The 144,179-nt window shown below is 37.8% G+C and overlaps 1 long non-coding RNA gene across 1 annotated transcript; it reads right to left on the bottom strand.

Annotated features, from left to right (window-relative positions):
* Positions 1-72,975: 72,975 nt before the first annotated feature.
* LOC122228428 lies at positions 72,976-117,416 on the bottom strand. Its single transcript, XR_006206582.1, has 4 exons — positions 117,305-117,416; positions 105,140-105,240; positions 74,646-74,686; positions 72,976-73,060 (listed from the first exon to the last, which is right to left on the bottom strand). It is a non-coding gene; the product is annotated as an uncharacterized LOC122228428 (long non-coding RNA).
* Between the last annotated feature and the right edge of the window lie 26,763 nt (positions 117,417-144,179).

Here is a 144,179-nt window from a genome sequence, read left to right as displayed (position 1 = left end):
TTTATATTATTATTTCCAGAATATTAATGTGCTTTCTATAAAAGCTTTATGATAATTAAATTGAAGGGAAAAATGAATAAAGTTTGTCATAAAATAATGATCCAATGAATTTATTGTATCGTGTAGACCAATTACAGCATTGCCTAAGATCAAAGTCACCTGAAATTGCTGTTTCTACCTACTGATAATGATTTTTGCTAATGCAAATTTGGTGCTAAAAATTATATGCCAGTATATTGACATAATGATTCAGTTAGGGGAACTTCTGATTGTGAAAAATAATTTAATGCAATAGTCACAATAACACATGTAGATAAAATATTATTTCTCTAATTTTGTAAGATGGAAGAGTGCTCAAAAACTCATGCAGGTATCCAAAATGGTGGTACAAAGAACTTAGGGAAAATTCTCCCCCAGAAAGTCATCTACTAAGCTTGTTAAAATTAGGAAAGACGATCATTCAAAGATTATGGAGGTTGATCAAAGAGCTTACAGCAAATTTTTTCAACAGAACCCATGGAAACTCAGTCATAACAGTGGGAGGCTATGGCATTCATGCTAGAGACTATACTCACCTCCTTCCTCAGCTCTTTCATGGCAATGAGTTATGGCAACTGACTTGGCATTCAAGTAGCAGTTCCTGCCCCCACCCCCTAGCCTTCTAGAAGGCCAGTGAGCTCCATGCTGCAAAAGGCTTATATTGAGTGTGTGATAGTATTCAGGTGTCAATAACCATTTTTTCATCCTGAACTCCAAGTAGGGAGGATCTGGGCACAAGTTATTGTGAAGAGTTCAGCCTCCTTTTCCATACAACTGTATATTGTGGGAAAACTTCTTTAGTGGAGTTAACAGAAAAATGGCAAATATCCTTGTCCCCAGCTTCCTGGGACACAAAAGCTATCCTGGATATATTAGAAAACTAAAAAAAAATTACCAAATCCTACCCTCTGTTGTTTTGAATTGCAGAAGATCCATAATGGGTGGTGCTCAGTGCTGAAACCTGTTTCCATCTTTCCCTGACACATGTACACCATAACTCCTGTAGGGCAGCCAGTAGAGAGCAACCCCCTCCACCAGCACTTGCCCTTTACAGGTTCTACCCAGAAAACTGTCAAAACAATACTCAAGACTGCTAACAGCCCACCTCTATCAGGGGCCCTGACTTAATTGGTTCCCATTATAGAGCATACTGTATCCCAAGGTATTGCCAAAGTCAACTAGCAGTTAGTGGAGCCTAACGGCTACATGGTTATCAATAGAAGCAAACCAGTCAGAAGCTTACTGAGAAGATCAGAAAAAGACTCAAAGAGAACTGCCAAATTACTCATCCCTGCTGGTCAGGAAGACTATGCATATTCAAGGATCTTTCCTCTAAAAGGTGAGGTGACTGAAAGGGAACTTTTGAGAAAAAACTCTCTATGTGAATGTGCAGAAAATTCATAAACTCTTTCAACAATAAAATAAGGCTTGAAGCCACGTACAGATCTAATATTAAAAGGAAAAACATAAACCTTGCTAATTCAAAGGGGTTAAGCACAGCCTCTGACAAATCAGTGGCTGACAACTAAACAGTGTTAACTAAGTGGCAAACCCTAGGACCCTATGCTTATTTTTTTTTAAAGGAGCAAAACTTTGAGCAGAACCTCAGAGTCAGCATGGTTAAGAAAAAACAGACTTCACTGAACTACTACAGCCAAATCATTACCATATAAGAAAGCACAATATATTAACAAGCTGGCAAGAAGAGATCAGTATCTAGACTTGCTGTACTATATTTCTTAAAAGTCCCAGTTTTCAACAAAAGTGTACAAAATACACAAAAGAAAAAGAAAATATGGCCCCTACACAGGGAAAAAAAAGACAGGCTGAAGGCATTTGCCTTTGCTCCTGTAGGAATGGACAAAGAGTTAAAAGAAATTACCATAGGGGAGCTTGGGTGGCTCAGTCAGTTAAGCATTGACTTCAACTTCCGCTCAGGTCATGATCTCACAGTTCATGAGTTCAAGCCCCATGTCAAGCTCTGTGCTGACAGCTCAGAGACTGGAGCCTGCTTCATATTCTGTGTCTCCCTCTCTCTCTGCCCTTCCCCTGCTCATGTTCTGTTTCTGAAAAATAAATAAACATTGAAAAAAACTTAAAAAGTAGTTATCATAATTATATTGAGACAATTAAAGAAAATTATGTATAATAAATTCAATGAAATTATGATGACAATGTCTTGTCAAGTAAAGGATATCAATAAAGAGATATAAAATGTAAAAGAAAAAATAGAAATTCTGCAGTTGAAATATATAATAAGAAATAAGAATTTCACTGGAGAGGATCAACATTAGATTTGATATGGCTGAAGGAAGAATTAAAACATTTGAAAACTGAGCTATTATGATTATGGAACAAAGAAAAAAGAATGAAGGAAAATGAACAGATATTCAGAGAAATATTGGACATTATTAAGCATAATAACATGCAAATAATGGACTACCAGAGGACAAAAGAAAAGAGAATTAAAAATGTCCAAAGAAATAATTTCTGAGAACATGACAAATTCAATTAATGCATTCAAGAAGCTCAACACAAAGAAATCTACATAAGACATGTGATAGTCAAAGACACATCCTGAAAGTAGCAAGAGAAAATTACTAACCATGAAAAAGGAAATCCCAGTAAGATTAACACCTAACTTAAAATCAAATACAATGAAGGTCAGAAATAATTATGATGACATATTCAAAGTGAAAAAAGCAAAACAAAACAAAGCACAGAAAATAGAACTCTCAACCAAATCTCTTATATCCATCAAACTACATTTTAAAGTGATGTCAAAATAACCTTCAAAATTCATATGTTGAAGCCCCAACCACAATGTGACTGCATTTGGAAATAGAGCATTTATGAAGATAATTCAGGTTAAATGAGGTCATAAGTGTTGGTTCTTCATTCTATTGGATTATTGTCCTTATGAGAAGAGATACCAAAGAGCTCTTTCTCTCTCCTTCTGCCGTATGATGGCACGGCAAGCCAGAATGTGACCATCTGCAAGCCAGAAAGTTCTCACCAGAAACCAACACTGCTGGACTTTTTAAATTTTTTTTCATGTTTATTTATTTATTTATTTATTGAGAAAGAGAGAGAGACAGAGACAGAGTGCAAGTGGGGGAGGAGCAGAGACAGAGAGAAACACAGAATCTGAAGCAGGCTCCAGGCTCTGAGCTGTCAGCACAGAGCCCAACATGGAGGGTTCAAACTCACAAACCATGAGATCATGACCTGAGCCGAAGTTGGATGTTCAACCAACTGAGCCACCCAAGCACCCCTAAAATTTTGATCTGGGGCTTCTCAATTCTAGAAAGGTGAGAAAATAAATTTCTATTCTTTTAGCCACCCAGTCTGTGGTATTTCATTATGGTATCCCAAAATGACTAGTACCTCAAATAAACACAATAAGCAAGGGAATTTGTTGCTAGCATTCCTGCCTTACAAGAAACACAAAGAAAATTCTTTAGGTTGAAAGCATATTTCTATGCTATTCAAACAGGGAGTGTTTGAATCCATTAAAGAAAACAAACAAAATAGAGAGTGCCATTTAAGGTTATTATGAAGAAAATTATAAAAGTCAGTATAACTTAACATTTCTCCTTTGTTTCTTAACATCTTAAGAAACAACTTTATAAATCAGTATATATATATTATTGCGTTGTGTGCGTATGTCATATAGAAATACAATATAGTAGACAAAAACAATACAAAAGGGGGTGGATGGAATGAAACATGTATTGGAGGAAGGAAAAGACAGGAGAAGGTAGCACAGATTCTGTTTAAGAAATGAACAGAATATTATAAATTCTCTATTCTCTACCTATTATGTATGTATCTATGTATCTATCTATCCACCTTATTTCCTTACCTTCCTTTAAGAGAAATAAAATTAAATTCATTTATAATTATAACTATATATTAAATAATTTATAACATATATTAGACAAGGTAATTGAGCAAGAATGGCAAAAAAAGAAAAAGTAAATACAGCTATACAGGAATAAAGGGAGTTTTTTTAAATAAAAAATTAAATTAATGGAAATTGGAGATAGATTCTGATAGCAAGATATATTTTTTAAGTCTTAGTACAACCACTAAAAAATTACTAAAAATTGTTAAGTGAATATATTAAAAAGTTCAAGTGTTACAAAAGAAAATATTCATTTAATGAAAAAGAAGGCAATAAAGAAGGAACGGAGGAATTTTTAAAAAAAGACATGAGTCATATAGAAAACAAACAACAAAAATGCATATAAAAATTCAATCATATGGGTTTCACTCTTATGTGGATCCTGAGAAACATAACAGAAACCCATGGGGGAGGGGAAGGAAAAAAAAAAAAAAAAGAGGTTAGAGTGGGAGAGAGCCAAAGCATTAGAGACTGTTAAAAACTGAGAACAAACTGAGGGTTGATGGGGGGTGGGAGGGAGGGCAGGGTGGGAGGGAGGGCAGGGTGGGTGATGGGTATTGAGGAGGGCACCTTTTGGGATGAGCACTGGGTGTTGTATGGAAACCAATTTGACAGTAAATTTCATATATTAAAAAATAAAAAAATAAAAAAAAAATAAAAATTCAATCATATGGGTGATAACATTGAACTTAAATGTATTTAAAAATCCAATGAAAAGCCAGAGAGTTTCAATCTGAGTTAACAACAAGATAGAAGCATATGCTATCCACGGGAGACTTACTTTAGATTAATATATACAAATAGGATAAAAGTAAAAGGTTGGAAAAACAAATGACTTCCAAAGAAGACCATGAGCGAGATGGAGTAGCTGTACAAATACAGAGGAAAATAGTCTTTAAAACAACAAAAAAATGTTACTACACATAAAGAAGGATAACTAATGATAACAAATGTATCAGGAAGATAAAAATTAAAAAGATATATGCATTGATAATATTAAAATGTCAATACTTCCAAAAACCATTTATAGATTCATTGCCATCAAGATTCTAATGGCATTTTTGCAGAGGTAGAAAAATACTTGTAAAATTCATATAAAAACTGAAAAGACTCTGAATACCCAAAGAAATCCTGAGAAAGAAGAAAAAAGCAGGAGACATCACATTCTTTGGTTTCAAGCTATACTATAAAGCTATAGTCATCAAAACAGTGTTGTACTAACATAAAAACAAATAGGACAATGGAACAGAACTGAGAGCCCAAAATAAACTCTCACACATACTTTCAACTAATATTTGACAAGAAAGCCAAGCATACTCAATGGAGAAAAGGCAGTCTCCTCAATAAATTGTGTGGAGATAATTGGATAGTCACATGTAAAAGAATGAAAACCCCTTATGCCTCACAAAAATTAACTTGAAATTGATAAGACTTAAATGTAACACCTGAAACCATGAAACTACTAAAAGAAAGAAGAGGCCTGGACCTTGGTAATTACTTTTTTGATATGGCACCTAAAGCACAAGCAACAAAAATTGCAGATAAACAAGTGGGACTACAACAAAATCTTCTGTACAGCAGAAGAAATCATCAACAAAGTGAAAAGGCAACATATGGAATGAAAAAAAGAAAAAAACATTTGCAAGTCATTATACTGAAAGGGTTTAATATCCAAATATATAAATAACACATACAACTTAATAGCAAAACCCCCATATAACCAATTTAAAAGAAAAAAAAACGGGAAAATTATCTGGATAGACATTTCTCCAAAGGAGGTATATGAAATACCAACAGGTACATAAAAAAAAAAGCTGAACATCACTAATCATTAGGGAAATGCAAAGTAAAACCACAATGAAATATCACTTTAGACCTGTTAAAATGGTTATTATCAAGAAGACAAGAGATAACAAGTGCTGCTATGAATGTGGAGAAAGAGGAACCCTGTACATTGTTGATGGGATTGTAACTAAGTACAAACTCTATGGAAAATCATATGGAGGATCTTCAAAAAATTAAAAATAACACTCCCCTATGATACAGCAATACCGCTTCTGGGAATACATTTAAAGGAAATGAAAACACTAACTCAAAAATGTCTGTGCCCCCACATTTGTAGCAGCATTATTTACAATAGCCAAGACATAGAAACAACTTAAGTGTTTATCACTGAATGAATGGATAAAGTTGTGACTATATATGTGTATATATATATATATATATATATATATATATATACTACATCTTCATCTATCTATCAATAGTCTATCATCTATCTATCATCTATCCATCTATATATAAGAGATAGATGATAGATATATAATGGAGTATTATTCAGCATAATAAAAGAGAAAATCCTACCACTTATGACAATATCAGTGGACCTTGAAAGTATTATGCAAAGTTAAACAAGCCAGACAGACAAAGACAAATACAATATGATCTCACTTATATATGGAATGAAAAAAGAGAGAGAGAGAGAACCTCAGAGAAAAAGAGATCTGACATGTGGTTTTGATAGGTAGACAGTGGGGAGAAGACGAATTGGAGGAAGTCGGTCAAAAGTTACAAATTTCCAGTTGTAAGATAAATGAGTACTAGAGATGTAATGTAGAACATAATGACCAGAGCTAACATTGCTGTATGATACATAGGAAAGTTACTAAGAGAGTAAATCCCAAGATTCTCATCACAAGGAGAATTTTGTTCATTTTATTATTTTTTTTCTTTTTATAGTACCTATATGAGATGGTGGATGATATTGCAAAAATAATTTTACAATATAGATAAATCAAACCATCATGCTGTAAGCCCTAAACTTATACAGTTATGTATGTCAGTTTTTTCTCAATAAGACAGAAAAATATACACGCATTCAACAACAGAGCCCACAAAACTGACCAGATTAAAGGGAAGAATAGACAATATTAATACTTGGAGACTTCATCATTAAACTTTCATTAGTGAATAGAACAATTAGGCAGAAGATCAGCAAGGGTTCAAAAGAGTTGTACAATACTATAAACCAACAAGACTTAATAGACATCTATGGAACACTCCATCCAATAACAGTGGAATGCAATATCCTTCTAAGCACACATGGAGCATCTTCCAGTATAAACCATATCATTTGCCATAAAACAACCCTTAATTAATGTAAAAGTTGAAATCATACAAAATGTGTTTTCTAACTATGAAGGAGTTAAATTAGAAATAAATAACAAGAGAATTTGAAAAATTCACAAATTAGTGGAAATTAAATAACACATTTTAAAATAACCAATGGATTGGGTGCCTGGGTGGCTGAGTCAGTCAAGAATCTGACCTTGGTTCAAGTCATGATCTCAAGGTTTATTGAGTTTGAGCCTTGCAATGGACTCTCTGCTATCAGCACAGAGCCCATTTTGGAACCTCTGTCCCTCTTTTTCTGTCCCTCCCCTGCTTGTGATCTCTCTCTCTCTCTCTCTCTCTCTCAAAAAATAAATCCACATTAAAAAATAATAATAAAATAAAATAACCAATGGATAAATTAAGAAATTACAGGGAAATTGGAAAATTCTTTCAGATGAAAATAATTAAAATTCAACTTGCCAAAACATATGAGATATAGATAAATCAGTGCCTTAAGGGAAACTTTTAACTATAAATGCCTACATTAAAAAGGAAGAAAAATTTTAAATCATTTAGCTAACTTTTCGTTTTAAGAAACTAGAAAAGAAGAGCAAACTAAACCTGAACAAAACACATGAAAGGTAACAATAAAGTGAAATGGAAATAATTGGAATAGAAAATTGAAAAACAAGAGTGAATATCAATAAAATGAAAAGTTAATTCATTATAAAAATCAACAACATTGACAAACCTTTAGTTATATTGACCAGAAAAAAGAGAAAGGACTCAAATTGCTGACCAAGAGTTTACTTCAGAACTGAAGGAAAGATAAAGATGTTCCCAGACATACAAGAGTTAAGGTAGTTTATAACCATTAGGCTTGCCTTACAATACTTAAAGGAATTCTTCAAGTTCAAATGAAAGGGTAATGAGTAATAACATGAAAACATTGAATAGAAAACTCACTGATAAAAGTACAAAATAATAATAATAATAATAATAATAATAATAATAATAAACACAAAGGAAGACAGAAAAAGAAGAAGAAGGAAAAAAATTTAAGTCAGAAAACAATTAACAAAATGATAATAGTAAGTCCTTGTCCATCAATAATGTCCATCAATTTAGCCATGTAAATAGGCTAAATTAATTAAAAGACACAAAGTGGCTAAATGGATAAAAATCCAGGAATATGCTCTCCATAAGAGATCCACTTTCACTTTAAATACATACATAGATTGAAAGTGAAGACATAGAAAGAGATATTCCATGAAGTAGTAACCAAAGCAGAGGAGTGACTATACTTGTAACAGAATAACACTATATACCAAATGGACCTAACAGGATATATGCAGAACAGTGCATCTAACAGGACTAGAATACACATTCTCTTCAGGTGCACAGGGAACTTTTCCAGAATAGGTCATATGTTGGACCACAGGCAAGGTTTAAGATATTTAGAAAGACTGAAATAATATATCTTTTTTTCTGACCACAACAATATGAAAATAGAAATCAATAATAGGAAGAAAATTTAAAAATTCACAAATATATGGAAATGAAACAACATATTCTTGAACATTGGGTCAAAGAAGAAATAAAAAGGAAATGAGAAACTTTCTTGAGAAAAAAAAATGAGACCACAACATAGCAAAACTTACAGGATACAGCAGAAACGTTCTAAAAAGAAGAAAAGGAAAAGAAAAGAAAAGAAAAGAAAAGAAAAGAAAAGAAAAGAAAAGAAAAGAAAAGAAAAACATCTCAGTTAAGGATCTAACGTTACACTTCAAGGAATTAGAAGGAGAATAACAAGCTAAGTCCAACGTTAGCAGAAGAAAGAAAACAATAAATGGACTAAAGACTAGAACGACAATAGGAAAAAAATCAATAAAATGAAATTGGTGGTTTGAAAAGATAAACAAAACTGACAAAACTTTAGCTAGATGTACCAAAAGAAAAGACTGAAGATTCAAGTAAATGAAATTATAAATGAAAGAGGATACATTATAACTGTAATGTACCTGTAATTTACCAAAAAAATACAAATAATTATAAAAGACTATGAACAATTTTACACCAACAAATTAGACAACCTAGAAGAATTGGACAAATTTTTAGAACAATGCAATACAACCTACCAAGACTAAATCATGAAAAACCAAAAAAGTCTGAACAGACCATAACAACTAAAGAGATTAAGTAGTAATCAAAAGCCTCATGACAAAGAAAAGTCCAGGATCAGATTGTTTCACTGGTGAATTCTACCAAACATCTAAAGAATTAATGTCAATACTGCTTAAACTCTCCAAATAATTGAAGAGGAAGAAATACTCTTATCTTGATATCAAAGCCAGATAAGAACACTATAAAGGGATATAGGACTACAGGCCAATATCCCTGAAAAATATAAAATGCTAAAATTCTCAAAAAAACATTAGTAAACCAAATTAGGCAACACATTAAAAGGAGCATACACTGTGATCAAGTGGGATTTATCCCTAGGATGCAAGAATGGTTCAACATGTACAAAACATTAAATGTGATACACAGCACTAACAGAATGGAAGAAAAAAATTACATAATGCTCTCAATAGATGAAGAAAAAGCATTTGATAAAATCCATCCCCTTTCATGATAAAAACTCTCAACAAATCGGGTATAAAAATAATATACCTCAACGAAATAGAGACCACATATGATAAATCTATAGCTGACTTTATATTCAACAATAAAAAGCTCAAAGTTTTTTCTCTAAAATTGTGAATAAGACAAGGGTGCCTACTCTCACATTCCTATTTAACATAGTACTGGAAGGACGAGACAGAGTAATCAGGCAATAAAAAGAACTAAAAGGCATCCAAATCAGAAAGGAGGAAGTAAAAATGTCTGTTTGATGATGACATGATCTTGATTATAGAAAATCTACAGACCCCACCAAAAAAAATGAACTAGTGAATGAGTTCAGTAAAGTTACCAGATACAAAATAAACAAACAAAAATATTTACATTTCTAAACATTCACATCAAAATATCTAAAGAAGAAATAAATAAAACAACCTCATTTACAATAGTATCAAAAACAATAAAATACTAAGAAAAAACTTAAGCAAAAAAGAAAAAGATCTGTACAGTGAAAACTATAAGACACTGATGAAAGAAATGTAAGAAGACACAAATAAATAAAAAGATACCCCATATGTGTGGATTAGAAGAATTAATATTGTTAAAATGTATATACTACTCAAAGCCATCTATAGATTCAATGCAATCTCTATCAAAATCCCAATGACATTTTTCTCAAAAATAGAAAAAAATTTTCTAAAATTTGTATGAAAGCACAAAATTCCCAAAATAAGCAAAGCAATCCTGAGAAAGATCAACGTCAGAGGCATCATATTTCCTGATCTCAAACTATAATTCAAAGTTATAGTAATATGGAATTAAAAACAGACACACAGACCAATGGAAATAGAATTGAGAGATCCAAATTAAACCCATAAGTATATGGCCAACTAATACTTTAGAAGAGAGCCAAGAATATGCTATGGGGAAAATACAGTGTTTCTAAACAGTAGTGTTGGGAAAACTGGGTGTTCAAAAGCAAAGGAGTGATACTGACCTCCTATTTTACACCATTCACAAAAGGTAACTAGAACTGGGTTAAAGACTTGAATGTGAGACCTGAAACTATAAAAATTCTAGAAGAAAAAATTGAGAAAAATCTCCTTGACATTGGTCTCAGAAACAATCTTTTGGCTATGACACCAAAAATAAAAATTAACAAGTAGATTAAATCAAACTAAAAAGCTACTTAACATCAAAAGATACAATAAAAAAAAAAAAAAACAGGCAACTCATGAAATGACAGATGTGAGCAAACCATCTATCTGAACAAAATACTGGCAAAATGAATCCAGAAATATATTTTAAAAAATCATTCACGGGACTGGCAGAAGAAGGCGGCGTAGGAGCACTCTGGGCTCACCGCGCGTCGTGCTGATCACTTAGATTCCACCTACACCTGGCTAAATAACCGAGAAAACCACCAGAAGACTAGCAGAATGGTGTCTCCGGAGCCAAGCGCAGACAAGAGGCCCACGGAAGAGGGTAGGAAGGGCGGAGAGGAAGTGCGCCCTGCGCGGATTGGAGGGAGGGAGCCAGGGCGGAGGGGCGGCCTGCTGGCCAAGCAGAGCCCCCGACTCTGGCTTGCAAAAGCGGAGGGGCCAGACAGAGTGTGTTCCGACAGCAAGCATGACTTAGCATCTGGGAGGTCATAAGTTAACAGCTCTGCTAAGAAAGCAGGAAGGCTGGAGGACAAAGGGAGGGAGAGTTTCTGAGCCCAGGACGACAGACCTCAGTTTGGTGGGGAACAAAGGCGCTAGCCAGCGCCAGCTCCCTTACCCATCCCCCAGCCAAAATCCCAAAGGGAACCAGTTCCTGCCAGGGAAATTGCTTGCTCCGTGCAAACACCCAACACTGTGCTTCTGTGGAGCCAACCCTCCAGCAGCGGGTCTGAGTCCCTCCCGCTGCCACAGGGCCCCTCCTGAAGTGGATCACCTAAGGAGAAGCAAGCTAAGCCTGCCCCTCCTGCCCCGTGCATCTTGCCTACCCATCCCAGCTAATACGCCAGATCCCCAGCACCACAAGCCTGGCAGTGTGCAAGTAGCCAGACGGGCCACGCCACCCCACAGTGAATCCCGCCCCTAGGAGAGGGGAAGAGAAGGCACACACCAGTCTGACTGTAGCCCCAGCGGTGGGCAGTCAGGTCTGACTGCGGCTCCGCCCACCAACTCCAGTTATACACCACAGCACAGGGGAAGTGTCCTGCAGGTCTGCAACCCTCCAGGGACTATCCAAAATGACCAAACGGAAGAATTCCCCTCAGAAGAATCTCCAGGAAATAACAACAGCTAATGAACTGATCAAAAAGGATTTAAATAATATAACAGAAAGTGAATTTAGAATAATAGTCATAAAAATTAATTGCTGGAAACAGTATACAGGGCAGCAGAGAATCTATTGCTACAAAGATCAAGGGACTAAGGAACAGTCAGGAGGAGCTGAAAAACGCTTTAAACGAAATGCAAAATAAAATGGAAATAACCATGGCTCGGATTGAAGAGGCAGAGGAGAGAATAGGTGAACTAGAAGATAAAGTTATGGAAAAAGAGGAAGCTGAGAAAAAGAGAGATAAAAAAGTCCAGGAGTATGAGGGGAAAATTAGAGAACTAAGTGATACACTAAAAAGAAATAATATATGCATAATTGGTATCCCAGAGGAGGAAGAAAGAGGGAAAGGTGCTGAAGGGGTACTTGAAGAAATAATAGCTGAGAACTTCCCTGAACTGGGGAAGGAAAAAGGCATTGAAATCCAAGAGGCACAGAGAACTGCCTTCAGAAGTAACTGGAATCAATCTTCTGCACGACATATCATAGTGAAACTGGCAAAATACAAGGATAAAGAGAAATTTCTGAAAGCAGCAAGGGATAAACGTGCCCTAACATATAAAGGGAGACCTATAAGACTCGTGACTGATCTCTCTTTTGAAACTTGGCAGGCCAGAAAGGATTGGCAGGAGATCTTCAATGTGTTGAACATAAAAATATGCAGCCGAGAATCCTTTATCCATCAAGTCTGTCATTTAGAATAGAAGGAGAGATAAAGGTCTTCCCAAACAAACAAAACCTGAAGGAATTCGTCCCCACTAAACCAGCCCTACAAGAGATGCTAAGGGGGATCCTGTGAGACAAAGTACCAGAGACATCGCTACAAGCATAAAACATACAGACATCATAATGACTCTAAACCCGTATCTTTCTATAATAACACTGAATGTAAATGGATTCAATGCACCAACCAAAAGACATAGGGTATCAGAATGGATAAAAATACAAGACCCATCTATTTGCTGTCTACAAGAAACACATGTTAGACCTGAGGACACCTTTAGATTGAGAGTGAGGGGATGGAGAACTATTTATCATGCTACTGGAAGCCAAAAGAAAGCTAGAGTAGCCATACTTATATCAGACAAACTAGACTTTAAATTAAAGTCTGTAACAAGAGATGAAGAAGGGCACTATAGAATAATTACAGGGTCTATCCATCAGGAAGAGCTAACAATTATAAATGTCTATGCGCCGAATACGGGTGCCCCTAAATATATAAAACAATTACTCCTAAACATAAGCAACCTTATTGATAAGAATGTGGTCATTGCAGGGGACTTTAACACTCCACTCACAGAAATGGATAGATCATCTAGTCAATAAAGAAACAAGGGCCCTGAATGATACATTGGATCAGATGGACTTGACAGATATATTTAGAACTCTGCATCCCAAAGCAACAGAATATACTTTCTTCTCGAGTGCACATGGAAACTTCTCCAAGATAGATCACATGCTGGGTGACAAAACAGCCCTCCATAAGTATACAAGAATTGAAATTAAACCATGCATACTTTCAGACCACAATGCTATGAAGCTTGATATCAACCACAGGAAAAAGTCTGGAAAACCTCCAAAAGCATGGAGGTTAAAGAACACCCTACTATAGAATGAGTGGGTCAATCAGGCAATTAGAGAAGAAATTAAAAAATATATGGAAACAAACGAAAATGAAAATACAACAATCCAAACGCTTTGGGACGCAGCGAAGGCAGTCCTGAGAGGAAAATACATTGCAATCCAGGCCTATCTCAAGAAACAAGAAAAATCCCAAATACAAAATCTAACAGCACACCTAAAGGAAATAGAAGCAGAACAGGAAAGACACCCTAAACCCAGCAGAAGAAGAGAAATAATAAAGATCAGAGCAGAAATAAAAAATATAGAATCTAAAAAAATGGTAGAGCAGATCAACAAAACCAAGAGTTGGTTTTTTGAAAAAATAAACAAAATTGACAAACCTCTAGCCAGGCTTCTCAAAAAGAAAAGGGAGATGACCCAAATAGATAAAATCATGAATGAAAATGGAATTATCACAACCAATCCCTCAGAGATACAAGCAATTATCAGGGAATACTATGAAAAATTATATGCCAACAAATTGGACAACCTGGAAGAAATGGACAAATTCCTAAACACCCACACTCTTCCAAAACTCAATTAGGAGGAAATAGAAAGCTTGAACAGACCCATAACCAGCGAAGAAATTGAATCGGTTATCAAAAATCTCCCAACAAATAAGATTCCAGGACTAGATGGCTTCTCAGGGGAGTTCTACCAGACGTTTAAAGCAGAGATAATACCTATCCTTCTCAAGCTATTCCAAGAAATAGAAAGGGAAGGATAACTTCCAGACTCATTCTGTGAAGCCAGTATTACTTTGATTCCTAAACCAGAAAGAGACCCAGTAAAAAAAGAGAACTACAAGCCAATATCCCTGATGAATATGGATGCAAAAATTCTCAATAAGATACTAGCAAATCGAATTCAATGGCATATAAAAAGAATTATTCACCATGATCAAGTGGGATCCATTCCTGGGATGCAGGGCTGGTTCAACATTCTCAAATCAATCAACGTGATACGTCACATTAATAAAAGAAAAGAGAAGAACCATATGATCCTGTCAATCGATGCAGAAAATGCCTTTGACAAAATCCAGCACACGTTCTTAATAAAAACCCTTGAGAAAGTCGGGATAGAAGGAACATACTTAAAGATCATAAAAGCCATTTATGAAAAGCCCACAGCTAACATCATCCTCAATGGGGAAAAACAGAGCTTTTTCCCTGAGATCAGGAACACGACAGGGATGCCCACTCTCACCGCTGTTGTTTAACATAGTGTTAGAAGTTCTAGCATGAGCAATCAGACAACAAAAGGAAATCAAAGGGATCAAAATTGGCAAAGATGAAGTCAAGCTTTCACTTTTTGCAGATGACATGATTCTATACATGGAAAATCCGATAGACTCCACCAAAAGTCTGCTAGAACTGATACATGAGTTCAGCAAAGTTGCAGGATACAAAATCAATGTACAGAAATCAGTTGCATTCTTATACACTAACAATGAAGCAACAGAAAGACAAATAAAGAAACTGATCCCATTCAGAATTGCACTAAGAAGCATAAAATACCCAGGAATAAATCTAACCAAAGATGTACAAGATCTGTATGCTGAAAACTATAGAAAGCTTATGAAGGAAATTGAAGAAGATATAAAGAAATGGAAAGATATTCCCTGATCATGGATTGGAAGAATAATATTGTCAAAATGTCACTACTACCCAAAGCTATCTACACATTCAATGCAATCCCAATCAAAATTGCACCAGCATTCTTCTCAAAACTAGAGCAAGCAATCCTAAAATTCATATGGAACCACAAAAGGCCCCCAATAGCCAAAGTAATTTTGCAGAAGAAGACCAAAGCAGGAGGCATCATAATCCCAGACTTTAGCCTCTACTACAAAGCTGTCATCATCAAGACAGCATGGTATTGGCACAAAAACAGACACATAGACCAATGGAATAGAATAGAAACCCCAAAACTAGACCCACAAACATATGGCCAACTAATCTTTGACAAAGCAGGAAAGAACATCCAATGGAAAAAAGACAGTCTCTTTAACAACTGGTGATGAGAGAACTGGACAGCTACATGCAGAAGGTTGAAACTAGATCACGTTCTCACACCATTCACAAAAACAAACTCAAAATGGATAAAGGACCTGAATGTGAGACAGGAAACCATCAAAACCTTAGAGGAGAAAGCAGGAAAAGACCTCTCTGACCTCAGCCGTAGCAATCTCTTACTCGACACATCCCCAAAGGCAAGGGAATTTAAAGCAAAAATGAACTACTGGGACCTTATGAAGATAAAAAGCTTCTGAACTGCAAAGGAAACAACCAACAAAACTAAAAGGCAGCCAACGGAATGGGAAAAGATATTTGCAAATGACATATCAGACAAAGGGTTAGTATCCAAAATCTATAAAGAGCTCACCACACTCCACACCCGACAAACAAATAACCCAGTGAAGAAATGGGCAGAAAACATGAATAGACACTTCTCTAAAGAAGACATCTGGATGGCCAACAGGCACATGAAAAGATGCTCAACGTCCCTCCTTATCAGGGAAATACAAATCAAAACCACCCTCAGATATCACCTCACGCCAGTCAGAGTGGCCAAAATGAACAAATCAGGAGACTATAGATGCTGGAGAGGATGTGGAGAAACGGGAACCCTCTTGCACTGTTGGTGGGAATGCAAATTGGTGCAGCCGCTCTGGAAAGCAGTGTGGAGGTTCCTCAGAAAATTAAAAATAGACCTACCCTATGACCCAGCAGTAGCACTGCTAGGAATTGACCCAAGGGATACAGGAGTACTGATGCATAGGGGCACTTGTACCCCAATGTTTATAGCAGCACTCTCAACAATAGCCAAATTATGGAAAGAGCCTAAATGTCCATCAAGTGATGAATGGATAAAGAAATTGTGGTTTATATACACAATGGAGTACTACATGGCAATGAGAAAGAACGAAATATGGCCCTTTGTAGCAACATGGATGGAACTGGAGAGTGTGATGCTAAGTGAAATAAGCCATACAGAGAAAGACAGATACCATATGTGTTCACTCTTATGTGGATCCTGAGAAACTTAACAGAAACCCATGGGGGAGGGGAAGGAAAAAAAAAAAAGGTTAGAGTGCGAGAGAGCCAAAGCATAAGGGACTGTTAAAAACTGAGAACAAACTGAGGGCTGATGGGGGGTGGGAGGGAGGGGAGGGTGGGTGATGGGTATTGAGGAGGGCACCTTTTAGGATGAGCACTGGGTGTTGTATGGAAACCAATTTGACAATAATTTTCATATACTGGAAAAAAAATCATTCACCAGGGTCAGTGGGATTTATCACTGGCATACAAGAATGGTTCAATATTTGCATATCAATCAACATGATACATAACATGGATAAGAGAAAAGATAAAAACCATATGATCATTTCAATAGATGTAGAAAAAGCATTTGACAAAGTACAAGATCCATTCATATTAAAAACCCTCAACAAAGTAGGTTTAGAGGGAACATACCTCAATATAATAAATTACATATATGTAAAATCCACAGTAAACATCATACTCAATAGGGAAAACTGAGAGCTTTCCCCCAAAGGTCAGGAATGAGACAAAGATGTTCCACTCCCACCACTTTTATTCAACATAGTACTTGAAGTGCTAGCCACAGCAAGCAGACAACAAAACGAAATAAAATACAAATCAGTAAGGAAAAAGTAAAACATTTACTATTTGCAGATGACATGATACTTTATATTGAAAAGCCAAAACACTCCATCAAAAATTGCTAGAACTATAAATGAATTCAGTAAAGTTGCAGGATACAAAATCAATGTACAGAAATCTGTTGCATTTCTATACATCCAATAATGAAGCAAAGAGAAGTTAAGAAAGCAATCCCATTTACATTTTAACCCAAAATAATAAGATACCTAGGCATAAACCTAACCAAAGAGTTGAAAGACCTATATACTCTGAAAACTAAAAACATTGATGAAAGAAATTGAAGATGACACAAACCAATGGAAAGATATTCCATACTCACGGATTGGAAGAATAAATATTGTTAAAATATCTATGCTGTCGCTTCTTATCAGGGAAATACAAATCAAAACCACACTCAGATATCACCTCACGCCAGTCAGAGTGGCCAAAATGAACAAATCAGGAGACTATAGATGCTGGAGAGGATGTGGAGAAATGGGAACCCTCTTGCACTGTTGGTGGGAATGCAAACTGGTGCAGCCACTCTGGAAAACAGTGTGGAGGTTCCTCAAGAAATTAAAAATAGACCTACCCTATGACCCAGCAATAGCACTGCTAGGAATTTACCCAAGGGATACAGGAGTACTGATGCATAGGGGCACTTGTACCCCAATGTTTATAGCAGCACTCTCAACAATAGCCAAATTATGGAAAGAAATTAAATGTCCATCAAGTGATGAATGGATAAAGAAATTGTGGTTTATATACACAATGGAGTACTATGTGGCAATGAGAAAGAATGAAATATGGCCTTTTGTAGCAACATGGATGGAACTGGAGAGTGTGATGCTAAGTGAAATAAGCCATACAGAGAAAGACAGATACCATATGTGTTCACTCTTATGTGGATCCTGAGAAACTTAACAGAAACTCATGGGGGAGAGGAAGGAAAAAAAAAAAGAGGTTAGATTGGAAGAGAGCCAAAGCATAAGAGACTCTTAAAAACTGAGAACAAATTGAGGATTGATGGGGGGTGGGAGGGAGGTGAGGGTGGGTGATGGGTATTGAGGAGGGCACTTTTTGGGATGAGCACTGGGTGTTGTATGGAAACCAATTTGACAATAAACTTCATATATTGAAAAAAAAGAAATAAACATTAAAAAATAATAAAAATAAATAAATAAATAAATAAATAAATAAATAAAATATCTATGCTACCCAAAGTAATCTACACATTTATAATGCAGTCCCTATAAATATCCAACAGCATTTTTCACAGAGCTAGAACAATCATAAAATTTGTATGAAACCACAAGAGTACCCGATAGTCAAAGCAATTTTGAAAAAGAAAAGCGAAGTTGGAGGCATCACAATTCCAGATGTCAAGTTATATTACAAAATGGTAGTAATCAAAACAGTATGGTACTGGCACAAAAATTGCCACATAGATTAATGGAACAGAGCAGGAAACCCAGAAATAAACCCACAACTGTATGGTCAATTAATATTTGGCAGGCAGGAAAGAATATCCAATGGGAAACAGACAGTCTCTTCAACAAATGGTGTTGGGACAACTGGTCCGTTACATGCAAAAGAATGAAACTGGACCACTTTCTTACACCATACATAAAAATAAATTCAAAATGGATTAAAGACCTAAATGTGAGATCCGAAGCCATAAAAATCCTAGAAGAGAGCACAGAGAGTAAGATCTCTGGCATCATCAGGTAATGACATTTCTCTAGATATGTCTCCTGAGGCAAGGGCTACAAAAGCAAAAATAAACTATTGATATTTCATCAAAATAAAAGGCTTCTGCACAGTGAATGAAACAATCAACAAAACTAAAAGACAACCTATGGAATGTGAAAAGATATTTGTAAATGACATATCCAATAAAGGGTTAACATCTAAAATAAATAACTTACAAAACTCAACTTCCCCCCCCCCAAAAAAAAAAACATTCCAGGAAACAATATATTTTGGCAAGGATGCAGAGAAACATGAACCCTCTTAAACCATTGGTTGGAACCCAAACTGGTGCAGCCACTCCGGAAAAACACTATGGATGTTCCTCAAAAAGTAAAAATAGAACAATCCTATGATCCAGTAATTACACTATTGTTGGGATATCTACCCAAAAATACAAAAACACTAATTTAAGGGATTATATGCACTCCTCGATTTATAGCAGCATTATTTACAATAGCCAAATTATGGAATCAGCCAAAGTGTTGAAAGATGGATAAATGGATAAGGAATATTATTTAGCCATAAAAAATGAAATATTGCCATTTGCAATGACATGGATGGAGCTAGAGAGCATACTACGAAGCAAAACAAGTCAGTCAGGGAAAGACATATACCATATAATTTCATTCACATACGGAATTTAAGAAACAAAACAAATGAGTGGGGAAAGAAAAAAGAGAGAGAGAAACCAAGAAACAGATCATTAACTGGTTTTCAGAGGGGAGGTGGGTGGAGGGGGATGGGTTAAATAGGTAATAGGGATTAAGGGAAGCACTTGTGATAAGAACTGGGTGTTGTTTGGAAGTTCAAATCACTATATTGTATACCTGAAACTAATATAATATTGTAACTAAATGGATTTAAATAAAAACTAAAAACAAAACAAAGTAAAATAAAATAAAACAAAACAAAGTAAAAGTTAATTTAATTTAATTTAATTTAAAAAATGACAGCATCAAATACTGGAGAGAACAGAGAAACTGGATCACTCGTGTATTATTGGTGGGATCATGCAACCACTAAAAAATGTAGTTTGATGGCTTCTTAAAAAAAACTGCAAAACTACCATATAACCAAGCAATTATATTGTTGGGCACGTATCCCAGAGAAATGAAATGTTATATTTCCATAAAAAAGTGATGCATAAATGTTCATAGTGGCTCTATTTTTAGTATCCAAACACTGGAAGTAGCATAGATGTGTTTAAACATGTCAATATTCACACAAATTGTGGTACACACATTAAATGGAATACTACTCATCAATTAAAAGATACTGTAAACAGCATGGAAAAACATGGATTAATATCCAATGAACTGTGCTGAGTGAATAAAATATCCCAAAGGATACACAATGTGTGATTTAGATTATATACTTTTGAAATGACAAGCTCTTAGAAAACAGGATAAATTAGTGATTGCCATGGCTTACGGATGGGGACAAAGGTAGGTGTGTGTATATAAAAATGCAAGAGGAGGGACCATTGCAGCATAGAAAACCTTCTATCTTGACTGTGATAATGGATACACAAACATACATAGGTGGTAAAATTAAAGGACTTAATACACACATACACAAAAATACGTACACACATACACATGTACAGCAAAACTGGGAAATCTGAATATATCAGTGAATTATATCAAGGTAAATATGTTGGTTGTGATATCATACTATACTTCTGCAAAATTTTGCCTTTGGGGCAATCTAGGCATAATTTATAAGGAATCTCTCTGCATTGTTTCTTAAAACTGCAAGTGAATATGCAATTATCCTATTTTAAAAAGGCATAGTAATAGTTTTCCTTCGCGTTAATCAGTTGTTTTTTTGTCATAGTGGTTCTGGTAGTGTTTGACGTATTCTGCCTTCTAGTTTTGTATGGCAATTCAGCTCAAATCAAATTTCAAAATTTTAACAAAAGAGCCCCGATAGAGCAGTATTCTTTGTAGACACTGACACAATATTCCTTTAAAAAATTTAGAAAACCAGCAGCATATAAACACTTTTTTAAAAACTTCTTTTAATGTTTATTTATTTTGAGAGACATAGAGCATGAGCAGGGGAGGGGCAGAGAGCAAGGGAGACACAGAATCTGAAGGAGGCTCCAAGCTCCAAGCTGTCAGCATACAGCCCGACATGGGGCTCAAAGTCACAGAGGTGAGATCATGGCCTGAGCTGAAGTTGGATACTTAACCAACTGAGCCACCCACATGCCCAGCAGCATGTAAACACTTTTATGTGACATGACCAAGTGGAATTTTTCCTAGGAATACATGGCTGATTTATCATCCAAAAGCAAATTAATGTTATACACAATGTAAATAAAAACAAATTTTTAAAAAGAACCATCTCAGTAGATACAGAAAAATTATGACAACATCCAAATATTTTCATGTTCATGATAAAAATCTAGAAAATAAGAAAACTTTCTCAAATTGATAAGGGGCATCTGCAAAAACCTGACACTCAGCACTATATTTAATAGTAAAATTCTGAATAAGTTGTATCTAGGATAAGGGAGAATATAAAGAGTTTTGCTTTTGACTCCTTTATTTAACATTGTACTGTGGACTTTAGCCAAGAGAAAAAACAAAAACAAAAACGTTCAGATTGAAAAGGAGAAAGTAACAATATGGCTTGATATTATAGATACAACATCTATAGTAATTCAATGAAAAACATGTTAGAACTAATAAATGATTTCAGGAGGATCACAGTACAAAATCAATACATAAAAACAATGAAAACTAAAAATTAAGATATTTTGCTTTGAGATAGCATAAAAAAGAATAAAAACATGTAAGAATAAACTTCACAAAAGAGTGCCAGATTTTTTCACAGGGTTAAACTACAAAACACTGTTGAAAGATATTAAAGATCTAAATAAATGGAAAGATGTTCCATTCCCATGGATCTGAGGTTTAATATTGTTACCATAGTAGTAATCTCAAAATTGATCTACAGATTTAACGCACAGATGAAATCTCATCTGCCTTTTGTTTTGTTTTGTTTTGCACATGTTAACAAACGGATCCTAAAATCCATAAGTAAATGCAAAGGACCCAGAATAGCCAAAATAATCTTGAGTGGGAAGAAAAAATTTACAGGACTAAAATTCATATTTCAAAGCTTACTGCAAAGCTACAGAACTCAAGACAATGCAGTACTAGCAGAGGGATAGACATACATCAGTGAAATAGGTTTGAAAGTGTGGAAGTAAACTTTCATATTTATGCTCAAATGATTTGTTAAATTTATTTATTTAAATTCAAGTTAGTGGGGCGCCTGGGTGGCTCAGTCGGTTAAGCATCCGACTTCAGCTCAGGTCACGATCTCACGGTCTGTGAGTTCGAGCCCCGCGTCGGGCTCTGGGCTGATAGCTCAGAGCCTGTAGCCTGCTTCCGATTCTGTCTCCTTCTCTCTCTGTCCCTCCCCTATTCATGCTCTGTCTCTCTCTGTCTCAAAAATAAATTAAAAAAAAAAAAGTTTAAAAAAAATAAATAAATAAATTCAAGTTGGTTAACATACAGTGTAATATTGCTTGCAGGAGTAGAATTCATCTACTTACAGTGATTCATCACTTACATGTAACACACAGTATTCATCCCAACAAGTTTCCTCCTAAATGCCCATCACCCATTTAGCACATCCCTGCTAAGACTGTACACCCCTCCACTAACTTCAGTTTGTTTTCTGTATCTGAGAGCCTCATATGGTTCAGGGTGCCTGGGTGGCTCAGTCAGTTAAGTGTCCGACTCTTGGTTTCAGTTCAGGTCATGATCTCATGGTACATGAGTTCAAGCTCCACTTCGGGCTCTGTGCTGACAGTGTGGAACCTGCCTGGGATTCTCTCTCTCTCTCTCTCTCTCTCTCTCTCTCTCTCTCTCTCTCTCTTTTTCTCTCTCTCTGCCTCACCCCTGCTCTCTCCCTCTCTCTCAAAATAAATAAATAGACTTTAAAATTTAAAAAAAGAGTCTCTTATGGTTGCATCCCTCTCTGTTTTTATCTTATTTTCCCTTGACATGAAAATTCACTGGGAGAAAAAAAAAACAGTCTTTTCAACAAATGATTCTGGGACAACTGGGCATTTATATGCATTCAAAGTAAAACCCTATCTCACATCATACACAAAATTTAACTCAAAACCAGACATGATGGAGAGATGGAATACTATAAAAATCTTAAGAGAAAATATACAGTAAATGTTCCTTCCCTGGATTAGACAATAGTTTGACATCACTGGTGATGACACCAAAATATATAAATGACAAGAAATTTTAAGTAAATTGTACTTCATCAAAATTTAGACTTTATGTTTCACCATCAAGAAAATGAAACAATCCAGTTAATACAAAAAAAAATCTGTTGGTAAATTACATATTTGATAAGGATCTTAGATCCAGAGTATATATTTAAGTAATTCTTTCATGTCAATAATAAAAAGACAACCTGACTAAAATATGAGCAAAGTATCTAAACACTCATTTTTCTAAAAAATATATGCAAATTGTCCTTAAACATATGAAAATATGCTCAACATTATTAGTTCTTAATGAAATTCACATCAAAATCGCAATGAAATATTATTTCACATCTACTAGATGCCTTATTAAAATAGAAGGTTGATCACAATTGTTGTCAAGGATGTAGAGAAATCAGAAGTCTGATACATTCTGGGGAAAATTGTATAATGGTGCAGCCCCTTGGAAAGCAGTTCGGCAGTCTTCCAAAAGTTAAATATAGATTAACTACATTACCCAGAAATTTCTCTCCTGGGTATATACTAAAGAAATTAAAACATATGTTCACGCTAAAGCTTGTATGTGAATATTCATCACAGCAGTATTCACAATAGACAAAAATTGGAAATAACTCAAATGTACATCAAATGAAGAAATGGTAAACAGTGTGGTATATCCACACAGTTAAATATTATTTGACAATGAAAAAAATAAAATGTTCAGACAGGCTATAACATGGATGAATTTTGAAAACATTATACTGAGTGAAAGAATCAAGGCACAAAATATAGCATAGTACAGGACTCCATTCATCTGAAATGCCCAGTAGGCAAATCTATGGAGTTGGAAAGTAGATTAGATTTTGCCTAGGCTGGACATTGGATGAAGAGCAGTGACTGGTGAGGCACAGGGTTTCTTTTGGAGGGGATAAAAATGTTCCAAAATTTTATTTTGGTGATTTCACAACTCTGTGAATATAGTGTAAAAAAATCATTAACGTGAATTTTATGGTATATGGATTATATTTTATCAAAGCTGTTAAAAAAAAAACACACAAAACACCTGGTCACCGTTATTATTTTCCATGAAAACAGCAGTGCTATCCAAGTCATTTACACTGCCAAATAAAAGAAATAGCTGTAATTTCCTAACATTTATGTACTATTGTTCATTTTGTTCTTGACTCAGAAAAGTCCTTCAGGCTATATCATAAAATTTACAAAGTACCCTTTGGCTATTATTTCTGTGGATAAAACTTCAGGGAACAGCTATATTGAAAAGTTTAAATTCTTCTTAAAGTCCCTGATGTCTCTTGACTCACTGTTCTGTGACCTCTGCGCACTCCCACTTTTGACAGCTCGGAGACATGAGCTGTTAAACCATCCTCCTCTGCTTGTCTCCTGGCCACTCTTGCTTCTCCTCCATGTGGGGATCTTGCCTGATGCTTAACAAAGAGTCCTATGCTGAGGACTGCTTGGAACCATTGCCTTTTTTGGCAAGAACACTCCATGATATATTTCTGATCTAGAACCAAGAGGTATACATTTCTTTTCATGTCATATTTCTTCTTACCTATTATTGTGCCTTCTTGTAATCCTTTTATTTGCTTATCAGATTTTCTTTTTTGTTTGTTTTAGTATTAGCTCAAACTTCAATTCCTTCCTGAATACTTCCGACTGCAATGCATTCTTAATTCTCTGTATTCTAATTACATCCATTTTTTATTCCTTTTATTTAGCATGGGCCACAAATTGCCTGGCACTTTGTTAGCTCTGCTGAGTATATTATGTGCCAAGCACCATCCAGCATATTTAAACATTTGAATTAATTTTTGTTTTCATTGTCACTATGCAAACCATTCTATGAAATTTCATTATTTCTATTTTTCTGTATATATTAAAATGTCCCCCAAAATCCATTACACAAAAGTTAGAGCTTGATAAATTCTAGCAAAGTACTTAAGTTATCAGTTATTTTCTCTTTTTACCTTTTGATTGAAGTATTAAAACCTATTAAATGTGGTTAAAAAATGTTATTTACTCACTGCCACATCTCAGTGAATACCAATAATTTTTCTTTGTATGTGTTTAATTAAAAGACTTTTTCAGAGCAGTTTTAGGTTGACCAAAAAATAAGTAGAAATTACAGAGTTTCCATATATCCTGTCATCACAAAACACAATTTCCATTATTATCAACATGTTTCATTAGTGTGGTACATTTGTACAATCAACAAGCCACTATAGATACATCATCATTAAGTAAAGTCCATAGTTTACATTAGGGTTCACTCTTTGTCTTGCTCATTCTATAGGATTTAACAAATGAATGATTATATGTATCCACCATTACAGTATCACACAGAATAGTTTCACTGCACTGTCACCTAATCTCCACCTATTCATCCCTCCCTCCCTCTCCCAAACCCTAGTTTTGCCTTTTCAAAAATCTCATATATTTGGAACCATGAATCAGTAAGCTATCTTTTAAATTAGCTTCTTTCACTCCTTGCATTTAAGGTTCTCCATGCCTTTCTGGCTTGATAGCTTAGTTCTTTGTATCATTGAGTAATATCCCTACAGCTTGTTTATCACTTTACCTATTGAAGGGTATCTTGATTGATTCCAAGCTTTGGCAATGAATAGAGACCCTATAAACATTTGTGTTTTCTGTAGACCTTAGGTTTTTTGTTTTTGTTTTTCCATGTAAGTGGGCAAATTCCAAGAAGTTCAATGTCTGGATCATATGGTAAGAGTATCTTTAGGTTTCTAGGAACCTAACAAAGAGTCTTCCAAAGTGTCTATGCCATTTTGCATTCCCATCAGTAATGAATGAAAGTTACTGTTGCCCCACTGCCTTGTTGGGATTTGGACTTATGGTATTTTGGATTTTAGCCATTCTAATAAGTGTGTAGTAATATGAAATTATCATTTTAATATGTAATTTTCTGACGACATATGATGTTGAGCATCTCTCTATTTGCCATGCAGTCATCTTCTTTGGTGAAGTGTCTGTCCAGATAATTCACCCATTTTGTAACTGGGCTGTCTGTTTTATTATTGAGTTTTAGGAGTTGTTTGCAAATTTGGGGTACCAATCCTTTACCAGATATATATTTCGTAAATATTTTCTCCCAGTTACTGATTTGTCTTTTCATCCTCTTAACAATCTCTTTCACAGATCAGGAGATTTTTAGTTTTATTTATTTATTTATTTATTTATTTATTTATTTATTTTTAATTTTCAAGAGTTTATTTGAGGAAACATTGATTCAAATATGGCAACACCAAACTGAAAATGGTAGAATACATCTCTAGGAGAAAGAACTTCATAGAGAATCAACAAAACAAGGAAATTATTTGTTCACACTAGCTTAAGTGGTTGACTTACTCGGAAAATAGCTCTAATGTCTTGGTAGCCTACATAAGCAAATTGAAACCTAAGCCAGGATCAATTCCTGTATGCACTTATATCTCAGGAAAAAAAAATGCAAACAGCCAACTAGTTTTTAATTTTAACTGAGTGTAATTTATCATTTTTTTTTCTTTCATGGATTTGGTTTTATATCTAAAAAGTCATCACCAACCTGAAGGTCACCTAGATTTTATCTCCTATGTTAGGAGTTTTATATTTGTGTGTTTAGGTATTTAGATATTTAGATCTATGATCCATGATCCATTCTGCATTTCTTTTTGTGAAAATTAAAAACTCTATGTCTATATTCTTTTTTCTTTCTTTTTCTTTTTTTTTTCCTTCATGGGAATGCACCTTTCCTTGAAAACATTTTTTCTCCATTAAGTTGCCTTTATTCCTTTGTCAAAGATCAGTTGACTATTTTTGTGTGGGTCTATTTCTGGACTCTCTTTTCTGTTCTATTTATCTATGGTCTACTCTTTGGTCAATACCACACAGTCTTGATTGTTATTGAGTATTGTCAGTCCTCTGGCTATTATCCTTCAGTATTAGGTTGGCTATTTGGGGTGTTTTGCCTCTCCATAAATTTGCCCATACCCACAAAGAACTTGCTGAAATTTTGATTGAGATATCATTGAATCTATAGATCAAGATGGGAAGAATATACATCTTGACAATATGGAATCTTCCTAACCATGGACATGGACGATCTCTGCATTTACTCATGTTTTTATTTCTTTCATCAGAGCTTTGTAGTTTTCTTCATATAAAACTTCTACACATGTTGTATAGTTATACCTAAGTATTTCTCTCTTTTTTGGTGCTAACATATGGAATTGTATTTTTTAATTTTTAATTTCAAACTCCAATTATTTACTGCTGACATGTAAGAAAGCAGTTGACTTTTGCATATTAATGTGGTATTCTATAATCCTGTATAAACATTTATTAGTTCCAGACAATTTTTGTTGAGTTTTTTGATTTTCTACATAGACAATAATGTCATCTGGGAACAAGTAGTTTTATTTTTCTCTTTTCAATCTGTATTGAGAAGAGAAAAATATTTGTTCTCTTTTATTTCCTTTTGTTATTGTATTAGCTATGACTTCCAGTACAATGCTGAACAGGAGTGGTAAGAAGGAACATCTTTGCTTTGTTCCTAATTTTAAGTGAAAAGCATCCAGTTTCTCATCATTAAGTATAATGCTAGCTATAAATATAATTTGTAATTTTTATTATATATTATATATATATATGATTATATATAATATATAAAATCAAGTGAAACAAGTTTTCCTATACTCCTAGTTTTCTTTTTTTTAAGTTTATTTATTTTGGAGAGATAGAGACAGAGTGTGACGGGGGGAAGGACGGACAGAGAGGGAGACACAGAATCTGAAGCAGGTTCCAGGCTCTCAACTGTCCGCACAGAGCCTGATGTGGGGCTTGAAACCATGAACTGCAAAATCATGACCTAAGCTGAAGTCAGACGCTTAACCGACTGAGCCATCCAGGCACCCTTATATTCCTAGTTTTCCAGTAAATTAATTTGGTTTTCTTTGTCAGCAAGGAAGCTACTTTCTTTTTTAATTTTTTTAATGTTTACTTTATTTTTGAGAGACAGAGCACAAGCAGGGGAGGGGCAGAGAGAAAGGGAGACACAGAATCCAAAGGAGGCTCTAGGCTCTGAGCTGTCAGTACAGAGCTGGACGAGGGGCTTGAACTCACAAACCATGAGATCATGACCTGAGCAGAAGTCAGCACTTAACTGAGCCACCCAGGCGCCCCAGCAAGAAAGCTATTCTAAGAACTCTACTCTTTGTGATTCTTTGTGTATATATCAAAATGCCTCCCAAATTCCATTATTACGCAGAATTTATGGCTTATTAATATTCTAGTGAATTATTTAAGTTATAAGTTTATTTTCTAGTTTTCATTTTCTTTTATTGTCCTGGATTAAAGTACTGAAAAAAAGCTGTTTTATTAAATATGGTAGATGTGTTCCTTTTTTTTTACTCACTGCCACATCTAAATGAATTCCAGTTATTTTTTTGTTGTTGTTGTTTGTATTTTTCTTCATCTGAAGTCTCTAAGTTAGAAAGTGTGTTCTAAAGAACACTAATACTTTGAGATGTGTAACCAAAGAGTACTGAATAAGTACCCCTATTCTTCTTGGAAATACCTACTGTACATTAATACTAAAGGTTCTGAGAAACCTTACAAGAAAGAATCCTGAATAATTCTACCAAATATACTTGATTGTGAAACTTCGCTTTTCACTTACTCATATTCCACATATTTAGTGAACCACAAAATATACCTTGAGGAATGCTTCTAGTGGCTCTGTTCAGGTCATGAAATAAATAAGGCACACATTTTTTTTCTTTCTCTACTAGATATGATGCTTCAGGCACATATGAGGGTTGATGGGGGGTGGGAGGGAGGGGAGGGTGGGTGATGGGTATTGAGGAGGGCACCTTTTGGGATGAGCACTGGGTGTTGTATGGAAACCAATTTGAAAATAAATTTCATATATTAAAAAAAAAAAGAAAGAAAGATCAATACATCCTGCACAGCCAACATTTTTTTCTGAATTTATTGGCTTATTTATTTCTGAGACAAAGTGAAGGTCTTTTCAGCTGTCATGTAGGTGAATAGTGAATATTGAATTTGGTAGAATCACTTTATGATCACGTTTAAAACACACTGGGTCCAGTCTATGGTCCTCATGAGAAGCAGCCATGCAGAGACACTGAACATCCGTGTCACTGAAACTGATCCCTGCTCATCTCTGGTTCGCAGTGTCTTCTTCTGTAATAGGACCAGACAACTTCCAACATCATCAAGCTCTAGAACTGGATGGACATGTCTGCATCTTCATTTAGATTTGTTACACCAGTCCTGTCCCCACTTTGTGCTTCTTCAGTAGGTGTGTGCTCTAAGGCTGGAACTCCTGGCTTCCCATCATCCAGGGTAGAGTGGCAGGAAATGTCATGGGGAAACAAAAAGATCTGATTTGAAGTGTCACATCAGCTTATTCAAAAAGATTTAAAAGGAGAACCACACATTTTTCAGGTTAACATCTTTTTTCCTTTTGACTCTATAAAAACACAAGGTCCATTATAACCTACTATTCTCAGTGGAATTTGTATTTAGATTAAAGAATGGCTTAAGAGTTCTTTAATGCACTGAGGTTATCATTGAAGTATTTATGGCAAATTATAATATAAAGTAACAGCCTCACTCTGTGACTGGTTAGCTTAGTTATAGGGTCATAAAATGATAAAGTATAAAATTGGAGGGGAACTTGGAGGTCATTGGTCTGACTCGCAAAACAGGAATCCTCCAAGCTTTCCTGAGGAAGATTATTCACTCTCTATTAACTAAACCAGTGAGGGCAGAGTCTCAGTCTCTGGGAAACTAGTTCCAATCTGGGGCAGCCCACTCTATTGTTTGCACAGCAGTGCTGCTTCCCCAAAGCCCTGACACTAACTTACAATGATGGAGCTCACTTGAAATTTCTTACTACTGGCCTTTTTGCCACAAAGGTTAGTTGGCGATTAGATATCTCCAATAGCAACTGAATATGTACTTCAAATTCTGGACAAAGAGTCACCTGCTGACCTCAGGCACAGGCTTACTCCTAATCTGGGGCTTGTTATTTCAGCAACAATTGCTGATTTTCAACATTCTTTCATGTGCTCTACCACATTAGGCCTTCCAAAGACTCCTAAGGAAGAAGTTAGAGCATTACTGATGTTCATCAAGAGAAAAGAAGTCTCAGGGGAGTTAGGTGATGGATCCTAAACCACACACTCCTGGGTATGGCCAACCGGACTCCAACTCTCAGGTCTTCATAATCTCACTGAAGGGTCTCAGTGTTGTTGCATCTACCATTGGTGTTCAAACACTAGTGTGTATTTGGGTTGTCTGGAATACTTATTGTAGGTGTAGATTCCCAAAGATGCTACCTCAGTGGCTCTGGAACATGTGTTTTCCAGTCTCTCATCCAAGTCTGTGGCTGTGTGTCTAGGTCAGGAGATTAGACTATGATCACAGACCTTTCACTTCTCATCAGCCTTTCTGGCAACAGTAGTGAGTATGAAGTACAGACTTCTATGCCTGCTATGAGGAATATATCCCACAGAACCCCTAATAGAGGTTGTTCAACAATGCTGCCTATTTGAGCTTCCCAAGTAATCTCTGAAATATCAAAATATTCCCAACCTGATTCCCATTTTACCCTACTCAGGATTGCAAGGAATATTAGTCTTTGTGATCCAATCAATCATTTATTCATTTAGTTATGTTTTATTACTACAAACCATGGAACTAGCTATTTTATGTTTCTATTTGTAGTACTCTGGACACTGTTAAACTCCTTTGAATAAGCCATAGCTGTAAACCATGAGCTATTTATCCTATAAATATTTATTGAGGGGCTCCCTACCATGTAATCAACACAATGCAGGTTTAGAATACAAAATACAACAAAATAGGCATGTTTTTGCACTCTTGCAGAAACTTAATTTCAGGCTCCATTGTTTTTTTTTTTATTTTTTTACATTTATTTATTTTTGAGAGATAGAGTGAGACAGAGCACGATCAGGGGAGGGGCAGAGAGAGAAGGAGACACAGAATCTGAAGCAGCCTCCAGGCACTGAGCAAGCAGTCAGCACAGAGCATGATGCAGTACTTGAACCCATGAACCATGAGATCATGACCTAAGCTGAAGTCAGACGCTTAACTGACTGAGCCACCCAGGCACCCCTAGCCTCCATTGTTTTAATTGAGATGTTATTCTTATTACAGAGAAAGCAACTGATCACAAAGTATGTTATCTATTATTTGATATAGAATATCTGCTAATGATTGTTTGGAGTCATCTGGCATTATAAAGTCAGACTTTGTAATAAAATGATGAAAAACAAACATGCATATGCAAAGAGACAGATGAGGTGAAGCCATGTGACTGTGGGAGGTGCTGGAGGCTGACCAGACATTTGACAATAAGTGTGACACTACACTAGTGTGGCCTGAGAGCAGAGACCAGGTGTCATGGTCAGGAACAACTTCAAGAGCACAGCACATAACCCATGGTCTCTATGTCTAGTCTCTTAGGGGGCTAGAGCAGGGAGGATAATGAGTCATGTTAAGGATGTTTTAAGAATGGATAGATGAATGCATGGACAGACGATGGGTTAGAGTCTAATATCCATTAAAGCAGAGAGATTGTGAAGGATTTTTTTTTTTTATTTAGAACATCAAATTTGTCTCTTAAATGGTAAAGAAAGGGAAAAAACAAATTATTCTGTTTAATTCTTATCATAAAAGAAACAAAGGACCCAGTAGCTAATGTAAAAGTGAGACCTTATGAGAAGGAGACAGTGTTACCTTAGAACTGGAACATCCATCCCAGTTTCGTCTTGGTCTGCTATGCCCACCCACTCTCAAAGTGCCAGGAACTACCTTCTATGAGCCCCATTTCTGGTGACAGACTAAGACCACTTACCCTGTCTCACTTCTATCTATCTGCAAAATCATATATTTATTCCATTCTCTATCTTTCCTGGATTCAGAGATCATCACTGTAAACAATACATAAATAAAATAAATACATAAACATCATAAACATTTTTTACTGAAACTTCACTCTCTTATCTTTCTCTGCATCAATCACACTCATTCCACAAAACTCCAACCCTAGATCACTTCAGTGTCTGCTGTTGTCACTTTTACAAATATGTTACTAAGCATCATTTGAGAAAAACAAAAAACTCCATACATGGTGCCCAACCTAAAATCGTGAGAACAGACTCCTATATTTCCATAAAAAAGCCCTCTTCCCCAATTTTCTACAGAGACTTCAAATTTCTATAGCCCCCTCTTCATCTCATCTCCTCTCCCAGCAGATATTCTTCACTATAGAGACAGACTCCACTCACAGGGAGTTTTCCAAACTTCCAACACCCAACACAGATGTGTGCAGATGAGAGTCTCAACCTGCCCCATCTTAGGAGAAGAGGCCTCCACTGCACCCCATTCTTTCTGTCTACCTTTAGGGACAGATTTTTTATCCTTCCTTTCCTCTCCTTCTGACTTTTTCCCATCAGCATGTTAACCTAACTCACCTTATGTTAAAAGAAAAAATCTACCTCAGTCACACATCCTTTTGGTAATTTCCCAAACTCTTGGGATTGTCCACACTCACTGTGTGCCCTTAACTTCCTTCCAATCACCTCTGAACACAGACCATCCAGCTCAGGCTGCTTATCATCAGGGTCACACTGACTTCTTCCCTCCCAGGTCAGATGGACTTCTCTGGGCTCTATGCTAGGAGGTTTTCAGCATCAACCAGCACCACTCCATGCCCTTCTTGATACTACACCAGCTCATTTCTCTACACACACATTCTACCTGCTTCACAGCCTCTGCATAGAACCTTGTTGCTTAATGTGAGTATTCCTGTGGGGCCTTAGGATTTTGTTTTTCTTATTATCACCTTTTCTCTGGGAGAGCTCATTTGAAGACTAATGATGGCTTCAATTTATATAGTGATAACTCAAAAATCTACAATTTCAGTACAGATTTTTCTTGTACAGTTCAGTCATGTATATCCAACTGTTCACTGGATTCTCAACCTGGATATCCACAGGTACTTTAAATATGGATTGTAAACATGGGATAGTACTGGAATATTGTGTAGTCAATGTTAAATAAAACATTGGTTAGTTTGTGGACTCATTTTATTTCTCTGTTTAACATTTGTAAAAACAACCTTTCTGGAGTAGATTGACATATTCTGTTAAAAACTTACAGTGACCCATTTTGCTTGCACTGTTGCATCACAAAGGATGTGGCCAGGGACCATGACCTGCTGATGTGTATGTATATTTACATACAGACAAACCACTCATTAGATACAAGGTAGAAATATCAAACCAAAAACTTTGCCTTTTTTAGGTCGAATACCCAATTCCCAAAGTTAGTTACAGTGGGTTTGTTTTTATTACAGGATATATTCAGATTTCTGTATTCTTCATTTGATGTAACAGAATGCTATTAATCTAAATATTTGTAAAAGTACTTATATCCAGATTTTAAAAAATAATCAGTAGACTCAACATAGCATTGATCATCTCTTCTCACTGCCCACGGAACAAAACACATCAGAATACGATGCACTCCTCCTCCAGATCTCTCTCTCTCTCTCTCTCTCTCTCTCTCTCTCTCTCCAAAAGACCCTACTATCTAGCAGTTTCCCATCATCTCTGCTCCTGCCTATCCCCACATCCAAATAAATGCAACTATTATTATTATACTTCTTAATGTACTATAGGCTTTTGAACAGTTTTCTTCATACTCATGTTCTTTTGAGAAGAGGCAAAGGGAGCAGCCTGAATATGGGCTTCTTCAAATGTGCTGATGAATATTTTGACCTGGAAAACCAATAGGAGTCATACTGTTTAGAGTTACAAGGTGCCTTAGTCTATATATGCTATGCTATGCTACGTTAATAAATAAAAGCCAAAATTCAATTGATTTAACAGATCCAATGATGGATGATTTGTGTCTCACTCAAGCAAAATCCAATGGAGTTGGGTGGTAGTCTTATATTTTGTACCTCTGCCACCTGAAACAGGGAACCCAGGGTTCCTGGGTTCCTGGGAATCACAGAAAAAGAAGAGAGGCCTAGCATATCATATGGGATATGGTTAAGGTCCAGACTTGGAAGTGGTTTACATCATGTAAATCTACAACCCACTGCCCACAACAGTCCTGTGGTCACAATCAATTACAACAGAGGCTGGGAAATTAACATTTGGTTGCACAACAGTCTCGATCACAGTAAGGAATATGTTTTGTTTAAAATGCCATGTTAATTAGAAAGAAGCCTAAGTTGAACAAATCTTAAGCAAAAAAAGTTTTCAACACTAATTAAATTTGATCATCTTTAGTAAGATAAAAATGCAGTCCTGTTTCTTTGACAAAGGTTTAGAAAGAAATGAGACAGAGACTGATGAGCCTTACTTCTGCTGCAGCAATCTCTGGAATATAGTATCCGAGGTGCTAGTCTTCTGATCATCAGGAGCTGGAAGGAGAAGCATACAGAAGCCTGATTGGCTGGGAGTTTTGACAGCTAACATGGTATCAGAAGATAATTTAACCTCTTCTGGGTTCTCCTGTGGCACTCACCACTAAAAGCTGGTGCTTAGTACAATCATGTCTAAGATCGTCCACTAATGATTGCAACCACGCTGAAGAGCAAATCTCAGGCCTCACAAAAGTCTTACAATGGGAGCAGGACTAACAGGAAAGTTCAGTGGGCAGGTGGTGCCACTATTACCTGCTTTGTCCAGAAGTCTGATAAACCAGCCACTCTTCTTTCTGCAAGAGCTTGGGATTAAGCAATCTGTTAAACCAAGAAAGGTTATCCATTTACATCAGAAAGAAGTTTTGATATGTTGCTTTCAGCTGGCATCTGCCAAACTTTCTCCATAACCCACCCATAATTTAGGACTGCCTCCTCCACTGATGTTCAAATCACCATCCTCTGGATTACTAAAGTGGACTCTTAATTGGATTTTCAGCTCCCCTGGTCCACTAGACCTGTTCTAGGCAGTAGAGTCACTTCCAGCCTCACCTTCAATTCGTTCTCCACACTGGAGTCAAAAGCATGGTTTGCCTAAATAAAACATCTAAATGTCATGGTCATCTTTAAAATGCTTCCAGCTGCTCATGCAGTATAACCTGAGTTCCATGGCTTCATGACCAGGTCCTTCTCACCTCTCCACTTTCACCCTTCCCTCCTCTCCCCATGTTGTATATAGATTGGCATTCCTTTTTTTTTTTTAATTTTTTTAACGTGTATTCAGTTTTTGATAGAAACACAGCGTGAGTGGGGGAGGGGCAGAGAGAGAGAGGGAGACACAGAATCCGAAGCAGGCTCCAGGCTCTGAGCTGTCAGCACAGAGCCTGATGCAGGACTCAAACTCACGGACTGTGAGATCATGACCTGAACTGAAGTCAGACGCTTAACTGACTGAGGCAGTTACAGGTGCCGCTACAGATTGACATTCTTTACCTTCCTTGGAAGTGGCAACATTTTTCTAATTCCTGATCCTTAATATACCCTTTCCCCTCTGTCTGAAATGTTCTTCCATCCACTACCACCTAACTCTTGCCAAGCATTCAAGTCCCAGCTTAAGGCTTTCCACAGCCACCCTGCACCAAGTTGGAGAGATTAAGGTCACCTCTTGGCAGCTTCCACCACCCTGCAATTGCTACTCCATGTTTATTGCCTCCTTAGACAAAACTATTTAATTCATCATTCTATAATCAGAGCATAGGACAGCAGAAGAGGTACCAAATAAGCAATTACCAAATTAAGAACTTCCACTCTACCCCTTTCCATCTGGCTAATTCCTACTTGTCATTCTGACTTCAGGTGTCACCCCACTTCTTGAAGTCTACTGTGACTCTAGTTTGGACATGGCACACAGTGATTCCCTCCACCATGGCCTCCATCTCACTGTGGCATAATTGTCTGTCCCCACCATTTGAAGAAAGGACAGAGATGGTGTTTACTTGACACAGTATCTCCAGTTACCATTACAACCCCCAGTACAGAGTTAGCACCAGTGAGATCTACCAGATGCAAGAATGAATCCAGCATAGCTTGCTATCTAAGCTGGAATTTTGACATAGTCTGACAGGCAGACAAATCATGGTTGAGATAACCTTCATAAATTATCTTAATTAACAAGAGGTACCCAATTTTGTTGACCTCTCTGGGAAGTATCTGCCCTCCATGTGTGCATGGAGGTGCATTGGAAAGATCTTCCAGGGAGAGACTAGGTCATTCTCTAAAACCTCTCTGGATCTGCTTCAATGTTCAGACAGTCTCTCAGGCAAAGTCCAGAGTCCTACCACTCCAACCTAACCATTATCAAGGGGCCCTTCACAGTGATTGTAAGGTCATTTTGTTTCCTGATACCCAGAGACCAAGTCAGACCCATGAGTCTTATTATAGTAATATCAGTGCAAAATGAACAAGATCAATCCTAGTAAAACAAATAAGGTCCTTCAAAGAATATGGGTTTTGCCAGTATGTGGTCACGATGCATTCATATTTTTTTATTAACATTCACTGAATATGTGATGAGTGCCAAGGGAGAGATTAAATGCTGCACGTGCATGAACACTGCATTCCTTATAATTGTTTGAGTGGCAGAAGTTATCTCTGTTTCCAAAGATGAAGAAACTGAAGCTGGGAAGAGTTAAATAAATGGCATGGGGTGCCAGGCCCCCCATTCATGTAACCCAAAGCTTATGTTCTATTCTCCAAAATCCTCTCATGGACAGGATCAGTTATTTGTCAACCATCACAAAGAAGACTGCCCACAAGAACTATTTCCCTGCCTTGGCCAGTCTCAATCTTCTTCACTTTTCCCTTCACTCATGCTTCGTGAAGCCCCAGGAGTCTCCTGGAGGAGTCTTCATGTGTGCTCGTGTGTCATTCACCCCCGAAGCACCACAGCCTCCTGCCCAGAGCTGCTCTCAGTGTGCTGGGGTAAAGGTTTCTCCCTCCATCAGCAGGATCTGAGTCTCACTGCCTGGGGACTAATGTCTTCTGAATTTTAGTCCAGACACCCTGCATTACATAAGACCCAAATACAGTTCCACAGGGAACATGGGCAGGTGATATCTACGTTACTGTATTTCAGTCCCATGACCTGTCTCTCCCTGTGGCACTAGAGCAGCCTCCCTGTGCCTTGACCTTTTCTTCCTTCTCCTAGCAATCCCTCAGTCGTGAAAATAGATTCTTATTGGCTTATCTATGTCATCCTTTTAGGATTTATCTTGGGATATGGCTACATAAATATCTTCTTACTACACTTGAGAGTCCCAAGTATGAACATACAGAAACAGAAATAGCTGTTTGAACTAGACACTATAAAGGACAATAAACTAAACAGTTCTCCCTGGTCTGTGTGTGCTTTAACTCAGCTCCTATACCCTTCACTCTCTTCCCTGAGGGGAGGGGAGATTAAACTGTGGAAAACTCAAGCTCCAGAATCCTGTTATGGCAGTGTAGTGGTGGTGACGTTCTTCCTTCTCATCCAGGAGCTCATGGGCATTCCTGTGTGATTCCCTCTGTGCCTACAGAGTGCTCTGCTATAGAACTGCTCTTGGAGACACTTATGGGGTGTCCATCTCCCATAGTCAATGAGAATGAACTTCTATCATTTATGGGTGTTTCATATGTCCCCTGTGCAGTGGACTCACCTAGGAGTATTGCTGTGACATTTCTGGTTTTATGAGAAGTCAGGAAGATAGCTCTCAGCCCTTCTTCTGAAGCCCACTTGAAGGACTGTAGCTTCTGTGCCAGCTGCTTTGGAGGGAGAATGCATGAGAACTACCTGTGGGAATGTGTGGGGCAAAATGGAGAGAATGTCCTAGGAGGAAGAGAAGAGAGAGTAACCTTGAGACCCACGTGAAGATAAGTCTGTGGGCAAAGATATCCCAGCTGCAAGATTGAGAAAAAAAAAAATGCCAGGAAAGGACAGCATGTCCTGGGCTCAGGGGAAGTTTTATCTGGGCTGGAGGCACCTTTGAGGGGAGAGAGATATACATCACAGAAGCTTTTCTGCTTCTGTACCTTGGTCTGGTCCTATTTTGTTATGGCTTTATCTCCACCAGCATGTAGACTGATGTGGGACAGTGTGCCTTGATAAGCTTGCTTCTGAAACTCGGCCCCTCTGCTTGCTGGGTGGTGCTGTCATGGGGATTGCTACTGGTGAGTCAGTGATGCAAATGTCTGTGTAAGGCTTGTGGCATTTGGAGACACACACACACACACACACACACACACACACACACACACACTGCATTATTTCACAGCATTGATGAGTCCCTGAAATAAATCATCTAAGTTACGTAGCTTGATTTGTGTTGGAGATCTTTAATGATTTTACAATTGCCATCCAAGAAACCCATAAAGTGGCCCTGAAGCATTTATAGTGTTTGTTTGAATATTTAATAGGAGCTTCTGGAAAACTGTTTTATCATGCACTACTTAGATTGGTAGGTGGATTGCTGTTTTATTTGGAGAATGATATACTTGCTAATCTTGCTATACAAAAAATGCTTTTATAGAGAGGTGAAGTTATGTTTCCTAGGATGTTCCAGGGTAGGGATCATTATTTAAATATTGTAGGTTGGAAAATCAAACTGATAGAAACACAATCTAGTATTAAGACCCTTCCACTCTTCCTAGTCATCAGGGTGTCTACAAAGGTTGACCCTTCAACTTGGCCCTGGAAGTGCAGGATCCTTCACATCACAGGCACTAATGAGTCAAGGGAGGTCCTCTCTTGTGAAGTGCTCTCCCTAGAGTGTGGCAAGGAGCAAGGTCAACCTGGAAAGAAATCAAAATGAGACAAGATATAGGGAGTTGGGACTGGGAAAGAAGAGTCTGTGGTTTCTCTGTTACTTTGTTTCTCCATTTCTTTACAACAGAAAAGACAAAATTCATAGGGTCAATATCAAGATGGAGGCATAGAAGGAGAAGGCAGGAAACAGGCTCATGGGCCTGGCTTTTTTTGGGGGAAAATTCTGAAGTCTGACCCACTATTTTAAGAGGCCATCCAAGTGTGTATTGTCTAAAATGTGCTTGTATCTAGGTTGTTATGTGTAGATTTGTGTCCTCTCATCCTCAGGAATCTGGCAGGGATGCTATAGCACTGCTCTTGGAGACACTTATGGGGTGTCCATCTCCCATAGTCAATGAGAATGAACTTCTATCATTTATGGGTGTTTCATATGTCCCCTGTGCAGTGGACTCACCTAGGAGTATTGCTGTGACATTTCTGGTTTTATGAGAAGGCAGGCAGATAGCTCTCAGCCCTTCTTCTGAAGCCCACTTGAGGGACTGTAGCTTCTGTGCCAGCTTCTGGCAGCCATGGGAAAAAGAGTTGTGGAGATCTGGAGAATTCTAGCCATTTGTCTTTACTAGATCATGACTAACATTTAGTGTTCTTGGCAAGTAAAATGGTTTATACTAAGAAAAGAACTCTGAAATATCAGGGTTTGTAAAAAGACAAGAATATATCAGGTTTTGCCCATCATGTATCTGTGACACTCATGTTGTTTTTTATGTGACAGACTTTGTAGACAAATAAATGCCTGAGGAGCATGGCTGGAGTGAAGCTGCAGTGTGGTCCTGGGGCTTGTAGGGGACAGCGGTGATGCCCCTTGGCCTGACACACAAGTCAGGAAGGGCAGTGATTGTGTGGGACAGAAGTAGCCCTGAGGGAAGAATGGCTGGGAGCTGGGAGAGTCCACTGGGGGCTCTGCTGGGTCCTGGAGGACCCAATGTGGGTGCCCAGGATGAGTAGACAGCTTCAGGCTGAGAGCAAAGAGCTCTGACTGCCAGCAATGAAGCAGATGGCTCTTTGGAGGAATTATTATCCTGATACCTACTGGGTGGGAAATCCAGTCCTCAGATTCTTGCATAGGGATTCTTGCAGCCAGGAAGCTTCTCCTGCCCAAACAACTTTTCCTAGATGTTTTCCTAGGACACCTGCTGTTCATTATTCTGTCTTCACTCAACAGTGCCACCTGCCTATGCCATGCCAGGCATGTTCTAAACCTGGAGACACGGCAGTGACCAAGTGAGACCCAGATCCTGTCTTCACCAACTCCCCAGGCTAGGACAAGTCACATTAGCAAGACATGAGAAATTGAGTGTACAAACATGAAATGTTAGGGGGCGTCCAGCTGGCTCAGTCGGTGGAGCATGTGACTCTTGATCTTGGGGTTTGAGTTCGAGCACCACGTTGGATGGAAAGATTACTTAAAAAATAAAGTATTTTTAAAAACAAGTAAACAAACATGAAATGTTAGGTCAGGTTCACTCTGAAACAATGTGACAAGGTTCTGGTATCACAGTAGACTTTTCAGCCTTGGAGATTAAACAGTTGCTAACAAAAGCAATTTACTTAACATTCTTCTAAGAGAATAGAGACGGTGTGGGGCTGGATTTGACTGGCTTCATTTCAGAACTCCTTTCAGTATTAAGAAGGGAAAGGTGATTATTCCTATCCTGTGTGTCCTAGTGATATTGGGAGGAGATGGAAAGCTGTTCTATAAACTAATAAATGAATACATTTTACAGTAAAATGAGTATATACACATTACATAAATAGAATTATGTATATGTATTTTTAATCCTAATATATGGTATGATCCTTTAGAATCCAACCATGTCTAATTGGTCTTTAAAACCACAATATAGGGGTGCCTGGGTGGCTCAGTCGGTTGAGCATCTGACTCTTGGTTTCAGCTCGGGTCATGATCTCACAGTTTTGTGGGTTTGAGCCCTGCATTGGGCTCTGCGCTGACAGTGAAGAACCTGCTTGGGATTCTCTGTCTCCCTCTTTCTCTGCCCCTCCCCCACTCATACTGTCTCTGTCTCTCTCTTATTATTAAAATAAATAAATAAACTTAAAAAAACACAATATACATGCTGTCAAAGGTCCTTTATATAGTTTTTTTTTTTTTTTTTGGTAACAGATGAATATATGAATAATGTAACTCACATATGAGTAAGGCATGCATCTTCAGCTCTGGAATGTAATTAAAGCACTCCCTGTAGCATCTTAAAATCTGTGAACCCTCAGTAGCTTTCTGTCTTATCCTCCTTCTGCTTCCAACCTCTCCCTCCCAGTAAGTCCCTGGGCTCTTACATGCTTCCAAATGTTCCAAGGGCCAGGGCTGTCGTACCACTCCATTCAGGGAGACTTACTGCCCAGCAGTGACCTGTGCTCTGCACACATGGGGGAGAATCCCTCAGCACTCACCATGCTACGAGGCACAGACAGTACCAGGAAACCTCTGCTGGTCAATGGAGACCACTGCCACTGGGAGAGTGGGGCACTCCATTGACCCTGGTGTCCCATAATCACCACAATGCTGGAGCCTGTGCAGGCTGGAGTAGGAGGTCCAGCTCAGGTAGTGTGAAGAGGCCTTCAACACAGCTGGACCTGACTTTCACCTTTTGTGGCCACACCATCACGTAGCCTCTCCTGACCCCAAGGGCCCCAGGAAGGACAATATCCAATCACACCTAGTTTTGATGTTCAAGTACTATTGCTCATAGTGTCATGACTCTTTAAATCACTTGGAGCCACTGCTTCTAGGAGCAGCCTATCCCTGGGACACAGATGATCATGAGCCCCTAGACCCCAGAGTCAGACTGACTGTTGGTTCTTTTTGATTCTGGGCCAGCTTGGCAATCAGCTTGCTTTTTCATCTCGTTCAAACCTTGAGAATTTTATTTCAGGGGACTTGTTCATCTCCATCCACCTGGAATTTGTGATCCCAGGCCATAAGGCTCTCCCCAACAGGTGTCAGCTGCTTTGAATCTCAGGCAAAAGCATGAGATGTCCTATCCATTCCTTTCCCTAAAGCCTTGGGCTCTGAGCATTCGTCCACCCTACCAAGCAAGCTGACAGTTTGGCACAGGAATAGGAATAGTTTCTTAACAGAGAATAATTCAATAAAGCCCTTACTCAGTAGATTTCCCCACTATTTTAAAATTAGAATTGTTTATTTATTAATGTATTTGTATACCAGTTTCCTCAACAATCTTTATCATGTTCTTTTTTTTAATATATGAAATTTATTGTCAAATTGGTTTCCATACAACACCCAGTGCTCATCCCAAAAGGTGCCCTCCTCAATACCCATCACCCACCCTCCCCTCCCTCCCACCCCCCATCAACCCTCAGTTTGTTCTCAGTTTTTAACAGTCTCTTATACTTTGGTTCTCTCCCACTCTAACCTCTTTTTTTGTTTGTTTGTTTCTTCCCCTCCCCCATGGGTTTCTGTTAAGTTTCTCAAGATCCACATAAGAGTGAAACCATATGGTATCTGTCTTTCTCTGTGTATCATGTTCTTTAAAAAGGCATTGGGAATAAAAATAGTTATCTTTTCTGATTCCAGAGGCTAGGGAGGTATTGGGACTAGAACAGACATGAGGTAGTCTGACCCCCACACTCACTAGTGTATCTCACTGCACTTCTGGTAGCATAATGGATACCACCACCTGCAGCCAGTGGAGGGCAGTTCAGAGAATGGCCACCCAGCCATTCCTGTTAATTTATCTGGATGTATCAGGTGATTTTAATGCCAGTGAATGTGACCAGATTTACAGCCTGGAGCCTGGAGGTGAGGACAGCAGCCTTGGGCATTTTATTGAATACCCCCTTGGCATCCATTCAGAAATCCCCAACAACTCCCAGTGGATGAGCATGACAAGAGTGTATGTGGAAGTGCTTCATAAACTGTAGAGTACTAAACAAATGTGAACGGCAGTTAACAGTAATTATTACTGATAATACCCAGGAGAGGTCAGAGCTCTCTCATCAACAGTCTGGCTTTCTGGAAAGCAGTGGATTTAAGACACACACAGCTGCACACTTAGCCCTTCGGAGACTCTCAGGCCTGGTTCCCCAGTACCATTGTCAGTGTTTCTCATGTATGTTATGTACACTTTCCCTTGTCAGTTTCCCAAGGATGTTCATGCTCACCCCCATCACCTTACCTGTTAACATTTGCCAGGTGCTCTCTCCAGCTGAACTTGCTTTCAGAGCTCTTTGTAGATGAACTTTCACACCTCACCAGAGCCTCTGAGGTGGAGCCATTATTATCTAATCTCTGTTCTTCAGATGAAGAAACTGGAGAGGTGAAGCACTTTGTTCAACGTTAAAAGGGAGAATGCAAGTACAAGGCAAATACAAGTCCTGGCACACAGGAAGAGCAGAAGGAGCTGGACTCATGGTCAGAAGAGGAACTGTCACCTACCTATGAGCTCTAAGGACTGTTAACCTGTCCTGACCAGGAGAAACCACTGCTTCAGTCTCCTGCCTTTTGATTTGTGCCATTTTCTACACACACACACACACACACACACACACACACACACAGTGATATTGTGTTTTTTAATAAGATATATATATTTAATTTTCATCCTCTTTCTGGTTTTCTTAAAACCCTTGAAATTTCCTAAGGTTTGAGAGCAACTAAGGTGTCCTTTGTTATGTTAATAGTGATTCTTGGAACCCAAACAGGGCTGATTGCCAGGGAGCCAACCCTGTGATTAAAAGGTTGAAACTGTCAGTCCCACTCCTGACCTCAGGAGAGGAGAGTGGGGCTGAGGTTCAGTTCAGTGACCCAGAGCCAATAATTTAATCAATGGTACCTGTGTAATGAAGACTCTGTAAAACCCCAAATGGGCTGGGTTCAGAGAGCTTCTGCATTGGTGAACATGTGTTGGTGCTCAGGGGAGCAGCACCTGAACACCATGGAAGCTTGGTGCCCTTCCCCCAAACCTCACTCTATGCATCTACCATATAGCTATTCCTGAGTTATGTCCTTGTATGATCATCTGGTGATCTAGTAAAACATTCTGAGTTCTGTGAGCCTTTCTAGCAATACTTAAACCAAGGAGAGGTATGATGGGAACTTTTGCTCTGTAGTCTGTCAGAAACACAGGTAACAATGGGGGTTTATGTCTATCATCTGAATTGGGGGGAGGGCAGTCTCGTGGGACTAAGCTCTCAATCTGTGGAATCTGATGCTATCTCTGGGTAAATAGTGTCAAAACTGAGTTGAATTTTAGGAAACAAAGCTAGTATCCTGACAATTCCTGGAATGTGTGGGGAAATTCCCCCTCCAACACATTGGAATTGAGTCTAGGAACCCAAAATACACACACACACACACACACACAGTACCTCAGCATTCCCTGCCCAGGCCTAAATGCCCCTCCTCTGTGCTTCCCAGACCTTCTGCTTCTCCTGCAGAGCATATAAGGATGCAATCAAGATTGTAAGACCCTGGAGCGTCTGGGTGGCTCAGTCAGTTAAGCGTCCAACTTCAGCTCAGGTCATGATCTTGCGGTCCTTGAGTTCAAGCCCCGTGTCGGGCTCTGTGCTGACAGCTCAGAGCCTGGAGCCTGTTTCAGATTCTGTGTCTCCCTCTTTCTCTGAGCCTCCCCTGTTCATGCTCTCTCTCTCTCTCTCTCTCTCTCTCTCTCTCTCTCTCTCTCTCTCTGTCTCAAAAATAAATAAACATTAAGAATTTAAAAAAAAATTTAAAAAAAAAAGATTGTAATGCCCTGAGAACATGCGCATTCTTTCCTGTGCATTTCTGTAAATACATACCCCACACAAAGATCTTCTTATAGGAGATGGCTGTATGATTTTTAACTTGAATTATCTGATGCTTGGGAAAAGAATAAGGGGTATACAATTTGAATTTCGCATATTTATTCATTGATTAACCTCATGAACATCGAGTCATTGATCACTGAATGTGTTCTATGCACACTTTCTTCTTGCAAAGTGGTGGTATTCTTTGATATGACCAGCTACAACCAGAAAAAAAAAATGACAGGAAATATTTCCGAATTATTTGGTAAATATAACACTAGGAGAATTGTTCTTGGCAATATGAGTATGAAGTACATTGCTATGGAAACCAAAGGAAAGATGAAATTAATTTAGGCCAATCGTAGAAGGTTAGAGTCCTTCAGAGGAAAAATAAAAGGCTATATCTCATTACAATAAAATGGATTTCCCATTCTAAAGAAAATATATGTCTTCTTTTCCTTGTTCCCTCACTGTGTCCCCACTGTGCTAGAGTCAGACACTTTCACAAGAATAAACACAGATAGTGAGAAGAGCATTGATGAATGGTTCCCATTCACTCACAGCTGGGCCATGCCTGGTTGGGACTGGCGGGGGGAGACACACAGACACAAATAAGACAGGAGGCCACAGTCTTCTTTTGACACATACTACAACTACTAATTTATTCTCCATCTTTATACTTTTGATATTTCAAAAAATAGTGTATCAACTAAAATAAGACAGTTCATAACTTTGAGATTAGCATTTTTCACTTAACATTATTCCTTGAAGTTCATTCAAGTAGTTGCATATCAATAGTTTCTTGCTTTTATGGTTGAGAAGTAGCCTATGGTGTGGATTACTGCAGTCTGTTTAACCATGTGCCCAGTGAGTCATTTCCAGGTTTGGCCTCTATGAACAGAGCCCCGATGTGTTTGTTTTTTGTTTTTTGTTTTTTTTTAATCTCCTTTGAGATTTTCTATTTGACCCAAGGATTACTTAGAAAGAAGTATGCTGCTTAAATTCCGTGTGTTTGAAGATGTCCTTGTTGTTTTTCTTTGATACACTTCTACTTTGTTTCTATTCTAAAACACACTCTACATGATTTCCATTCTTTTAAGTTAGTTAAGGTTTATTTTTTGACTCAGGATATGTTACATTATTAATAAAACTTTGAACACTTGTGTAAAGTTTTTATGTGAAAATAAGTTTTTCTTTCTCTGGGAACAATCCCATGATGTGTAAGCACTTGAATAGAATGTAGATTCTGCTGTTGTCACTTAGAATATTCTATAAATATTAATTAGACATTTTTGTGCAATGTTGTTCTGATCTTCTCTCTGTCTGATTTTTTTCTAGTAGTTCTATACATTGCAGGGAGAGGAGTGTTTAATTCCCCAACTACAAATGTGCATTAGGTGATTTCTTCTTTCAGCTGTCAGTTTTTGCATCATGTATTTTAGAGCCATATTGTTTTGTGTATACACATTTATTGTTATTCTAAGCCCCTTCTCTTTCTCTGCTTATATCTTGCTCTTTTGGCTAGAGAGAACAGAATTTTTAAAGTTGTTTGTCTACATCTGTTAGAAATCCTAGCCTTCATAATTAGCCCCGGATAGACTAGAACCAACAAATACTTTTATTTAAATATGTTTATTTCATTTTCATTAATGTTAGAAGCTAAGTAATAAAAATAACATCACATCCATAAGTAAAATGACATTACTTTGACATTTTCCTCCGCTCTCCCAGAGAAGAGGATAAAGTTTCCCTTTACCCAGCTGAATCAGGAGTTTAGGAATGCCTGGGAGGCAGAGAAATGGGTGTTCTAACTCCTTGGCTAGAGACTTGTTGAAAAGCAAGGAACCGTTGTTTGCATTTGTCTTTTCTCGTGAGGATGTTTTGTGGATATTGCAGGTCAAGAATGATGCTGTAGGCAGGGTTGAGAAACAGTAGCTAACTGTTACCAAGCAAAATTAGGATGTTATCTCTAGGATTTATGCTTTGACCAGGTAGTGCCTATGTTTGAGTTGGTGCCACTTCACTCTGTCATCCCCACATGGTGACCTATGAATTTCCTCTGTGTCCTCAGACTGCATGCTCACTGCAGAGAGAGAGCCAACTGCATACATACGTACACCCAGGCACCATGCAGGGCCCACTACATATGTTGCAGCCTGCTGAATGGAAGTTTCTACTGAAACAGTGTAAAATAAGAGATGCAATCATTCCAAAGGAGCTGCCAGGACATGTGCAGGATTTGTAAAGAAAGCTGGTTACATGTGTCTTGAAACCACTCACCCAAAGTTGGAATATAAAATGTTAGCTGGTTGGGAATTAGAAGGAAATTTGGTGGGGGATATATTTGGAGGGAGCTCCTGGAGCCTGTGAGTCTTGTTCTCCAAACAAATGAAGAAGCTCAAAAGAGAGAATCAGGTCTTGTTTGACCCTGTCCAATAGAATCAAATGGTAGCAAATAGGCTAAAAAAAAAAAAAAAACAAACAAAAAACAAAAAACAAAAGCAACCCACAACACTTGAGACCCACCTTTGTATTAGTAGGAGATGAGGATGAAGAAACAAACATACAAATGAAAAACAGTTGATGAACATGGATTGTGCAGCTCATATGGGTCAAAGAAATCACAGGTGAGAGACCTGTTACGCTGAGGGTTCAAGAGAGGGAATTAGTTTAAATATCTTCTGAGCCCAGAACAGAAGGCCAATCTACATCATGAAAATTATGAAAGAACTTTCTTGCCTCCTTTAGCTCTCTGTCTCCCAGTTCCTCTTTCTTAGAAAGATGGTAGAGGAGAGAGTGGACAGACATAGATCAGGCCACACCTCACCTTAGGAAGGCAGGATGACCATGTACTTCTGGTCCCTATGAGAGAATTGAGAAAAAGTCTTATTTTTAAATGTACTCAGAAGCTTGGATTAATACCTGAGATTATAAAATTTTAATTACTGAATTACAGTGTTGGATAATTTAGAGTGACCATAAGAAATCTCATTAATAGGGACACCTGGGTGGCTCACTCAATTAAGTATCTGGCTCTTGATCTTGGCTCAGGTCATGATCTCATATTTTCATGAGTTTGAGTCCCATGTTTGAATCCCTGCCTGGGATGCTCTCCACCCCCCTAACTCTCTCTCTCTCTCAAAATAGATAAACATTAAAAAAAATGAAAAATCTCAGAGCGCCTCTGTGGCTCAGTTGGTCAAGCATCCAACTTCGGCTCAGGTCATGATCTCATGGTTTGTGAGTTCAAGCACTGCGTGGGGCTCTGCACTGACCACTCAAAGCCTGGAGCATGCTTCGGATTCTGTGTCTCATTCTTTCTCTGCCCCTCCCCCACTCTTTCTCACTCTGTCTCTCAAAAATAAATAAATGTAAAAAAATTAAGAAAGCTCATTAACTAATAATGACAGGAAAATCTTTGTCTCCACAGAAGTGGAGGAGATAGCAGTGGACAAGATAGCTACATTGCATAAATACATACAGGAAGTAGAAGACAAAAATCATAATACTTTCTGATTACAACTAAAAGTTTTGTTAAGCCCTGCATGTTCTGTCATTTACTGAGAGCCTTCCATGTGCTAGGTATCATATTGGGAGCTTTAGGAATGAAATGCCAATCTTCCTCAGAACTCTTGTCAATGTCATTGTCCCCTCTTCATACAGGAGTCAACAAGATCCAAGATATGTAACTTGTCTAAGATAATGCAGGTAGGAAGTGACAAAGTGATAGACTCGAGTTTGTTTGGCTCCAAAGAACTGCCAGTCAGTTCTTTAACAAGTAACTATTGGACATTTCCATTTACCATTGTAGGTACTGAGGAAATCATGATAAGCAGAATCACACATCATCCATCTTCTTATGGAGCCCGTAGATTAGTGGGTAAGTGAGACATGAATAAAATAGAAATACTAAAGACAGGGTTCCTGGGTGGCTAAGTCAATTAAGCATCCAACTTGATTTAGGCTCAAGTCATGATCTTACCATCGTGAGATTAAGTGCCTTGTGGGGCTCCATGCTGGGCATGGAGACTGCTTAAGATTCTCTCTCTCTCCTTCTCTCTCTCTGCCCCTCCCCTGCTCATGTGCACCTGCTTGTTCTCTCCAAAAATTAAATAAATAAATAAATACCTAACTTAAAAAAAAAAAACTACTCAAGTAAGATAAGTGCTTCAAAGGAAATGAAGGTGGTTCTAGGTAAAGAAGAGGTCTGACTTTACAGACCTTATTGGGAGGATGAGAAGATAACTGGGTGGGAGAAGGAAGGGAAGGGAGAGCATTCCAGTCAGTGGGAACAACACACACACAATTCCTAGGAAGGGAGGAAACTCGGGACTTTGAATACCAGGGACTGGAGTCAAAAGAAGGTCCAGGAGGCTGGGGATTAGCAAAGGCGGGGAAGAGAGGCCTTGTGAAAGGAAGCTGGAGAGTCCATGCAGGGCCCATGCATGAGGCTTGTCCATGGCAAGGAGTTTAGTCTTTGTCTTAAAAGCCTGCCAGTGCTTTCTTCCCATTTTGCAACTGAGACCTTAGGTCTACCAGCTCACTGGATTCCTTTCCAGGTAGGTGTGAGGTCCACATTGGGGAGTCAATACATCATACAAAGAGCAGAGGCTCTGAAAGGTGCCAGACAGACCTGGTTCTGCTATTTGTTAGCCATGAGACTTTGGGCATGTTGAGTTACCTCTTGACCTTCAGCTCCCTCACTTTAATATGGGAACAATAATAGTGACTACTTCATAAGGTCATAATGAGGAATGAATTAGATTATGTAAAGCGAGTTACACCCAATCATCCCAGCCTGTAAATGTCCAATAGACGTTAACTATGGTCCCTGCATTGTGCTCAAGGAGACCTGTAGGGACTCTCTTCTCTTTTGGCTTCTAGGAAACTAGTGAATGATTCTTTTAAACCACTGGTGGCACAAAAATTAAATTTTGGGAAAGGAAGCACCCTTTTTGACTTAATAATCAAAGAATAAATTTCTGACCACACATCTACCTCTATTCTCATTAGATAAAGTACAAACTTCCCTCTAGGGCATTCTGTCCTGCCACCCCATAGTGGCACTGGGAAATAAGAAAATAAAATCAAGTTTATTAAGAATATACAGGGCTGCCAAATCAGAGAAAGGATGAGAACACATCAAATATTCCCTCACTCAGCATAAAAACCCAGGCACGTCTGTGTCAAGAAGTGGTTGGGAGTAGATAAAGGAAGGAAATGACATATTAACAAAAGGTAGAGAGCAGTAGTATTTTGTCACTCTGATATCAGTAAACACGAGGAAATGTGTGAAGTTGTTTCAAAGAAATTCTGAATTTTAGAATTAAGACCAAGAGAGTAAACTGAATTTGGGAGAACCAAGTTAGGGAGAACATAAGAAGGAGATTTATGGGTATAATTACATTCTTTTCCATCCATCTAGATTAACTAATATTGCTAAAACTTGCATTGATTAAATAGCTGCTGTGTTCTAGGACCTGTGTTTATGCTTTACACTTCAGGATATGACAGAAAAACAGATTTTGTAGATCATGGAAATATCTCATTTTTCATCTAAATTTTCACCAACACTTAGGAAAATGACACTGAAGTGATCTTTAAATTTTCTGTACATTAATTTCTCATGTACATCAGTAATAATACTTACTAATAGGGTTATTGTTGAGAGAAATTAAATGGCCATCAAGTCAGATTCCAATATTATTGGATTGCAAACCCAATACGTGTAGTTTGGCCTGGGCTGGGTGCTATGAGCATTACTTAAAACAGAGCTAAGCACAGATTGTGAGGATGATACCCAGGGCTTGGCAGAGCACCTGTCTTCAGCATGGCTATACCCCCATCACTATGTTATCCATACCAACCTGGAGTGTCTGGATGACCCCTCTCTTTTTCACATTGAGTACTGCGATGATTCCTCTATGAGAAACACATTGCATTAGAGCACGGGCTCAAGACATTTTTATCAAATGAAATGCAATCAACCATATGAAATTTCAGAGCCATGACTCAATTTCTAGTCATGGCAACTGGAGATGACCTTAGACATTGATGCAACAGAGAAGTACACAGTGTTAGCAGAAAGGGCAACCCATGTGTGGTGTAGGTGGTCAGTGGAAAGCCAATGGTTGCAGTTATATTAGCAGAGGTGTGCATGCAGTTTAAGAAACTGCTCATAGACCTCCACTTCTAGCCAGATGAACAGAGACCGAATTTATCCCCTGCCTAAAGAAAGCTAAAAATAACAGTAAAAGTAGACAAATTATAAAACAGTAGTCTTCAAGATACTACATATCTGGCAATAAAACCTGAAACATATAGTAGATGCATATTTAACTTTCTAAGAAACCGCTAAACTGTTTTCCAAAATCGCTGTACCACTTTCTTTCTTTCTTTTCTAATTTATTTTTTCTTACATTTCCAGCAGTATATTTGAATTCTAGTTCCTCTCTATGCTCACTAGCATTTGCTATAGTCAGGCTTATAACTTAAACATGCTAATGGGTCTCTGGTGACATCTAATTATGGTTTTAATTTGAATTTCCTTGATATATTTTGCTTTTGGTCTCAATACTAAAAAAAGAAAATATTTACCCAAAACAGGGCACAATTTTTTTTCTCCTTTGTTATCTTCTGAAAGTTTCACAGTGTAGGTCTTATGTTAGATCTATGATCCACTTTGAGTTAAATTTTGTGCATCATGTGAGGTATGGATTTTGTTACTATATTGTTGGGCCCTATTTGATAAAACTTTGGAGTTTTAACTATATGAAAGAGATCAGTTTGTAGCATTCTTGTTTTCAAGGCAGAAATTTTTGTTAGAAAAGTCTATTTTCTTCATTCAATTTCCTTTTTTTAATTTTATTTATGATTTTCTTAAATTATAGCTGATGTACAATACTATATTCATTTCAGATATACAACAGAAGTATTCAACATTTATATACATAAGAAAGTGATCACCAAGATAAATCTAGCTACTGTGTGTCACAATACAAAGTTGTTGCAACAGTATTAACTGTACCCCCCATATTGTACATTGCATCCCCATGTCTTATTTATTTTATTACTGGAAGTTTGTACCTTTCAGTACTCTTCCCTTATTTCACCTATACCCTCACCACCTTCCCCTCTTGTAGCTACCAGATTATTCTCTGTATATATGAGTCTGTTTCTGTTTTGTTTGTTTTCTTTTTTCGATTACACATATAAATGAAATTACATGGTATTTGTCTTTCTCTTACTTATTTCATTTGACATATTACCTTCTAGGTCCATCCATATCATCATAAATGGCAAGATCATTTTTAATGGTTGAGTAATATCCCATTGTTTACATACCACATCTTCTTCATTCACCTATGAATGGGCAGTTGGGTTGCTTTCATATCACGGCTGTTGTAAATACTAGTTCAATGAACATAAGTGTGTATGTATCACTTTGAATTAGTGTTTTCATTTTCTTTGGATAAATACCCAAAAGCAGAATTGCTGGATCATACGATGGTTCCATTTTTAAATTTTCTGATGAGTACTGATGTTGAGCATCTTCTCATGTGTCTATTGACCCTGTTTGGAGAAATATCTATTCAGGTCCTCTGCTCATTTTTAATTGGATTTTTTTTAATATTGACTTGTGTGAGTTCCTTATAGATTTTGAATGTTAACCACTTATTGGATATATATTTTGCAAATCTCCTCTCCCATTCAGTAGATTGCCTTTTCATTTTGTTGATGGTTTGCTTTGTTGTGCAAAAGCTTTTTAGTTTGATGTAGCCTCATTTGTTTGTTTGTTTGTTTGTTTTGTTTGTTTGTTTTGCTTTACTTTGCTTTGCTTTTCTTGCCCTCACCTGAGAGGACAGATCCAAAATAATATTGCTAACACTGATGTCTAAGAGCTTACTACCTCTGTTTTTTTTTTCCCCCAGGAGTTTTATGGTTTCTAGTGTTACATGGAAGTCCATACTCCATTTTGAGTGTATTTTTGTACATGGAGTAATGAAGTGGTACAGTTTCATTCTTTAGCATATAGTTGTCCAATGCATCCAGTTTCTTGAGAATAATAGCTTAATTCTAAGATAAAACCATTTGTCAATACAGGCAAAATGTAGTTTCTCACGTTATTGAAATTTCTATTTTAATTTTTTTTTCCAGGGTGAGGGAAGGAAAGCCAACTGTGGTTTACCATGGTTGACTATAGATAGATAGAATGTTTAAATTTGTCAATAAAAATTTGTAATGTTTAAATTTGTAAAAAAATGTTTAAATTTGTAAATAAAAATTAATGCAAATGCAAGCTCTGAAATATGTTAGCACAATGGAGCAGGGTGTGTTGGGTTAAGGCAGTCAGTCTTTTTGGTGGAAACCACAGCAGGAAATCTAGATTACCTATCTCCAGCACTTCCATTTACAAAACAAGTGCCTAGCAATAAGTGATTGGTATTGATATAATTATGATCTGCTTAGAGTGTCATGGATATTGCATTCTAGGTGGAGAAGCAGGATAAACAGAAAATGGAGAATGAAATGAGCAACTTGACTGCAAATGAGACTTCCATCTACAGTATTAAAAAGGCAGGAGCTGGGAGACACCAGAAGAGTGAATCCAACAAAGGAGCAATAAACAGATAAATCAAAATTAAAACTAGGAAATGGTGAATGCCATCTTTTGATGTGAAAGAGAAACTTTTGAGTTGTATTTTCTTGCTATGAATGCTATCTATGGAGATGAAATGTTGACAGTCTCTACTCTGCAGAAGGTAACCATCTTGGAGAATAACATTCTCAGATCACATTCCAGAGGATACTTGATGTAGTGGAAAGAGGAGTATGTGGAGTCAGTATCTTACTTGCCAGTGACATTGGCAAACCACTTCACCACTATGAACTTGTCTTCTCATCTGAACACAGAAAACAATTCTCTTTTTCCTCTAGAGAGAAGCATACAGCAAGACTTCAGAATGGGTGCCATTACCTTTGCCTATAGAGCTGAGTGACTACCATGTGCACCCACCCCACCTTATCAGTCTGCATACCCCTCCATGACCCTGTGCAGGAGCAGCTCCAGGTGCTCTCACTCATCTTGTCAGTCCTACCATGGTGGAAGCTCTGGACGAGGGGAGACTTTGGCTACCCACCCACACGCCATCCCTTCCTGGTCCACACTCAAGAGCTGGCACCTCTGAAGACACTGGAGAAAGAGCCCCATTAGCTCTCAACTGAATGCTGCCAATTATTTTATGAACACCTTAGAAACCAAAATCTGGCAGAAAGACAATATATATATTTTTATAGATCTTTACCCTGGAAATAAACAAATTAACCTTCCTTCCTTGGCAATAGCATGAGAAATGTCTTTGCTTTAGTGGAAACCTTGTCATAGCAGTCTTGGCTTTTCACCATCAGCAGATGTTTTATAAGCTAAGGCCTCAGACAGAGATGAATTGATGATTTTTTTCTTACTTCAAAGCCTCACAAAAGATAGTGTGCCTGAGAATTCATTAGAAGAACAGGATTTGTCAATGTTTCTATGGTTTTATTATTTAATGACAAACAGTTTAAAGCCACAGGTAATTGTTTTTTATGTTTCATTGACTGCCTTTGATTACCATGCTAATTATATTGTAAACAGACTCCAAGATTCTCAGAAAGTTATGACTTTAATGTTATTTCAAGGTAAAAGACCTGTTCAGAGATCATCAGAGCAGGACTCACTCCATTCTTCTGAGGATTAAAAAGCAGAATGAGACTTTCAGGGAAGCCCCTGAAAACTAATTTCAGTTTCACATATATTATGGTGCATGCTTGAGACACTAGGAGCCAGGGAAATTCCAACTATAGAGGTCCAAAACAGACAGGAGTGTGTTCACATGTGTGAAGTGGCGTGATAGGGGCAGGTGCCAGGTCTTTGGAGACTCCTCTGAAGGCTGTGAGTCAATCTAATCCCACCTTGAAAGACTTAAAGTAGAGCCCATGCTGCTGCCACCTCACAAGGGCTCCCCTGGGCTCCCATAGCACTTCCAAGGTCCCACAAATGAGGCATAACTGGCTTCTAATTGGAAAAAAAAAAAAAAACATGCTTCATTATTGTGATATCACAAGGACCAACAAGCCAGAAAATAAAAGAAAAACCCTGACCTCTTATTCTTTCTCTCAGGTTTGGGGGCAGGGTTTATGTTCCATTGCCACTGACTCCCTGCTTTATGATTTCATGTAATGGTTTCTTCCAATATTTACCTCTTGTTTCTTCTTTTCTGACTCATTTCAGCAAGGACAAGGAACAGAAATAGGCTGTGTCAAAGGTATACAGTGGCCCCCACATTTTTGTACACAAGTCCCGTAAAAACCAAGATCATGTGCATGCAGAAGAGCATCTTTGTCCATGGCCGGATGCTTATAATGTAATAAGGTTCAGCTTTTCCCTTTCTACATGATGTCACCCATACTTGTACCACAGGTCAACCTAGGGACTGTATAGAGCTCACCCCCTTTGTCTTTCTTTTGATCCTTGGTAGAATAGAGAGAGTCTGGGCTTGCTTTTCCTTTGATCCTTGGTGGAGTATAGAGGATCTGAGCCTTGGGAATCTGGGGCAGGGACAGGAAAGATCCCAAAGATTAGTGCTCTCCTCCCATGGTGAGTAACTGTGGCTAGGCTAGGGTTGCCTCACCAAGCACCAACCTCCCTAATTGTCTGCATTGAGGTATGATCACATCACTGGTTCTTACTGATGCAATGCCAGTGGAAATCCTGTGAATCATTCTCAGGCTGTGGTCGTTAAATACTGGGTGAAAGATTCTCCATCTCATCTGCTTTCTTCATCCAGCAGCTGGATGGTGCCAAAAGAACTGAAGCTACAAAATGGCAAGTCTTCAGAGGAAGCAGCCTGTGTTGCTGAGCTGAGTGACTGCCTGGGGCAGGGGCTGTCTGTCTAGGTGCATGTTGAACTTTGCATTAGTGAGAAAGCAACTTTATAATATTAATCACAGAAGTGTGTAAGCTGTTAGTTATGATAGCTGTGAAAGTAAAGCCAGTGAATAGAATACATGGTCAGACTGTTCTGGATTGAAATATGGTCTCTTCCATGTTACCTTTGATCCTGGGAAACTACTTACACCTATGAGCCTATACAACAATACATATTGTATTGTATACAGTATATACATATTGTATATAACAATACATATTTTTGAACATAATATATAAGTAGACAAAGAAGACACATTAGTTAAACTTAGCTAAGAAGGGTAGTTGGCTCACAAAATCTAAAGATAGATCAACAAGGAAGCCATGAAAAGAACAGGGAGGGCTTTCCACTGGGAAATGAGAGCCCCAAGGTCTCAATGCAGGGCTAACATCACTACATTCCAGTTCTGCCTCTCGTCTTTGCTGTCTGTGGATACCATCCTAATTTTCATTCACTAGCGATCACTTTTCTCCAAATGGCCAAAATTGTAAAAAAACATATACTAACAACACCTAGGTTATATCTCACAATCTTCACTCCAGGAAAAGATGTATCTAGCTTTCAGGTTTTCAAGTCCAAAGTGCCAACACAGGGATCTGTGGTCAGGTGTTTGTGTTTGTAGAAACTGGCTATAGCAGGTGGTATTGGGAGGCAGGTGGGGCAACATGGGACAGGCTGTATAATAAAAGGTCAGCTTTTGTGGAAGCCAGGTGCATAGGAAAAGAGCTAAGCCATGAGTGGTGTCCACCATGTAATACCAATCCTACAGGGTTAGTAGCAGGACAAGCAAATGGACGCAGGTGTGACCATGGGATCTCCCTCAGCTCTGAAATAATAACCCCAGCCACAGCTTTTCAAATGCCTAATGAACCTCACTACAATCTGAAGTTGATTTTTGGTAGATCCAACCAGATGGCCTTCCTGGTGTCTCTGTACTTGGGAGAGGCCCCACCATCAAATACCAAAGCTGAAAACTAGATGCAAGTGTACCTCTACTATCTCTGGTTACAGTCCCCAGTTTTCTTATTCTTTACACAGTAAATATTCATAAAACCCCCTGGGGTTTCCCCCACATGCCCAGCAGTGAGCCACCTTTGGGCTCAGTTTAGTTATTTTCCTCCTTGGAATGTCCATCTGCACTTCTCCTCATCTCTCTCTCATTCCCTCCTCTACAATCAGCTCAGTACAAAGTCTCCAGGAAGCCCCTCAACACCCCCAGGCTGTGTGGAGGCCCACCCAGTTCACAACCCCTTATGTTTTAATTGCACACATCTATCTGCTTCTCCCACTGGACCATGCCTCCTGAAAGGCTGTGTGGACTGTCTTCTCATGTCTGTATTTTACGACTGACATCTAGCACAGTACCTGGCATGTGGCTGATGGCTTAACATCTGTTAAGCTGAATTAATTACTACAGAAAGAAAATATAATTCATCTAAAGCATCTGCTTTGGTACCTCCTTTAAATGCCTCCTTTCAGCAATCCTGGTCAAGATATTCTTTGTAGCTCAGTCAGAGTGACCCTCCCCACACAGCCTCTTATGTCTCCTGCACCCAGAGGGAGCTCACCCTCTGGAGCCTGAGGCACTTTGTAACTGTAGTTTTCACTGGTTTCTCTGGAACACATCTGGCCTGAGCACATCCACACAGTACAGCATAGGGACTGGGAACAGATGCCAACCAGACCTGATTTTCACTGGGGGAACTGAAAGTAACTTCTTTATACAAAAATAAATCTTAAACTATGCTGTATTAAAACATAGTGTAATAGTAAAAAGCACGGATTTAGGGAAATTTTATCAGAAACCTTTCCCTTTTCTACTGAGTGACTTTGAGGGAGTCACTGGCCCACAGTGGCAGCTGTCATGTCTGTCAGATGAGGTTAAGAAGAAGATCTAGGGAGCTGTTCAGATTAAGTGTGATCATGACTAGGGAAGCAGCACCAGGGCCACAGCACAGCACAGAGCTGCCACTTGTCATCATTATTGCCCCAAAATGATTTCTCCTAGTTAATAAGTAGTATTTTTAATGTTCCATAGTAGATGAATAAATACTGTGTTAATTATTTTATAATATTTTATAACATGGAATTATAAAGAGTAATAGTAATAGCTAACACTTAGCCAGGTCTGTTCTAAACACTCCTCATAAATTAAATAGCTTAATCCTTGTAACAATCCTAGAAGTAGGCTACTAGTTAGTCATATCAAGGATAAGAAACTGATGCCTACAGAAGTTAAGTGATGTGCCCAAGGTCACCCAGCTTTGAGAGGTAGAGGTGGAATTAAAACCAAACCATGTAACTCCTGTCTCTGTGTTCCTGGGTGTGGTATGGACTAAATATTTGTATGTCCCCCAAAATTCATTTGATTAATCCATAACTCCCAGTATTTAGGCATAGAACTCTAAGGAATAATTAGGATTAAATGAGGCCATAAGAGTGAGGTCTTAATCTGATAGTGTCTTTATAAGAAGAGACATCATAGAACCTGTCCTGTCTCTGTCCACCACTTAAGGATACAGTGAAAAGGAAGCCATCTGCAAGCCAAGAACAGAGGCTTCACCAGAAGCTAACTGTCAGCACCTTGATCTTGGACTGCCTAGCCTCTAGAACTGACAAATTTCTTTTATTTAAGTCACTCAGTCTATGGTATTTTGTTATAGCAGACCACGCTAATACAAAGTGAAATACCAAGAGTTATGTCTCTCATAAGCAAAAATAGCAATTATATCACTGATAATTAGCAACAACTTATATCATTAAAAAATAATTATATCTAAAGAAATGGGGCAGAGATTCATGTCCAGGAAGAGAAGCAGCATCATAAAGAGGGTGATGGATCTATGGCAATAACGTCAGGTGGCTAGAGGGAGCTTGGAATCTGAGCAGAAGGGAACCCTAACCACCAGTTCATCCCAATATTACACCCACCATGTGCCTGTCACTCTGGTGAGAGCTGGGTCTGACATGAAGCAGGAGGCACAAACTCCCACCATGGAGTTAGAAGAAAACTGAAAGGATGTATGTGTTCTGAAGCATTATGCTCCTTGGCAATGTGGACATTGGGTGGCTTTGATGATCCAGATTTGGTGACAGTACTCTGGACTTCTGTCTGCTCTTCTCTTCTCATATAGGATGCAAAGATCTGGGCATCTGGACATTGGGCATCACTGCACTTGTGAGGATTTGTCCTTTACACTCCATATGATTCTGTTCATTTGTACCTGCTTTTAAAAGGCATACTGCATCTTTTATCCTTTGATCTACAAATAGAGCAAAATTTACATTCCTGTTATATAGACTAAAGAGATATACTTCTTTGTCTCCACTTAACAGAAAGTCTGTGCATCCAATGTTAAGAATGTAATGAAAACATGACATCACCTCACACGTCCCTGGAACACATGTCCAGCCTTGCCTTACAGAAGCAGGCAGAGTTCCAGAATGGGGTCACTGGAGTGTTATGGGAAGGAATGGAACTTCAGAGTGGGCATGCTCTGCCCAACCTTGCTCCAGCTTTTATTGGCTGTGTGACATTAGGCAAATCATTTAGTTTTCCAAATCTCAGTCTTTTCAATTCTACAAGAGAGCTAAAATCACCTACCCTGTGTGTTGCTATAATAATTAAATAATTGAAAATGTGTCACAGGGTTAGCCCATGTGGAGAACTCCACACCCCACAAATGCTTCTAAGAACTACTGGTTTAAGCATCAGCCTTGCACATTTCCTCAGTGTCTGTACCTGGAGGGAGTGGAGGGTTCATGAGGCCATTGACATATGTGCACTTTCAGATGACCACCTGAGGCTGTGAGGGGGCCACCCATCAGGGAGGAACTGCTTCTTCAGCATGAATGGAGACTCTGGTATATGGTAACAAGGTGGGTTCAGTCACTTGAGTGCAGAAGGAAGCACTGTCCTGGCTGCCCCACAGCTGTGAATGATGGAAACATTCTCATTCCACCACACAAGTGGCAGAGTCTATTCTTAACCAGTTCTACAGTTAACTCTGATATGCTTTCCCTTGAGGCAATCATTCTTGATTTTTTTCCCTCTTAGCCACCCATTGCAGGTGACTCATACACCTGGAGGCAGAGTATGAGGTGGATGGGGTGGGATGTGTGAGGACAGAGGACTGGCAGCCCAAGGTCATACCTGCTGCTCTCAGAATGCCTTCTCTGGGCTTTGGGTCCAGGGACAAACTGTATTTTAAAAATATTTCCCTTAGGCCACAATAAGTTATCATACTTCTGAGTGCACAGACATGAACCAGCTTACATCATGTCCCAAACCACTTTAGCCACCCACATGAATATGGTTGGCATGAACAGGCTAAGCTGTCCAGAGACCCCAGAACTTGCAGTGAAGACTGCAATGTCATACTGTGGTTTTGCCCTGTTTTCTAATTTTTAGTTAGAAAAAAAGTGATAAGTGGCAGAAGGTATAGAAAGGAGGTTTGATATCTATCTCAGAGAAATGAACTTTTTTAAAATTTGAGTATAGTTGACACATAGTGTTTGTTGCATTAGCTTCAGGTGTCTAACTTAGTAATTTCACACATTTATACATTATGTTATATTCACCACAAGTATAGCCACCATATGTCCCATTACATCACTACTACAATATCATTGACTGTATTCCTTATGCAATGCCTTTTAATCCCATGACTTATTCATTCCATAAATGGTGGCCTATAACTCCTACTCCCCTTCACACATTTTATCCAACCCCCTTCCCTCTGGCCACCATCAGTTTGTTCCCTGTATTTATAGGTCTGATTCTGCTTTTCATTTGTTTGTGAATTTGTGGGATTTTTGTTGTTGTGGTGGTGGTGGTGGTGGTGGTGGTTTTAGATTCCACTTATTAGTAGAATCATATGGTATTTGTCTTTCTCTTACTGACTTATTCCACTTAGCCTAATACTCCTTAAGTCTGTCCATGTTGTCTCAAATGGCATGATTTTTTCAATACTAAAATTTTGTAAACCTCCCAGTACGGGGTCCATTTACAGAGAAGCAAAGAAAAGGATAAGTGTTCCCCACTAATGCTCACAGCCTCCTAGCTTGCACGACTAGACTTCTAGAGACAGGTTTGAGCCTGTCCTGTCTGGCTCAGAGTTCCCCTAGGGCATGCTGTACAGAGCCCAACAGGGTGCTGGTTGCCAAGATGTGCTGGGCACCGCCTGGCACAGAGAGTTGGCTGTCTGCAGAGGTGCAGCCTAAGCACAGAAAGGGACAGCTCTAAGTGTTGATTTTGGGACAGAGAGAAAGGGGTGTGGAGCCCAGAGCTCTGACCAACTGAGAGACCTCAGAAAGGTCCGAGCTGGACATGTCCCTCTCATCTTCCCTGACAAAGAATCTGAAAGTATTTTATAAACTGTGAAGCTTTCATTAAAGGAAAGGTATCTTTGACATGACCCAAAAGGGACCTATTCTAAGATATAATTGTGGGGAATATATTTTCATTATTAGTTAATTCATTAATTTCTTTATATGTATTTATCAGGCCATGTTATATGCTTTGTCATGTCTTATATTAGAAACAAGGATAAAATGAGAGGTCAGATTTAGCTCCCATGTAGAGTCTAGTAAGGGAGATAAAAGCAAAAACAAAGAATTGTGATATGATTGAATTTTACAGACACTTTTCTTTTTTTTTTAATTTTTTAAATGTTTTATTTATTTTTGAGACAAAGAGAGAGCACGAGTAGGGAAGGGACAGAGAGAGAGGGAGACACAGAATCCAAAGCAGGTTCCAGGCTCTGAGCTGTCAGCTCAGAGCCCAACGCAAGGCTCAAACCCACAAATTGTGAGATCATGACCTGAGCCGAAGTTGGACTCTTAACCAACTGAGCCACCCAGGTGCCCCCAGACACTTTTCATCACCACTGACAAGTTTTGCACCAGGCTCTTGACTACAAACATGAGGAGGGCCTGGTGGCTACTTCCTTAGCACAGCCTGGCCATATCCTGGATATTATAATGAGAGTGAGTCCTGAGGACTCTCAGAACTTGGGAAGGATACTGAGAAGGGGGCCATGGGCTGAGCCTTCCAAGGGAGCTGACATCTTTGTCATATCTTAAGAGAGGAAAGGAAATTTATAAAGTGGCTATATGGCACAGAAGGGCATTTCTGACAGAAAGACCAGCTGTTCAAAGGTGCAGAAGCAGGAATAAGGCATGCTGAGAAACTTGCCTGGTTCCCAGTACATCTGTGATGAGCTGGGTGGATTAACCCTACCATATCCTTATCATATCCTGGAGTCATTGATTCATGGACTTACCTGACCTATCTCTGTGGGTGGGGCCTCAGGGTGGTAGAATTTCTTCTAAAACAGGTGGTAGAGAAGGTTCAGGAGGGAAGATAGAGCCAGGCTTCCCACCACCTATCCTGCTGTCTCTCCTGTTCTGTGGCGCATCCAGGTGAGCACATCTGCACCTGTACTAGTCAATGAGCCTCAGTATGGAGGGACATATCCTATTCATCTTAGAATCCTGGCTTTGTTGGGGTGCCTGTGTGGCTTGGTCGGTTAAGCGTCCGACTTCAGCTCAGGTCATGATCTCACAGTCCGTGAGTTCAGCCCCGCATCGGGCTTTGTGCTCACAGCTCAGAGCCTGGAGCCTGTTTCAGATTCTGTGTCTCCCTCTCTCTCTGCCTTTCCCCTGTTCATGCTGTCTCTCTCTGTCTCAAAAATAAATAAACGTTAAAAAAAAAAAAAAAAGAATCCTGGCTTTGTCAAAACGTCTGCCTCAGATTCTGAGCTTTCTAAAAGTTTGTTGACTGTGAATCGAAAACTGGACAACTTTCCATTCTTACTGAGGAACAAACCCTTAAACAGGTATTAAGTCACTTTAAGGGAACAAAACAAACTTCTAGAATAAAAGCCCTTCATGCAAATAAAGCTGGTATGGGGAAAGGCTGTCTGGAAATTAGACTCTGAACATTCAGAAGAGAATTGCTTCTATCAGATCTGGCTCATATTATCAAGGGTCCTTGCTCTATCGACACTTGTTTGTTGAAAAGTTAAACACTACAGAAAATTTAGCAAGATATTCCAAGTTTTCAGGCAGTTGAAGTCATTATTCAGAGTCATCAAGTGGCTGACATTTCATAGGTGTGGAATTAAACAGATGTGATTTGCAGACCCACTACAAGTTTCAGTAATGAAATGTAACTTTAAATATTATAGTCCCCAGAAAGATCTCACCATTTCCACATAGGCTAAATTTGATAAAAACATCCTAGATGTCTCAATTTTTATCTACCTGAGAGACAAGATTTCCTTTGACATATCTAAAGGAATTCAGTTAGCACCATTTGCTTCTTGGCTGCCCTCTTGTGAATTCCAACAGTGGGCTTCGTTATGAGTTGTGTTTCAGATTGGCCAGATTGTCTTTTAGATGTGGATGTGTTTTAGACACATGAGACTATTGTAATGTGTCTCGAGGAAATAAAACAAGAAATTAAATTTAACTACATTTATACAGTCTTACTTCAGTATAGGACTCAAGGGGAAGTGGAGGCAGGGGTCCTTCTTGGCTTCCTAGCCTGTCACATTTCTAGTCCTTCAAACTATGACAGTTATAAAGTGGACAGATGGCAGAGAAGGGCATTTCTGACAGAAATGGGTTCAGTCCCAAGAAGCCTGGGTTCTGGTTGAATTTCAATGGCCATCAATCACTTTGGCTTGCAGTACATAGTCTTCTATTCCAGACTATATTTGGAGCATTATGTCTGGAGAAGCACTGTGGTCTGGTGGTACTAATTTAGATTTGAGGTCTAGCAGGTTTAAGTTTCTGCTCTTAGTAATTGAGGCTGAATAAATGGCCTCCTAGTATCTGCATGTTTGGTCATATAACTTTATACTTTCCACACTCTCTGATTATGGAATTGGCATGTGACTTTTAACAAAAGAATTAATAACAAGGCTGACACAAAGATAGTCTTTACAAAACACTTATGTATTTCACTTCTTTCTCATTTCTCTGTCATTGTTTTTAAGCAAGTGAGCAAACAAACAAAAACAACAACAAAATCCCACCCAGGCTGGCCTTCTGAAGGGAGATGTGAGACATATTCATGTGAGAAGCCAAAGGAGACACCATTTGTACCAGTTGAGGCTACTCTAGACCAGCCTGCAGCCAACTGACCCACAGAAATGGGAGAAAGCCCAGCCAAGAGCACCAGAGCTGCAAAAGAATGCCCAACCTGCAACTGAATGCACACACAAGAGACCAGAAAAACCACTTGGCTAACTTGGGAAACTTGTGAGAGGCTTATTATTTTAAGCCTCTGAGTTTTGAGGCTTAGTTTTGAGGTTAGTTTTTTTATATATATAAACTAAAAGACAATGATACAATAGCTCTGATAATTTGAACAAATCATATGATATCTCTGAGTTCCTAGACACAGATACTCACACTTTTTGCATTGTTATAAGTGCTAAGAAAATATACCTGGTATTGAGTAGGTCTTCGACAAATAAAAGTCACCCCACCTGGCACCCTGCAATTGCCTACTCATATCACTGTTTCTTATCCTTTCCTTTGCAAAATAATTGTCTATTTGCTATTTGATAAAATTCAACTGTACTAAAGTGTTGTTCAGAAGATTCTGCCCCACATCTATTTCTGTTTTATTTCCTCTATTTCTACAGTTGTGAACTTTGTTCAGACAGTATTGATTACTGAAGGAGAGATGATGAGACTGACTGCATATGCATCTGAGCATGCATGGCACAGTTCTGGATGCTTTCCACTCATGATCTCACTTAACCCATTCTTCTCAATAGGTATAATCATGTCCTTTTGTAAGTAAATATACTGAAGCTTGCTAAGATTAAGAAGTCTGTCATCAATATTACACAATTTGTGCTTAAACTGGGCTTTGAGCTTTTAATTATCTGACATTCAAACTGATGCTTTCCTGCTTTTTCCAATAACTGCTTAAGATTAGGTGGACTGGACCAGGTTAAAACACTGAGGAAGATAGTAGATAAAATTTTAGTCAGGAGTCAGGACAATAAACTGAAATATTAAGCAATTAAGTGAACAATTCTCAAAATGTCAGAACTTACTGCTTGGATATAATATGCCAAGGGGTTAGGTTGGGGCATGTATACAATTGATAAGTCAAGTGCTTGAATGTTACCTTATATTCTGGGGGAAATCATTCACTGAGAAGACATGGGAAATAAATGGAAAAGGACCTGTGTCTTCTGGCTTGGTTAATGGAGATCCAAAAGGGAGAGTTTGGGGGCCCCTGGGAGGCTCAGCTGGTTAAGCATCTGATTCTTGATTTGGCTCAGATCATGATCTCATGGCTTCTGAGATCGAGCCCTGTGTCAGTCTCTGTGTTGACAGCACAGAGCCTGCTTGGGATTTCTCTCTCCCTCTCTCTCTGTCTCTCTGTCTCTCCCTCTCTTTTGTTCTCTCTCAAAAAAAAATAAATGAATGAATAAATGAATAAATAAATAAATAAACTTTAAAAAATAGACAAAAAAGGAGAGTTTTAGTAGACAAGTTTAAAATGTGATGGTAGATCAGGGTTTGAACTCATGTTCTTATCCATTCTAATAAAGAACAAAATGCATAGAGCTTTCTCTTGAAATAAAATCACAAATTCCTCTAATATGAAACTATTTGAATTAGAGTGGATATAAAAGCAGCTAAATTTCTTAAGAACTATTGACAGCTATTAACTTTTTCCCCATTTTTAAAACCTTTATTTTTAATTTTGAAGTAGTATAGTTTTATAGGAAAGTAAATTATTACAGACAGAGCTTATTCATATTTTACCAGTTATATGCCCGTGTGTGTGTGTCTCAATGTAATTTTAGCACACGTGTAGTTTTGCGTAATTGTCACAAACATAAACATCCTGAAATGTCAAACCACGACAATACTCTCTCATTCACCCCCTATAGCCACATCCCTACCAGCTCTATCCCTAACCCCTGACATCACTACTGTGTTGTTCAGATCTACAACTATGCTATTCCATGAATATACACTATAAGAAATCCTGAAATACATCTTACCTTGCTTTTTCCCACATAACATAACTTCAATGAGGTTTATTCCTGTGGTTGTGTGTATTGATGATTTATTCCTTTTTATTGATGCATAGTATTTCATTGTACAGATGAAACAGTTTGTTTAATTGTTCATCCATTGAGGGACATTTAGGGAGTTTCCAGTTTGGGGGATATTTACAAACAAAGCCACTACAAATTTTGGTTTACAAGTTTCTGCCTGGAAATAAATTTTCATTTTTTTTAGAATTTATTTCCAAGAAGGAAATCGCTGGGTTGTATGAAAAGTTCATTTTTACTTTCTAAAGGAACTGTCAAGATATTTTCCAGAATGGGTGTACTATTTTCCCTCCCCACCAGCAATGAATGGGACGCTCCAGTGTCTCTGCCACCTCACCAGTATTTACATGTATAGTATCTCTCGTAGCTTTAATTTGCACTTACTAAGGGCTAACAATATTGAACATCATTCCATGTGTTTATACAACATTTATGTAGTATAATTTCTTCAGTGAATTATCTGTGCATTTCTTGGTCCATTTTCTTTTAAATAATATTTATTTTTATTTTTGAGGTGGGTAGGGGCATAGAGAGAGAGAGAAATCCCAAGCAGCCTCGGCACACAGCCCTACACGGGGCTCCATCTCACAAACCATGAAATCATGACCTGAGCTGAAATCAAGAGTTGGACACTTAACCAACTAAGCCACCCAGGTATCCCACCATTTTCTTCTCAATTACTTGTATTTTACTGGTGAGTTCTGAGAGTTTTTTGCATATTATAGCTATGAGTCCTTTGTTAAATACATAACTGGACAATATTTTCTGAGTCTATAATTTGTATTTTCAAACTCTTAACAGTCTTTCACAGAGCAAAAGTTTTTAGTTTTGATGAAGTTTAATTTATGAATTTTTCATTTTATGTATAATGCAATTGGTTTTGAGTTTAATAATATTTTATCTCATGTTTTGTTCTAAAAGATTTATACTTTCATATTTTATATTTAAGAATGGCAATCCATTTTGAGTTATTTTCATATTAAGCATGAGGTTTAGGTCGAGAATCAGGTGTTTTTTGTTTTTTGAGTTTTTTTGCTTATGAATATCCAATTGTTTCAGCATCATTTATTGAAAAAGCTGTTCCTCCTCAATCGGGTTGCTTTTGCTCCTTTGTTGAAAATTAATGGAGCATATTTGTACAGACCTATTTCTATTGATTCGTGTCTGTCCTTCTGCCAATGTCTTGATTACTGTAGCTATAGAGCAAGTTTCAACATTGGGAAGAATGATTTCTTTCACTAAATACTTTTCAGCCTTGTTCTGGCTATTCTAGAATGGGTCCTTTTCCCGTAAATTTTACCACACTTTTGTCTACATCTACAAAAACCTTGTTGAAATTTTAATAGGAATGTTGTTAAACCTACATATCAATTTAGGGAGAATTGACTTCTTTACTATGTTTAGTCTTCCAATACTGGTACACTACTTTTCATAAAGCATTTAGGTATGCTCTGATTTTTTCCATTAGCATTTCATAATTTGCATTGTATATATCCTGTACATGTTTTGTCATATTTATATCTATGTATTTAATTGTTTCAGTAATATTGCATGTTTATATGTGCTTCCACTTGTTCATTGTTAGCACATAGACATATAATTAATTTTTGTGGGTTTATCTTATATCTTATGATCTCACTTAACTCACTTGTTAGTTCTATGAGCTTTTGTTATTATTGTAAATGTCTTAGTATCTTCTAGGTAGTCATGCAGTTTGCAAATAGAGATAGTTTTATTTCTTCTTTTCAGTTTTGCATGCTCTTAATTTTTCATGCCTAACCACAGTGATGAAAACTCTTAGAAAATTGTTTAATGTGTGTGGTGACAAAGGATTCTTCCTGATACCAGAGGTAAAGCATTCAGTCTTTTACTATTATGATGTTATCTGTAGACTTCTACAAATACTGTGAGTTTGAGGAATGTCACTTCATTCCTAATATAATTAGAGTTTTTATTGTGACTGAGTTTGAATTTTGCAAAATATTTTTTTTTTCTGTATCAGTTGATAAAATCATGATTTTTCATCTGGAGTTTATTCATATGATGAATTTCACTGATTGATTTTTTTTAATATTGAACCAGCCTTGTATATATGGAATATATCCCACTTGTTAGAAGACTATATAAGCATTGCTAGATTGTAAAAATTGTATTGAGGATTTTGCATCCATGTTTATGAGAGATATTGGGAGCATGCATGTGCGTGTGCATGCAGGGTGTGCAGGCACATACTGTTCGGTTTTGATAACAGGGTAATCTCGACCTCACAAAACCAGTTGGGAAAGATTCCCTTTTCTTCTTTTTCCTGGAACAGATTATGTAAAATGTTAATTCTTTTTCAAATATTTTGTAAAATTCTACCGTGAAATCATTTGGACCTGAAGAAATGGGAAAATGGATTTTAATTACAGATTAAATTTATTTGATGGTTATAGGTCTAGTCAGATTATCTTTTCATCTTGACTGAATTTAGGTAACGTGCAGTTTTTTTACTGAATTGGTCTGTTTCTTCTAACTTGTCAAATTCGATTTTAAATTTGTTCATAGTATTCCTTACTACCCTTTTAAAGATTTTTTAAGCTTATTTATTTATTACGTGAAAGAGAGAGACAGTGCACGTGGGGGAGGGGCAGAGAGAGAAGGAGAGAGAGAGAATCCCAAGCAAGCTCTGCGCTGAGAGCGCAGAGTCTGACACGGGGCTCAAACTCACGAAACTGTGAGATCATGACCTGAGCTGAAACCAAGAGTCAGAGGCTTAACAGACTGAGCCACCCAGGTGCCCCTTACCCTTTTAATGTTGGCAGGATCTGTTATGGTATACCAGGTTTTATTTTGATATTGGCGATTTTTGTCTCCATTTTTATCCTTGTAAGTATTGTTATCGTTTTATATATTTTTTAATTTTAGACAAAATTTTGCCTCATTGATTTTTCCTGTTGTTTTCCTGTTTTCAATTGCATTCATTTCTTTTTGTCTTATTTCCTTCTTCTTCTTTTGGGTGTATTTAGTTCTAATCTTGAGACAGAAGCTTACATTGTTGCTTTGTGGCTCTATTAATGTTGATTCAAACTTGATTGTTCAATGTTATTCAGTCCTTCCATATCCTTGCTGTTGTTCTCCCTAGAAGTTCTATAATTACTGACAGTGGAGTATTGAAGTCCCCAACTGTGGATGGAGATTTTCTTATGTCTCCTTTAAAAACTATAATGTTTGTATCATAAATATTGAATCTCTGTTGTTGGTACATATGCATTTAGCATTATATGTCATTGGTGAATTAATCTGTTTTATTATGATGCAACATCATGTTTCATCCTTTTATCTGAACTCTTTTATCTGAAATCTTCTTTAATTGATATAAGTACAGCCACACTTACTTTTTATAGTTAATATTTGCATTATATATTTTTTTCCACCCTTTTGTTTTCAAACTATCTATAACATGGGTGTCTGAGTCTTGAATTTCTCATATGCATGTTTTTTAAACATATTCAGGTTTTTTAATCCAATCTCTTTAAAGGCCATTACATTTGAGATAATTATTGATATGTTAGACATACATCTGCAATTTTATTACTTTTGCTTAATCTTTCTGTTGCTCATACCTCTGTTTTCTTTCTTGCTTCTGTTACTTGAACATTTTATGAAATTTATTTTTATTTATTTTCAATGATTTTGAGCACGGTGTTTTATAGAGTTTTTAATGTTTACCTTAGATATTGCCATATACAAAGTTAAAATACCAAAACCTACCAGTGTCCATGTTTTATCACTACATGTGAAGTATCGAAACTTTACTTACATTAGGTTCCCTTATATCACCACTTATTAAGTATAATTGCCTTAAGTCTTTTCTCTACATTGAGCACTGCATCAGATGATGTTACAATTTTTGTTTCAAAGGTAAAATATAATTAAGGAAATCATAAACAGAAAATCTATTATGTTTACTTCTATTTTTACACATTTAATTATTCTATTTTTCTTCATGAATTTTCCAAGATGTTTCTTTTGTTTTGTTTTGTTTTTTGGGGGAAATATTTCTTCAGTTATTCTTTAAGGATCAGTCAGTTATCAACAAGTTCTCTTGGCTTTTCTTCATCTGAGAATTTCCTCATTTCTCTTAAATCTTGAAGGAAAATTTTGTTGATATAGGACTTGGAATTTATAGTTCTTTCTTATAAGCACTTTAAAAATGTTATGTCACTTCTTCTGGCCACCATGGTTTAAGAGGAGAAATTTTCCATCATTTAAATTGTTTTCACCTATAAGAAAAGCAGTTGCTTTTAGAATATTTTTTCTTTGTCTCCAGTTTACAGAAATTTAAACATGATGTATCATGACATGATTTTTTTAGTTTATCATGAAATCCTCTCAGCATATTAGATCTGTGGGTTTATGTTTAATGCCGTGTTTGGGGATTTTTAAGTGATTATTTGATTAAATGCTTTTTTCAGCCATGAATTTGTACTCCTTCAACTCTGATGATACAAATTTTAGATATTATTATTATTATTAAATTATTTCACATGTTATCAAGGCTCTGTTCAATTATTCTTCATTGATTTTCTCTCTATTGTTAAGTAAATATTATTGATCTATCTTCAAGTTTACTGCTTCTATTATCTGTTACCTTGACTGTAGTATCTTGTCCAACCAGCATATTTTTTTTAATTTTAGTTATTTAATTTTCAGTTTTATGATTTCCATTTGGTTCTTTTATATATTTGCTGAGTTTTTCCATCTGTTTCAAGAGATTTTCTACTTGATTATTGAAGTTTATTTATGATGGCATCTTTAAAATCCTTGCCAGACAAAGGGCTAGTATCCAAAATCTATAAAGAGCTCACCAAACTCCACACCTGAAAAACAAATAACCCAGTGAAGAAATGGGCAGGAAACATGAATAGACACTTCTCTAAAGAAGACATCCGGATGGCCAACAGGCACGTGAAAAGATGCTCAACATTGCTCCTCATCAGGGAAATACAAATCAAAACCACACTCAGATATCACCTCACGCCAGTCAGAGTGGCCAAAATGAACAAATCAGGAGACTATAGATGCTGGAGAGGATGTGGAGAAACGGGAACCCTCTTGCACTGTTGGTGGGAATGCAAATTGGTGCAGCCACTCTGGAAACAGTGTGGAGGTTCCTCAAAAAATTAAAACTAGACCTACCCTATGACCCAGAAATAGCACTGTTAGGAATTTATGCAAGAGATACAGGAGTACTGATGCATAGGGGCACTTGTACCCCAATGTTTATAGCAGCACTCTCAACAATAGCCAAATTATGGAAAGAGCCTAAATGTCCATCAACTGATGAATGGATAAAGAAATTGTGGTTTATATACACAATGGAGTACTACGGGGCAATGAGAAAGAATGAAATATGGCCCTTTGTAGAAACGTGGATGGAACTGGAGAGTGTTATGCTAAGTGAAATAAGCCATACAGAGAAAGACAGATACCATATGTGTTCACTCTTATGTGGATCCTGAGAAACTTAACAGAAACCCATGGGGGAGGGAAAGGGAAAAAAAAAGAGGTTAGAGTGGGAGAGAGCCAAATCATAAGAGACTGTTAAAAACTGAGAACAAACTGAGGGTTGATGGGAGGTGGGAGGGAGGGGAGGGTGGGTGATGGGTATTGAGGGCACCTTTTGGGATGAGCACTGGGTGTTGTATGGAAACCAATTTGACAGTAAATTTCATATATAAAAAAAAAGTTTTCAAGTAAAAAAAAAATGAAATAAATAAAATCCTTGTCAGATAATTTCAACGTCTGGTTCTTTTTGGGACTAGCACCATTTGATTATCTTTTCTCATTCCACTTGTGGTTTACCAGTTCTTTCTATGACATGTTATTTTTTTATTGTACTCTCTACATTTTGTTTATTATATTAGGAGACTTTGGGTCCTATTTAAATCTTCCAGTTTAGTAGATAATTGTCCAATTTTTTTCTCTCTGCTTTATTCTTCAACTGTGACTGGTTCTCCCCCTCATTCCCTGCTAACGCCATCAGCAGTGGTGGAAGGCACATCTCTGGGCATTCAACAGTCCCTACAACATTCTGGGAAAAGGAAGGGCAGAAGCCACTGGGCATGAGTTGTCTTATGCCCCTGAGTGTAGGGCTTCTTTGATGCTGTCACTGTGGATAGATTGGTCCTTCTGCCAGTAAACTGGTTGTGTGGTATTGACTGCGATGACCAGGGCTTGGCTGATGCTGGTGTGTATTTGACACTTGAGTCTAAGTTGTGGAATGAAGGGAGATGGTGAGACTAGTTCAGACCACCCACTGAAACTCCCTTTGTGAAACAGGAGTGGTATTCCTCACTTGGTCCTGCTTGGGCTTCTCTTTTCCCAATCCTGTGGACATGGAGAGAAGGCTTTTCATTTGTCCTTTCTTGGGGGTAGTGGAGGATGTTGGCTTTCAAGCCTGCATGATGCCCAATTCAAGAGCACATGGGACATAAAAAGGAAGTACTGGTAACTCACAAAGGATTGGTACTCAAGCCCTAAAATCCCTAACCTTTTACTTTCTTCTCTCTAGTCTTCAGAACCATCTCATTGTTTGTTATATAACTTGCAAGGAATTTAGTTGTATTTGTAGGGAAGTATAAACAAGACCACCCATCAGAAAAAGTAAATCTGTACCATCTTGTTCTGGAACTGGGCAGGAATATCTTTTGCCTTTTATAAAGTTGAATAAAATATGACCTAGTGTGGGGAAATGAGTGACAATCCCATTTAATCGCTGGACTCAAATGCAAAGCATAGTATTCTCCATTTCTTGAGAAAAGGCAAGAGGAAGGCTACCTATCTATAATAATGACCAAAATATTTCTCCAACATTTCCTTGCAACGTCTGGAATTATAAAATAATTTTTCCCTTGAACTGATGTCTGGGTCTCTTAAGTTATATTTCTTAATGGTGAAAGATATTTGCAAACTTTAGTCATTAACATTTTGGTGAAAGTAGTTTATTTGGCCATGACAGTCACTTCTAGTTAGAGTCTATGAGGTTGAATGAAAAGAGAAAGGCTAATACTTCATGGGGCCCCACACTGTGGATCCCTGGAAGACAAGAAGGCAAAAGACAGCTGTAAGAACCAGAAAGGGTGGCTTGGGGGAGGGAAGGGTGTTGGAAGAAGACAACTGAGTCTGATGCTACAAAGTCTCAGATTCAATTTCTTAAAGTAGTACAAAGGACTGTCCCCATTCACCCAGAGAATACCTCACTTACCACTCTCTCTACCTACCCCAGCTTTACCTTCTTGGTGATTCTGTTATTTGGTAATTGAGTTGGTTTAGGTGTCTGTGCTCTGTTTCCCCATTGGCATATAATCCCTATGTGTATAGTGTCCTTTTCTGTCTACTGTACCCTTGGCACCAAGAAATTTGCCTCAAACACAGAAGCTGAGCTCAATGTCAACTCCAGGAAAATCAACACTCAACTATCATGGGACAGCATCCAGGTTCAATTAAAAATGTGAAAATGTGGGGGAAATATGAATAATGACTCAATCAAGTGGGGCTGAGCACAAGGGCCTAACTGCTGCAAGAGGGGGAACAAGCCTGGGGACAGTGAACAGCTCACCCTCCATCCCAGCATTTCCATCAGCACTAGCCCTGAGGCTGAGAGGAGTACTTGAAGATGGAGTAAGGGTCTGGGGGTTGTCTGGATCTATTTATTAAGGAATTAGGTCATCTTTGATAATCTAGACAACATCAGTTAGGTAAGATATGAGAATAAACATCAGCATGTCTAAAATAAGAGTGCTAGACACTGAAGTAGACTTCCATTACTGATGAATTCTCAGTTATTAATATTAGCATTTCGCAAGTGAGACATCTATATTTTGGAGGAAACTTCCCCAAGATCACACCATCTCTATGATGTGTTGGCATGAAGATTTTGAACCAGCTCACCCTGACTACAAAGTGGAGTCTCTGAACTACATGTTCTCACTCTCCTACTGTTCACACCTCAGAGCATATGGTAAAGGAAGATGTAGAGCAATAAAATTAAATATAAGTATATTTAAAAGTATTGGAAGGGATGACTGAAGAGCAGGAAAAAGCAGTGTTTATTAAACAGGAATATTTGAATAAAAGCTAAATAAAACTTTTTAAAATTCAAGTGCACATATATTTTCATTGAATTAAAAAGATAACAGTGGGATTAAGTATAGTAGTACTAGAAAGATCTGAAGACACTGGCCAAAATTCAGTGAAGAGTAGTAAGACAGAAAACATTAAAAATAATTCATGTTCAGTGTGCCTGGGTGGCTCAGTCAATTAAGCATCTGACTCTTGATTTTGGCTCAGGTCTTGATCTCACCATTGTGAGATTGAGCCCCATATCAGGCTCCACACTGTGTGAAGCCTGCTTAAGATTTTCTCTCTCTCTCTCTCTCTCTCTCTCCCCTTCTCCCTCTGCCCCTCCCCACTTGTGCTCTTTCTCAAAATAAAAAAAAAATGATGTTAATCCAGAGATGAACTTGTAATGAGCTTGGAAATCATCACTACCATCCTTACCAGAAAAAAAGCTAGGTAAACTTGAACCCATAAGAAAACTGAGGTCACAAGGCAAACAACCACCCTGAAATCTGGAGAGACAGACACATCCAGAGAGATCCAGCACCCAAGAGTTGCTTACCTGGAGTTGTTTACATGGTTTAAGCCTCTGAAGTCACAAACCTGTAGAAATAAATGGTCATTTTGAGAATTTACTGGAGGTTGAATGTGGACTAATTGAATGGGAAACTCCAGGGAGGCTTCTGTATTAGGGGCTCTCACACCTCCATGACTCTTTCTTTTATAAGGTTCTTATGATAAGGATCTGTGAAAAATACACTGGAAGCAGAATGGAAATATTAATAATTGTCAAACATACCCACAACCTTCTTCTTCCCCTTAGTCTCCAGGGGGAATGACTTTACCAGGGCACAATTCTGAAGCCCTATCCAAGCTGGGAATGGTATTCTTCCTGAGTCCAATTCCCTTTGGCCTCCCTATCTCGCATAAGAAGAAATAAAACAAAGTCAGCTGGGCACAGGCATGATGCAGTCAAGGAAAGGAATCAGAGGGAAGGGGAAGTGGGAGAAAGTTGTGTCAAGACTACTGCCTTAGAAAAAGCCACTGAATTACTGAGCCTTCATCAAAAGATTCTAAAATGCTCCCATACCCAAACCCTTTCCCCACACCAATTCTCCAAAATTACAGTGGATTACATTGGAATGAGCTACAAGACAACTTTTCTTTGAGGGGTAGTTTATAGGGAAGCCTCAAACCAAGATGAGAGATGAAAATTTGAAGACACTAGCGCTGACAACTACAGCAAGAATTAAATACATCTCACTTCCTAGAAATAACAGCAGAGGGAGCCTGGGTTGCTCAATCAGTTAAGTGTCTGACTCTTAGTTTTGTCTCAAGTCATGATCTTCTGGGATCAATCCCTGCATTTGGCTCTGTGCTGATAGCACGAAGACTGTTTGGGGTTCTCTGACTCTCCCTGTCTCTGAACCTCCCCTGCTGTCTCTCCCTCTCTCAAAATAAATAAACTTAAAAAAATAGCACAAATTCTCACACTAAAGACCTGCTATCTCAGCACCAGTTACCCACTAGAACATGTCTGCTTGCAACAACAAAAAAAAAATCACAAAGCATGCAAAAACATAAGAACAAACAGTTTTTGACAAAGAGACAAAGAAAGTATAAAAGCCATATTCATATGGGACACAGATGTTTAAATTAGCAGGCAGGGAATGTAAAAGAATTAACATGTTAAGGACTCTAATGCATAAAGTACAAAATTTGCAAAATCAGATATGAATTGTCACCAGAGAAATGGAAACTATAAAAAATAATCAAAAGAAAATCATTGGCATCAAAATCACAGAAAAAAATAATGAAGAATACCTTTTACAGGCTCATCAGTAGGCTCAGCACAAAGAACCAGTAAATTTTAAGAAAAGTTAACAGCAACTTTCCAACCTAAATTCAATGACAAAAAAAATTTAAAAATATAATAGCTCTAAGAGATCCAAAAAGTCAGGGAAGTTATTAAAAAGTGTAACGTTCATGTAATTGAAATACCAGATAGAGAATAGAGAGGATGCCATAAGAAGTACTTGAAATAACAGTGACTAAGAATTTTCCAAAATTAATGACAGGCCAAAAAACATGGAGCTCAGAGAACACTAACAACACAGAGAGAATCTTGAGCGAAATCTGAAAAAAAAAAAAACTTACATAGAAATGAGGATAGAAATTATATTAGACTTCTCATAAGGAACCACATAAGCAAGAAAAGAGTGAAGTTGTAAAATATTAAGGAGTGCACTTGCTGTGATGAGCATTGGGTGTTGTATGGAGGTGTTGAATCACTATATTGTACACCTGAAACTAATATTATACTGTGTGTTAACTAACTGTAATTTAAATAAAAACTTTCAAAAAAAATAAAAAAATAAAATGCAAGGGGAAAATGTCATCCTAGAATTCTATATCCAGTGAAATTATATTTCAAAAGTGAAGGAGAAATATTTTCTTAGCAAATTATAACTGAAAAAAAAATCGTAGACAGCAAATGTTCTCCGGGGAAAAAAAAATGTTAATCTTTTCAAGCAAAAGAAAAAAAATAACACAAACCAGAAATTTGGATCTACATAAAGCAAAGATGAGCATCTGTGAAGGAATAAAGGTAAAATAAAATAATTTATTGTTTGTATTCTTAATTGATCTAAAAGATAATTCAATGCTTAAAATGATAGTAATAATAATAATAATAATAATAATAATAATGGATGATAATAGAATATAAATAATTGAATTCAATGACAGCAACATTCCAAGAGATGGGAGGGGGAAATTATAAATATAAGGTGACTAGAGCAAATGTTAAGTAGTATAGTACTATTTGAGGGTATTTTATACTAGTTAAAAATGTATAAAGTAAGAGAAAACCGCCAGAGGATTAGCAGAACGGAGTCTCCGGAGCCAAGTGCAGACGAGAGACCCATGGAAGAGGGTAGGAGGGCGGTGAGGCGGTGCACAATCCACGGAATGGCGGGAGGGAGCCGGGGCGGAGGGGCAGCCTACATGCCAAGCAGAGCCCCCAGTCTGGCTTGCAAAAGCGGAGGGGCCGGACGGAATGTGTTCCCACAGCAAGCGGGACTTATCATCTGGGAGGTCATAAGTTAACAGCTCTGCTCAGAAAGCGGGAATGCTGGAGGACAAAGGGAGGGAGAGTTGCTGAGCCCCAGGAGGACAGAGCTCAGTTTGGTGGGGAACAAAGGCGTTTGCCAGCGCCATCTCCCTCGCCCATCCCCCAGAAAAAAATCCCAAAGGGAACCAGTTCCTGCCAGGGAACTTGCTTCCTCTGCACAAACACCCAACTCTCTGCTTCTGCAGAGCCACCCCTCCAGCAGTGGATCTGACTCCCTCCCACTGCCACAGGGCCCCTCCTGAAGTGGATCACCTAAAGAGAAGCAAGCTAAGCCTGCCCCTCCTGCCCCCTTGCACCTTGCCTACCCACCCCAGCTAATACGCCAGATCCCCACCACCACAAGCCTGGCAGGGTGCAAGTAGCCCAGACAGGCCACTCCACCCCACAGTGAATCCTGCCCCTAGGAGAGGGGAAGAGAAGGCACACACCAGTCTGACTGTGGCCCCACCCACCAACTCCAGTTACACACCACAGCACAGGGGAAGTGCCCTGCGGGTCCGCACCACTCCAGTGACTATCCAAAATGACCAAACAGAAGAATTCCCCTCAAAAGAATCTCCAGGAAATAACAACAGCTAATGAACTGATCAAAAAGGATTTAAATAATATAACAGAAAGTGAATTTAGAATAATAGTCATAAAATTAATCGCTGGGCTTGAAAACAGTATACAGGACAGCAGAGAATCTATTGCTACAGAGATCAAGGGACTAAGGAACAGTCAGGAGGAGCTGAAAAGCGCTTTAAACAAAATGCAAAATAAAATGGAAATGACCATGGCTCGGATTGAAGAGACAGAGGAGAGAATAGGTGAACTAGAAGATAAAATTATGGAAAAAGAGGAAGCTGAGAGAAAGAGAGATAAAAAAGTCCAGGAGTATGAGGGGAAAATTAGAGAACTAAGTGATACACTAAAAAGAAATAATATACGCATAATTGGTATCCCAGAGGAGGAAGAGAGAGGGAAAGGTGCTAAAGGTGTACTTGAAGAAATTATAGCTGAGAACTTCCCTGAACTGGGGAAGGAAAAAGGCATTGAAATCCAAGAGGCACAGAGAACTCCCTTCAGACGTAACTTGAATCGATCTTCTGCATGACATATCATAGTGAAACTGGCAAAATACAAGGATAAAGAGAAAATTCTGAAAGCAGCAAGGGATAAACATACCCTAACATATAAAGTGAGACCTATAAGACTCGTGACTGATCTCTTTTGAAACTTGGCAGGCCAGAAAGGATTGGCACGAGATCTACAATGTGCTGAACAGAAAAAATATGCAGCCGAGAATCCTTTATCCAGCAAGTCTGTCATTTAGAATAGAAGGAGAGATAAAGGTCTTCCCAAACAAACAAAAACTGAAGGAATTCGTCCCCACTAAACCAGCCCTACAAGAGATGCTAAGGGGGATCCTGTGAGACAAAGTACCAGAGACATCGCTACAAGCATAAAACATACAGACATCACAATGACTCTAAACCCCTATCTTTCTATAATAACACTGAATGTAAATGGATTCAATGCGCCAACCAAAAGACATAGGGTATCAGAATGGATAAAAATACAAGACCCATCTATTTGCTGTCTACAAGAAACACATGTTAGACCTGAGGACACCTTTAGATTGAGAGTGAGGGGATGACAACTATTTATCATGCTACTGGAAGCCAAAAGATAGCTGGAGTAGCCATACTTATATCAGACAAACTAGACTTTAAATTAAAGGCTGTAACAAGAGATGAAGAAGGGCACTATATAAAAATTACAGGGTCTATCCATCAGGAAGAGCTAACAATTATAAATGTCTATGCGCCGAATATGGGAGCCCCCAATTATATAAAACAATTACTCCTAAACATAAGCAACCTTATTGATAAGAATGTGGTAATTGCAGAGGACTTTAACACTCCACTCACAGAAATGGATAGATCATCTAGACACACGGTCAATAAAGAAACAAGGGCCCTGAATGATACATTGGATCAGATGGACTTGACAGATATATTTAGAACTCTGCATCCCAAAGCAATAGAATATACTTTCTTCTCGAGTGCACATGGAAACTTCTCCAAGATAGATCACATGCTGAGTGACAAAACAGCCTTCCATAAGTATACAAGAATTGAAATTAAACCATGCATACTTTCAGACCACAATGCTATGAAGCTTGAAATCAACCACAGGAAAAAGTCTGGAAAACCTCCAAAAGCATGGAGGTTAAAGAACACCCTACTAAAGAATGAGTGGGTCAACCAGGCAAGTAGAGAAGAAATTAAAAAATACATGGAAACAAACAAAAATGAAAATACAACAATCCAAACGCTTTAGGATGCAGTGAAGGCAGTCCTGAGAGGAAAATACATTGCAATCCAGGCCTATCTCAAGAAACAAGAAAAATCCCAAATACAAAATCTAACAAACACCTAAAGGAAATAGAAGCAGAACAGCAAAGGCAGCCTACACCCAGCAGAAGAAGAGAAATAATAAAGATCAGAGCAGAAATAAACAATATAGAATCTAAAAAAACGGTAGAGCAGATCAACGAAACCAAGAGTTGGTTTTTTGAAAAAATAAACAAAATTGACAAACCTCTAGCCAGGCTTCTCAAAAAGAAAAGGGAGATGACCCAAATAGATAAAATCATGAATGAAAATGGAATTATTACAACCAATCCCTCAGAGATACAAGATACTATGAAAAATTATATGCCAACAAACTGGACAACCTGGAAGAAATGGACAAATTCCTAAACACCACACTCTTCCAAAACTCAATCAGGAGGAAGTAGAAAGCTTGAACAGACCCATAGCCGGCAAAGAAATTGAATCAGTCATCAAAAATCTCCCAACAAATAAGAGTCCAGGACCAGATGGATTCCCAGGGGAGTTCTACCAGACGTTTAAAGCAGAGATAATACCTATCCTTCTCAAGCTATTCCAGAAAATAGAAAGGGAAGGAAAACTTCCAGACTCATTCTATAAAGCCAGTATTACTTTGATTCCTAAACCAGACAGAGACCCATTAAAAAAAGAGAACTACAGGCCAATATCCCTGATGAATATGGATGCAAAAATTCTCAATAAGATACTAGCAAATCGAATTCAACAGCATATAAAAAGAATTATTCACCATGATCAAGCGGGATTCATTCCTGGGATGCAGGGCTGCTTCAACATTCGAAAATCAATGTGATACATCACATTAATAAAACAAAAGATAAGAACCATATGATCCTGTCAATCGATGCAGAAAAGGCCTTTGACAAAATTCAGCACCGTTTCTTAATAAAAACCCTCAAGAAGGTCGGGACAGAAGGAACATACTCAAACATCGTAAAAGCCACTTATGAAAAGCCCACAGCTGATATCATCCTCAATGGGGAAAAACTGAGAGCTTTCTCCCTGAGATTAGGAGCATAACAGGGATGTCTACTCTCACCACTGTTGTTTAACATAGTGTTGGAAGTGCTAGCATGAGCAATCAGACAACAAAAGGAAGTCAAAGGCATCAAAATTGGCAAAAATGAAGTCAAGCTTTCGCTTTTTGCAGATGACATGATACTATACATGGAAAACCCAATAGCTCCACCAAATAGCTAGAACTGATACATGAATTCAGCAAAGTCGCAGCATACAAAATCAATGTACAGAAATCAGTTGCATTCTTATACACTAACAATGAAGCAACAGAAAGACAAATAAAGAAACTGATCCCATTCACAATTGCACTAAGAATAATAAATTTATTCCTAGGAATAAATCTGACCAAAATGTAAAATATCTGTATGCTGAAAACTATAGAAAGCTTATGAAGGAAATTGAAGAAGATATAAAGAAATGGAAAAACATTCCATGGTCATGGATTGGAAGAATAAATATTGTTTAAAATGTCATTGCTTCCCAGAGCTAGCTACACATTCAATGCAATCCCAATCAAAATTGCACCAGCATTCTTCTCAAAGCTAGAACAAGGAATCCTAAAATTCATATGGAACCACAAAAGGCCCCGAATAGCCAAAGTAATTTTGAAAAAGAAGACCAAAGCAGGAAGCACCACAATCCCAGACTTTAGCCTTTACTACAAAGCTGTAGTCATCAAGACAGCATGGAATTGGCACAAAAACAGACACATAGACCAATGGAATAGAATGGCAACTCCAGAACTAGACCCACAAAAGTATGGCCAACTCATCTTTGACAAAGCAGGAAAGAACATCCAATGGAAAAAAGACAGTCTCTTTAACAAATGGTGCTGGGAGAACTGGACAGCAACATGCAGAAGGATGAAACTAGACCACTTTCTTACACCATACACAAAAACAAACTCCAAATGGATAAAGGTCCTGAATGTGAGACAGGAAACCATCAAAACCCTAGAGGAGAAAGCAGGAAAAAACCTCTCTGACCTCAGCCTCAGCAATTTCTTACTTGACACATCCCCAAAGACAAGGGAATTAAAAGCAAAAATGAACTATTGGGACCTCATGAAGATAAAAAACTTCTGCACAGCAAAGGAAACAATCAACAAAACTAAAAGGCAACCAACGGAATGGGAAAAGATATTTGCAAATGACATATCAGACAAAGGGTTAGTATCCAAAATCTATAAAGAGCTCACCAAACTCCACACCCGAAAATCAAATAATCCAGCGAAGAAATGGGCAGAAAACATGAATAGACACTTCTCTAATGAAGACATCCAGATGGCCAACAGGCACATGAAAAGATGCTCAACGTCGCTCCTCATCAGGGAAATACAAATCAAAACCACACTCAGATATCACCTAACACCAGTCAGAGTGGCTAAAATGAACAAATAGGGAGACTATGGATGCTGGAGAGGATGTGGAGAAACAAGAATCTTCTTGCACTGTTGGTGGGAATGCAAACTGGTGCAGCCACTCTGGAAACAGTGTGGAGGTTCCTCAAAAAATTAAAAATAGACTTACCCTATGACCCAGCAATAGCACTGCTAGGAATCTACCCAAGGGTTACAGGAGTGCTGATGCATAGGGGCACTTGTACTCCAATGTTTATAGCAGCACTTTCAACAATAGCCAAATTATGGAAAGAGCCTAAATGTCCATCAACTAATGAATGGATAAAGAAATTGTGGTTTATATACACAATGGAGTACTATGTGGTAATTAGAAAGAATGAAATATGGCCTCTTGTAGCAATGTAGATGGAACTGGAGAGTGTTATGCTAAGTGAAAGAAGTCATACAGAGAAAGATACCGTAGGTTTTCACTCTTATGTGGTTCCTGAGAAACTTAACAGAAGTCCTTGGGGCAGGGGAAGAAAAAAAAAAAAAGGAAGCTAGAGTGGGAGAGAGCCAAAGCATGAGAGACTCTTAAAAACTGAGAACAAACTGAGGGTTGATGGGAGGTGGGAGGGAGGAGAGGGTGGGTGATGGATATTGAGGAGGGCACCTTTTGGGTTGAGCCCTGGGTGTTGTATGGAAACCAATTTGACAATAAATTGCATATAATATTGAAAAAAAATAAGAGTAGGAACAGAAATAATAAAAAAAATAATAACCCCAGCATTCTTCAAAGAGCTAGAACAAACAATCCTAAAATTAGTATGGATCCAGAAAAGACACAGAATAGCCAAAGCAAACTTGAAAAAGAAACCAAAGCAGAAGGCATCGCAATCCCAGACTTAAAGCTGTATTACAAAGCTGTAATCATCAGGACAGTATGGTACTGGCACAAAAACAGACACACAGATCAATGGAACACAATAGAGAACGCAGAAATGGACCCACAAATGTATGAGCAACTAATCTTTGACAAAGCAAGTAGTGCTAGGAAAACAAACTGGACAGCAACATGCAGAAGAATGAACATGGACCACTTTCTTACACCATACACAAAAATAAACTCAAAATGGATGAAAGACCTCAATGTAAGACAAGAAGCCATAAAAATCCTCGAGGAGAAAGCAGGCAAAAACCTCTTTGATTTTGGTCGCAGCAAATTCTTACTCAACACGTCTCTGGAGGCAAGGGAAGCAAAAGCAAAAAATGAGCTTTGGGACCTCATAAAAACAAAAAGCTGCTGCACAGCAAAGGAAACAATCAGCAAAACTAAAAGGAAACTGATGGAATGGGAGAAGATATTTGCAAATGACATAGCAGATAAAAGGTTAGTATCCCAAATCTATAAAGAACTTATCAAACCTAACACCCCAAAAACAAATAATCCAGGGAAGAAATGGGCAGAAAACATGAATAGACACTTTTCCAAATAAGTCTTCCAGATGGTTGACAGACAAATGAAAAAATGCCCAACAACGCTCATCATCAGGGAAATACAAATCAAAACCATAATGAGATACCACCTCACACCTGTCAGAATGGCTAAAATTAACAACTCAGGCAACAACAGATGTGGACAAAGAGGAACCCTCTTGCACTGTTGGTGGGAATGCAAATTGGTGCAGCCGCTCTGGAAAACAGTGTGAAGGTTCCTCAAAAAATTAAAAATAGATCTACCCTATGACCCAGCAATAGCACTGCTAGGAATCTACCCAAGGGATACAGGAGTGCTGATGCATAGGGGCACTTGTACTCCAATGTTTATAGCAGCACTCTCAACAATAGCCAAATTATGGAAATAGCCTAAATGTCCATCAACTGATGAATGGATAAAGAAATTGTGGTTTATATACACAATGGAATACTATGTGGCAATAAGAATGAAATATGGCCTTTTGTAGCAACGTGGATGGAACTGGAAAGTGTTATGCTAAGTGAAATAAGTCATACAGAGAAAGACAGATACCATATGTTTTCATTCTTATGTGGATCATAAGTAACTTAACAGAATACCATGGGGGAGGGGAAAAAAAGAAGTTAGAGAGGGAGGGAGCCAAAACATAAGAGACTCTTAAAAACTGAGAACAAACTGAGGGTTGATGGGGGGTTGGAGGGAGGGAAGAGTGGTGATGGGTATTGAGGAGGGCACCTGTTGGGATGAGCACTGGGTGTTGTATGGAAACCAATTTGACAATAAATTTCATATTTAAAAAATAAATATAAAAACATAGACACCAAAAATAAATAAATAAATAAATAAATAAATAAATAAATAATAAACAAACAACAAAATAAAACATATAGCTAACATCATACTTAAAAAATGAGCAACTGAATAATTTTCTAAATAAGACAATGAAAAGACAGCAATGTCCTCTCTCACCACACCAATTCAACATTGTCTTAGAAGTCCTATACAGGTAATAAGCCAAGAAAAAGAAATAAGGGGAGCAGTTTGAAAAGGAAGAAACAAATCAGCATTTTTTTTTCCTGATGACATTATCGTCCATGTAGAAAACCACAGGGAGTCTACAAAAAACTCCCAGAAGTAATAAGTAAGTATAGAAAAATTGTAGGATACAAGGTCAATGTACAAAATGTAATAGCTTTCCCATATACCAGTATTAAACTATTGGAATTTGAAATCAAGGAAACAGTATCTTTTACAATAGTCCCAAGAAAGAAATAAAGCAAAGAGAGAAAGAGAAGAAAGAAAGAAAGAAAGAAAGAAAGAAAGAAAGAAAGAAAGAAAGAAAAAGAAAGAAAGAAGAAAGAAGGGGAGACAGAGAGGGAGGGAGAGAGGAATGGAGAAAGGAAAAGAGACTGATATGTAAATCTAGCGAAATATACATGGAATCTATGTAGAGAAAACTAGAAATACCAATAAAATAAGCCTACACCTGAAATCTTATGCAAAAATAAAAGCAAAATGGATTATAAACCTAAAGGTAAAATGCGAAAGTATAAAATGTCCTGAATAAAACCTGGGGAAAATCTATGTGACTTTGGGTTTGGTAATAAGCTTTTCAGATAAAACTCTTAAGAGCGTGATCCATGAAATAATAAATAGGTAGGCTATACTTTATTAAAATTAAAACCTAATGCTCTGCAAAAAAAAAAAAATTATGCTAAAGAAAGACAAGTAACTCCTCAGAGAAAATACTTAAAATACACATATCTGCATAGTATCTGTATGATACCATACAGTACAATAGTGTATGATTCTGCATGATCCCATGAGGGTAAATACATGACAATATATGTTTGCCAAAGCCCATAGAACTTACAACACAGAAAATGCACCTTATTGTATACAAATATTTAAAATTAATTTAGGAGGTTGAGGTGTCCCAGGACAGAATACAGACGCTGGCTAGAGAATCTAATTGTATTACAAATCTATGATACATTCTCACTGAAGGGAGTTTTAGAAAAAGTGTTGACCTAAGTAACTTAGGAATAAGTGGCCATTATAATATCAAAGGTAAAAAGAACAGTACATAAACAGCCTACTCTAATTGGCAAAGTTGATTCCCCCTGGACTACAGGTTAAAAGTTCTGAAACTTCTACCACATTGTGGTGAAACCTCTAACCATATTGTGATTTATGATAAGAAACATTATGATAAATATTTGGTCTTTGTGCCCATTTTTGGAATCAACCATGTGATTAGAGGGTTGGAACAGTTAGTCCCATGCTTGACTTCCCAGGACCTCCCAGCAGGGGGGAGGAGTTGGAGATTAAGTTCATTCACCAATGACCAATGATTTAATCAACATACACAGGTAATGAAGCCTTGATATAAACCAAAAGGACAATGTTCACAGAGCTTCTGGGTTGGTGAATATGTGGAGATTCTGAGAGTGGTGCCAGGAGAGGACATGGAAGCTACATGCCTTTCCACATACATTGCTCTATCCATCTCTCCCATTTGTATGTTTCTGAGTCATATTCTTTTATAATAAACCAGCCACCTACCAATTACAATGTTTCTCTGAGTTCTGTAGGGTGCTCTAACAATTTAATCAAACCCAAGGAGGGGGTTGTTGGCACCTCCAATCTATAGCTGTTGGGGTCCAGCTGCGACAACCTGGACTTGCATTTGGTGTCTGAAGTCAAAGAGACGATCGTCGTGTAGGACTAAGCCCTTAACCTGAGGGATATGATGCTATCTCTGGGTAGATAGTTGAATTATATGATACCTAGCTGGTGTCTAGAGCATTGGAAGCACACAGACACTGAAAATTGAGAACAGAACCATTTTACCATGTGTACTAAAATCAAAGTAAATGAGTAACAGAGGTGAGAGCTTGTTTTCTCACTGTTGATGTGAAGGTTACAAATAAGCAATGAGCTAAAATAATCAGTGCGGTACTTGACTGGAGTTGAATATATCAGTGTCAACTTATATTTAGCTTGTTTTGGTTCTTATGTGTGAAACTCAAATATTTATAGATATATGTAGATACATGAAATAGCATATGAACATATATTCCCTTGCTTTGTCAGCTGAGAGGACCTAGAAGCAACCACACTGCATAAGTATGAGCACATTCAGTGTCCAGATATTTATTGTACTATTCTCTACTATAAGAAAATAGGCCTCTTCAGATAAATGACTGATTTTAGGGCTGAAGCAGGGAATATGCAAAATATGCCTGAAACAACTTGTAGTGCCACAAGTTAAGAAAGTACTCAAAAAATGTAAATTCACATTGATGGGTATGTCAAAGGGGCACCAGGAGTCAATTGAAAGAACTACCAATGGCCAAAGCTGAAATATTTGAGTATCTTAATAAATAATGTACTATAAGATTTTAGCCCAAAGTATAAAATAAATATCCATGAGTCCATACCCACATGAATAAGTTATTGAATAAACATGGAGGAGTGACCAATACCCTGTGCAGAAAATTTCTGAAAAATTGTATGTAGCTCTTTCTCCTCAAGTATGCAGAGTATCATTCTCCCCCTTTTAAATCTAGGCTGTGAATAGTGGACTCCTAATAAAGACTCCAGTATGCAAAAAGGGAGGAAACAGTAACTTTAGAGTGGAAAAACCTAGCAAACATCTTTTCAGCCCAGTGGTCAAGGTTAACACCAGCAGTGATAAGTCATGTTACAGGACAGACATTTGATATGATGTAACATAATTCTGTGCTGTTTCTCCGCAAAACTTATAACTTTAGTCCAACTATGACAAAAGCATCAGACAAATTCCAATCAAGGGCATTCTATAAAGTGTCCTACCTGTACTCATTGGGAATATGGATAGGAAACATTTTGACAATTCAGTTAATGTGCCTGATATAAGAGACATAAGTAAAGCCCAAGAAGTCAGAAAAACAGAAGGAAGGGAAAACTAAAGAAAGAAAATACACCCCAAATAAGAAAAAAAAATTAAAGGTATCTTCATACAAGGAAGATAGTTTAATAGTCATTTCATTATTTTATTCAAGCATCTATTTGTGGAGGGCACCTTTTGGGATGAGCACTGGGTGTTGCATGGAAACCAATGTGACAATAAATTTCATATATTGGAAAAAACAAACAAACATCTATTTGTGAAGGATCATTCTGTGCAGACGTATTCTGTACTATAGAAATGGCACAAGGAAAGCACACAGATACCTCTGCTTTCAAATTTTTGGCACACTGGGTAGGAAGACAGATCATCACATCACCAACTCTATGTGGTAGATCCACTGATGTTAAGTACTATGGAGAAGAAGTAAGCAGGGAAGAGGAAATCATGTTGTTTTAAATCAAGTCTGCAGGGAACGAACTGAAAACTAATACCTGAACAAGGAAGGATAGGCAGGAGGGTCATCAGGGACAACATATTGGGGTGTGAGTGTGCTTTCAGTCTTTGAGGAGCAGTCTGGAGGCTTGAAAAGCAGTCTGCAAACCCACGGGTACCACTGTGACTGCTGTAGGGTATGTGAGGGGCCCCTATCTGTTTAAAATACATTCAGCTTTAAATAAAAGGGCTGGACTGCATCAGAGATGGTGAATATGTAACATTCTCCCCACCCCACCACCCCAGACAGTGCTAATTAATCACATTTCCTTTTCCAGATGTGCCCTCAAAATCCCATTGACATTAAGTGCTGAAATCCACTGTCACCTATTGATCAGGGATGACAGAGTTCCTTTTGAAAATATGATGGCTTTACTGAAGGAAGACATAGATCTGTCATCCAGGAGTGCTTTGGGAAAACTGGGACACAGGAATAGGGGCTGAATTAGAACAGGGTAAGCGAGGAGGAAATCTGAGCACCATGTGTAGCAGATGCTTAGATGAGCAGCTGTGAGAAGTAGTGCAGCACACACAAGACAGGCCTTCCCCACAGAACACTCTGAAGATGCAGAAGGTTCTGAGAAGGTAAGTGGTGGATGTCCCCTCCTCCAAATGTCTGTAAGCTCCAGGGCTACAGACACCCATTTAGCCTCCCACATTGCCATGTCTTCCTTCTGTTTTACCCTCCTTGCATTTTCTTTAATGTAGTAAGTAACTACAGATTTATTGCAAGGCACCACTTTTATTGAAGGAAAAAATGTGCCCTTCTTTATTTGCATTATGGGCACTGATAAAATATAATAATTATATCAAATGGTATCTTGAATGAGTCAGATTTATAATTTCTCCCACTTTGACTTGGTTCCAGAATTAGAGATTGAAAATATTGTTGGCAGTATAAAATGGCAACTTAATTGGTGGTTAAATAAAACTCAGCACCAGATATTAAAAGGCCTTCCTATTGATGTTAAATTGTTCCTTCCCAGGGAGGATGAACAGGTATTATTTTATGCCTAGGGGAAAAATAAGTTCCCTTCGTTGCATAGCACAAAGCAACAGCCTTTATATGCATATTTAAAGCAAAATTAAGGAAAAAGTGCTAATTATGTAAAGGGCTAATGGAAATGGCCTAGGTTGGCAGGGCTAGTTCAAATGTAGGGTCCAAAAGACACTGTAAATTCATCTATGACTCATTCCTCCTGTCCTGGTCTAAGGATCACCAAAGGACTTTGGATTTTAAACTACCTATGACTTGCACCGTGTGACCTGCATGATAAATGTCTCTGATTGCTACTGGTCAGCACAGGGTGAGGGAGAGATGAATCATTTATTTAATACATATATATGACTGCTTTCTGTGTGCTATCAGTACACTAGGTGCTAAACACAGCATGGAAAATATAAGACTTGGTACCTGTCTTTGTAGATCTTAAGAGTCTAGGACAGGCCACCTAGGAGAAACCTGTTTCTAAGATTCAGACCACAAGCATAATCAATCGTCTACCAGAAGATACAAAACGGTGATCATTGAAACTTCCAATCTATAGCAACTTGGTCAAAAGCACAGGTGACCACCTGGAATTGTAATTGGCATCTTTGTGATCCGAGACTTAACCTGTGGGATCTTCTGTTATCTCTAAAGTGTCTGAATTGAGTTGAGTGGTAGGGCACCCAGGTGGTGCAGGAGCATTGCTTTCTGGCATGGAGAATCAATATTTTTACTCTTAGTACGGATATGCCACATGTTATTTATCCATTGATCAGTGGGTGGACTTTTTTTTCCTTTGGGGCTATAATAATGTTGCTATAAATATTTGTGTAGAAGATTTTTTGTGGAAATATGCTTTTATTTCCCTTGGGTATATATCTAGGAATTGAGCTGCAGGGTCATACAGTAACCCAATCTTTAACATTTTGAGGCGCTACCAAACTGTTTTCCAAAATAAATGCACCATTTTAAATTCCCCAAAGCAACACATGGGGGTTCCAATTTCTCCATTTCCTTTTCAAAATTTGTCATGATCTGCCTTTTTAATTTTAACCATCCTACCATATGTGACTGGAATCTCATTGTGGTTTTGATTTGCATTTCTCTAACAACTAATTATGATTATCATCTTTTCCTATGCTTATTGGCCATTCGTATACCTAGTTTGGAGAAAGGCATATTCAAATATTTGCCCATTTTTAAAATTGTATATTTTAAGAAAAATTAAATAAAAAGTGCTCATTATATAAAGGGCCAACAGAAGTGGTCTACACTTGGTGGTAATAACTTAAATCTAGGGAGCTGAAATCCCTGTAAACTCACCTATGACTCATTCATCTTGCCTTGATCTGAGCTGTGCCAGATTCACTTGAGGCCTTTAGTTTTTGAGTACTCTCTCCCTTCTACTCCATGGCTTATCTTCCTTCCTTCATAGAAAGTGTCTTGATTTGCTACTAATGTTTAGCAGCAAATTATCATTGAATTATATTTCAGAAGTCTTTTATTAGGTATGATTTGTTGATATTTTTCCCCATTCTCTTTTTAATCTTTTCAAACCCTTGATGGTGTCCGTTGTAACATAAAAGTTTTCAGTTTTGTTGAAGTCTCATTTTTTAATTTTCTTTGTTGCCTTTGCTTTGGTGTTATATCTAATTTTAAATGCCCAACCCAAGGTTATGAATATTGAATCCTATATGTTACTCTAAGAGTTTTAGAGTTGAAGCTCTTAACTTCAGTCTATAATAAATTTGTGTGTGTCTTTTAAGAGGCATGAGGTAGGGCTTCAAGAGTACTGAGGAAATTAGTCATAGGTGCCCACTGAGTCCTTTATGCTCACTGCTTTCTTGTTGATTCAAAAGGTTGTTGGTAGGTCCCTCTTAAATATTTGATCCCACAGCTTTTAAGTTATGACTTCTCTGACTATTTGAGCATTTTCTTGTCTGGACTGAATCTTACTTGGTTTGAGGCCTCAGGTAGATAAAATTTTATTTTAATGGGAAAAGAAGAAAGTGGGCTCCTCTGAGTCCAAAGAGTCTTGGCCTTCTCCATCTAGGACTCTGGCTAACTGTGTGTATAAAACATAAGACCCCAGAAATGTGCTTGTTTGAACAAGGGGGCTAACCTTACCAAAAAATATCTTGAATTTCAATGTCCACAGTGAGGAAATTTTAACATACATAAACCTAACCATTTATGAAGTACCTAAAGAGAGGCCTGAAATTCCCCCAGACAAGATGCGTATTTTATTCGTATGCAGAAGTTTCAAAGACTAAATGAATCAAAATTTGCCTCTTTAAGGCTTTAATACTGACAAGAATATTATTTGTCCCAGATGAAACCTGATTATAAAATATTTGAAAGGATTCTTTTACTCTAAAAGGAGCTCCATGCTTAGGAGTCTATCCACCAAGAAGACCTAACAATTGTAAACATTTATGTGCCAAATGTGGAGCACCCAAATATATAAATCAATTAATCATAAATATAAAGAAACTCATTGATAGTAATACCATAATAGTAGGAGACTTCAACACCCCACTTACAGCAATGGACAGATCATCTAATCAAAAGATCAACAAGGAAACAATGTCTTTGAATGACACACTGGACCAGATAGACTTAACAGATATATTCAGGACATTTCATCCTTTTTTTTTTTTAATTTATTTTTTAATAAATGAAATTTACTGTCAAATTGGTTTCCATACAACACCCAGTGCTCATCCCAAAAGGTGCCCTCCTCAATACCCATCACCCACCCTGCCCTCCCTCCCACCCCCCATTAACCCTCAGTTTGTTTCAGTTTTCAACAGTCTCTTATGCTTTGGCTCTCTCCCACTCTAACCTCTTTTTTTTTTTTTTTCCTTCCCCTCCCCCATGGGTTTCTGTTACGTTTCTCAGGATCCACATAAGAGTGAAACCATATGGTATCTGTCTTTCTCTGAATGGCTTATTTCACTTAGCATCACACTCTCCAGTTCCATCCACGTTTCTACAAAGGGCCATATTTCATTCTTTCTCATTGCCACGTAGTATTCCATTGTGTATATAAACCACAATTTCTTTATCCATTCATCAGTTGATGGACATTTAGGCTCTTTCCATAATTTGGCTATTGTTGAGAGTGCTGCTATAAATATTGGGGTACAAGTGCCCCTATGCATCAGTACTCCTGTATCTCTTGGATATATTCCTAGCAGTGCTATTGCTGGGTCATAGGGTAGGTCTATTTTTAATTTTCTGAGGAACCTCCACACTGCTTTCCAGAGCGGCTGCACCAATTTGCATTCCCACCAACAGTGCAAGAGGGTTCCTGTTTCTCCACATCCTCTCCAGCATCAATAGTCTCCTGATTTGTTCATTTTGGCCACTCTGACTGGCGTGAGGTGATATCTGAGTGTGGTTTTGATTTGTATTTCCCTGATAAGGAGCGACGTTGAACATCTTTTCATGTGCCTGTTGGCCATCCGGATGTCTTCTTTAGAGAAGTGTCTATTCATGTTTTCTGCCCATTTCTTCACTGGGTTATTTGTTTTTCGGGTGTGGAGTTTGATGAGCTCTTTATAGATTTTGGATACTAACCCTTTGTCCGATGTGTCATTTGCAAATATCTTTTCCCATTCCGTTGGTTGCCTTTTAGTTTTGTTGGTTGTTTCCTTTGCTGTGCAGAAGCTTTTTGTCTTCATAAGGTCCCAGTAATTCACTTTTGCTTTTAATTCCCTTGCCTTTGGGGATGTGCCGAGTAAGAGATTGCTACGGCTGAGGTCAGAGAGGTCTTTTCCTGCTTTCTCCTCTAAGGTTTTGATGGTTTCCTGTCTCACATTCAGGTCCTTTATCCATTTTGAATTTATTTTTGTGAATGGTGTGAGAAAGTGGTCTAGTTTCAACCTTCTGCATGTTGCTGTCCAGTTCTCCCAGCACCATTTGTTAAAGAGACTGTCTTTTTTCCATTGGAAGTTCTTTCCTGCTTTGTCAAAGATGAGTTGGCCATACGTTTGTGGGTCTAGTTCTGGGGTTGTCATTCTATTCCATTGGTCTATGTGTCTGTTTTTATGCCAATACCATGCTGTCCTGATGATTACAGCTTTGTAGTAGAGGCTAAAGTCTGGGATTGTGATGTCTCCTGCTTTGGTCTTCTTCTTCAAAATTACTTTGGCTATTCGGGGCCTTTTGTGGTTCCATATGAATTTTAGGATTGCTTGTTCTAGTTTCGAGAAGAATGCTGGTGCAATTTTGATTGGGATTGCATTGAATGTGTAGATAGCTTTGGGTAGTATTGACATTTTGACAATATTTATTCTTCCAATCCATGAGCACAGAATATTTTTCCATTTCTTTATATCTTCTTCAATTACCTTCATAAGCTTTCTATAGTTTTCAGCATACAGATCTTTTACATCTTTGGTTAGATTTATTCCTAGGTATTTTATGCTTCTTGGTGCAATTGTGAATGGGATCAGTTTCTTTATTTGTCTTTCTGTTGCTTCATTGTTAGTGTATAAGAATGCAACTGATTTCTGTACATTGATTTTGTATCCTGCAACTTTGCTGAATTCATGTATCAGTTCTAGCAGACTTTTGGTGGAGTCTATCGGATTTCCCATGTATAATATCATGTCATCTGCAAAAAGCGAAAGCTTAACTTCATCTTTGCCAATTTTGATGCCTTTGATTTCCTTTTGTTGTCTGATTGCTGATGCTAGCACTTCCAGCACTATGTTAAACAACAACGGTGAGAGTGGGCATCCCTGTCGTGTTCCTGATCTCAGGGAAAAAGCTCTCAGTTTTTCCCCGTTGAGGATGATGTTAGCTGTGGGCTTTTCATAAATAGCTTTTATGATCCTTAAGTATGTTCCTTCTATCCCGACTTTCTCAAGGGTTTTTATTAAGAAAGTGTGCTGGATTTTGTCAAAGGCCTTTTCTGCATCGATTGACAGGATCATATGGTTCTTCTCTTTTTTTTTTTTGTTAATGTGATGTATCACGTTGATCGATTTGCGAATGTTGAACCAGCCCTGCATCCCAGGAATGAATCCCACTTTATCATGGTGAATAATTCTTTTTGTATGCTGTTGAATTCGATTTGCTAGTATCTTATTGAGAATTTTTGCATCCATATTCATCAGGGATATTGGCCTGCAGTTCTCTTTTTTTACTGGGTCTCTGTCTGGTTTAGGAATCAAAGTAATACTGGCTTCATAGAATGACTCTGGAAGTTTTTCTTCCCTTTCTATTTCTTGGAATAGCTTGAGAAGGATAGGTATTATCTCTGCTTTAAACGTCTGGTAGAACTCCCCTGGGAAGCCATCTGGTCCTGGACTCTTATTTGTTGGGAGATTTTTGATAACCGATTCAATTTCTTCACTGGTTATGGGTCTGTTCAAGCTTTCTATTTCCTCCTGATTGAGTTTTGGAAGCGTGTGGGTGTTTAGGAATTTGTCGATTTCTTCCAGGTTGTCCAATTTGTTGGCATATAATTTTTCATAGTATTCCCTGAAAATTGTTTGTATCTCTGAGGGATTGGTTGTAATAATTCCATTTTCATTCATGATTTTATCTATTTGGGTCATCTCCCTTTTCTTTTTGAGAAGCCTGGCTAGAGGTTTGTCAATTTTGTTTATTTTTTCAAAAAACCAACCCTTGGTTTCGTTGATCTGCTCTACCGTTTTTTTTAGATTCTATATTGTTTATTTCTGCTCTGATCTTTATTATTTCTCTTCTTCTGCTGGGTTTAGGCTGCCTTTGCTGTTCTGCTTCTATTTCCTTTAGGTGTGCCGTTAGATTTTGTATTTGGGATTTTTCTTGTTTCTTGAGATAGGCCTGGATTGCAATGTATTTTCCTCTCAGGACTGCCTTCGCTGCGTCCCAAAGCGTTTGGATTGTTGTATTTTCATTTTCGTTTGTTTCCATATATTTTTTAATTTCTTCTCTACTTGCCTGGTTGACCCACTCATTCGTTAGTAGGGTGTTCTTTAACCTCCATGCTTTGGGAGGTTTTCCAGACTTTTTCCTGTGGTTGATTTCAAGCTTCATAGCATTGTGGTCTGAAAGTATGCATGGTATGATTTCAATTCTTGTAAACTTATGAAGGGCTGTTTTGTGACCCAGTATATGATCTATCTTGGAGAATGTTCCATGTGCACTCGAGAAGAAAGTATATTCTGTTGCTTTGGGATGCAGAGTTCTAAATATATCTGTCAAGTCCATCTGATCCAACGTATCATTCAGGGCCCTTGTTTCTTTATTGACTGTGTGTCTAGATGATCTATCCATTTCTGTAAGTGGGGTGTTAAAGTCCCCTGCAATGACCACATTCTTATCAATAAGGTTGCTTATGTTTATGAGTAATTGTTTTATATATCTGGGGGCTCCGGTATTTGGCGCATAGACATTTATAATTGTTAGCTCTTCCTGATGGATAGACCCTGTAATTATTATATAATGCCCTTCTTCGTCTCTTGTTACAGCCTTTAATTTAAAGTCTAGTTTGTCTGATAGAAGTATGGCTACTCCAGCTTTCTTTTGGCTTCCAGTAGCATGATAAATAGTTCTCCATCCCCTCACTCTCAATCTAAAGGTGTCCTCAGATCTAAAATGAGTCTCTTGTAGACAGCAAATAGATGGGTCTTGTTTTTTTATCCATTCTGATACCCTATGTCTTTTGGTTGGCACATTTAATCCATTTACATTCAGTGTTATTATAGAAAGATACGGGTTTAGAGTCATTGTGATGATTGTATGTTTTATGCTTGTAGCGATGTCTCTGGTATTTTGTCTCACAGGATCCCCCTTAGGATCTCTTGTAGGGTTAGTTTAGTGGTGATGAATTCCTTCAGTTTTTGTTTGTTTGGGAAGACCTTTATCTCTCCTTCTATTCTAAATGACAGACTTGCTGGATAAAGGATTCTCGGCTGCATATTTTTTCTGTTTAGCACACTGAAGATATCGTGCCAAGCCTTTCTGGCCTGCCAGGTTTCAAAAGAGAGATCAGTCACGAGTCTTATAGGTCTCCCTTTATATGTGAGGGCATGTTTATCCCTTGCTGCTTTCAGAATTTTCTCTTTATCCTTGTATTTTGCCAGTTTCACTATGATATGTCGTGCAGAAGATCGATTCAAGTTACGTCTGAAGGCAGTTCTCTGTGCCTCTTGGATTTCAATGCCTTTTTCCTTCCCCAGTTCAGGGAAGTTCTCAGCTATAATTTGTTCAAGTACCCCTTCAGCACCCTTCCCTCTCTCTTCCTCCTCTGGGATACCAATTATGCGTATATTATTTTTTTTTAGTGTATCACTTAGTTCTCTAATTTTCCCCTCATACTCCTGGATTTTTTTATCTCTCTTTCTCTCAGCTTCCTCTTTTTCCATAATTTTATCTTCTAGTTCACCTATTCTCTCCTCTGCCTCTTCAATCTGAGCCGTCGTCATTTCCATTTTGTTTTGCATTTCGTTTAAAGCGCTTTTCAGCTCCTCGTGACTATTCCTTAGTCCCTTGATCTCTGTGGCAAGAGATTCTCTGCTGTCCTGTATACTGTTTTCAAGCCCAGCGATTAATTTTATGACTATTATTCTAAATTCACTTTCTCTTATATTATTTAAATGCTTTTTGATCAGTTCATTAGCTGTTGTTATTTCCTGGAGATTTTTCTGAGGGGAATTCTTCCGTTTGGTCATTTTGGATAGTCCCTGGAGTGGTGAGGACCTGCAGGGCACTTCCCCTGTGCTGTGGTGTATAACTGGAGTTGGTGGGCGGGGCTGCAGTCCGACCTGATGTCTGCCCCCAGCCCACCGCTGGGGCCACAGTCAGACTGGTGTGTGCCTTCTCTTCCCCTCTCCTAGGGGCAGGATTCACTGTGGGATGGCATGGCCCATCTGGGCTACTTGCACACTGCCAGGCTTGTGGTGCTGGGGATCTGGCGTATTAGCTGGGATGGGTAGGCAAGGTGCACGGGGGCAGGAAGGGCAGGCTTAGCTTGCTTCTCCTTAGGTGATCCACTTCAGGAGGGGCCCTGTGGCAGTGGGAGGGAGTCAGATCCGCTGCGGAGGTTTGGCTCCACAGAAGCACAGAGTTGGGTGTTTGCGCGGAGCGAGCAAGTTCCCTGGCAGGAACTGGTTCTCTTTGGGATTTTGGCTGGGGGATGGGCAGGGGAGATGGCGCTGGCAAGCGCCTTTGTTCCCCGCCAAGCTGAGCTCTGCTGTCCGGGGGCTCAGCAGCTCTCCCTCCCTTTGTCCTCCAGCCTTCCTGCTTTCTGAGCAGAGCTGTTAACTTATGACCTCCCAGACGCTAAGTCGCGCTTGCTGTCGGAACACAGTCTGTCCGGCCCCTCCGCTTTTGCAGCCAGACTCGGGGGCTCTGCTTGGCAGGCGAGCCGCGCCTCCGTCCCGGCTCCCTCCTGCCAGTCCGTGGAGCGCGCACCGCCTCGCCACCCTTCCTACCCTCTTCCGTGGGCCTCTCGTCTGCGCTTGGCTCTGGAGACTCTGTTCTACTAATCCTCTGGTGGTTTTCTGGGTTCTTTAGGCAGGTGTAGGTGGAATCTAAGTGATCAGCAGGACACGCGGTGAGCCCAGCGTCCTCCTACGCCACCATCTTCCAGGACATTTCATCCTAAAGCAGCAGAATATGCATTCTTCTCCAGTACACATGGAACATTCTCCAGAATAGACCATATACTGTTACACAAATCATCCCTAAGTAAGTACAAAAAGAACGAGATCATACTGCGCATATTTTCAGACCACAACACTATGAAACTCGAAATCAACCACAAGAAAAAATTTAGAAAGGTAAGAAATACTTGGAGACTGAAGAACATCCTACTAAAGAATGAATGGGCTAACCAAGCAGTTAAAGAGGAAATTAAAAGTATATGGAAGTCAATGAAAATGATAACACCACAACCCAAAACCTCTGGGACACAGCAAAGACGTTCATAAGAGGAAAGTATATAGCAATCCAGGCCTTCCTAAAGAAGGAAGAAAGATCTCAGATACACAACCTAAACTTACACTTTAAGGAGCTGGAAAAATAACAGCAAATGAAACCCAAAACCAGCAGAAGACAGGAAATAATAAATATTGGATCAGAAATTAATGTTATTGAAACCAAAAAAACAGTAGAACAGATCAACGTAAACCAGAAGTTGGTTCTTTGAAAGAATTAACAATTTTATAAACCACTAGCCATTTTGATCAAGAAGAAAAAGGAAAGGACCCAAATAAATAAAATCAAGAATGAAAGAGTAGAAATCACAACCAACACAGCAGAAATAAAAACACTAATAAGAGAATATTATGAGCAATTATATGCCAATAAAATGGGCAATCTGGAAGAAATGGAAAAATTCCTAGAAACATATACACTACCAAAACTGAAATATCAGGAAGAAATAGAAAATTTGAACAGACCCATAACCAGTAAGGAAATCGAATTAGTAATCAAAAATCTGCCAAAAGACAAGAATCCAGGGCCAGATGGCTTTCCAGGGGAATTCTACCAAACATTTAGGGAAGAGTTAACACCTATTCTCTTGAAACTGTTCCAAAAAATAGAAACGGAAGGAAAACTTCCAAACTCATTCTATGAAGCCAGCATTACCTTGATTCCAAAACCAGACATAGACCCCACTAAAAAGGTGAACTATAGACCAATTTCCCTGATGAACTTGGATACAAAACCTCAACAAGATATTAGCCAACCGGATCCAACAATACATTAAAAAAATTATTCACCATGACCAAGTGGGATTTATACCTGGGATGCAGGCCTCGTTCAATATCCACAAAACAATTAATGTGATTCATCACATCAATAAAAGAAAGGACAAGAACCATATGATCTTGTCAATAGATGCAGAGAATGCATTTGACAAAATACAGCATCCTTTCTTGATAAAAACCCTCAAGAAAGTAAGGATAGAAGGAGCATACCTCAAGATGATAAAAGCCATATATGAGCGATCCAACGCTAATATCATCCTCAATGAGGAAAAACTGAGAACTTTCCCCCTAAGGTCAGGAACAAGACAGGGATGTCCACTCTCACCACTGTTATTCAACATGGTATTGGAAGTCTTAGCCTCTGCAATCAGACAACACAAAGAAATAAAAGGCATCCAAATCAGCCAGGAGGAGGTCAAACTTTCACTCTTCGCAGATGACATGATACTCTATGTGGAAAATCCAAAAGATTCAACAAAAAAACTGCTGGAACTGATTCATAAATTCAGCACAGTTGCAGGATATAAAATCAATGCACAGAAATTGGTTGCATTCCTATACACCAGCAATGAAGCGACAGAAAGAGAAATCAAGGAATTGATCCCATTTACAGTTGCACCAAAAACCATAAAATACCTAGGAATAAATCTAACCAAAGAGATGAAAAATCTATACACTGAAAAGTATAGAAAGCTTACAAAAGAAATTGAAGAAGACACAAAAAAATGGAAAAAGATTCTATGCTCCTGGATAGGAAGAACAAATATTGTTAAAATCTCAATACTACCCAAAGAAATCTACATACTCAATGCAATCCCTATCAAAGTAACACCAGCATTCTTCACACAGCTAGAACAAATAATCCTAAAATTTGTATGGAACCAGAAAAGACACCGAATAGCCAAAATGATCTTGAAAAAGAAAACCAAAGCAAGAGGCATCACAATTTCAGACTTCAAGCTATACTACAAAGCTGTAATCATCAAGACAGTATGGTACTGGCACAAGAACAGACAGTCAGATCAATGGAACACAATAGAAATCCAGAAATGTACCCACAAATGTATGGTCAACTAATCTTTGACAAAGCAGGAAAGAATATCCAATGGCATAAAGACAGTCTCTTCAGCAAGTGGTGCTGGGAAAACTGGACAATGACATGCAGAAGAATGAACATGGACCACTTTCTTACACCATACACAAAAATAAACTCAAAATGGATGAAAGACCTCAATGTAAGACAGGAAGTTATCAAAAGCCTCGAGGAGAAAGCAGGCAAAAACCTCTTTGATTTGGTCGCAGCAACTTCTTAACACGTCTCTGGAGGCAAGGGAAACAAAAGCAAAAATGAACTATTGGGGCCTCATCAAAATAAAATCTTCTGCACAGCAAAGGAAACAATCAACAAAACTAAAATGCAACCGACAGAATAGGAGAAGATATTTGCAAACGACGTATCAGATAAAGGGTTAGTATCCAAAATCTACAAAGAACTTACCGAACTCAACACCCAAAAAACAAATAATCCATTGAAGAAATGGGCAAAAGACATGAATAGACACTTTTCCAAAGAAGACATCCAGATGGCCAACCCACACATGAAAAAATGCTCAACACCACTCGTCATCAGGGAAATACAAATCAAAACCACAATGAGATGCCACCTTACACCTGTCAGAATGGCTAACATTAACAATTCAGGCAACAACATGTTGGCGAGGATGAGGAGAAAGAGGATCTCTTTTGCATTGTTGGTGGCAATGCAAACTGGTGCAGCCACTCTGGAAAACAGTATGGAGGTTCCTCAAAAAACTAAAAATAAAACTACCCTATGACCCAGAAATTGCACTACTAGGCATTTATCCACGGGATACAGGTGTGGTGTTTTGAAGGGACACATGCACCCCATGTTTATAGCAGCACTATCAGCAGTAGCCAAAGTACGGAAAGAGCCCAAATGTCCACCAATGGATGAATGGTTAAATAAAATGTGGTATATATATATATACATATATATATATATATATATATATGTATATATATATATACACACACACACAATGTAGTATTACTCGGAAATCAAAAGGAATGAAATCTTGCCATTTGCAACTATGTGGATGGAACTGGAGGGTATTATGCTAAGTAAAATTAGTCAGTCAGAGAAAAACAAAAATCATATGACTTCACTCATATGAGGACTCTAAGTGACAAAACAGATAAACATAAGGGAAGGAAAACAAAAGTAATATAAAAATAGGGACGAGGACAAAACAGAAGAGACTCATAAATATGAAGAACAAACTGAGGGTTACTGGAAGGGATTGTGGGAGGGGGAGTGGGCTAAATGGGTAAGGGGCACTAAGGAATCTACTCCTGAAATCATTGTTGCTCAATTTGGGTACAAATTTTTAAAAATAAAAAATAAAAAATAAAAGGAGCTCCAGTTCAAAAACTGGACAAATTAGAGACAAATATTCAAAATCTGATAGTAAAAATTTTATGTTCTTTCCTAGGATAAAATGGAAGTATGTACCCAAGAGTAAAGAAACCTTTGTAAAGTCTTTATGAAATAATTTATTATAGCATTCCAAAACTACATAACTCTAAATCTATAACATCATAATTGTTTGATTTCCACCTTAGTTGGAAATCTCCCTGATATGTAAAAAAAAAAAAAAAAAAAAATATCAGGTAATGCAGTTGGATGGGTGGGTCATCCCCTTGATATCATTTAGAATGCAACCTATTTGAGGAAGTAAAAACAACAGTTCTTGTCTTACAAATCAAGTTTTTACAAAAACAAAAACAGGTCTCTAGAAGGAATTTGAAGCCCAACTACTCCTTTCACCAATCCCAATGGAATAAAATGTCATTCACTGGCTGTCATTCCCAGGGAAGTATTCTTAATCCATCTTCCCATTGCATCTTGGTAGCAGAATACCCAAGAAAAACACAACATAAACAATGGGTGGAAAAATGTTTTACATTTAACATTAACATTAAAAAAAAATGTCTTCTATAGCAGTTATTGGTCCCTGTTGGCCAGTAGTCTTTCTCAACAGCCAAAACAGTTCAATTGACCTGCCACATCCCTTTCTTCCTTCAGTGGAGAAACCCATCCTCTCCTAATGGAGGGCAGATATAACAGTGGGTTGCTCAGATGCCACATGATGCATATACTTTAAAAAGAAACAAAGGAGTTGGGGCACCTGGGTGGTTCAGTGGATTGAGCATCCAACTTTGGTTCAGGTCATGATTTCAGGGATCATGAGTTCAAACCCCTCATCACGCTCTCTGCTGTCAGCACAGAGCCTGCTTTGCATCCTTTGCCCCCTCTCTCTCTGTCCCTCCCCCACTCTCCGCTCACTTTACCTCTCAAAAATAAATTAAAAAACAAACTAACAAAAAGAAACAAAGGACTACTCAGAGAGTTAAACAAGGTGAGATAAGGTGTCACAAGGTGAAAATGCTGGCACAGGCCGAGTGGGCTCTATCTTGACTGGTAGGAAAGTATTCCGGACCCAATGCCCATTCTTGTGTGGCTAAGTGGGGATTGTGGGACTGCATACATGAAACTATCCTTCCAACAATTTCCAAATAAGATAGAATTCTAATATATTGTTTGCTAAACATAGGTTTATCTACTTTTACCTTCTTATTACAGAGAAGCTAGAATGTTTGGGTTTATTAATAAACATGTTTTGTGCCACATTGAAATTTTTCCTATGAGAAAGGACATATTTCCAGGAATTATGAAATGTAGTCACAAATTTGCCAATCTACAGAATGCTGCTGTAACAGACAGTCTACAATTGCTTACTTAGTTTTCACTAGAAATTAAGTTCTCTAAGGGTTAAGAATCCTAATCGATATATGGAATTGAAACTACTAGCAATAAGAGAAATAACTTCGTATGCAGGGGATAAAGGATTTTTTTTGGTAGGAAAATGTATGAAATATGAAAATACATTTCTGAAGGAAAAGAGTGATTTTGTCCAAAGCAGAATTATTAGTTATTCAGAATGAGAAAGAAGAAAAAAAAAAACTAAATGGATATAGAAAATAGGCAGAAACTCTTAAGTGGTCAAGTTGGCTAAAATGTAATGAATTTATAAAGTTTTTTTTTAATGAGCTTTAATATCAATAGTATGCCTATGCAAAATTAAAATGTAATTCTCTTTTACTTGTTAAAAGGAAAACATTTTCTTGGACTATCGTTCTGCTCTTGGTAAGAGATTATGAAAAGTTTTCCTTTACCTTTTGGGTAATTTGGGTTTTATCAAAATAATTTTCTTTGCTTCATGTTGTCAATATCACGTCTTTTATTACTTAGGAGAAGATTCAGTTCTTTCTCAAGGTTTTTCACAAAACAGTAACTTTCTGTATTTGCCTTAGAAGTCTTTGTCATTTTGATTTACTAGATAAACAACAGTATTCAAACCTTTTGGATTTTTTTACAAACTTTCCATAATTAAATTCTAAATGACTTTTTGACCTTGAGGCAACTTTGGGAATTACCAAAGGGTCCCTGGAACATCTCAAAATAATTTTCTCTCACTTTATAAAAGAGAGATGTTAACCTGACTAGATTTATTTGGTATGTTAAAATACACAAGAAAAATTGTCAAATAAGAAGTGATCCTAAACATTCTTTAGGTTATATTTGTATGGATATATGTTATTTATGTAAGTATTCCAGAAATTGTATGAAATTTTTAGAAATCTTATATGTCTGGGTGCAATGTTATCAGTCATCATTGTAGTTGTCTTAAAACGTATGCCACAGAAATGAGGGCACTTCCTTGTAATTTCATCATATTCTAACCAGATACTGTTTTACTCTGATGTTTTTACACAAGTGCTTCCTCTAAAAAGATTCCTGGAAAGGATTTTGACAAGTACAGATTTCTTATATCTTTAAGATCATACTACTGAGCAAGGTAAAATTTTTTTCAGAACTCTAATACATAGGTTCATAACACTGCTAACTGAATATCAAATGTTAATCAAGAATTAATTACATGGGACTAAACTAACTGATGACTATCATTATAATTTTTTTTTGACAGAGAGTGTGTGAGCAGGTGAGGGACAGAGGGGGACTGAGAGAGAGAGAGAGAGAGAGAGAGAGAGAGTCTTAAACAGGCTCCAAGTCCACCACAAAGCCCAACACAGGGCTTGAACTCATGAGCCATGAGATCATGACCTGAGCCAAAATCAAAAGTTGGAAGCTTAACTGACTAAGCCACCCAGGTGCCTCTATGATTATAATTTTTATAGCTGCTTGAAACATTGCTGGTTCTTCAATGTTTTGTTTTCCATATTTAAATAACCACTTTTCTCTTTTGTTTTAAGCTCCTCATAACTTATAGCAATTTGGTAAATTATTCTCTTATAAATAAAAAGTGGATATTTTTACTCACTCTCTGATCCCTGCAGAATTCAAAACTCTTATTAAACATTTCTAGTGTTTCATGATGATATATTAATGTTTGTAAGTTCAGTAAGAATCCATTGTAACAAGACACAACTGAGCAAGTCCTTGAATTGGCTTCTTATCCCAAAGAGGCTTTTAAAACTCTCACCTGATATTCTTTATTACCTGACAATTTTAAGAAACCAAGATGGATTTTATGGAGTCCATAAAACCCTTTAACTATCACCAAACTTTAACTGCAATATCATATTTGAGAATACTGTTGACTCTCTAACAACATAGGGGTTAAGAGCACTCCCACTCCCACACAATTGAAACTCCATGTGTAACTTTTGGGTCCCCCAAAAACATAACTACTGATGGACTAGAAAGCCTTACCGATAACTTAAACAGTCAATTAACACATATTTTGTGTCTGTATATATATATGAAAATGTTATTAAGAAAATCATAAGAAAGAAAAATACATTTACAATACTATACTGTATTTATTTTAAAAACCTGAACATAAGTGAACCTGCACAGTTCAGACAGTGTTGTTCAAGGGCCAACTGTATGCATGAAATCATTATTCTCACTGCACTTAGGTAAATAAGCATAGTTTAACAAGACTAGGCTTATTTTGCAAACAAGTGTGCCTTACTGTGATTGTCTTTTTTGGAAATTGGGAATAATTAAAGACAGAAAACTTAAGTTTTAGTATAAAACCGTAAAACACCCTTGTGGATATGCGATTCCAGTCCTATTCACTGTCTTTGAGGTTTTGCTATTTACCTATAAAATTGACTGGATCCTAAATTTTTCATATTTCCTCCAATATCTGGCTACAACTCTCCAAATTAACATTTTCAATTTTCTTCCAGCTTTTTGATTTGGAATCACTAAGAACAAAAATGCCCATTTTCCAGTAGCCCTGCAAGCTGAAGCTGGATTATGTAATATAAACTTCATAGACATCATCCCAATAGTTCATGTACGGACAACCTTTGTGCCTGCTGCCATGTGAACCACCCAGAAGGTTCACCAGTACACTTACTGACATCACCAGAAACATTCACATTACAGAAGATGCTTCAAGCCTAATGTCTAGGAGCCCAACATCTGGAATTGTTGGCTCATTTTCCTGTGGGCTCAGAAACTGATTTTTAGTCTGCTCCAACTATTACCTTTGTTTTTCTTTTGTTTCCATAGCAATGCTTCTTAATAAATATCTGCTTGCTCACACCATATAGGCCTCACTTTGGGAGCCCACCTGCAACACCACTTCCTGAAATGAAAAACAACTGTTTAATGAATTGACCTGTTATCAAGAGTAAAAACCTGATTCAGTGAGATGAAGCAATCTACAAATTCAACTTCTAGACTATAAAATTTTTTAAAGAAATTTCAAAGGCAGGGAATAAAGGGTAACAAATATGCCATCCCAAAATATGCCTTTTTAGCATAAGGATTGTTTAGAGCTGATAAGTTGGTTTTAGAAAGTAGAATTTAAATTACTTGTTGGCTATACAAGGAGAATTCTGTGCCATAGCAATTACTTCCTGCTGTATGTAGATCAACACATTTGGTATTATAAAAACTTAAATACAAAAATTACTTGTCACTTGACTAAAACAGGTTGATACTTTGTCAGGTACACTGTTGGATTTATTTGGTACCAATTGATTTGGCTCACGGGGGCTCTGGCTAAGAAATATACTTCAATCTCTTGATATCCTCCTCTTGAGAGCCATCACTTTATTCCCCCTAGTGCACTGGGTTTTCTCATGAGTCTTAAATTTCTGTGTGTAGCCAGCAGCACTATATCAGATCGTCTCACTGTGCTTGGAGAAACAGAAACAATATCAACAATGAAATGAACAGCAGAAACAATTCTTCCACGAACATGACATACAAATGAATTTTATGACAAGACAAGAGCAATTTAACCTAATGATGCTTGAGAGGTGCTAATACCAAATTTTTGGTCAATTTGTTATGTGTGAAAGGATGATCAAAAGGGATAAATTGTTAAAGTAATTAAATGAGGAGGCCAGTAGACCAGGTGGTACTAATGCCCTGGTAGCTCATATAAACAAAACCTAAGCTGGAATCAATGCACTGGAATCTAAGAAAATGAAATCTAAGAATAACCAAGTACAAAGAGCCAACCAGGCTTTCCCCAAAAAGGAAATTGTTTAACTATAAATAATCAAATAATCTCTGGCTTTGCTTCCACATGAATGTATGCTCAAATAAACTCTTTAAAATTATAATATACTTCAGTTTATCTTGCAACACTCTAATCTCTATTTCTTTCCTTCTAATTGCCTTGAATTTACTTTGCTTGTTTTTTTTTTTTTTAATTTCTTTAAGTGGAAGGTTGGGTTATTGATTTTAGGTCTCTCCTTTTTAACATAGATATTCTTACAGCTATCAGTTTCCATCTGAGTTCTCCTTTTGTTGCATTCTGTAAGTTTTGGTATATTATGTTCCAGTTCTCATCTACGTTAAAGTGTTTTCTAATCACTTTTGTGATTTCTTCTTTGATCAATTGTTTATTTAGGACAATGTTGTTTTGTTAATTTACCAAACTCTCCTTTTATTGCTTTCTAACTTTATTCCATTGTAGTTATTTTACATTTATTGAGTCTTAATTTATTGCCTAGCATTTGGTCTATTCTAGAAAATTTTTCATGTAAACTTGAGAAGAATACATATTCTAATCATTTGGTGTAGTGTTATAGAGTGGTCTTTTAATGTCCAGTTGACTTATATTGCTGTCAAAGCCCTCAGTTTCTTTGCTGATAATCTTTCTAGTTTGTCTATCAATAATCAAAAGTGTGTTATTGAAGTCTCCAACTATTATTGTTGAATGATCTACTTCTGTCTTAAATTCTGTCAGTTTCTGCTACATATATTTTGATGCTCTGTTGTTAAATATGCAATACATACATATTTTCAATAATTATATCTTCTTGATACATTGACCCTTTATCATATTTTTTGTCTTAAAGATTTTTTATCTTAAAATTTATTTTAACATATTAGCACAGTGAATTTAAGTCACATTTGGTTGTTGTTGGGATGGTATATCCGTCTCCATCCTTTTACTTCCAGCATATTTATGTCTTTGAAGCTAAAGTGTGTCTCTTATACACAGTATATACTTTAACAGGTTTTTATCCATTTTGCCATTTCATGTTTTTTAATTGGAGAATTCAACCCATCTTTATTTAATGAGATTACTGATAAGGTAGGATTTACATCTGGTACTTTGTTATTTATTTTCTATATGTAATGTACTTTTTGTTACTCTACCTCCATTGTAATCATCTTGGGTGTTAAATATGTGTTGTCTATTGTACCATTTTTATTCTTTTTGTTTTTGTTTTTTCCTATGCATTTTTGAATAATTTTTTATTGGTTGCCCTGAGGATTCCAATTAATATCTTAATTTATAACAACCTAATTTAGATTAGTATCAACTTAATTTCAGTAGTATACAATAATTTTGCATAGATAGATAGACAGATCCTACTTCCCCCTTTATTCTGGTATTGTCACAAAAATATCACTTTATTCATTGTGTGTTCATCAATATAAATCAGTAATTATTGCTTTGTGTAGTTAACTTTTAAATCATCTGATTTAAAAATGCAAAAATGTGCATTAATACCATCTATCATATTTACCTATGCAGTTACTTTCACTGGGGTTCTTCATTTCTTTAATGTGTATTGTATCCTTTTACTTGAGCCTGAGTGACTCCCTTTAATATTTCTCATGCAGGAGAACTATAATTGTACTTTCAAGTCCAGAATTTCCATTATGTAATTCTGATGCATTTATTGATATTCTCTATTTGGAAAGACATAATTCCCACACTTTCTCTTAGTGATTTGAACATATTTAAAATAGCTAATTTAAAGTCCAATAAGAACAATGACTGGACTTCTTCCGAGACAATTTCCATTCTTTTTTTTTTTTTTTCCTGGCTCTAGGTCATACTTGTTTTTTATTTGCATGTCTCATAATTTTTAATGTTGAATACTGTGTTTTTGGTTTTTTTTTTTATTTTAGAGAAAGAAAGAGTTCACATGCACAATGCACATGAGTTGGGGAGGGGCAGAAGAAGAGGGAAAGAGAGAACCCCAAGCAGGCTCCATGCTCAGTGAAGAGCCCTACCCAGGGCTCAATTCCATGACCCTGGGATCATAACCTGAGCTGATGTCAAGAGTCGGCCACTCAACTGGTTGAGCCACCCAGGTGCCCCAGAATACTGTACATTTTAATTCAGCAATCCCAGAAATAAAATTCTGCCCTCTCCCCAGGTTTGTTGTTGGCTCTGCCCAGTCCAGCTGTGATTTGCTTATTTAGTGACTTTTCAGAACTAATTCTTTAAAGTCTGTACTTTTTCCCCCCACATGTGGCCTTTGCAGTCTGTTCTTAGCTTTGTGCTTATCCAATGACTGAACAGAGATCTCCTTGAGTCCACAGAACCAATAAATATCCCAGTTTTTGCCTAGGGGTTCTGTGTGCACATTCAACAATCAGCTGAGTAATTTATACCTCCACTTTAGCTTTCACTTCCTGATGGTGGTGTGTAGTCTCAAGCTCAGCTAGAGACACTGGTTTATGACATTCTTATGTCTTCCCTGAGTTTGAATGTAGCCCCACCCATGTGTGTGACCTAACAGAATCTCAGAATATGTCAGACCTTTCAAAGAACCTATGAATAGCTCATTCCTCAACTCTCGATAAAACTTTTTAGTCTATTGCTCTCCCTAACTCTTATTGCCTCTGGCAGCTGCCAAATTAAAAGGCTTACTTGTAATTTTCTTCAACAGAAGCCCCCAGGAAGATAGCTGTTCACACTGGGTGACATTTGAGCCACTTTCTGAAATCAGGTCTTTGTTGAAGCAATCACACATGTCAAATAAAGACAATTCTGTAAGAATGAGGTTTTGAAACAGTTACACCATTCCAGCAGCATCTGTGACGCTTCCATAGAAACGTGTGCTATTATTTTTGAAGAGTATCACTGAGCTAGAGAACAAGAGATGGGACTAAGTCACATTAAAACACCACTAAGTTTGCTGTTATTACAGATGGTTGTTTTTCTTAAGTAAACATTCCTGGGAAGCTGTAGGTAAATTTCAGACCTCTGTATAAGTTGATTCTGACAATTTTTGAAACTTAAAAATGTCTTTTATGGAGTGGTAAATTTTTGGAAGTCCTTATTCCACTATTTTCACTGGCATCATTATATTTGTTTGGAATGGATTTTTAAATATTCAATAAATCTGCTGTTAACATGAGTTTGTTTCCACTGGAAGTTTACCTCATTTTTATTTTTAGGGAATTTTCCCTGGTTTTTTATTATAGAAAAACACATTGTATTTCATTAGTTTGAAAGTACTATTCCACTTTCTTTTGGCTTCCTTTATTTTTGTTGAGAAGTCAACTGACAATCCAATTATTTCTCTTTTGAAGATAATATGCATCCCTAGTAGCTTTTAATATTTTCCATTTTATTTTGCTTTTAATAGCTTATATTTATTCTGCTTTGGTGTATGGAACTTTGAATTTTTGAACCTTGATACCATTTATTAGTTTTGAAAATGTTCTCAGTCCTAGTCTTTGAATTTTCTTTCTTCCTCATTCACATTTGCTTCTTCTGGTAGAACTTCTCTTATCCTTTACCTAAACATTGAATATCCTAGGTTCTCACTTCCTCTTTTGTGTTTTCCGTGTATTTTTAATATTAATTCTTTATTCTACATATTTTATTGTGACATCAGTTGTAGCTAAGAAGGTCCCACTTCTGTTTAAAATATAGAAAAAAAAAGGCAATGCCACCTTGATCCTTACAACTCTCCTATCATCCAGTAAGTGATAAAGTTGCATAACCTATAAAATCATAACACTTTTTAACTCACAAGAGGGCTGAAAACACAAGGCAATCAGGTGAACTGGATTTTAAGGAAATTCAAAGCCTTTCCAAGAATAGACAGGATGCATGAACTCTTTCATTTTGGGCAAAGCAAACTAGGAAAAAGTAGCTGCCATAAAAATTAGAAAAAAATGCAGTTAAAAATTTTAACATTTTAAAAGTTTAACTATGTATTAACATATTAGTTGAAACAATTAGAATATCAGACACAAAGGAAGTTTTCAGTCACTTGCAAGGTTTTTCTCATTGACTTTCCACTAGACTCACAGAAAAGATTCACAAGTAAGAGAGATATGAAACACTGACTGCTTCCCTGGACTCTTCTCTTGCAAAGCAAAAACCTTAGGTTAGGTTACCAAGGAAGAGACAGAAAAATCTCCTGCCCCTAAGTCCTAGGCAAAGATACACTCTTTCTGATGTAAGGGTGTCAATGAAGACTTCTGTCCTTGGAGAAGGACAAGGAAAACTTAGTCAAACTGCTACAAACCAAGGACATCTAAAAATCAGATTTAAAAAAAAAGAAACATTACATAGAAAGAAACAAAGATGAGAATTGCATTATAATTACAATTAACGGATATTGCCAGGTCTCTTGAACTAGGTAGCTGAAATTTCAGAATTGGCAAATTGGTGTGACCAATTTTTCTTTTATTATAAATGCCTAAGACTCAGGAAATGGACATTCATCTGTCAGAAGTTTCCAAGTAATTTGCAAAGGATGCTATTTAATTCTGAAGGACACATAATTCAATTATGCTGTACCAGTTTTAAACAATCAAAGGAACAGTCCAGAAAAGAGGGATAATTGGAACTGATTTTTCTCTTCCTCAAAGCAGACCATTAGGAATAATTTCATCATGCCTTAAGTCACTCTTTGGGATGTCATAACAAGAATCCCAAGGCACTCTTCATGCAGACTTCCATTGAGTTCTTTCTTTCACTTAATCACCAATCTCTTAATGTGCCCTCACTACCCAAGCCCTTCTACTCTGCCCTGCAGATTATCAGTTCTCATTAGCGAAATCCTCTATATAGTAAATCTCTTTGAAAATTCCCTTCACAGTCTTGTTCTAAACAAACGCTAGCTTTCCCCTGAGGACTTACTTCTCTATTAGTGGGTTCTTTTCCTTTCCCCATGTCATGCACATTAAGCATAAATGTGCAGCTGGTTTTCCTTCTTCCACATTGCTATTTCCAGAGCACTCTTTCTTCCTCCTCTCTGAAACTTCGTAGGCCCTTTGAAGTCAATGCTGTTAGTTCATATCTCAATTCTTTTCCTACCTACCTTTCTTCCCTCACTATCCTTTATTGAGGGTTACTCACAGTTTTGCTATCTGCTTTCTGCCTTTCTCTAAAAGTTAATCCACCTAAAACTCTGGCTTTCAAACATATCTCAAATCTGACTGCTTCTCTTAGTGGCATCCTCATGTAAAGTATCCTCACCTTTCTCATCCTGACAAATAAAATAACTTCCTCCCTGGTATCTGTAAATCCAATCTTGCCCTTATGCAGTCCATTCTGTCAAATAAGTTAGAACAAGGCTCTTAAAATGTAAATATGTCACATAAGTGATTTCTCATCACACTTAGAATGAAACATAGAAGCCTTAGCATGGTCTGTAAGCCCTACATTTAGTGACCTCTTTTCCATTAACTTCTCCAAACTCAACAGTTACAAGGCCTGCTGATCTTGCTGTTCCCCAAACATATAAAGCACATTTCTGTCCAGAATTCTTCCATTTTCCTCCAAACTGTGTGGCAGGTACAAATGGTGCTCAGAAATTCTCAATCTTTAGCACAGATTAAGAGCCATCCCTGCAATATTGATTCAGAGAAACCTTGAACCTCCAGGTGTGAAGCACTTTAGACTCAAACTCTGAGTTGAATGCTGAGGATGAAAGTGTCAAATTACTGCATATCAGAAACACATGCATGTATTTGAAGTAACTGTATGCCCTTTCTCTTTACTTGATATGTTTTTGTTGTTTATGAAAAACTTTTTTTTATTTTTCAGTGATGCAGTACACAATGATATTTGAATTGGTCAGAGGAAGAATTTTTATTTTATTTTAAGTGACCTTAAGGGGTGCCTGGGTGGCTCATTCAGTTAAGTGCCCGACTCTTGATTTCAGCTAAGGTCATGATCTCACAGTTCATGAGTTCAAGCCCCAAGTGGAGCTCTGCTGACAGAGCGGAGCCTGCTTGGGAGTCTCTCTCTGCTCCTCCGCTGCTCTCATTCTCCCTCTGCCTCTTTGTCTCTCAAAAACAAACAAACAAACAAACAAACAAACAAACAAACTTAGAGCCAAAGCATAAGAGACTCTTAAAAACTGAGAACAAACTGAGGGTTGATGGGGAGTGGGAGGGAGGGGAGAGTAGGTGATGGGCATTGAAGAGGGCATATTTTGGGATGAGCACTGGGTGTTGTATGGAAACTAATTTGACAATAAATTTCATATAATAAAAAAAGAAATCTTTCTCAACATTTGCATCAAGGTTCACAAAAATTAAATTATATTAAAAATTAAATTGTATCAAAAATAGTAATGTAAAATTACTTTAACTTTTGATTGTTTTGCTATTTAGCATTATTTATTTGAGATTTATTTATTTATATTTATTTTTATTTTAGTTCAGAGAAGCTATTGTTCGTGTCTCTCTTTCACTTGCTCTATCCTGTCTTCTGGAATTCCCAATGTACCCATTTCAGGACTGAAAATCTTTCTACTTCTTTTTATCACTCATACATTCCTTCTGTCTATCTCTTTCATCTGAGCTGCAGGAGAATCCCTTTAAGAAATTATATAGTTTGCTTTTCCTTAGTTTCCAATGTGCTGTTTATTTCAGTAATCATGCCACTCTTTTTTTTATTTTTTATTTTTTAATATATGAAATTTACTGTCAAATTGGTTTCCATACAACACCCAGTGCTCATCCCAAAAGGTGCCCTCCTCAATACCCATCACCCACCCTGCCCTCCCTCCCACCCCCCATCAACCCTCAGTTTGTTCTCAGTTTTTAACAGTCTCTTATGCTTTATGCCACTCTTTTTTTTTAACATCTAATAACTCCTTGAAATTGCTGCTTTTCATAACTTTCTACTGCTGCCCACCAATTCTCCATCTTTCCTGCAGCTTTCAAAAATACGATTCAAGTTTGGGCGTTTATTGTTGAAGCAGTTTGCTCTCTCTTTTTACTGTTCATTTCTTCTTCCTGGGGTAAGTTTATCTGACAGGAAACCATTTGTTTTAAATGCTCACACTGTGCTGTTCTAAGAGAATTGTAGTTTTCCTAGGTTCTGTGATCTTGCTCTTTGCAAACATTCACATGCTTCATTCATACTGAGAGTTAAAGATGAGCTGTCAGAGATTTTGTAGGTCAGTGTTCAATTTTTTATGGCTACTGACTGTGATATAGAATTTGGTCTTTTATATTTGTTGAGTCATTATAGTGGGAAATTGGCAGAGGAAAGTGTTTAAACATTATCACTTAGGATATCATCTTGATCCTGAAGAATCTCAGGTTTATTTCTTTTAAATATTACCTTAGAGGTAAGTCTGTGTTGGCTCACCTCTTATATAGTGGTACTAGTAAAAACTATAGTGTTTTAAATGTTGTTTTAAGAAAACAAAAACAAGAAATGTTGTGGTTTTTATGTGGATGTTTAAATATAAACACTATATTCTGAAGGCACCTATAAAAACTACTGTCTACTCCTACAAGATGCTCATTTATATGGAGAATAGAGCCATCCACCATCACCCATGCTTCTGATGAGCCTGGGGCACAGATTGCTCTGAAGTTTCCAAAGGCCTTCTACTGCTTTTTTATATGAAATTTGCTCATGCCTGCTTATTCTGCCAGTTCCATAATGGTCAAAACTTCTATATCTGAAAGACCTTCCCCAGAAAACCTACTCATTGCTTCTGTGCAATATCTATAAATACTCTCAACGTAATCTCCAGAATTTTACCAGACTTCCCGCCATCTGCCTTTATCCCCTTCATTTCCCTCATGTAGTTATCTATTCCTTAGCTTCTCCCCTATGCTCATGCTTCAAAAGGAAGGCATACCACTGTTGCTTTCCCCATGAGCCTTCCTGGCATCTGTGTGTTATTCATTTGTTACAACTTCAGGCCCATGAGGCTTGGCTCAGGGCCCATCCCAAGCCCCAGCACACCTTTCAGGCCTCGCTGTGCTGACCCACCCTCCCATACAGATAAGGGAGAGGCTTTAAAGAGCTGCCTCCAATTTGACCCTGTTTGGTTCTAAAGGCTTTTAAGATGCTCCTTAGGCTCATCGCAAGCAGATACCCAGGCTGTGCTGGCCTTCCAAATACTCCATGTGGGTCTCACTGCTCTCAAACTCATCACTGGTGAGCTTTAGCAGTTCTCTTACACTGCTTTTATCTTATTGTGCCACCATGTCATACATATTCACTTTTGTCTCTACAGTCAGAATGCAAGTCCATTGAGGTTTTTTTTTTTTTTTCCTTTTTCTTCTTTCCTTCCTTCCTTCCTTCCTTCCTTCCTCCTTCTTTCCTCAAATTTGTAAAAGAGATTACAGTGATGGGTTTAAATGTATTCTATGTGCTCCTTTCTATGATACCTGGGCAAGATATTCAATCTTGTCCAGTCTCAGATTCCTTTGCTGTGAAATGGTGATAATATTGATCCAGAAGGATTGAGTAACAGATAGAAATAATGCTTATAAGGGGTGCCTGGGTGGCTCAGTCAGTTAAGTGTCCAACTTCATCTCAGGTCATGATCTTACAGCTTGTGAGCTCAAGTCCCACGTTGGGCTCTGTGCTGACACCTCAGACACTGGAGCTTGCTTTGGAACCTGTGTCTCACTCTTTCTGCCTCTCCCCGACTTGCACTGTCTCTCAAAAACAAACAAAATTTTTAAAAAAGCAATCATTCTTGTGCTTATAAAATGTCACATCTATTCAGGAACTATTTTATTAATAACTTATTTTGGCAAATAGGAAATTCTTTCTGTACTCATGTTGAGCAAACAAATTAGCCACATTACACAAGAGTAATGTCTCCAGTTAAAAGATGTGCACCTCATAACTGGTCATTTCCACTCTCTCCCCTAATTATTTTGCTACATAGAATTCTACTCAAAGTCATATGTCTCCCATATGCTTTTCAAATTCCAAAATTATTTTTATGATTTAGTTCCAAAATCCCTCTTTCCCCAAGTAAAAAGTAAAATCCTCTGTCACTGAAAGCCAAGGATTCAGAAAACTTCTTGGAGAGGACCAACTGGACTGTGTAACTTTTTAACAAGTACTGCCAATCTTGTCTCTGAGACATTGTGGCTCAAATGAGATGCTCCGTCTCCTCTCCCCATTGTGGTCCACACTCCTGAGGACCATTCTAGACTCCCAGGTCCCCACCCATCCCTGTTCTTTCCTGGCCCCATCCCTCAGTGTCCCTTCTGACCACAGTCCCAGGCCCCACAATTCCTTCCATCTAGAATTCCAGCCTCCCTGTGCCACCCAGTCAGTGCCAATCCAGGAGCAGCTAGCAGCTATAAGAGCAGGTTTGTCTTCAAAGATCTCACCAACTAGCACAACTCAGGAATTACAATGCAGTGTGATATGCAACCTTACAAATATGTGATGTGAACATACATATTTTCTCTGGGGACAAGAGTTAAGCAAGGCTTGGAGGAAGATAATGAGAACAGAGGCAGGCCTGGCCTGGACACAAAGCACCACTTCACCACATGCTGTTGTGTGTTCCCTTATGTGCCTTCATTTATGAAATGGGACAGTAATATCTCCTCCCTCCTTTTGTTGTAACGGTGGCATTTGTAGGTCACTTTGTACTTTATCCCACAAAGGTTAGCCATTTAACTCTAATAAGTATGCATTAAATCCCTGACAAATCATTGAGGATGATCTAACTTATTCATTCATATAGTTGCCGTTTTCAGACACCTACCTTCTGCTATTGGAATGGAATAGAGTAACGAATAGAACATATCCCCTGTCTTTATTCTAACAGGTGAGATAAATGAGATGAAAACACACTTCCCACCAGGAGATTATGGCAGAACTATGATTAGGTAATCAATGTCAAAGAAGAAGTAATTGTGAATTAAAGTACCCTGTCCTTCCACATCATCACTTACAAGAGTTGGGACAAGCAGATTTCTAATCCAGTTCTAAGGAGAGGGCCAGCATTCCTGCATCAACTGTGTATCCTCTAGTCTAAGGAAAGGTTCTGCTTCCCTTTCCTGAGAATACAAAGCCAAGGTTATAAGCAACAATAAATTATAATGCAAAACTTAGCTACCCTCTAAGGAACCTGACTATGATCCAGGCCTAGAAATCAATTGATAAAAAGCTAATCATCCTTCTCTTCTTCTTTATTCCCTCAGAACTGGAGAAGCTCACTTCTGGGGCCTGATTTATAGATCTGGGAACAGTTTGCTGGATCTCCTTGGTCTGCTCAGCAGCACACCTGGCACTGAAGCATGTAGGAACTGTGTTTATATTACCTACACTTTTTAATGCCTACAGGATGCCATCTAACTCAGCCCTAAGTTAAATTTGGGATTAGAAGATGAAGAAATGACAACTGCAAAGAGAATGCTCCAACTTTCCTGGTCACAATGGGCACATTTTCATATTTCCCTTTGTTGTTAAAGCTCCGATCAACGAATGGCTTTTGAATATTTTTTAGGATTTCCCTATGAAGGAAAAACAAATTTCCAAAATAAAACACAGCTTAAATTTGAACCCAAATCACAAGGAATATTTAAACATCAATGAAACATGCTAAGTGGTAGAGAAAATAAGAAAACCAGAGCTTGACCTTCCTCTTGGGATCTCATAGCCTGGGGAATGCAAGGTAAGAGAAGTCAAAGCCAGAATTCAATGATAGGGCTATGTCAAGTGAGTCAGGGAGAGCTTCCTGCAGGGGCCAAGGGCTGAGAAGTGTTGAAGAATGGATAACAATGGTGTGTGCAAGGGAAAGACAGAGCTGAGATGGGAGGGAGATCTCCCTGTGGACCCACAGACGTAGAAAGGGTATAGCTTGCTATGAATGACCACTGATCAGTGGGCAGAGGGGCTAGAGAGGAGGTTGAAGAGTTGAACAGGGTCTGTGCTGCTGGGAGCTCAGGTACCAAAATAAGGATTTAGGCCTGCTGTCAGTTTTCAGGTATCACATGCTGGGAAATGGCATTTTACCACCTGGAAGATGCAGAGAATAAATTTGAGAGTAATGAAACCAAAATTATCTTGTAGCACTGTAGGGCCAAGACCCAGGTTTTGTCTTCACACAAAAACATCCCAGGAACAGGACGACCTGCGAGGCAGAGGGCCAGTTCCCCAGACTTTTTCTCTGCACAAAGACGTCCTGAGAATTGAGCTGTATTACCATACTGCTGTGTTGAATTCTCTCTGTGGCCACAGGCCCTGTCCACCATCTGCTTCCAGGACTCAGCTGGCCCCTCCATTTTGCCTCCCAGGTGATAGTTCTCCCTTCCAGCCCTGTGGTTAGTCCTTGGTCTGTGCTTGTCCTTGCTGCTTAGCAGCTGATTTACATTGTCACCTCACTGCCAACCAGCTGGTGACATCACTCACAGCGGCCGCCAGCCCCGGAGGGAAGCCAATCTCCTCCGGAATCAAATTCTGTCCAGACATATGCACCAAGAAGGCTGGCACTTTCCACTTGATTGATGCATGCAGAATTTCCTGTTAGTGGATCTGATGGAATGAGGCTTTGCTCTAGTCTGCTTTCATTCCCATGGTTTCAAACTCCTGTGTTCATCAGACTGATCCTACTTTTATTTCTTCCTAGCTTCTCTCCTTGTCTTTACCTCCTAGACACTGAGGCAGTAGCTCACAAAATGAAAGTCATCCTTTCTGGGGCTATGAGCTTTCCAGTATGGTTTAGAGTGAAAAGGTGGTACACACATGTGGACCTATGACAGCCCAACTGAAGGCAAGTGTGATGCACATGTGCCTAATGGCCAGTGCACTGCCTGTGTTTGTCACCCCACATGCAATGTTTTCCTCACATGACAGGTTATGGACAGTTTGTGGTGCTTTTTACTTTAGAGTACATAATGGTCAGTACTGCTGAGTGGTGTCTGCTGACAGGTACTATGTGATGCTCATGTGTGGAGCCCAGCCAACCAGAGGACCAGCTTCCTGGAATGGTGTGTTCAGAGTAGAATTAGTACTATCATGAGGAACTCTGTTTACATACATGCAAATGAAAATGTGTTAGAGCTGTGATCCTGATGACATGGCTATAACTCATGATGGTCACTGTCATAATTATAGTCTGTTTCAGGTTTTGTGTTCCTGTTGAAGAAATAAATCCATAAACGCTTTGCTCATTTTTGTATCTCTTATAAGATGGTGATTGACTGAACTCAGTGAAGACCCCTGCCCTGACCCACCTTTTATTTCCAAATTCCAATTTTAAGTGTGAAAGCTATTGACTATTTTCACCAGGAGAGTGCAAGCAGTGCCATCTGTCAGAGTCCTGTTTGATCATAGCTTAAGGACACAAGAGACCTTTGTCACAAGTATCTTGCTAGGTTGTATATTTACGTGCTACGGAAAGATGCCTCAGACGTTAGTGGAACATTTGTTGGACTCTGTGTACTCAGAAATTGCAAAAATAACATGAGAGACAGAACAAGTTGAGAGCTACATTGGCAGGGTCTCTTGTTAAATTGCACAAAGCTTGGGGCGCCTGGGTGACTCAGTTAAGTGTCCAACTCTTGATCTCAGCTCAGGTCTTTATCTAAGGATTCTGAGTTCAAGCCCCATGCTGGGCATGGAACCTTATTTTAAAAAATTGCATAAACCTTGCAATGTATCATAGAAGGCTTCAAAGCAAGTCTTCTTCAAGTGAATATTCAAATCACCACGGCTACTGGTGACTCTCGGGGATTTTAAATAGATCACTAAAAAATGGTGAACACTTTTGACCCCCCAAAGGCATCAAAAAGATTTGCTACACATGATCTCAACAGAATATTAAAGGATACAAACTGGTTCATTTAGAATCAACAATATACTGCAACATAAGAAAATAAATCAAGATGTGTTCTCTGGTTAAATGAGTACCCAATATTACCATCTTCACTTCCATTTATTTGGCAAAGAAGATATTGCCTCCATGATTGCAGGACATTTTCTCTACTGGTGGGAGCATCACTAATGCCATCACAGGACATGTTCCAAACCAATGCATCTCCCATGCTGGTGTGGCTCACTTGGCACTGAGTACTGTGTGTGCTTTATTATAGCCTTGGACTTGTTAAAATTATAGGAAATTGGAATCATTTGTTAATTTCTTCACTCCCAAGCAGGAATTTTGTTACTGGCTTTGAAGTGGAGAGTTTATAAATTGGCTCCAGTACATGGCCCAAACACCCAATGCCTCAGTGGCCTGCCCGACATGTAGTGGGATCGACAGTAGAAATAGCCCAAAGAAGCTATTTTCTCAGGCTTCTGCCTGTTGGGCCTAGCAGAGATACCCACCCAGACTACACATTAAGATCACCTAAAGAGCGTTTTAAAAAATACATATATTGATAGGAGCACCTAGGTGGCTCTGTCGGTTAAGCATCTGACTTCAGCTCAGGTCATGATTTCACAGTCTGTGAGTTTGAGTCCCACATCAGGCTCTGTGCTGACAGCTCAGAAGCTGGAGCTGCTTCAGATTCTGTGTCTCCCTCTTTCTCTGCCCCTTCCCTGCTCATGCTCTGCCTCATTTTCTCTCTCAAAAATAAATAAACATTAAAAAATAAAAAAAAAAAAAAACAGATGCTGGGGCCATAGGCCATGAATTTGATACAACTGGGCTGGAGTTGGTTCAGACATTTAGCTTTTCTAAGGGTCCACCAAGAAGTGAATCCAGTGCAGCTGTGGTTAAGAATGACTGGCAGAAAAAAAGAAGTCTCCCCACTTTTCCTTTTCTTGAATAAGCAGTATTTTTTTAGGTAAAGAATATTTTCAAAACAAAAGTGACATTTGCAACCTTTGAGTAAGAAATTTCACAAATATTCTGCAGTCAGATTACCCCAACTCTCAGTTGCTAACCTCTTCTACTCTCTGAACCTCTTCTTCAATGCTGGTGGCAGTGTCTGGTGGTATGTGGCTGACTTGGGTAGACAGTGACCTGACTACCCAAGCACTGGGGCTGCCAAACATGAGCAGATGAATAATATCCTTCTCTTTGATTTTTACTCTTCTCAACAGCTGACCTGCTTTGCCAATGTCAACATGTTCCTTGCCAGCAGAATTTAAAGTCACACATATCCAGTTAGGGCCAAGTTGGAAGAGTGCTTTATTCAGCTGGTTTCATTCTAGGATATATAGCCCCTCTGATCTAGGCAGAAAGCCTCCAGGTGGCCCGGACATACTCCCTGTGATTCCATTCAGGGTGTTAGGCCACAGACCAAAGCAAGTGTTCTTTTGCTAACTATTGTTCCCACTTGTATGAGAGCTCATAGATATAGCTAGACCAGGAGAAAAATGAGTGTTTGGGGGCCTATGCCTCTGGAAAAATATGGTTGTTATCACAAACCATCTGCAGAACAGGACCAAACGAAAGGTGGGGCACAGGAGCAGCCCACTACATGTAGAGGCAATAGGCAGCACATTGTCAATAGAGGACTTTAAAAATGATAAAACTTACTCAAATTTGATCTATTTTCTATTATCACCAGTCTAAAGAATGTCACTAATAACATCTTTCTCCTCTGGAAAATCTTATGTTGGTCTAGGTTTTAAACAATTGCTATGGTTCATGTTGAGTTCATGAGTTATATTATTAAAATTATATAATTATATTATTAAAATAATATAAACATTAGCCTAATATTAGCAAATTTTCATTACTTATGTTTAAGTAAAGATTGTATTCCACGTGGAAGTTGATTCAGAGACCTCCCCTCATACAGTATACCCCAACACACACCAACTCAACCAACTCAGCTCTTCATGTATATTCAATCATAAAATGGGAACCATTCAAAATTTCATCTCCTTTGGTGCAGTTTGCAACTCCATCCCTGAAAGTACTCATATTCTTGTATTTAAACAGTATATTCAAAGTCATCAGTGGTAGCATAAAGGCAAACACATGAAACTAGTCATTTCGACTCTAATTCTGTATGACCCCATTGAGTTTTCAATTTTGTTAAAACTTTAAACTAGTGAAACAGTAGAGATTACAATATATTTTGTTTGGTAAGTGCAAAATTTATTTCATACATGAAATACTTTTATTGAATTTAATAATAGATTTAAAATTGAATCTACCCAAGAAAACAGTATCCCTGGCTATGACAGGATCATTAATGACAGTAATTTGGTTAAACAAGGAAGGAAAGAATTGTTGTATTTTGTGTGGTAACTGTGTTGGATGTTCCCATGCAGCCCAGTGTTGACAAGCAGGAATTCACCTTTGCCATCAGTCCTTGGGGTTGCTGAGGTCCAGCCCCAGACCTGCTTCGTGCCCCACAGAGCTTTGAGGACTCATGTACACTTTCAGGGTGTTTCTTCATCAGCAAAATAAAGCTTGAGGAGAAGAGCATCTTTCATAATTGAGATCAAATGTTCATTCTGAAGCATATGGTGCATTCACTACTTTGAGGTACTTGCCACACAGAAAGATGAGACATGCATCACGTGAAAAGTTAACTATAGAAGATGCCAGAACAAAATAAATCACAAAGCAGAAAAACTGTAGACAAGGAGTAAATGGAAGCAACAATTCCTGCTCTTAGTCAGAGCCTGGAAGGTTCTGGAGAGGCATTCCTAAGCACAAGGTGTCTTGGGGAAGCTTCTGGAAGAGCTTCAGTTAGTTATATTTAATTTATAAACCAAGTCTCATTTTACTGGATTAATGCAGTCTTTTTTGGGCCAGGACCTTCAAGCCCCAGGGATACCACTGACATAGTGCAAGGATGGAAAACGCTCCTGGGGGCAGCCACAGACAGCTCTTTGCACTCAGCCCTCAAGTGTCCATGATCATAGTGCATTCTGTTTCTCTCCCATCAGATGAACAGGTTGTAACCCCCATCTTCCCAGACACCAGCACATTTCTCCCAAGAGAACAGAAATCATGTGTATGTTTCCCCATTAGCCTGGAACTTCGTTTTTCAAGGTTCATTCCCACTTCTTCCCGGGATCCAGGACTACCACCCAGCCTGTGTTCAGGCAGAGCAGTAGGAAGTGGCTGGACAGCATTTGGCAGTGCAGACATCTTAAGGATGGCCAAGAATGAGCATATGTGCTCAGACATGTCTTGAATCTTCACACAAGAAAGCTGATTTTATTTTTTTTTTCTCCTACACTGGAGAAATCAGCTTTCTGCATATTCAGATTTACAATGTTGCTGCCAGTCAGGCCATGTGTAGCTGTCCTCACTGTAATTCTTCTGGTTTATTTATAAGGTTTCTTTCTGCATTCTTGCTTCTCCAGATTTTTTATTCCCCTAGGGGCAAAGGGAAACCAGGCTGCCCCACATTTATTGCAGCTTAGTGTTCTCTGAAATGCAATTAAAATGTTAAGGAAGATGGACAATCAATATTTAATAATCTACACAAAAACATCCCTTTCCTAGTGGACTGGTGTGGGTTGCAATACTGGCAGTGAACCCAAGGCTGTATCTACAAAATGTCAAAGCACCTGCTTGCAAAGTGAATAATTTCTAACTCATTGTCAATCTCGTCTACCAGATCTGATCTTGGCCCTCCTCCCCATAACCCATAAGTGGTTAACAGGACAATTTGTTCTGACATTGTGGAAGGCAGAACCACAAAACTGGAGACCCAGATACAAAACCAGGGTGAATAGTGCCTGACAGAGTCTTTCTGTGACTCCCTTTCACACTGTCTCCAAGAGGAGAGCTACAAAACATAACCATTCCCTTGTCTTAAAAACATGTTATCCTAGGAGGAAATGACACATACAGTTGCTGAGAACACACATTACCACTCCAGCTTTCTCTGTATCCCAGACTTGGCCCCAGAATCCTTTCCATGAACCCCAAGCTGTCCATGACCACCTAGCAGCAGAACTTGAAGGAAAAAGGATTTGCTGTCAGGAGTGCTTCTCTTATGTCATTTTTCACTCTGGAAGCCCAAAGAATAGCAAAGTTTCTTATTGTTTAAATGTGGCAAATGGGGCACAGAGAGTTGCCTAATAGCTTGTCATGCTCTGAAGCTAGTAAGGAGCAGAGTGAGTTTGTAGTCACTGTCTGCAAAGCCCCAGGCTCCTTCCACTGACCCACATGCTGCTTACTCAGCATGCATCAAATGAGCATTAGCTGTGCTCCCGACACCATGTGAGACATCAGGACATCAATAAAACAGAGCAGCCTTTCCTTTACGAGCCCTCACACTGTGGGGATAACCGTTACCTCTGCTCATGAGTGAGACACTCCTCCTGCTTTGGGGGATAAGACAAGGCTGATAGCATTTGCAACCTAAGCAAGGATGTTGCAAACCTGGCATATCCTCTGAGGTGAGGCAGAGAGTGATGCCTGTAGGACCTCAACTGGTCACACCCCTGTGGCCTGGGGTGACCGAGGTGGACACACATGGACATGGAAATTGGTGCCTGAGGAGGTTTTCCATAGGAGACTAAGACAGGCAAAGAGGTAAATAAAGCTAAGAGGCACCTACAAGTGAGGTTAGAGGACAGGGAAAGGGCATAGAGAGAGACTTTGTGTCAGGAAGTGAGAAACTTCATGGTTGTGGAGTGGGCAGTCTGTGGTGAGAGCTCTGTGCCAGCACTTCTAGGGCTACCAACCATGTGAGAAGAGCAGAAGATAGGGGCCAGAGATGTTAGGGATGCACACGCATGGATGGAGCAGAGCAGGCATGCCTACCCCAAAACCTGTGGTCCCTACCCATCCCTGCAAGAAAAGGACCTGAGGGCAGGTCCTGGGGATCCAAACTAGACTGACACCATGTTGTGCATGTGAGAAGTGGGAAGCTGAGAAGATCGGCTTCATAGTTCAGACAAAGGATAGCTGAATATTTTTAATAAAGAAGATTAAATGACATGGTCAAAATTGGGTCTTATGAAGGTTGGTCTCACTTTGGTGTGAGGCATGAAGGGTTTGAGTGAGGTGGCAATTGGGAGATGATCCTACACCCAGGTAGAATGACAGTCTGGATGGAACAGGGAGGAGAATAGATGAAGGAATGGGTGTGGGGGACCCTGAGAGGGGCTTACTCCTGACTGGTGGCTGGAATAAGAAGAGTCAAAGGGAATTTGAGTTCCAGGTGCCCAGGTTACAAGGCATGGGCCAGGAGGCTAGGAATGGTTACTGGAAGGACGATGCCAGACCTCATCAGTGTGCAGCTGTCTCCATTAGTACACTACTCCAGCAGTGTACCAGAAGTGATGCTATTTTCTCAAGAGCACTTGGAAATGAAACTAAATAAACCAGGTTATTTTGAGCATATAAAGCCCAGAGTATCTGCTCAGAAACCATTTCAATGGGAGAACTGAGTTTCTGGAAGACACAAAATCAGCATTTTGGCATAGATTAAGACCTAGCAAGCAAGACACTGGCCAGACCTTAACGCTCTCTGAAAGCAGTGGATGGAAGCAGACATGCTGCCTGTAACACTGGAATTCTTTGCCTCCCCCACCTTATCTTCACTGCATCATGAGATTCTGTGGCTCACTTGAATGTGGAACGCAGGCAAGGGAATGGAGCTGTCACGCAGTTCTGCCACTGCCCATATTGTGGTCCACTCTGGTGCTCGGTACCCTCTCTGAAAGCAGGAGGTCAAATAAGATTGTCTCTGAGGCCTTTTCCATGAATCTTTGAGTATTTCTGAATACCCTGTTGGGATCATGCTCAAAGTAGTAGAATATTTCCATGAACACCTGAAGACTTGCTGAGGAAATGATCAAATACCCAGGTGAGACAGGAAGATTGCAGCTATGGGCTTTCTCTCTCAGAAAATAAGACATGGACTTTTAGCCAGGCACATCCATATTCAAATCTGGTCTATCACTTGCTTCTTGTGAGCCCTGAGTAAGGCTGTTATAGAATAAATCAGTGTATAATGAGCAATACACTGAATTCTTCATATAATAAATGCTACAAGGCTCAACATGGGGTGATACAGTCCAGGAAGGTGTTTTGGAGGAGGTGGGGTTTGAAGTCCTGTGAGTGTATACATAGGAATAGGCATGATTGGGTAATGACAAGTAGAAAGGCTCTGGGAGAGAATAACCAATGGCCTGCCCAGACATAGGGGCAGTGTGATTTACAGAAATGGAAGACAGGATCATGAGATCAAGTTAGACTCAGGACAGAATAAGATGGACCAAGAGGGCTCCCTTGACAAGTTACATCCATCTCTGACTGAGACAAATGCATCTTACTGGTGTCCCAATCCCACAACTTTCTAAGAGGTCAAATAAGTCCACCTTTCATCATATCTTGTTTTTCCTCCTCTGAGTATACACCATGGGGCCAGAGCCACTGGGACATGTCAATTTTGCTTAGCTAAAAGGAATTTTTTTTATTAATACAGGCATGTGGTGGAAAAAACTCCTACAAAATTTTATGTTTAAACACAAGATGTCAGAAAACATTATTTGAAGTGACTCCCTTGGGCTCTTTCAGAGGCTTGCCTCCAACCTCCTCAACCAGGAGAAAAGCTGGTCTCTTGGCTTTTTGTTCTCTCCTTTCACCCATATCTTGGCCCTGAAACTCCAAGATAGTCAAAGAGGCAGGAGACATATAATGAATGAGTGGTGGTATCTTGTGGCTTTGCCCCTGCCCTTGATATGGAGCCCACGAAGTCCAGGCAGCCATCAGGTCCTCTCTCTGCACCCAGACGTGGGTCTTCCACACCCCACCATCTGTCAACACTAAGGCGCTGTGCCCAGCATCTTTATGCTCTCCTGCAATAATGCTCTGAGTGACTGACCTTGCTGTCTCACACTGGGGTCCCAGCCAATGGCCAGCACACCACACCCTGTTCCCATTTATGCTCAGTTCCAAATTGGTAGCATGTACTCCAAACATAAGCTTGTTGAACAAAGAAGCACACAACTGAGCCAAGAGTAGATTTGTATCTCCCAAAGCCAAGTCATCTTCTGGAGGTGTGGAACCCCTTGAGAAGCCCCAATTTTGTCCAATGATTCATCAAAAGTTCTAGAAAAGAAATATGTTTGCCTGATAATGAACTTATTCTAAATACCTTAGTCTGAACAGAAAAAAGTAAAATATATTTTCCTATGTGAAAACATGGCTTTCTGTTAATTGTGCTCTTATTCCCTTAAGAAAGAATATGAACTCCATGTGGCAGTTTCTCTTCTTTTAAGAGAGGCAATTTCTCATATTGCCCTGACAAGTAGGGCATATGTTCTGAAGAGTATAGGGATTATAATACCAAACAAATTCTTATAATCCACATCCGCAGTGCACTCAGAGGGCTTTGTTGACAAGGTTTTTAACAATGTGTCCCCAACTCCAGATCCAGCAGTAATTTGAAGAATAAACACAGTCCCCAGGACATATGCAATTCATCTTTTATTTTGTAATTATTATTGTTTTAACTAGAAATATTTCTTATTATGATGAACCAAGCTAAAGGCATCAAGGTCCCAGCTGAACTGGGTTTCTTGTTTTGACTCTTACAAGCAAGGCTTCCCAATGTCCTGGTGTAACCTGTGTGGGTGTACACCAGACCCTAGAGGGAACTAACCCTCCTCAGTTACTGAGACATTGAGCAGGTGGGGTTTCCTTTAGGAAATCCAGGAAACTGGTGCGTGTTCCTCTTTCTTCCAGACAGCTCTCCACCACTGCCTGAACAACCAACAACTGGGGATGGTGTAAAGACTAGTAGTCAGAGAAACTGGCCTCAAATCAGGCCAGCAGCAGTCTGAAGGTGAGCATGATTTACAGTCTCAGAGGGCCCTGATTATTCCACAGAGCATCTCTGCATGGTTATAGGGATAAGGGCTCCAAACCTAACCCCCATCCTGGCTTCCCACCACACACAGACATACATAGACTTTTTCGCTCTCTCTCCCTCCATCTCACCTCTCTCTCTTCTGTCTTTCTCTCTGTGTATCACTCTCTGTCTCTCTCTCTGTCTCTCTCTCTCTGTGTCTCTGTCTTTTTGTCTCTCTCCTCTCTCTCTGTCTTTCACACTTTCTCTATACATTGCTACTCTAACCAGAACACATTTTTCCTCAACTGTTCTACCTCAGGCTGGAATTTAAGAAAGGTTATCACACCTCAAAATACTTGATTGCCATTGGCTTAATGACTGAAGAATTAACTTTGGACACAGACAAACTTGTTTGGTGTGGGCTTGCATACATCAAGCAACCTCTCAGAATCTTATTCCTCTTAGCTATAAAATAAAGCAAACTCTGGATATTTTGCAGTTTTGTGACAAATGAGAGAGAAAAAAAGGGTTTTTTTTCCCATAGTACCTGGCACTGAGAAAATAATAAGTAAATATTAGTTATTTTCTTAAGTAATAATATTATGTGGAGCTTGCACTCATCTATTCACTCATTCATCCAAAAACTATTCATTGAATGCCTTCCTTGGACCAAGAAATGTTTTTATTCAATGTTATTACCTATAATAAATTATACCTATATTACAAATACTGGTAAAAATATTGAAGCATTTATATCTTTACCCTCAAAAATCAATGCATGTACAAATATCAAATCATTATGTTGTATACATGCAACTAACATAATGTGTCATTATACCTCAAAAAAAAAAAAGAATCAATTCAGCAATACTACCAATACTGCACATCTCTGTAGGTCTATAGTATGTTTCTGTGCACCCCATGCCTGTTCACTTGTACCCCAGCACACCCTTCCTGGGTTTGGTACACTGTAGAAATGGGATGCAGACTCTGAAGGAGTGCACAGTTTGACTGTGAAAATAGGATTATAACAAATGGAGAGGGGAAATGCTATAGGACAAGCAGACACTGAGCAAGTGAGAGAGGGTTTCCCAAAAAAGGTAAAATTTGAGTTGAGTTCTACTATGTCATTGGTTGATATACATTTCTTGAGTGAGCCCATGAACATCCAGCACTTCTCTTACCTCCCACCATCCCGATTTCTCTAAAAAAAAAAAACCTTTATCCTATCAGTCCATTCCATTCACCACAGTGGTTGGTCCTGGGTGGGCACACATCCGTATCAAGGCCAGTGAGAATGACATCTGGACCTTATGTTGCATTGCTGGGAAATAGAGGCCTTCTCTTTCTTCTGGATGTGCATTAAGGAGACACTTCCTGACCCATCAAACAGACTGATCCAGACCTAACAAAGCCTTGACCTTGGACTCCAGTTATTCCAGCAAATGGAATCAATCCAATTTGAGTGTGATTTTCTGAAAGAAGAACTTTGAAAGACAAAGACATAGAGTGTATTTTAACAAACACTTCCCATCACTCCTCAGGGAAAAACTGGTTCAAGCCCTTAGCCAGCTATCTCTAAGGGAAGAATCTGTCCAGATTTGTCTGGACCTTTTCTCCTCTTGTATCACCAGTTCTGCTGGTGCCCACAGCTCCACACTGAGTTTTAATTTCCATTTTACATAGTTCTAGTAAGTTATGTAAATACATTTTTTCTGGTGTCCTGTCATAAATTTTATCTAAATTTAGAGTAATTCTCAAGTATATACCTGTGTTTCCAACATTTGACTTCTTCCCAGACCCTTGCAGAGATAAAACTGACTTGTGTCAATCATCTGCCACATCCAGGGAAACATCCTCATAACTGGGTGTTTGTTATTCATGGAGGGCTCAGCCCTTACTCATCCTAGTATTTACTATCCCGAGTCTTCCTACTTGTGCATACAAGTTTTGTCTTTCAGGGTGGCAAGCAGGTATTTACCCTGACCACATTTTACATTTAAGGAAGATCCTTTGTGGGTCTGAGCTAAGAATCCACTTTATGGTGGAAAGAAGAGTTACATGATACTTCTTGTGCAACATGTGTTGCACTATTAAATGTCCTTCTTGTCCTGGTAACTTTGGGCTTCATGTTTAATGTTCTTCATTTGTTCTCACATGGACTATATTACTTATATCCTTACCTTTTTCTGAAATGCTCTCTAGCCCAGCCCTTCCCCAACATTCTCTGGGTCCTCATCTTTCAGGGATGAGATAACGTTCTTTCTCCTTTGTTGAGTCTTTTCCACCCATAATTCTGAAGTAATGACCATGACTTGATATCTGATAACATTGGTGCCTCCACCTGCCTTGTTTGTGTGTTTCTCCTGCACTAAGTTTTGAGATCTGCTGAGAAACATTGACTGACTTGGCCTCCTGGGACAATGTTGGTGGTTAACAAATGTGTGCTAAAATAAATTTAATTGAACTGAACTTGAAGTAATCTAGAAACTAGCAGTAGGAAAATAATTTAGCAAATTAACATCTCTAGACAGGTACAGTCCTAGGGTTTATAGTGGGAGGCCAACATTTAATGATTTGGTGCATACTTTCAGATTGAGCTGTGCACAATCTTCATGGGCACTGTTCATGGCCTGAGCGGTATTAATAATTCAGATACTACATTTGGAGAGGATCATGTGGTGCTAGAGCTGGAGCAAAAAGCAAAATGACTCAAGTCAAGACAGGTGGGAGGAAGAAAATGGTACAAAATAGCTCTAATTTTGACTGCTATTAAAAAATCTCCAGCTTTCAATCTTATATGCAGAGCATGTCAGACTCACAAATGAACCAGGGGAGGTTTCTTCAATAGCAACCAAGGAAAGGATACAATTTATATTGAGGATTCAAGAAAAGCATGTAAAGTTACAATCCTTGATAAATAATTTGAAGAATTTTTAAAACATTTGGGACAGCAATTTTGAAGTGTCACTGGGTATGTTCATCCCTGAAGTGGTTTCCCCAAGGCTTTGTGTCCTCTTGGTACAGAGAGAGCAGCATTTCTGTGAAATGCTGCAGTCATAATGAAGGCAGGGTGTCTTGGGAAAAGAGAGCAGTTTACATGCAGAAGTGGAAGATAAGGACAGGAAATGGATTGCACTAGCTTTTCAGATCAACAAATATTTACTATAGCCACCAAACCTAGGTGCAGGCTGCTAAGCTGGGAACTAGGAAAATAACCAGACCCAAAGCTCTTCCTCTCTCTTCCCCAAAAGCTCACTGTGGGAAGCAAAAAACAAGACAGGAATGTATGAAAAAATAAATAGTGATATAGTACCTACAGGACACTGATGAACATGGAAAGATAGAGAAGGCTATTCCCTATCTGAACAGTTTACAGTATCGTTGGAAAATAGTTCACAAAGCCACATAAAATTACACAATAAAAACTTGCTAATGACAAAGGACAGTAAAGAAAGGCATAGTTTGTGTACTACACGCAATGGTCACTAGAAGAGATTAGAGAATGGAAGAAGTGCTTTAGATCATAGCAATAGAAAAACTTTGTTGAAGACATAGGATCTGAGCTAGAGAGTGAAGAGCAGTTGTAGACACAGAACAGGAAATAAGTCTGGAGGAAGTGTCAGGCTTTAGGAGAAAGAGTTCATGATGACAAGTTGGAACCTGAATCTAGCACTAACCAGCACAAGATATTCTTTTTCCCTTCACAGTCTCCATTTCCCCACCTTTAAAATAGAATATTAGAGGCTCACTATTAGAAAATCCAGTTTAACATTCTATGAATAGGTGATTGAAGAGTTGAGGTTTATAAGGAGTATGGGAAAATAGCACAGAACTAAATGAAGACACGTGAAAAAGAGAGGAGTAATCCTATTTGGCCATAGATACGCAGAGAATAAAGCAGTCAATTCTGCAATGGCTGTGACACTGTCAAACATGAACTAATTGTGTTCAAATATCTAGCATAGTGCCAAGGATTCTTGTTGATATATCAAAAACTTTTTTTTGAAAGAACTAGCCAACCAAAAATTAAAATTTTAAATACAGATTTTGGCTAAATTGTATTTCTTCAGTGTTCAACTCAAGATTCTGGGATTTTTCCTACCCAGAATAATTTCTGAGCTAGGCTCGTGCGGGGATGGCAGGAGATATAATCACCATAATGATTCTGGAGTAAGCATGCCAGAAGTTCATTTTATTTATTTATGACTATTTCAACCTTTTTTAAATATTTATTTATTTTTAAGAGAGAGAGACAGAGTGTGAGCAGGGGAGGAGCAGAGAGAGAGAGGGAGACACAGAATCTGAAGCAGGCTCCAGGCTCCGAGCTGTCAGCACAGAGCCCGATGCAGGGCTCAAACTCACTAATGGTGAGATCATGACCTCATGATCACCACCATCATGGTGATGGCTCATCATGAGCCAAAGTCGGACGCTTAACCAACGGGGCTACTCAGGCGCCCCTATTTCAACCTTTAAACAATGTTTAAATATAACTTTCAAATATTAAAATTAAATTAAAAGATAGGAAAATATATATCAGGAAAAATATAAACTGAAAGAAAATGGTTTAAGAAAATAGGTTTTAAGGCAAAAGGCAATTGTCATTGAGAAAAAGTGAACTTGAAAATGATATTTTTAATCTAAATCACTAGAAAAATATAGAAATCCAGAGCCTGTAGGTAACTAACAAAATAGTTTTTGAAATGTATAAAGGTAAAGCTGACAGAATTACAAGGAGAAATTGAAGAATCTAAATATATAGATGTGAGTATTGAACTCACCTCTCAAAATCTGAGAAATCAGTTGTATAAAAAAATTAGTAGGGGCACCTGGGTGGCTTGGTCAGCTAAGCATCCAACTCTCAGTTTCAGCTCAGGTCATGATCTCATGATTTCATTAGTTTGAGCCCCACATCTGGCTCTGTGCTGACAGTAGAGAGCCTGCTTGAGATTCTCTCTCTCTCTCTGCCCTTCCTCCATTCACGCTGTCTCTGTCTCTCTCAAAATAAATAAATAAACCTAAAAATTTTTTTAATCAGTAAGAATATTGAAAAATATGATGAGTGATGTAATAGACATACAGACTTCTGCAAACAGTAATTAAAACTATGCAAACTTTTTAATTTTTTTTTGATGTTACAAGCCAGAGAATGACTATAATAATTTTATTTTTTTTCAATATATGAAATTTATTGTCAAATTGGTTTCCATACAACACCCAGTGCTCATCCCAAAAGGTGCCCTCCTCAATACCCATCACCCACCCTCCCCTCCCTCCCACTCCCCATCAACCCTCAGTTTGTTCTCAGTTTTTAACAGTCTCCTATGCTTTGGCTCTCTCCCACTCTAACCTCTTTTTTTTTTCCTTCCCCTCCCCCATGGGTTTCTGTTAAGTTTCTCAGGATCCACATAAGAGTGAAACCATATGGTATCTGTCTTTCTCTGTATGGCTTATTTCACTTAGCATCACACTCTCCAGTTCCATCCACGTTGGTACAAAAGGCCATATTTCATTCTTTCTCATTGCCACATAGTATTCCATTGTGTATATAAACCACAATTTCTTTTTTTTTTTTTTTGTCTTTGCAACTTTTTATTTTTTTTTATTTTTTTTTTGGATTTCATTATTATTTTTTTTTATTTTTTTATTTTTTAATATATGAAATTTACTGTCAAATTGGTTTCCATACAACACCCAGTGCTCATCCCAAAAGGTGCCCTCCTCAATACCCATCACCCACCCTGCCCTCCCTCCCACCCCCCATCAACCCTCAGTTTGTTCTCAGTTTTTAACAGTCTCTTATGCTTTGGCTCTCTCCCACTCTAACCTCTTTTTTTTTTCCTTCCCCTCCCCCATGGGTTTCTGTTACTTTTCTCAGGATCCACATAAGAGTGAAACCATATGGTATCTGTCTTTCTCTGTATGGCTTATTTCACTTAGCATAACACTCTCCAGTTCCATCCACGTTGCTACAAAAGGCCATATTTCATTCTTTCTCATTGCCATGTAGTATTCCATTGTGTATATAAACCACAATTTCTTTATCCATTCATCAGTTGATGGACATTTAGGCTCTTTCCATAATTTGGCTATTGTTGAGAGTGCTGCTATAAACATTGGGGTACAAGTGCCCCTATGCATCAGTACTCCTGTATCCCTTGGATAAATTCCTAGCAGTGCTATTGCTGGGTCATAGGGTAGGTCTATTTTTATTTTTCTGAGGAACCTCCACACTGCTTTCCAGAGCGGCTATGCAACCTTTTTAAAAACAGATTACATACAAAGCAAGGACAAACTGATGTAAAATTATTTATATAATATTTTTTCCTGATTATAACATATAAAATTAAAAATAAATAACAAAGAGGAAGCAAACATACCCTTCATATTTCTTTGGATATATAAAAAGGGCACATTGAATCAGTTTATTGCTTAAAGAAATCTTAATGGAAATTATAAATTATGAAGAACTCAATATATTTCATTACATACATTTCACACAAACACATACATACACATAGGTTCATAAAGAAAATATCAACAAGCAAAATCTAAGTATGAGGTTAGTTGTATATATTAGAAAAGATGAAAGATCATGCAGAATTGCACCTCAAGAGATTAGAAGAACGAAAGTCAAAACTTAAACTGTGCAAAAATGGAACAAATTGAACTGGGTAAAAAAATATCAAGTAGGAAATGAAGAAACAATAATGGAAATTATGAAAAACAAAAGTTTATAATATAAAAATTAAAGCTGACAGACTAGAAATAAAGAGAAAGAATAAATGGACAATACTAGGAATAAACTAGAGTCTAAAACTATAAATATAAACAGATTTTTAAATTATAAGATATATGAATTATTTTGTACAAGTTAATTTGAAAACTATAAAATGGATAATTCATCAAAAAACTTATAAAAATAGAAATAACTAAACAGATTTTTGACATTGAAAGAAATTGTAAAAACTAATCAGTAGCCTTTTTTAATGTCTTTTATTTATTTTTGAGAAAAAGACAGTGTGTGTGAGCAGGGGAGGGACAGAAAGAGGGGGACAGAGGATCCAAAATGCACTGAGAGCAGTGAGCTTGATGTGGGGCTCACACCCACAAACCGTGAGATCACAACCTGACCCAATGTCTGATGCACAACTGACTGAACCACCCAGGCACCCCAGTTAATCAGTAGTCTTAAATTTACCTAACAAATATTAACAATATCAGGCTTAGGCATTTTTAGAAGAAAATTATATCAAACATTCAAGAAATATCTACCCAAAAATACTACTCCATAACTTATGTTTCCAACTGAGATAGAGTAAAAGAGACTGAATTTATGTTTACAGCTGATACAACCATTAACTGGGCCACATATATAAAACCTTGGTCTTCAAAACACTATAACAAAAGGCAAGGATCTTGGAATGATGAAAAATAAATAAGATAAACCCTATAATGGTTCCAATTTACTACACTGAGTTTACTGGTCATGACATAAAAGGAAGAACTCTAGAGGATTCCCTGAGACTTCCCACGTTGACAAGATGGGGAATATGGAAAGACTAAGGTAAATAGATTGTGATCCCCATCTTGGAAAAGAGAGAGCTTCTCAATAAGATAACCCCAGGGAATAGCAGAGGGTCCTCAACATGTACTAGTAAAGTATTGATCAGTACATATGCATGAGAAAACTATCTGGGGCTGGAAAAAAATCAAAGAACTAGAAGCAAGTATCCATAAAAAAAAAATTGAACCAAGAATGAAACCGGTTTCCAACAACCAGACTGCAAATATCCAGGATGCATGGATCTTTGGTTAGAATTCTCACTGTCTCAGTAGTGAGTAATGATCAACCCCAGACTAAACGCTGCCCTGGATTGACCTAAAACATATTAAAAGAAAGACTTGAAAAAATAAAGCTTTCTCAAATTATGTAACTGAATCCCTCAACACAGCTCAATAGGACTAAAGAACGCAAAAATATTCAGGAACTAACAACATGAAATTCTCAATATTTACTATCTAATCAAAACACTAGATGAGGAAAAAAAAAACAATCAGGCAAATTTAACCTAGAACTGACAAAGATATTAGCTTACAAGAACATACAAGCAGCTATTATAATTGCACCAAAACAATATGATATCTAGGAATAAACCTAACCAAAGAGGTGAAAGACCTATACTCTGAAAACAATAAAACACTGATGAAAGAAATTGAAGATGACCCAAAAAAATGGAAAAAAAAAAAAACATTTTGTGCTCATGGACTGGAAGGACAAGTATTGTTAAATTGTATATGCTGGCCAAATAATACACAAATTGAATGCAATCCCTATCAAAATATGAACAGTGTTTTCCACAGAGCTAGAACAAACTGTCCTAAAATTTGTATGGAAGCACAGAAGACCTAAAATAGCCAAAGCAGCCTTGAAAAAGAAAAGCAAAGCGTGAGGCATCACAAATCCAGATATATTACAAAGTTGCAGTCATCAAGACAGTATGGTACTGGCACAAAATAAACACATAGATCAATGGAACAGAATAGAAAACCCAAAAATGAATTCACAATTATATGGTCAATCAATCTTTGACAAAGTAAGAAAGAATATCTAATGGGAAGGTTGGGGGGCTGGATTTCTTCAACAAACGGTGTTGGGAAAAGTGGACAATAACATACAAAGGAATGAAACTGGACCACTTGCTTACACCAGACACAAAATTAAATTCAAAATGGATGAAAAATTAAATGTGAGACATAAAAGCATAAAAATCCTAGAAGAGAACACTGGCAGTAACTTATTTCATATAAGTCGTAGCAACTTCTTTCTAGATATGTCCCCTGAGACAAGGGAAATAAAAGCAAAAATAAACTATTGGGACTACATTAAAATAAAAAGCTACAAAGTGAAGGAAATAAAAACTAAACAGTCAACAAAACTGAAAGGTAACCTACAGAATGAAAGAAGGTATTTGCAAATAACATATCTGATAAAGTACACATAGTATCCAAAATATATAAAGAACTTATAAAATTCAACACCAAAAACCAAATAATATAATTAAAACTGGGAAGAATCCATGAATATACATTTTTCCAAAGAAGACATACAGATGGCCAATAGATACATGAAAAGATGCTCAATATTACTCATCATCAGATAAATGCAAGTCAAAACTATAATGAGATATCATCTCATACCTGTCATAATGGATATAATTAACAATACAGGAAACAACTGGTGTTGGTGAGGATGTGGAGAAAGAGGAACCCTCTTTACAACTGTTGGTGGGAATGTATACTTGTCAGCCACTCTGGAAAATAGTGTGTAGTTTCCTTCAAAAGTTAAAAATATAGCTACCTTATAATCCAGAAATTGTGCTATCAGTTATTTACCCAAAGAATACAAAAGTATTAATTTAAAGGGATATGTGCACCCAAATGTTTATAGCAGCATTTCCCTATAGCCAAATCATAGAAACAGACCAAATATCCATCAATTGAGGAATGTATAAAGAAGAAGTGATACACACACACACACACACACACACACACACACACACTGGAATATTACTCAGACATCAAAAAGAATGAAATATTGCCATTTGCAATGACATGGATGGAGCTAGAGAGTATTAAGCTAAGCTAAATAAGTCAGAGAAAGACAAATACCATATGATTTCACTCACATGTGGAATTTAAGAAACAAAACAAATCAGCAAAGGGAAAAAGAGAGGGAGGAAAACCAAGACTCTTAATTATAGAGAACAAACTGATGGTTTTACTAGAGGGGATATGAGTGGGGGGATGAGTTAAAGAGATGATAGAGATTAAGGAGTGCACTTGACATGATGAGCACTGGGTGTTGTATGTAAGAGTTAAATAACTATATTGTATACCTGAAATTGTTACACTGTATGTTAACTGGTTTTTAAATACAAACTTTAAAAAAAGTTATTATAACTGGGCTGAATCTGTTCAAAAAATAATTTGAGACAGAAGATGTGATAAAGACCAAACTTAAACTTTTTTATATGAAATTTATTGTTAAATTGGTTTCCATACAACACCCAGTGCTCATCCCAAAAGGTGCCTTCCTCAATACCCATCACCCACCAAAATTAAACTTTTGAGATGAAGTCTACACCATTGCAGATGAAAAATATACTGGATGCTCCAGTTTCAGATTTGATATGGAAAGAACTTTGCAGTTGTCACTCCCATCATTACAACAAGAAAAAAAAAGTGGAACAAACTGAAAATCAGTGAATTTTCTTGGATCTATAGGAGAACCAATATCATAGAGGAAACCAAGAACCTAAAATCCGAAGACAGGTGAATGGGGAGGTTTAGAGATGAAATCAGCATACACTGCTAGAGTCATAAACTTGTAGAAACACTTAAATCAATTTTTTTGACACATCTCTGTATGCTGAGTGTGGAATAACATGAAAGTGTAACACTTCTGGGATCCATAGCCTTAAGGAGGGGCCCACACTTTCATAGGTTTTATGTCTGGGAACTTCATCAAGTTATCACTGTGAAGTGTCAAAGTCACTTTTGCTTCTAGCAGTGGGAAGGAAAATTCAATCATTTGGATGTATTCCAGTGCATTCTTTATAACAAAGCCTTAATCTCTACCAGAAAGACTTTATTTAATCCTTATTTCATACAGGGGGAAGAGTATACAACTTGAGCCCCTTCTTGCCTTCATGCCTAACATAATGGAGGAATGGAAAAACAACTAAGAAACACTTATGTACACATCAACCCATAAACACAGGATCGCTAAAAGATGGAGATTCAATCATAAGATTATAGAACACTTTCCCACTCCCAACTTTTAACACCAAATTAACAAATTTCCAGTATAGTAACATTGGCTGACAAATGAAAAAGTGCCTCAGATTCTACTTAAGAAAGAATTCTTAGGGAAACTGAAAGGCAACAAGAAAGACAAAAAACAATGATATTAGAATAATTTAAAGCCCCTGGCCCTATAACTACAGCAAACATTAAGAACAGCCCAACTCCTAGTCAGATTGACATCAAACCTCATAGTAAAGACCTGTTTACCTCAAATCTTTTTATCCTATAAGTCATGTCTGACCTTCAACAAAAGTTATAGGCATTCTAAAATTTAAATAACAAAAGTCATAGCCTGAAGAAAAAAAGCAAGCTCCAGAATCAGACTCAGATATGACACAGATTTGGGAATGATCAGACAGGAAATTTAAAATAATTATGATAAGATACGGATCATAATTTTTGAAAAGCGAATATGTAAGAACAGATAGATAATGTAAGCAGAGAGATTAAAAAAATACTTTAATAAGGAATAAAAAGGAAAGATCAGGATTCAAAAACACTAACATAACTGAAGAATGTCTTTATAGTGCTCATTAATAGATCGGACAGTGCCAAATAAAGAATCAGTGTGTTTGAACAGATGTCAGTATATCAATAGAAACTTCCTGAACTGAAGTTCAAAGAGAGAGAAGAAAGAAGGAGGAGGAGGAGGAGGAGGAGGAGGAGGAAGAAGAGGAAGAAGAAGAGAAGAAAGAGAATAGAATAATCAAGGACTATGAGACAATGTTAAAAGGTGTAATATATGTATAATTGTGCTACAAGAGATTAAAGAGAAGATAAAGGAGAGGTAGTGCCTGATATAAAAGGGCCAAGAACTGTGCTAAATTATAGCAGACACCAAACCACAGGTCTAGAAGCTGAGGGAATACCGAGCAGGATAAATACTAAAAAATCTACACCTAAGCATATCATATTCTAACTTCAAATAGATCATTATGGATGAGGGAGTACATGAAGATCCTTACCTATAAAGAATAGGAGTCAAGAAATAAAGTGAACTTGTCATTAAAAATCATGAACATAAAGATTAAAGATATATATTTAAAATATTTTTTTTAAAAAACAAGAATTTGGGGCACCTGGGTGTCTCAGTCGATTAAGCTTCTGATTTTGGCTCAGGTCATGATTTCATGGTTTGTGGGTTTGAGCTCCATGTCAGACTCTGTGCTAATAGCTCAGAGCCTGGAACCTGCTTTGGATTCTATGTCTCTCTCTCTCTCTTCCCCTCCCCTGCTTGTGCCTCTCTCTCTCTTTCTCTCTCAAAAATAGATAGACATTAAAAAAATTAAAAAAAAAAAACAAGAATTCTACATACAGAAAAATTATTCTTCAAAAATGAAGGAGCAATTTTAAAATGTCCTCAAAGAAACAGAACTTAGGGAATTTATAACTAGAAAATTGGCCCTGAAAAAAAGTCAAAATAAGTTCTTCATGGGAAGAAAAATTACATAGGTCAGAACCTCACATCCACATAAAGAAAGAAAAAGCATCAAAGAACAAATAACTAAAGACAAAATAAAATATTTTATTTTTTATACTTAAGAGAGAACTGTCTCTTTGAAGTAATAATAAGAACAATGTATTATGTGATTATCATATGTATTAGGTTCCTAATGAGGTTACACAAACTGTGGCTTAAAACAATAGAAATTTATTCCCTCACATTCTTGGAATATAGAAGCCCAAAATAAAGGTGTTGGCATGGTCATGCTCCCTCTGAAACCTGTAGGAAATCTGTTTCTCTTCTTAGCTTTTGATGGGTAACCAGAATCTTTGGTGCTCCTTTGCTTGCAGCTGCAACAATACAGCCCCTGCCTGTGTCATCACATGGCATTCTTCCTGTATGCCTCTATCTTCATAAGATCATATTCTTATAAGGACACCAGTCATATTGGATTTAGAACCTCCCCTAAGCCAGTATGATCTCATCTTAACCAATTGAATCTGCAATGACCCTATTTCAAAATAAGATCATATTGTGAGGTACCGGGGGTAAGGACTTCAACATATCTTTTTAAGGGAGATATAATTCAACTTAAGCATTACATACAGATAAACCAAATAATAGTAAAGATGTAAAGGACAGGAGGGGATAATTTCAAATAATTTGTTTTAAGGTACCTACACTAACCATAAAACAGTATGGTATTATAGAAAGTAGACTTAGCTTAACTCTATATATATGTATTATAAATTCTAAGGCAACCACTAAAACAATGTTTAAAATACATATAATTTGTATGTTAAAATAAAAGAGAAAAAGGAATCATATAAAACCCTTGATTAAATCCAGACAGGACAGAAAAAGTAGTTACAAATACAGTAGATATTAATCCAAACTACATCAACAAATACTTCAAATAGGAATAGTCTAAATACATAAATTGAAAGACAGAAATTGAAAGTCAGAGAAAATTTTAAAAAACTGTTCAGTCTACCAAAAATCTAATTTAAATATAAAGACACAGACTGTTTAAAATTAAGAGTGGAGAAATATATACCCCACTAACACTAATAAAAGAAAGCTGAAGAAGATATATTAATTTAAGATAACACAGACTTAAAAAAAAAAGATAAGACAGACTTCAGAGCAAGGAACATTATTAGCTTTTAAATGGAACATTACATGATAAAGGGATTAGTCCTCCAAGAAAATCTTGTAACCATTACCATGTATATACTTAAAAACAGAGTGTCAAAATGTGTGAGAAAACATTGATAGAACTGCAAGCAGACAGAGACATATTCACTACTGCAGGTGGAAATTTCAATACCCCTCTTTCAGTGATCGATAGCTCGAACAAGCAGAAAATCAGTAAACGTATACTTGACCTTCAAATTGTCAATCAGTTGGGGGACATCTGGGTGGTTCAGTCAGTTAAGCCTCTGACTTCAGCTCAGGTCAGACTTTATGATTCGTGGCTTCAAGCCCCACATCAGGCTCTGTGCTGACAGCTCACAGCCTGAAGCCTGCTTTGGCTTTCTGTGTTTCCCTCTCTCTCTCTCTGTTCCCCCCTCATTCTCTCTTTCTCTCTCACTCTCTCTCTCTCTCAAAAATAAAGATTAAAAAAATAAATAAAAAATTGTCAATCAGCTGAATCTAATTGAAATGTATAAACTATCCTATTCAACAATAGAAGGCATGTTATTCTCAAGCTCATATTAAACTTGTGCCAAGATAGACCACATTTAGTGTTATAAAATACAGCATAGCTACATTAAAAGTCTAACTACATTTTATTGATGTTTAACTGCTGCTAACATCTTGCAAGCTCACCCCTCTTTCTTCCTCATCTGCATCACATCTAGGAAGACTGATAAGAAATCCCAGGTGATCCCTCTGGTGCCAGTGAGAGTTTTAAAATGTGAAAACCCTTCCATCATGAGAACATTTACCATAGCTTTACCTGAGCAAACTCCAAATTGAATAAAGACACACACACACACACACACACACACACAATCTATGTCAAGACATATCATAATTAAAATTCTGGAAACTGAAGAATTGTAAAAATCATGAGAGAAGTCATAATTAAATAACCTTCTATTAGATAACATTAATTTGGATGAGAGATTTTTCTTTTATCTGAGACCATGGAGGACAGAATGAAGTGGTATGACATTTCTCAAATGCTTATAACAAAGAACTGCTTACTCTGAATTCTATATTCTCAAAAATACCTTTCAGGAATTGAGGAGAAAGAATCAAGATCTCCAATTGATAGCATAATTTTCCATCTTAATCTAAAAATTGAGGAGAAAACTAAGCTAGAGGTAACCAGAAGGAAGGAAAGAATAGAGTAGAAATAAAACAGAAGTAAAAAAAAAAAACAGTAGAGAGAAACAACAAAATAAAAACTAATTCCTTTAAAAAATAAAAAAAAAATTGATAAGCCATGAGTGTTTGAAGAAAAAGAGATACACAAATTACTAGTATCAGAAATAAAAGAGGGACTATTACAAATCTTATAGAAATAAATAATTTTTACATAAATTATAATGGAATACTATGAACAATTGTATTAAGACAACTTAGACAAGTGAAATAAAAGAGATTTCTAGAAAAACACACACTGCCAAAAAAAGATTCAGGGGTACAAAGAAAATCTGAATAGGTAGATAACAAACATACATTGAATTAGTAACAAAAAATTTCCCACAAGGAAAAACCCAAGACAAGTTGACCTCACTGGAGAATTCTAACAAACATTTGAAGCACATAAATGAGATGACAAGCACACTTATCTTGAGAAGTACTGAGAAATATATAGAATTGTTGAGTCATCACGTTGCGCACTGGAAATGAATATAACGCTGTATATTAATCATACTTAAATTTAAAAATAAACAAATAAATAAATGCAATAAATTATTAAAGAATAAAGTAAAAAAAAAAAAACACCAATCCTTCACAAACTCTTCCAAAGATGAAAGAAAAGGAAGTATTTCCTAATGCAGTTTATGATGTCAGTATTACCCTGATAGCAAAACAAGTCACAGATATCACTAAGAAAATACAACTATAAACCAATAGCCCTTATGAATATGGATAAAAAAACTTTTAGAAGAATATTATCAAGTCAAATCTAGCAACATATTAAAAAATTGATACACCTTAACCAATTAGAATTTACTCTAGTAATTCAAGTTTAGTATAACATACAAAAACCAATCAATGTTATATACTATATTAATATAATAAAGAAAAATAACACATGATCATCAAAGAAAAATGATTTGACAAAACCCAGGATCCTTTCATAATGAAAATACTAAAAAAGCACAAGTAGAAGGGACCTTTCTCAACCTGAAAAAGAGCATCTATGAAGAAAACACAACTAATATCATATGTAATGATGAAGGACTGAAAACTTGTTCTAACTTCAAGAAAATGTAAATGATACTCCGGCCACATCTATTTAACATTGTATGGGAAATATACTAGTCAGCCTTATTGAACAAGAAAATAAAATAAAAGTTATTAAGAATGTAAATATAGAAAAAGTGAAGTTATCTGTATTTACAATGACATGAGATTATAGAGAAAATCCTTGAGAGTATCCCCAAAGTATAAAGCTAAAAAGTAAATTTAATGAGATTACAAGACACAAGATCAATATACAAAATCATTTTCATTTCCATGCACCAGCTATAAAAGAATCCAAAACTTAAATTAGGAAAAATATATTTCATGCACAATACATTTCAAAAAATATAATTAGGCACAGATTCAAAACAAAGGCAAAATTTGTGCACCAAAAACCTGCAAAACATTGCTGAATTAAATTAACCAAGTCCAAAAAGGGAGGAGAAAAAAGCAAAGATTTCCTATGCAATGGACTAAAAGACAATATTGTTAAGATGATAATATTTCTCAAATTGATCAAGATCTACCACAATAGTTAACAAAATTTCAATTACTGTTTTCACAAATTTGGCAAGCTTATCCTAAAATTCATATTAGATTGCAAGGGAATAACCAAATAGCTAGGGAAAAGCAAGGAAAAAGCCATAGTAACACGACCGTCTTGAAAAAGGAAAACTAAGTTGGAGGAATCACACTTCACAAATTCAAAACCTACTATAAAGCCACCATAATACAGAAAATACAGTGCTGGCATGAGGATGGAAATGTAGATCAATGTAGAGTTATCAAGGACCCACAAACAAATCTATTCATCTATTATCAATTGATACTGATAAGCATGTAAAAACTACTCAAAGGAAAGAACAGTTTTTTCCTTAACTAAAGATGGTACAGCTGCATATCCACATGCTAAAGAATAAATTTAGACTTCAGCCTAACATAATATACAAAAACTAACTCGAGACATAACAAAGACTTAGATATAAAATTTGAAACTGTAAAACCATTCATATAAAAGAAAGCATAAATCTTTGTAATCTTGATGTATGTAGCAGTTTCTTAGATAGTACAATAAATGTTCAGTTAACCAAAAAATAGATAAATAGGGTTCATTAATACTGAAAAAGTATGCATCTAAAATATTTCAAAATAATGATACAACACATGATATAGAAGAAACTATGAGCAAATTATTTATTTGGAAAGGGTTTAGTGTAAGAATATATAATATCTCTTACAAAGCAATAATAAACACATGCAAAAATTAAATATATATATATTCATAATGGAAGAATACATTATGCAAATATTAATAAAAATAAAGAGAGGCCATATTAAAATTAAAATTATGTAAAATAGATTTCAGGGGAAAATACTAGAAACAAAATTTATTAAAATACTAGAAAATAATGGAAATTGGATAAATTCTATATAACCTACTACATAAATGTAGAGATATACTATGTCCATGGATTGGAAAATCAACTTACTATATATAGATGTCAATTATCACCAAGTTAACCTGTAGATTTAACAAATTCCCATGAAATCTCACAAAATTTTTTGTAGACACACACATGTTTATTATTATATGTATACCAAAAAAATCAAAG

Source organism: Panthera leo, chromosome C1 (genome assembly GCF_018350215.1).
Source record: "Panthera leo isolate Ple1 chromosome C1, P.leo_Ple1_pat1.1, whole genome shotgun sequence".
NCBI lineage: Eukaryota > Metazoa > Chordata > Mammalia > Carnivora > Felidae > Panthera > Panthera leo.
This window is presented reverse-complemented; position numbering and strand designations above follow the sequence as displayed.